Here is a 144,179-nt window from a genome sequence, read left to right on the forward strand (position 1 = left end):
GTGTCAGCCAGTTTGCCGTGGCATACGGAGCTCCATCGCAGTCTTTAACACTGGTAGCATGCCGCGACAGCGTGGACGTGAACCGTATGTGCAGTTGACGGACTTTGAGCGAGGGCGTATAGTGGGCATGCGGGAGGCCGGGTGGACGTACCGCCGAATTGCTCAACACGTGGGGCGTGAGGTCTCCACAGTACATCGATGTTGTCGCCAGTGGTCGGCGGAAGGTGCACGTGCCCGTCGACCTGGGACCGGACCGCAGCGACGCACGGATGCACGCCAAGACCGTAGGATCCTACGCAGTGCCGTAGGGGACCGCACCGCCACTTCCCAGCAAATTAGGGACACTGTTGCTCCTGGGGTATCGGCGAGGACCATTCGCAACCGTCTCCATGAAGCTGGGCTACGGTCCCGCACACCGTTAGGCCGTCTTCCGCTCACGCCCCAACATCGTGCAGCCCGCCTCCAGTGGTGTCGCGACAGGCGTGAATGGAGGGACGAATGGAGACGTGTCGTCTTCAGCGATGAGAGTCGCTTCTGCCTTGGTGCCAATGATGGTTGTATGCGTGTTTGGCGCCGTGCAGGTGAGCGCCACAATCAGGACTGCATACGACCGAGGCACACAGGGCCAACACCCGGCATCATGGTGTGGGGAGCGATCTCCTACACTGGCCGTACACCACTGGTGATCGTCGAGGGGACACTGAATAGTGCACGGTACATCCAAACCGTCATCGAACCCATCGTTCTACCATTCCTAGACCGGCAAGGGAACGTGCTGTTCCAACAGGACAATGCACGTCCGCATGTATCCCGTGCCACCCAACGTGCTCTAGAAGGTGTAAGTCAACTACCCTGGCCAGCAAGATCTCCGGATCTGTCCCCCATTGAGCATGTTTGGGACTGGATGAAGCGTCGTCTCACGCGGTCTGCACGTCCAGCACGAACGCTGGTCCAACTGAGGCGCCAGGTGGAAATGGCATGGCAAGCCATTCCACAGGACTACATCCAGCATCTCTACGATCGTCTCCATGGGAGAATAGCAGCCTGCATTGCTGCGAAAGGTGGATATACACTGTACTAGTGCCGACATTGTGCATGCTCTGTTGCCTGTGTCTATGTGCCTGTGGTTGTGTCAGTGTGATCATGTGATGTATCTGACCCCAGGAATGTGTCAATAAAGTTTCCCCTTCCTGGGACAATGAATTCACGGTGTTCTTATTTCAATTTCCAGGAGTGTAATATAATCTCTACTGTGCAAAAAGTCACCCTGTCTATGTTAGTCGAAATTTTTTAAAACTAGTCATAACCTGTCAGACCAAGCCGTTTCAAAAACTATTGTGCATTTACACGGTAGCGAAAATCGATTGTGGAAGTGGAAAACCGATACCAAGAAGGATGTTTCCAGAACCGATTTTGGGGAGTTTACATGACCAACCAAAAGCGTAATTGGGAAGTCGCTTTACGAAATCCGGTTTTGGGAGCTCATGTAAACGTAGTCACTGTGCTGCTAGCTCGTAATGTGGGCCATTTTCTTGCATAGGTCGTTTTTTCTGACCTACCTCGCCGTTGATATTACTGCTGCTCACTTGGATATATGACAATATAATTTATCACTGTGTTAACCGAAGCAATAACGAAGGAATAGGTATGAGTTCGCCGTTGTCAAAACAACAATGGAATGGAGCAAAGCAATTTTATTCGTGGTTGGCGCACTTTATACAAAAGCTCACGCGTGCGTGGGTTAAAGAACATCTTCGAGGACTTCGCTCCGATAGTGACGAAGCAATGGCTTCATCAACAAAGTCAAACATTCTGTAGTGGCGGTATCAACAAACCAGTCTTTCGTTGGGAGAAATGTATTTATCACCATGGTAGCTATGTTGAGAAATAAATATGTGGACAGGAAGATTAAAGATGTAGAATGTTAAATAGTTTGTTTTATTTAAAAAGCTTTTAGAATTTTCACAGAAAAATTCGAAGGCATTACTTTTCAGAACACCCTCATATTTGCGGATCTCATCCTGGTTCTCTCCTATAACATTGTCAAATATGAATGGCGAGTTTGGTTTTACTTTTTTAGATGGTGGAAGACTCCTACTTTAGTTGAACATCTGGATGTCACTCCCTTGAAGCTATGCAGAATGCCCTGTAATAGCTTATACTTCGACTGAAATAATATTTTTTAGAATATATGTACATGCTCGAAGCAGTCTCCCTCAGGACTGGTTAGCAGTGATAGTTAAGATTAGTCTTCCCACAGTCAGAAGCCCTGTAATAAACCTCTACATTATCATGAAGGAGTGACCCCCCTTTTTTCTCCTTCTACTAAGCTTCAGTGTCATCGCAGGACCAGTCAATTACTGTGAAGTCCTAAGGAAGAGTATGTTTCGTCCACTCACCCATGGTGATGACCACACTTTCACATCAGCGCTCAGAGAAAGGAAACGTTTATTGATCTTACACTTATAAATTCTTACAAATACAAGGATAAATATATATATTTAAATATGCTCATAGTTTGGTATCCACATCAGATATGGTTGGTTCATACACACACTGAGGTGATAAAAATCATGGAATACCTCCTAATATCATGTCAGACCTCTTCTTGCCCAGCTTAGTGCAGCAGCTCGATGTGACATGGACTTAACAACTTGCTGGAAGCCCCTGCAGAAATACTGAGCCGCACTGCCTCTATAGTCATCCATAATTGTGAAAGTGTTGCCATTGCAGGATTTTGTGCAAGAGCTGACCTCTCAATTATGTCTCTAAATGTTTGACGGGATTCACGTTGGGTAATCTGTGTGGCCAGATCATTCACTCGAATTGTCCTGAACGTTATTCAAACCAACTGTGAACAGTTGTGGCTCAGGAGCAGGGTGCATTGTCATCCACAAAAATTCTATTGTTGTTTGGGGACATGAAGACTGGCTGCAAATGTCTCCAAGTAGTTGACATGGTTCAAATGGCTCTGAGCACTATGGTACTCAACATCTGAGGTCATCAGTCCCCTATAACTTAGAACTACTTAAACCTAACTAACCTAAGGGCATCACACACTTCGATGCCCTAGGCAGGATTCGAACCTGCAACCGTAGCATTCGCGCAGTTCTGGGCTGAAGCGCCTAGAACCGCTCGGCCACCGCGGCCGGCGAACATAATCATTTCCAGTCAGTGATCCAGTCCATTCCATGTATAGACAGCCCACACCATTGTAGAGTCACTAAGACCTTGCACAGTGCCTTGTTGACAACTTTGGTCCATGGCTTTGTGGGGTCTGCATGTCATTTTAACCCTACCATCAGTTCTTACCAACTGAAATCGGGGCTCTTCTGACCAGGTCACAGTTTTGCAGTCATCTAGGGTACAACCAATAAGTTCACGAGCCCAGAAGGTGTGGTACAGCCAATGTCATGCTGTCAGTAATCGCTTTGGTTTTTGCTGACATAGCCCATTAACACCAAATTTCCTAGTGGGTATGTTTGCCCTACATCCCACACTGATTTCTGCAGTTATTTCAAGCAGTGTTGCTTGTCTGTTAGTACTCACAACTATATGAAAATACCGCTGCTCTTGGTCATTGAATGCCATTGACCACTGTGTTGTCCATGGTGTGAGGTAATGCCTGTAATTTGCCTCTTGACGCTGTAGATCTTGGAATATTGAATTCTCTAACCATTTCTTAAATACAATATCCCATGCATCTAGCTCATTCCGCGTTCAGAGTCTGTTAATTTCCGTCATGTGGCCACAATCACGTCAGGAACCTTTTCACATGAATCATCTGAGGACAAATGTCAGCTCCACCAATGCACTGCCCATTTGTACCATGTGTTTGCGAGAATACCGTCATTAGTACATATGGATATCATTATCCCACGACTTTTGTCACCTCAGTGCATTCCCACATACTGGAGCACAGCTTGCATCATACAGTTGAGTGATGATTCTTCCAATGGCTTACGTGTTTGCCGAGCCAACTTCATCAGATTAGTCCACATTTTCTCATAGAATCTGTTCACATATGATTGTAAGTTTATGTGCCTCTCAGAAGCATGCAGGATTGTATAACTGATGTTTCTAAATGTCTGCTCCTGTAGATTATTCACTCTTTCTCGGTATAAATTTTAATTGTGCCTGGGAAGTTCTTTAAGGCAACTGTATGGTCGCCTAGTATCACTGAGGGAACTTGACCAGTTCCATTGAGCATGGCAGTAATCTGTACAGAAGTTTCACACAGGAGAATCCGCTAATCTACGGATATTATGACTTTGGTATCACTATATCGAGGATCTTCGAAAACCAGCAGTGGCTAAAACTTGCAACCTGAGATCATCCCGATACTAACTTTTGTGCTATTGCTCATGTTTAAACTGTAGCTGGTGTTATATAATGTAATTCTAATATATTATAGCATCACCTCACCTGCAGGAAGACAGAAATATGTTAGATACACACATGTATGGTCACATTCTTTTTACTAACTCTGTCAGACTAATACTTACCTACCATCTGCTTTGAGGAGGAGGAGGATAGCTGCAACCTTTTAAGGATTCTTATTCGACTGATATAGTGCTATTTTAAACTGCCATTAATATATAGCAGTCGCAGCAGTGTATGAAATATTTAAAAAATGAGGAACTACACTGGTGCCCAAAATTAAAGTAACAAACCACTATTTCCCCTGCCTGTGTCTAATTCATGTTATACTCGTACAAATTGTCAACTAGATGTCGATAAGATCGTGTTCTGCATAAAAGATGGTATTCCGGTCAATGGGCAACCATGCCAACGATGACATCAGAGTACCTATGAAATTAGGTAGTGTTTGCCACGTAGTCCCACACCCACAATCGCTGTGTGCACAGTCACAGACAGTGCAGTATATCACAGAGAAGATGCCTACTAAACTCTCTGCTGTGGGGAGCCACAGAAACAAAGGAAGCAGTACTGTCGAAAACCAATTTAGCCCGATGCCTTAATGTGAACCATTCTGTTGTTTCTCAGATGTGGTGTCAGTTTATAGAGACTGAAACTGTATCCCAAAGAGCAGAGCCGACCATGTGTGACTTCAGAAGAGAGGACCGTTATTTGGCTGTAAGGACACGACATTACCGCCTTAGTACTGCACAGTAACTGGTACGTGAGCTCACAGCATCCGCTGGACGTCTTATATCTAGGCAAACTGTGTGCAGAAGGCTTCAGCAGAGAGGCCTTTATTGTCAGAGACATGATGTATGTCTACCTCTGATGCATCTTCACAGAAGCGAACGTCTAGAGTGGAGTCATCAACATGCCACCTGGACTACCAGAACAGTAGGCTAATATTGTTTTCACAGATAAGTCCCAATTTAGTCTGGAAAGTGATCCTCGATCGATTCTTAACTGGAGGGAACGTGGAACAAGTTTTTGGGGCCCAAACATTATCGATAGATTGAGGGGGATCCCTAATGGCGTATGCACGGATTACATTTACCACTCAGACCCCTCTTCATGAAAATATATGAGTGAATCGGCAAGGATTAACTGCTGCCAGGTATCGTGACGAGATCTTGGGACCTAATACGTGGTTGTTCCTCATAGATCATTCGTGGTTGATGTTATCTTGGAAACGGAAAATATTGTGTGCATGGCGTCGCCTGCTCGCTCTCCCAATTTGAATGTCATAGAGCATGTCTGGGATGCACTACGGAGATGGCTTGCATCACGTCAGTATCCACCAACCAGTCTACAAAACTGAGCAGCTCTGCAGGAAGAATGGGCGTTACTGCCTCAACATGAGACTGATGACATCATTCACAGCATGCCCCATCGTTGTCAGGTCTGTGTTCTGCCAGGGGTAGTCACACCCCATACTGAGCACATTAACCAGTTGTCAGAATGTGTGTGCAAACCCGTTAAGTTGGGGAAAAAAAAAACGAAGAATACTTTTGTCTACCATTATGCACATTGCAGTCGTTTCCATTCCGTATTCTTTACATTGTTTATACTTAACTATCACCTGTTTACACTGTTGTGGTTCAAAATGGTTCAAATGGCTCTGAGCACTATGGGACTTAACTTCTGTGGTCATCAGTCCCCTAGAACTTAGAACTACTTAAACCTAACTAACCTAAGGACATCACACACATCCATGCCGGAGGCAGGATTCGAACCTGCGACCTTAGCGGTCACGCGGTTCCAGACTGAAGCGCCTTTAACCGCACAGCCACACCGGCCGGCTTACACAGTTGTGTGACAAAATAAACGCAACCTAGCAAAATTTCCTTTTATTGACTTAATTTTGGACACCAATGTATATGTACAACATATCATCTTTGGCTTCAGGTCTATAAGAAGAACCATGCAGAGAGCTCCACAGTCAGTTCATTGCATGACACACAATGAATAAAGTCCTGTTACTAGACACTAAATGCGATAAGAAGAGAGTAATCGTATTAGTCGTTAATTTGCATGCAGGCAGACAGTGTAGGTTGTACTGCAAGTTCTCAGCACCAATGCATCTTTCAACACTCTACAGTCTACCATTAAGACACTGTTAACAGAGAATGACAATTGCAGGACGTTTGTGTTTTTGAGAGTCTACTAAGTCTAATCATTCTGAATATTCTAGAACAAATTGTACCAGAATTCATCCAATAATGCAACTAGAAGACTACAGACTCGACAAGATGGTGCGTGTTGACACATACTACATATTCAGATGGCTTCAAGCTAAAACTGTGGATAATGTGATTTTTGAAATTTATAAAAACAGCTTATGGAATGAAGAAGATAACTATGTTTCCTAAAGAACTGTATCTTATTTTGTGTAATATTGCGTGGAAATTTCACAACCCACCACTGGTGTTTCAGAGGGATGAGTTTATTACCAAGTATGACTATTGTGGAAGCGTTTTCAGTTGCACAGAGATTGCATTATTGATGGCCTAACCATTAAACTGTGGTATGGAGGTTGTAGAAATAAATGTTTTTTTTTTAACAAGTCCTATTATACTTTTTTCATGTAACATGTGTGACTGATTAGCACAACCAGTTGGTATGGGGGGGGCAGTCTCTTTCCTCTATTGACAGACACCATACTGATTGTCTGGACATCTGTGAGACCTTTGGATAAGATGCAGACCGTGCAGTGGCGCCGTGTGTTTCTGTGTTTACTCAAGGACAGGGTGAGGAGAAGGGATTGAGAGCAAGCAGTCTGCTTGCCTGCATCAGCATCCACTGCTCACTCTACGTCCACAGGTCGACAAGATACCTGAGCACTGGGTGGAGCTACCCCGCCTGCTCCAATTGCCCCTGATGGGGAGCAGAACCAGTGTGTGGAAGACAGATAACAAAGTGCATAGCTAACCTACCTCCCTGTTATTTACTATAATATTAGAGTAACAAATTGTATTATTAGTGCAACGTGATGTTAGTTAAAGATTTTTAAGCATAACTGCAGGTTACACACTGTGATACTAGTTGTTAGGTGCAGGAATGTTATTTACTATCATATTAGAGTAGCAAGAGTGTATTTTTTGTGCAGTTTGGCATCAAGTTCCTTATTTACAACTGTATTCTTTTAAAAAAAATGTTAAATAGGCAGTGTTGTGGTGGTGCTGTTGCTCACGCAATGTACTGACTATGAATGACTGTCTCATGACACTGGAGACACTAGGGATGGGGCAGCGGTGGAGGAAGGGTCAATACGAGAACACTGCAACAATAGAGAAGGGGAGATGCCATTTTTGGGACCTAAATTACCATATTCATGATAACAGATATCACTAAGCATTTGACATGAATGTTAATGCCCTACTCGGTCGCCATATTGTTGCAAGATTATGGTAATTATACTGACAGTTGTTGACCATTAAATGCAATTATAAGGACAGTTATTTCCAATTAATTATGAGCTAAATAAACAAAACATGGGCTGTGGCAACAGGCTAGTTTGTTTACATAAGTAGTACAATGGGGTCTCTGTCACAGAAATCACATTCGCCCACTATATACAGATCTTACATTCCAAGTTCGAACATATAAAGCCAACTTACACTTTATGTTTCCTTTTCTTCTCTTTCAATTTTTTTGTTCTTTACTGTTGGCTTTTTATGCCAATTATATTATCATTAATCATACTGGAGTTCTTTTGTTGAAGTTTTGCAAGGTATGTTTCTTTTTGGAGCAAGTTCTCAGTCCTACATCCACCCTCTGCCAGAGGGTGAGTGATTTTTAATCAGGGTTTTCTTCCCTTCCTGTTTGGAGAACCAAGCCCATCAGCTGCACAGCAGCAGCTTCTCTTTTTATTAACTCCGAGAGAGATGATGCCTCTTCTGGCAACTATGCCATTTTATAGGACTCCTTCTCCACTGTAGCTTCTGCTGGAGTCGTCACTGTATCTCTGGCTAGAGACCCTTACAAGATACAATCATTAATCATGTACTTAGATACGCTCAACTTTTATGGAAGAATACTTATAATCAGAAAATTGAGAACTTAATTTGTTGGTGCGAAATTTCATTCATTTAATGTGGGTTACATTGCTTTAAAACTACTGATCGTTTAAGTCTAACTATTAGCTGTGTTAGTTCACGGTACGAGATCCTTCTGGTCAATTCACTACCAACATAAACGATTTTCACTTTGTCATCACTGAAATGTCGCCATTAAGAACGTCTGTATCATTCTACACATTACCGGTACGAATTTCGTTTAACAATTATGCACAATCAGGAACATACAGTGTGCAAAAAAGTGTCGCACTTTCAAAGACCCATAATTGTCTCCCGTCGCCACGCAGATATTTGAAATTTGGCTCAAAGGTTTCTACATCACTCTTCTGTACTGATGCAAAAGCGTAGCGCCCTGCGACGTCACACTCGCATTCGGCGACACTTCAAACAGCAAGATGCCATCAAGTGTGAAAATATGTTCACAGCTCAGAAATTTATGTAAGGTGGGTTAATGATATCACGTTGGCACCAAATTGAACCACAATTCTGCCCAACGCCATCGTCAAAGTGTCACATGTTGAGATGATCGTCAAACCCCTTCTTACTGGTATTTTCCCCTCCTTATGATGCTTCAGAGAAGGAGATAAGAACCGCGACACCCAGCGTTGAAGTCACACTGTTTTCTTATGGGTGACAGAGGAAAAGATTTCAGACAAATAGCCGCTCATAATAGATACGACAAACCTTCGGGAAGTGCCATAAAGGGCATCAATTAAACGGCCCATTACCTTGGGAAGTTGATTCACGCACATTTCGCGGTCGAAACCGACAGTTCGCAGTGTGATGAGCAGCAGGACGACGTTCCTGAGAACGTTCGATATTGTTGACATCCTTTTAAGCACAGAAATACTCTCTTTCTCTAGGTAGTTTTTCTTCTGCGATCCCTTGAAAATGTTTGTCAAAGTAGTAATACGCTTCTTTAGACGACGCCTGCCAAAAAGGTTTCATTTTTCTTCTTATTTTGCATATTTGCCTCAGACACACAGTTTTAACTTTCACTTGATGCAAGCAAAATAGTCATAAGTGTTGAGTCTGGGTTCAGAGGCACATCATTTGGCATATCAGAAAACAAACAAATGCATAAAATTATTAAAGCACTATGCCACAGACGTTAATGTACAGAAATTATTACTAATTTCAGGAGCAATGATTCTCAGCCTATACTTCATAGATACCGAAGGATTCTGTGAGCTCCTCCCAGAATTTCAACGACTACTGTAAAATTAGTAAAAACTGAATGTCCTCTTCCCTCTCTTCTTTGTAACACTACTCTTAACTACAACTAACAAGTGAGAAATAAATCAGACTGAAGGGGTTCTGCTACAGAAAATAGTTGTAAAAAGAACTCCACTGAAGAAAGTTGCGAACCAGAACACAATATGTTTGAAGCTAAACATTAGCTTTACCTTCTTGGGAACGTGATAGCTCGTCATCCTGTTCATTACATCTCACAGATGACATTTCAGGTGTTTGTTTCTTCAAAATAACACCTCTGTACAGGAACCCGCAACATTATAATACTTGTTCAGAATGCAGCATATGTTATACAGTCTTCTAGTCTGACTAGAAGTCAATAACGGAATACTACTTCAATTCTGCATAAACAGCCAGATTTAGCTGTGTCACACCCTATCTCTTTTGCTTATATAGGTACATACATTATACAACCAACTGATATGTAAAGGGTTTTCACAAAATTTGCCCACATACGTATATATTAGCACAGAACACAACAATGACATACAAACAAAAAAATCATATGTTGAAAGACAGGAGATAAAGGTTCCTTCCTGAATTAGCTAAAGACGCTAGCATTAAGTGAAAACATTCAGTGCACTCATATCTGCTGCCATCGCCAAAGTCTACTATCACCAAATTTCATCCAATTCATGAAACGCTGGAGCATTACAATAATTTAAAAAACATCTAGTACTGGTACAACATACACTCTGAAAGTATGAAGGAAACAATGGAAAAATGAAAGATATGGCACCTTCTCCTATCCAAATGCATGACAACGATGTGCGATCAATATCGACTTCGAGGAAATGATCAAGACATATTCTGCTTGAATTTGGTGCTTGCTAGTCTTCGCGTTGCACCATCTTTGTCCATAATCTTCTCATTGTGCTGTCCTTCAGGATCCTATACATCACAAAAACGACAATAGACGATGTTGAGCCATAAATAAACGTTAAGAAAAGTCCTTATTTAAGCCATAAGTATTAATTTGATTGCAATATTTACCTGTAGAAAGTAGCAGCTGGCTTTCCGGTTATATTTGTGCATATGTATGTAATGCCGTCAACCATTGTTTTCGGAAATCAGTATTAATACACTTTAGATACCGAATGTTGTTACCCTACATATGGTGGCGTGTAGGCAGTGGTGTCTTCACTTCTATGATATAAAGCTGGGTTCCCACAGGCAAATAACGTGACTCAACAGTTCGTGGTACCGCGTGCTACCATTCACACAGGATGCCACAGTTCTATATAGTTGTAGAGCTTTCAGTATAGTGTCAACTGAAATCATATGGATGGGTTTAGATGTTATGGAATTAGAGCTGTGGTAAAGTTAAATACAAGGAAGACGAAACCCAAATGTTGGATCTAAAAATAGATTTTGCATAGGGAAAATGAGGGGCCAAAAACATATTTATAACAGAAATAATACTCGGAGACGAAAATGCTGTCTGCTATGGCGTAGTAACCAAAAGTTGGCATGTAAATATCATCTGCAGACACAATACTCTTCGAAGATTTTAGAATATTATTGTATTCGCTGATGTAGACATTTGAATAACTTGTTTATACTTTAACAGCTGCCACATCAGACTTGGGTACTATTTCCCACATGCTATCCATAATCTGTACAGTACTTTGTCTCACGAATCACGTTTATAGCCAATTCGCAATAGCTATCATGTCACATCACATCCCATCAAAAAATTCTCTGCAATGCCTTTTAAGTGGCACAAACCACACATGACGTCCCATTGTATCACGTCATGTCATGGCACCACAAGATGTCTTGGGAAGAAAGTTTTGATGGCTGAAGTTGTAATATAGTGTGGTGAATATGTTTTTGGGTGGTGAAGTTTGGGATGTGTATCGTTGCTTAACACAAGAAAATCAGAATACCACATCAGATTACAGATATCCTCCAGCAAATAAATAATATGTATACAGTGTAATCCAGGGTGCTGCCTCTTAATGCTGCCATAGGTTCATCTTTATGTTACTGCATCGTCACTCAGGAATCATGCAATGGTAGAAATAAGCTCCAGGAATTCGTGTTCACAAAGAGTTTTATTTCGCATGCTAGATGTACTGTGGCGAACTACACGCGCAAAATTGATTTAACACTGTCTCATGACTGATGTAAGACTGACTTAGACTGACCTGAAACTGCACTGAACTCAACTGAACTTATGACAGCGTACAAATTGCCTCTATTTACATGATTCTAACAATTACTAACATTGTCACATATTATATTTGCATACTTAACAATTAAAACTTTTCATACATCTCCCAAATCACATATAAATTTATGTGAAATAAAAGTGCATAATTTCATACAAAGACAGTATAGAATCTGTTTCTATTAAGATTATAAATTAAATGTTTTAATATATTTCGTTAATTTGCATATATCATTTTACTTACCAGAACGATAACTACTCTATCATTTTCAGGTGAACAGAGGGATAAATTTTATTGAATGAAAGGCTTAGATTCGATTAATTAAATTTTGTATGAGTAAAACTTTACGTTTTTAAATAGTTATAATTACATTTCCATTAACTAACACCAAGTACAACATGAATATTCTTAATTCTATCTGAACAATTATTGTGTCATATTTCTATTAGGAATACAATTTGTTTTTAGCTTGAATACAAAAAAAATAGCTGTCTTTCGGTAATTAGAAGTATCAGAACTGTAATCGTTAGTCACTCGATAATTACAATAGTAAAATTATTATTACCATGTGCCTGAAGATTGTATAATTTACAAAGTGTGATGGCATATCAGCCTGTAATCCAACATGTTTCCTTCATTCTGCATATTGATGAGGCCCAACGTAAACAATGTCAAAACAATAGCTTAAATTAGTATAATTACTAATTTGCTGCAAATAAAATCTTCAGTGTATTCAAATCTAGGTAATCAGAAAAGACAAAATCAAAGCAGATGTTTAAATAGGTGTAAATTACTGATATTATACATATGCCCCTTTTGGGAGGGTGAGGATGAGACTGGAAAAGGATACAGGATCCCAAAAGGGTTGTGGTATTACACAGTCATCTGTCTGTTGTTGATCACGTGACCCCCAAAGCTAATTTCCAACCGATACACAGCCATGTGCAGGTCCCCATAGTTCGTTTCGTCGTGATTTTTGATGTTGATATCAGTTGCTTGTTGTTCATTATCTGTTATAATTTGTTCCAATTCATTATTACTTTCGTTAAAATTTATAGTAAATGATGAAAGTTTAATTGAAACAGAGAGGTGCAATCTGAATTGTACAATATAATGTACTAAATTACTTCCCATCTACTATATTTATAAAGTGGATTTTTATACGCACCAGTGCTGTATTCAGTATTTCACAATGAAATGGATTTTAGTATGGCTGCAACTTGAAGTGAAAAAAGTACTGTGTGCAGAATCAGACTGATTAGTAAGTTGAATTTATTTGTGTTTCATCAGGCATTTGTAATATTTGATAAAGACATTGACTGAAATCTTGAGACATTGCAGCAGTGTCAAAATTCTCCTCTTGTGAAGCTTGCATCAAGTAATATATTAGTGTTGTTTGTTTAGATATGTGTTTATGGCAGGCTTGTTTATTATTAGATAGCTCTCTGGATTGTTTGTGAAACAGTTTTGCAAACATTATATTTATGGGGTTTCGCTAGCTAACCCCCAAACAAATAAGGCACTTGAACAATTAAAAACCAAAAACAAGATGTAAACAAAACCTATAAATCTTCAAAGGAAAAATATTGAAGGACATATGACTACTGCACAAAATTTTCATTGGTCTTTCAACTGAACTTAACCTTAAACAAACTACTTCTTCACAGGATTTGATGGCAGCTTGTAACACTGTGTTTCCTTTAGAAATTCTGGGCACAGTCTGAATAAAAAACATGTAAAATAATTGATGCTTCGACTTTCGAAAATACTTATAAAATGCAGATTCCTCTTCCTCGAGCTCCTTGTGTAGTGTGTGAAATTCCCCTTCTGCACCATTTAATATCAGTCTTTGGATTCACATACTTTCTTTTGCCTTGTTTTGCACTTCTGTCTCCTTTCTTTAATATCGCAAGCTATCCCTGCAAGCTGCAAACCATTTAAGTTCAATAAGTGTCAGCTCCAGCATCCGCTTACATAAGCTACCGTATTGTGTATGTGCATTTCACTCGTAAAAATAGTTGAAAATTATCCTGGGAATATTTCAATACCCACTAAAAAAAGCGCTAAGGGCCGCCATGTGAGTTGAGGTTACATGACTTGAACTGCTTTGTGTGCCATGACGTGAAGAAGTGAGAATACAACTTGACATGATGGTGTCATGATGTGATGGTGCTGTGATGGACAGTGTGAACTGGCCTTAACGCAAATTTTACACAACCAATTTAACATATGAAAAAAGAGTATGAAATAGGTGTAAAAATTTTTCATGCTCAAACAAAAAGAATGAATTTCTTTTATTTCCTCTAATATCACAAAACTTTTCATCCTTAGACTACCAGTTTTGTTCACCAGTGACGATCTTCAGATCTGTTTTATAACATGTCCTAATATAATGAAGCCATCGTGGCAATGCCACAAAATATACACAAAATCAGTGTAGCATCAGCAAACATATTTAAAATATGATGTGTATATTTTGTGATAATACAACCCTGCCTGTATTATATTAGGACATGTTGTGAAATAGGTCTGAAGATGCTCATTGCTGACCAAAACAGGTAGTCTAATGACCAAAAGTTTTGTGATCATCGGCAGAAACAAAAGAAATTCATTCTACACTCTCTGGATCACTGTTTCAACCCATGACTTTGTTGCAACTTGTGAACAAAAAGAGGCTCATGAAAATAGTTGTACTGACACTTTGAATACCAATGAGAATGATCCGAATTTCTTGGAAAGAGTGATAACATGTAACAAATCTTTGTTTTCCCCTAATGATCCAGAAACTAATCGCCAGTCAATACATTGGAAGGGCTCAGTTTCACTGGGAATGAAAAAAGCTCGAATAAGTAAATGAAAATTCAAAATTATGCTGATTTTTTTCGATATTCATGGAATTATACGTCTTCAATGGGTTCCTGGAGGTCAAACTATTAATCAGCAATACTATAATGAGGTTCTTGCTCAACTCCTTGAGAAAATAAGAAATAAAGGACCTGAATTGTGGAAGAACATGTCGTGGTCCTGCATCAAGATAATGTACCTGCTCATACAATATTGCTTCTTAAGAGATTTCTAGCGAAGTACAGCAGCCCTCAGTATTCACCTGACCTAGCACCATGTGACTTTTATCTATTCCACAAGGTCAAATCTGCATTGAGTATGATTTCAGTCCCTTGAAGCAGTGAAGGAAAAAGTGGCAAACGTCATCAAGGAGTTGACAGAGGAAGACTTCCATTGCTGTTTCCATCTATGGAAAATTAGCATGGAGTGTTGAACGAATAGAGGAGGGGAGTATATTGAGGGTGGCATTAACTAAATATGAATTTTTTTGAAATAAGATGTTTTACTGCATTTGTTCTGTTATTTTATAGCCATATATCCTACAGCAAAACATACTTTAACCACATTTGGATTTTCCACCTTCATTATTGTATAGAACTTTCATGCATGGCGTTTTGTGCAACCTGTGGTTCGTTATTAATTGATTATTTTTGTCCAGATCTTGTTTGTTTTGACTGCCTATCTTTGGACATCCCTGATGTTGCTTGAAATGTTGCAGCACATCTGGGTACTGTCTTGTCATTTATTCCTAATGCTGTACTTTATCGGAACAGTATTCTCCCTTTTTGCTTTTTTCTTGAAGTTTCTTCTCCCATACAAAGCTGGCTTGAACAGAGCAATAATAGTTAATGTTGTTGTGTGAACCACAAATTTATTTCTACTGTTGGTTCTGGTGGCAAGTGCTTTCCTACAGTTTATGTCCTTTTTCTTTGCTGAAAACTTCCTCACATTATCATTGACAAAGAAGTCCTTCACTGTTATTCTCACTTTAGGTCTCTCAAAAACAAAGCGTAATTTGAATTTATCGACTTTTGCTTCAACTGGCTAAGAGTAAATATCGACTTTTGCAAAAAGTCATACTTCTCAACGCTCTATCACAACAGCAAATATTGGCTTTTGACCAAACTATTTCAACAAAGTGCATGGCAAATAGCTTGTTTTGTAACTACAAAAATTTTAATTTTGAACTACCAACCTTTTATCAACCCTTGAAAAAACGCTCCTCTACTCAGTCAGCCATATTATAAGTTACCTGTATTAATAAAAGTTTATTTGTTTAAATTATGATTATATTTAGCAATTTTTGAACAAGTAAAAAGAAAACTGAATCACACAGCAAGCACATATCAACAAAACAGTATAAGAAGATAACATATCACAGAGTTTCCATTGGAAAGGATAGGAATATACAGAAAAAATTGAGACATATAAATTGCAACCCTCAACAGTTTTTAAATTTAAAACTTTTTGTATGTGCACCATGTGAGTACATAGGTCAAATCAGTCAGATCAGTACAGCATTCTTCGATTTCCAAAAGAATTTGGCTCAGTACCACATCAATGCTTATTATCAAAAGTATGATAGCATCAAACATCAAGCAAAGTTTGTGATTGGATTGAGGATATTTTTGTTGGGGGGAAGCAGCAAGTTATCGTGGAAGGAGAATCATCAACAGCTGTAGAAATAACTTTGTGTGTGCTGCAGGAAAGTGTGCTGGAACCTTTGCTGTTCAGGTTATATATTAATAGCCTTGCCAGCAACACTAATAGTAGCCTTAGATTTTTGCAGATGATGCAGTTATCTAAAATGAAGCACCGACTGAAAGAATCTGCACAAAGATTGTCAGATGCTGATAATATTTCAAAGTGGTGCAAAGATTGACAACTTGATTTAAATATTCAGAAACGTAAAACTGTGCACTTGACAAAATGAAAAAAATTGTTATCTATGACTATAATATGAGTGAGTCACGATCGGAATTTGTCAACTTATACAAATACCTGGGTGTAATAGTTTGTCAAGTATTAAATGGAACGGACTCATAATCTCAGTTGTAGGTAAATCATGTGGATGACCCAGTTCATTGTTATAGTACTAGGAAAACGCAGTCAGTCTTGAAAGGATACATACAAAATGCTCATGTGACCCATCCTAGAATTTTACTCAAATATGTGGAACCCATACCAGATAGGACTAATGAGGGCTATTGAATGGATACCTTCAAAGAAGAGCAATAAGAATGGTCAAAGGCTTGTTTGACCCACTGGAGGGAGTCTGGCTTTTGCTTGACGTATCCATGGCGACTATGTGAAAGGTACTTTTACTCATTCTTTGTAACTTTATTAGGAGCGCACGCCCAATGTCACTCTTATTAGTAGTCAAGACAGAAATTCTGCATTTCGAACTCTAATCCTTGTCTTAAAAAGGAGTTGATTACAGGCTACAACTTAGTAACGCCAGATAACAGACAGTTGGCAAGGAGTATACATTACCAACAAAATTCACAGAAACAAAGATAAAACAGAATGCATAGAAAACATCGGCTGGGAGCGGAAATGCTAAGACAACTGCAATCCACTTACTAAGAACGCTGCACTGCGCTGTACTCTACACAACACTGAACTTCACGTTAGCGCATGGCAGCTGATGTGTAGGTCACTACATAAGCCACCTGGGTGGAAGCAGAACGTCAACGTTGCGAAATCGCGCGGGAAATACACCCGGAGGCCAGAGCGAGTCGTCCGCGTCGGTGGATGAACTGCGTCGGGAGCCAGATGCTGCAGTGAGGGCACTTGCGACGTAGCGTCTCGATCCAAAGTGGGAAGACACCTCCATTGAGATGTTGTTGCTGGCTTGTTGTGGAAGACATACGCTGGTTTAATGCGGTTCAGTGAGACAGTTGTAGCCCTGCTGTTCACCAGAACGTCCGTTATTTGTGTAAGTCGATGGAGAAATTTGAGGCTTGCAGTGGTGATTTAACGCTTTTCGTGCAGAGCATAACATGAGTACAATGCTTGAGATCTTGGTGCATGAAGGAGGGCAGCATGCTATGCCGCGAAGCTTTAGGGGACAGGGCCCGTAAATGTGCTCTCTCATGTGACGCAAAAAATTTGGCGGACCTTGCATGGCTGTCTCTATTGCGCGTGTGTCAAGAAAATCACCAGGCAGGTGCAACATCTCACCATAAACCAATTCTGCGGCTGACTAACCAATGTTGGAGTTGAATAGTGTTAGCAAGCGAAGTAGTATTGCTGGCAGGGCCAACAACCAGGTCGCTTCATGGCACATTAATGCTGCTGTTAAGCAAAAGTGTCAACATTTGATCATCCTGTTGCACGCCAGGTGGTATTTAGTGGTCTTATGGTGGATATAACCACAAAACTTCGCCATCTAAACTGACACGTCTGATTCAAAATTACGCCTGTGGTCCGTGGTAGTATGCAGCAGACATCTGAATCTCGCCAATCATGTCGAGGCAGAGGTGGACACTAATGTCATGGCAGTGATTATATACCAATACTGATTCAGGCCAACAGATACAGTATAATGGTCAATCGTTATTAATACGTACCTCTGCATGTTTGATGATAAGGGAAGTGGTCAACAACATCCAAATTTACATGGGCGAAGTGAGTGGTGGCATTTGGTAAGTTGGCAATAGCAGGTAGCTCTGCAGTGTTGACACTTGAGACAAGGTTTGACCCACTCCAGACAGTATTTCTGCATTTGTAGTCACACAGAACACTGAGACACTAGGCAAAAGGTTGGTCACAACCATGGGTGAGACGACTCACAGACAGTGTTACAAGCTTGCCCTTCTGAACATTGGCAGTAGGAAAGGACGAGGTCGGCCATACAAGATATAACAGTACAGATGTGTATCTTTTCCTGATACATCCATGAATTGTATTTTGCTTGCTGATGCAGTGTCGTTGACATACATACTGAGCTCCTTGTCTTCCTGTTGCACTTCTGTAAGTGCGAAAAAATCTGTTGGACTTGAAACACTGCTGACCTGTTACAGTCTGCAATGACATTGTTAAATCCAGACATGTCATGAATTGGGCCAAAATTCGAGATTATTAAATTGCCTGGGTGACCAGTTGGCACTGATCCGCCTTAATGCAAATGCCAATGGCTTGTGGTCCATATAGACGGTAATGATTCGAGCTTCAACTTGAAGATGAAAATGTCTAACCGCCTGGTACATAGTTAAGAACTCATGATCGTATATACTCCATTTCCTTTGTGAAGGCGAAAGTTTGTGGGAGTAATGCGCTAGTGGCTGCCAGGTTTTATCCATCCACTGCTGGAATACGCACCAGTGGCTGTCTGGCTCTCATCCATGATAATAGTTAGTGGTGTATCAAGCTTTGGGTGTGCTGAAAGTGCTGTATCAGCCATGCTATTCTCTGCAGACTCAAATGCGGAGCATAATCTGTCCAGTGCACTAGAGATTTACTATTAATATTAGTACCCGATAATGCTGCTGTCAAAAGTTCCTGTAACTCTGCTGCACGGGAAAGGGGCCTCAAATAACTCATGCAGGTGTTGATGATGTTATTTCAGATTGGCAGAGGACACCAGGACATCATCAAAGTAATCAAAGCTGAACAGTAGTCTTTGAAGAACAGATTCTCAAATCTCTGGCATGTTTGAGCTGCATGGCATAAGCCAAAGGTCCTAACCATGCTGTCATATAAACCAAAAGATGTGATTAAGGCAGTATTGAGTATGTCTTCTGTGGCTCCTGGTATCTGAGTATATGCCTTCGCACATTCGAGGATGGTGCACGCAGCGGCACCAGCACTCCGTCATCAGGCCACAAATGGCCCATCGGGACCATCCGACCGCCGTGTCATCCTCAGATGAGGATGCGGATAGGAGGGGCGTGTCGTTAGCACACTGTTCTCCCGGTCGTTACGATGGTTTTCTTTGACAGAAACCGCTATTATTCGGTCGAGTAGCTCCTCAATTGGCATCACGAGGCTGAGTGCACCCCGAAAAATGACAACAGCACATGGCGGCATGGATGGTCACCCATCCAAGTGTCGGCCACGCCCGACAGGGCTTAACTTCGGTGATCTGACAGGAACCGGTGTATCCACCAGTGTATCTAGTGCCCAGGTAACGTGTGATTATAATCCCTCAAAAGGGAATCTGTCAGTAACTATTCGAGATTTAAACATGTGATAGTCGCCGCATGGGTGCCAGGCTTCACCTTTCCTAGACACCAAGTGCAATGCCAAGGTCCACAGGCCCTTAGACAACCGCATTATGCCTTCATGTATCATAATCAAATTTGGCCTTTACTACCAGTAAGCGATCGGGATCCAAAAGTCTTGGCTGACAGGTGGTCCATTTGTCAAATTCATGTAGCTATGTCCTCAACTCGAGAAGCCTGCATCATCTGTGAACAGCGGCGCTGTGGCGGAAACTGGTGACTGCTAAGCTGGTAACACCTCCGCCAAACGAGCGTTCTTGACATTTGGAACTGGTTGGTAGTACGCCAGGAGGTCTGCTCCAACGATCGCCTCAGTGACGTTCACGGCGATAAGTTCCCAAGCATATGGGTGCTGAAGTCCAAGTTTGAGCTCCATCTTCTGAATACCATACATAATGATTGAGGAGTTGCTGGGGGCTGTCATATGGAAGTTAGTTGATGGCCAACAACGATGCATGGACGCTCGAGACAGGATGCGCAGATCTGATCTGGTATCTATTAAGAATGTCATGCAGGAAGCTCTATCAGTGACAAACAAGCACTTGGAGGACGTCTGGCAATCAGCTGCACCTGTTATCTAACGCCACTTGCATTTGAGTGAGAGCACGGTGATGAGAACTTCTTTGTCTGGTCACCAAACCGACGATGGCACATCTATGCATTACTTTGCGGATTCGTGGCACCACCAGAAGATGTACTGTTTGAACATCGTTAGTATCAGCCTCTGTCGTTGCTGGTGCTGTGTCGCGACAATAGTGCACTGACCTGGTGCTGCGAGTGATTCGTGCTCAGCCCAAGATACTGTTACTGCAGTAGTTGAACTATTGTACTGTGCTTTGTGCACTGATCTATGAATTCACAACTGCGTCTTGTTTTCGATTGGCCAGCTGCGCCACGGCGTCCAGAGGTATGTCAATCTGCAAGGCAACTATGGCTTTTTTTCTGCGGGGCCAAGTGACTACTCCATAGCGTGTGCAGCAAGTTATCTGGTACAGTGACTGTGTCAACCTCGCTGCGCAGGTGTTGCAGGTACTGAGATGGCTTTCTGTCGCCAATCTTTTCTTGAGTATGAACTTACTGTATGTGATCCTTTCGGGAGGCGTCCGCTTGTTATATCAATTCTAAACTGAGCGTCTCTGACACCTCAGTGTCGCCAATCTTTTCTTGAGTATGAACTTACTGTATGTGATCCTTTCGGGAGGCGTCCGCTTGTTATATCAATTCTAAACTGAGCCTGGTGTACATCTCTTACACCTCAGTGGCGAATCGGTGGTCGAGGTGGCTTACTGCGAGTGAAAACTTAGTCGTCTCTGCTGTTATTCCTCTGCAACAAAAACTCGCTTATGGTTGCGCGAATCAAAGGATGGGATTATCCGACGAGAACAGCAGCAGGCAGACTGCTATTCTTGATGCTGTTGGTTCTTCGGCCTTCGCGCTATTAGGCTGAGATACCGCTGGTCACATCGGCTCTACTTTTGGCTAACCAACTTTTGCTTGACGTGTTCATAGCGACTAAGCGAACGACACTTGCACTGTTTCTTTGTAACTTGATTAGCAGCACACACTCAACATCACTCTTATAAGTAGGCAGGACAGAAATGTCGTAATTCGAGCTCTAATCCTTGTCATAAAAAGGAGTTGATTACAAGCTACTACTCGGTAACAGCAGATAACAGAAAGTTGGCAAGGAGCATACAGGGGGAAAAGTATTTAAATCGACAAACTCTGGGACATCAACTCTGGGACATCAAAACTCTGGGACATCAAAACAAATATTTTTCCCTAATATCATTTTTTCCTATGAGGAGTATTTAAACCGGTAGAGGAAGATTTCTCTGGTGACAAATTAATTAAACCAACAAACGTTTTTCCATTTTTAATGACAAAGAGACAACGCATTAACACAACCCAATTTCAATTACAGTTGCTTTACAAAAAGGCCTCCATTGACACGTAAACAAAGGTTACTCCATTGGATCATGTTCTGTCTGAAACGGTCAAAAACCCCAGGAGTATCCTGAATTGTTCCTGCTTCTGCTACTATCCGGGCAACCAGATCCTCTTCTGATGCAACAGGAGTTGCGTAAACAAGGTTGCGCATCTCTCCCCACACAAAAAAGTCCAGAGGGAACATATCTGGGGATCGAGCAGGCCATGGTATGGGACCACCTCTGCCAATCCACGTTTCTGGGAACTGTCGGTCCAGGAATCGACGCACACGACGACTGAAATGTGCCGGCGCCCCGTCATGTTCGAACCACATTCTGGCAATGCTCTGGCGAGAAAATTGTAATAGTGCCTGCCATTTAATGGCCTAGGTAGCAGATACGGCCCAATTAAACAGTCCCCAACAACAGCGACCCACACATTAATGAACAACCGCACTTGATGAGCGCTAGTAACTGTGGCATGTGGGTTATCCTCACTCCAAACACGCGAATTGTGCATGTTGAAGACTCCATCACGCCCGGACGTTGCTTCATCGGTAAACAACACAGAGGATGGAAATGTGGGATGCATTTCACACTGTTCCAGGTACCACTGCGAAAACTGTGCTCTGGGTGGATAATCAACTGGTTCCAGGTTGTGGACACGCTGTAAGTGAAATGGACATAACAACTGCTCTCGAAGGACTGTTCTTAAATTCGTCTGATTCGTACCCATGTTACGTGCAATTGCACGAGTGCTGATTGAAGGATCCCGCTCCACATACTGCAAGACAGCTTCCTCAGATCGCAGCGTTCTTACCGTGCGACGGCGTCCCTGACCAGGTAATCTGGTGAATGGCCTGGTCTCATGCAGACGTTGGTACGCAGCAGCAAAGGTCGTATGATGTGGGATACGGCGATTAGGATATTGTTGTTGATACACTCGCTGTGCAGTGCACCAACCATATCAGTGTACTCACTCCAGGTGTATCGCTCCATTAGTAAACAGAGACAATGCACTACTACACTGATGGACAGCGATTACCTACAACTGAAGAGCTCAATACACCCTCTAACAACTCAATATCGTAATATGGCCTCTAACAACTGAAGAGCGTAATAGGGCCTCTACCAGTTTAAATAATCCCCATAGGAAAAAATGTCATCAGGGAACAATATTTGTTTTGATGTCCCCTACAAGGTCCCAGAGTTTGTCGGTTTAAATACTTTTCACCCTGTATGTTACCAACAAAATTCACAAAACAAAGAATAATCAGAACGCTTAGAAAACATATAAAAGCATAAAAAAAAGCAGCGTCCCTAGGGTCTGGGCGTGAATTTACTCAGATAGCCGCGATTCACTTGCTAAGACCACTTCACTGGACTGTACACTGCACAAGACTGAACGTTGCGTTAGTACATGGCGGTTGATGTGTAGGTCGCGACAGGAGTATCACACTGATGCTGAAAGACCTGAACTGGCAGACGCTTGAAGATAAATGCGAATTATCCCGTGAAAATCTACTTAAAATATTTCTAGAATCTACTTTAAGTAGCTATATTACAACCCCATACGTATGCTCCCATACGGATCGCAAAGAAAACATTAGAATAATTACAGTACACACAGAGACATTAAAACATTTTTTCACCCGCGATCCCTACGGTGATAGCACGAGAGAAAACCCTAATTACTGGTACAATGGGACACTCCCTTTGCAATGAACTTCACAGTGCCAGAATGAGATTTTCACTCTGCAGTGGAGTGTGCGCTGATATGAAACTTCCTGACAGATTAAAACTGTGTGCCCGACCGAGACTCGGGACCGAGTTCGAGTCTCGGTCGGGCACACAGTTTTAATCTGTCAGGAAGTTTCATATCAGCGCACACTCCGCTGCAGAGTGAAAATCTCATTCTGGAAACATCCCCCAGGCTGTGGCTAAGCCATGTCTCCACTATATCCTTTCTTTCAGGAGTGCTAGTTCTGCAAGAATTCGCAGGAGAGCTTCTGTAAATTTTGGAAGGTAGGAGACGAGATACTGGCAGAAGTAAAGCTGTGAGTACCGGGCGTGAGTCGTGCTTCGGTGGCTCAGATGGTAGAGCACTTGCCCGCGAAAGGCAAAGTCCCGAGTTCGAGTCTCGGTCGGGCACACAGTTTTAATCTGTCAGGAAGTTTCAACTTCACAGTGGTTTGCAGGGTATAGATTTAGATCGAGGAGATGTAGATGTTGAACATGTATGCCTCCATAAAATACAGCATGGTTTGTGTTCAAATAGTTTCAAGTGAATTTAACAGCATTCAAATAGTGAGTGTACAAAACTGTGTTAACTTTGTAAAGTCTACCTGATACAGATAGACGACGATTTCGTCGCACTGAAATATACACTACAGCACAAAACCAATAAAAACTACAAAACAAGTTCCCAGTAGGAAAATAAGGAAATCTTTAGGTGAGAGCCGTCATAAAATGGATTTATAATAAATAGCAAACATGTTTATTCGCCTGAAAAAAAAATTAAGTCATACTTGTGGCTGGTTGCTGTTTTGAACTATAACCCTTATAATTGCACTACAGTCATTGTTCTCAGAATCTCTAGTTTCTACAAGATAACGTCAACCATTTTACAATGCACTGTGTAGATATGCAAAGGCGAGAAACACTAGGCTGGACAAATAGCTGTTTCAAACACGTTACGCGCGTCAGAATTACGGCAATATCGTTCCCACATGGTACGATTTGTCTGCGTGGAGTTGATTTGTGCTCACATATTTGAGCAATTTTACTCAAAACTCCAACATACCTATCTCGTATCTGCGCAAATCTCCAGTCCCTTCGCTAACCTACGCAAATTTAATGTGCGCAGGCTTTTGCGTGTGGACCGCCCTTTATATCTGGTTGTGACTTTTCGCTTTCACCAGCCATAGCGCCCTTTTTTTGTTGTTCTGCTGTCGTTGTGTTTTTGATTCTTTATATTGAACTCTCACGTGCTACTTGTAAAAATATGCCCCGTGGTATAACTAATCGGATACACAGAAACCTAGTTGTTTTTTAATGCCTGTATATCTGGATGAGTAATATCTGTGTGTTGGTGTCAGGGAGAACATCTTTGCTATTTCGCAATCGTTCGTAAATATTACAAAAAAAAAGTAGTAGTAGTTCTTGTGTTCGCACTGGCTGGAATGTTTACGATTTTAGTACTGTCACGCCGAGACAAATGCGTGGTGAATCCCGGTGTGTATGTTGCTTGAATAATACTGAACGGGATATGTTAAATGCTTGTATAATCTAGTAGTCGTAATATCATACGAATTGTATCTGTAAAGAATTTGTGATACGTCGCCAACATGGGCGTGTTACGCTTTTTACGTCGTGTGAAAGAATGAACCTGTGAGCGTGATTACCGCAAGTAATTCAACTACAAGAGCTGTCAGAGTTTTACAATTATTCAGGAGCAACATCTCGTATGTTGCGTGGTACAGGTTGGGATCCTCATTTACTTGTGGTGCGTATAGGTGTTGGGTTGAGGATCACTGTTAACCGACGACTAGCAGTCGGTTATCGTCAAAATGTCAAAAAATAAGTTAAATCTGACGTTGCCATCAGGCGCAATAGAAGCATCGCAGACAACACCGACCTCTCAGCCTACAGTGGACCCACCTGTTGTGCCAGAGTAAGTATAGTGTAATATAATAATTTTAATGGTGATTTTGCATTCCCAGCAAATTTATTGACCAAACTAAAAGGTCGACAGCCACTTGCTTGAACTAAAGTAGTGCTGCTACTATTTTCTTCAGCTCCAATGCATTTCGTAGCTTGACAAATAAAAAACATGTAACATAACTCAATATTAAAATAGGATGTGTATAGAACCTAAGAAACACTTTCGTCTACAAGATTATAATTTTAATCTTTCATATCTAGCTTTGTGTATCAGGACATAGTCTAACTGATCAAACAGTGAGAAAAAATATTTTCGTTCGAAAATTTTGTCCCCCTAAACTCGATAAGTGCCCATTTTAAATCTATTTTTAAGCCATTTATTGAGCATCATGGTTGTATGATACACAAAGTATATTGTTAAAATACACAAATGCCTGAGGATGAAATTCGTCAAACAATTACACTGCGGCATCATAATAATGTAAATATTGAATTGAATTTTTGATCTAGACATACGGACGTGTAAAGAAGTCAAAGATGTAGATTCAATTTAAATGTTGTGTAATGAAATGGGCTGACAGTATGAAAGACTTTTATATTATAGTGCTAACGCTAATAATAAAATAAGCTTATATACATGCAAAGTTAGATAGGCCAACCTTCAGTTTATGACAAAGAAGAATTGGACAGAACCAGATTCAAAGGAAAAGAAATGTAGAGAATTCACAACCAATGGATCTGTAATAAATTATACACCATTCCCTAGTCAAAGTTGTTCAAAGCTATTTATTATTGAATTTACACAGAGAATGTTTTTGTATCGTTTCTGGCATATCAGGCACACTTCTCCAAGTGTAATGAATGTACATAAACTTACTGTAGATTTCTGGATGGGAGTTACTGTTTCAGCAAAGACTATTATTACAGCTAAGAAGTGTACACTCTAGAATGTTTGTGGGAAGTATGTATGTCTGCAATAAGTCAGAAACAAATTGCATTGTACTGCAGTCAGGCTTTGTTACTGAAATTCTGCAGGGAATCTGTAGAGGAGCTTAGCCACTCTTACGTAGTACTGACAATGCAGTAGAATGGGTTAAAACTTCTAGGTAAAATAATTCCCGGAAGAATAACTGGAAGGTTTCAAGATATTTTTCAGCCATTTACATGAGTCAGAGTTGAAAGGGTATAGAAGAATTGGAAACAAAGGGTCCATATGCAGTACAGGAGAGAAGAGAGCACTGTGAATATTCTGTGCGGAATGGTGTGTTATCTTCTTTGTTAAATCTATTAGTTCAAGTTGAGTTTTTGAACATTAACTTTTCTACAAGTTGTACAATTCTGCTGTATCTTAGACTTAGACACGTGTAAAACAATTAGTTGATTTAGCTGAGTTGTAGACAGGCATTATGAAGAGACTGTTACATATGAGCTTTTGGTCAAAGCCATCTTCAGAAAAGAAAACACACACACGACCACTTTTGGACATGCTAACCAGAATGCAGCTTAAACATGTCAGATGGGGGCAACAGTCTGGAGTGGGGTAGGGGAAGAGGGGCATATCAGGGTGTAGGTGGGGGAGAGGAATCAAAGCTGACTAGAAGAACGTGCGGCTAGAGGTGGTAGGACAAGGCTGCCATGTGCAGTGTCGGGAAGCTTTGGGGTGGGAGGGGGGAAGGGTAAGAGCATAGCAAGTGGATTGGCAGAGAGCAGATCGTGCTGAGGGTGAGTGGACATGTACTGGAAGGATGTGATAGTACAGAGAGGGCACTAACAGTTGGGTGCATGGTGTGGGGATGATAGGTTACTGTAGGATGAGGCTGGAGGAGTGATTTTTGGCAGTGAAGAATATGTAGTAAAAATAGCTCCCATCTGAACAGTTAAGAAAAGGTGGTGATAGGGGGAAGAGTCCAGATGGCTTAGGTCGTGAAACAGCCATAGAAGTCTAGCAAGTTATGTAAAGCTGCATGTTGTGCCACAGGATGGTCTACTTTTCTCTTGGTCGCTGTTTGGCGGAGGGCATTCATTCTGGTGGACAGCTGTTTTGTAGCCATACCAATATAAAAAGCTGAGCAATGATTACAGTAGCGATGGTATACGGCATGGCTGCCTTTGTGGCTGGCTCAGCCTCTGATGGGGTAGAATAAGAATAAGACCATGACAGAACTGGAGCAGGAAGTGTTGGGCGAGTGGATTTGGCCAGGTCTTGCTTCTGTGAGGAGTTCTGATTGATTGGGAATGGCATAGGAATGGACTAGGATGTTGTGGAAGTTGAGTGGGTGATGAAACATCACTTTAGGAGGGGTGGGAAAGGTTTTGGGTAGGCTGTGATTGCCTATCATGTTGCACTGAAATTAAGATCACCTTATCCAAACCAGACTGTTGCTGCCGTTTGACATCTTTCAGTTGCATTCTAGTTAGAGTGGCCAGAGATAGTGGTCGTGTGTGCAAGGTGTGCTTTCGTGTGTGAAGGTATGTAACAGTCTTTTCATTATGCCTTTCTGGAATTCAACATGTCATCTTTACAGTCAGTAGCTACCCTTTTCTTAATGTTGATTTTATTCCAACATGGACTTTTCATTGTTTAATTCAGTTTGTATAACAGTGGGAATGTCAGAGCAAATAAAAGGTTTAGTTTGAAACATAGTAGGTTATTGGCTGCTCAGCTGAGAGGAGAGAGGTGGAGGACCTCTGCTGTAACTATCGATTGATATGTGGACACTATTATGTACAGTAAGCATTACAAACAAGAAAAGAATGGGAGCTTTCGAAATTTGGTGTACAGAAGAATGCTGATGATTGGGTAGATATATTTGACAACAAATCAGGGAGGAAGTAGCTCTATGGCGCAACTTGACTAAAAGAATGTGTAGTTTAAAGGATATGTCCTTAGCTATCAAAGAGGAGATAGTTTGATAATGGAGATGAATAAAGAAAATGGAGGACTTCAATACAGTAAGCATGTTCAAATTTATGTAGGTTATACTAGCATGGAGAGCTGCATCAAGCTTGTCTTTGGACTGGAGACTGCAATAACAGCAAAATGCAAACACAATGCTACAGGTATCGTGCAGTGGCAGAATTTCATGTCTTAGCACCATTTCTTAAGTTTTACAAAATCATAATATCCAGATGATGATCTTTTGTGGTCAGTCTACAATTTCAGTTACTGAAACCAAATACTGAATCCAGATAAGACAATTACAATTATATGAACTTGTAAGTAGTTTATTTTGCATCAATACACACTCCTGATACATGACATAATAGCCTTAATGAGTTAAGTAAGTGTAAAAATATTTTTGATTTGTCATGCTGATGAAATCTGTGATATTCTTTTGTCTTTTAGGAAAAAAGTAACAATTTCTGGATCAGGATGTTCAAACAGGTACACACTTCCAGAGTATAAACTACCTGTCATATACTGTCATACTATATTTGCCATCTCTTTTTGCAGCATCTCTCTTTCAGCATGAGTACAATCTAGTAGAGTTGAATTCAGCTTCGGTAATGAATGAGTAATTATTTTTAAGTATACCCCATATATTTTAAAACACTTATTTTGCTTCAGTACTTTCCCTTTGGCAACTTTTACTGTGTGTGCACTTTTTCTTGTCATTTTAGATCTGTAGGGTTCTGAAGACATCGGGTTTCTACTGCATTTATCTCTGTTTGGTGATAAACTTAATGATTAAACAATATTCTGTATGACAACATTGTGACAGACATTGTTGAATATTTACAATGTAGGAAAAGATAGATGGCTACTTACCATAAAGATAACACACTGAGTTGCAGACTGGCACAATTAAAAGATACTTTCTCATCCATAGCCTTTATTGGAAAAAGAGAAACACACCATTCACACTAGCAAGCAGACCTCACACACAGGTGACCACCAACTCGGACAGCTCAGGCCAGATTGCATTCTGGCCCGAGCTACCAGAGTTGGCAGTCATGTGTGCGTGATGTCTGCTTGCTAGTGTGAATGAATGATGCGTGTTTCTCTTTTTCTCAAGAAGGCTGTGGGTGAAAGTTTAAGTGTAAGTGTCTTTTAATTTTGCAGTCTGCTACTTAGCATGTTACCCATCTTTATGGTAAGTAGCAATCTATCTTTTCCTACATTGTTCATATTCCTGCCTGGAGTTTCCATTGCTGAATATTAGTTCATTTCTCTGTACTGTGTCCAGTTGCTTTATCATTGTATGAATGGTTAAATTCCTGTTGCATCAGAGGGTAATACTTACCACACCTCGGTAAAGGAATAGACCACATGTAGTGAGGGCTACTTGTATAGATGCCCAGTATTAAGCACAAACCATTTACATTGTGCCTTTACTGTTTGAAAGACGTGAAACTTGGTTCCTGTGTACTCTTCGTCCACATCAAAATTTGTATCTAAGAAAAAGTGCATATACTGTGTGTAAATATTACTTAAAATATATTTAACACCAGACCTTTTGTTCTTCTATAAACTTGATTCTTCATTATATTGGATGATGATTTGCATGATGTTTTGCTGAACACTGATCTTGAATTTATTTTTGTCAACCCTACTTTTGATAACAGAAGTTGTGTGCCAACAATATTGGAGCATTATTTTGCATAAGGTGCAGTATAAAAGTGCTGAGAGTACTTGTAGTCCAGTTTTTGTTTGTTGTTTGGTCATTTTGCTCTGTGGTCTGGCATAAGGTACTTCATTAAATCATATACAATCTGGCACATTATACGAAAGTAAGCTACTTATATGCAGAAAAAAGATGTATATCTTAAATATGCATACAGTGAAACCCAATCTTCTGATATTACATGTCTAATGACTTCTAGTTGTATATACATGTATACACCAGCAGTCACTTCTGTAACTTCACTCACATAATCAATTCTTTGCTATGCTCAGTTCTGATTATGCTGAAGCAATTGAAACAGCTCAAGAAACTTACATTCATATAAGTATATTCTTTTAAAAGGCTCATTTTTTGTCATTTTCATTTCTATTAGCAATGTACCAATTTTTTTTTTTGAGGTTGATATTGAGTACTGTTTGATGCATGGCCTTTCTACACACTTACATATGAAATCATTCTTATTTAAAGTTTTATAATTATAGTTTTAGTAATACTGTGACTTCCCATTTTATATTTGCTTGCACATTCTGCTGTCTCACGGTGGTGATCCTTTCTTTGTGTACTATTTAAAAATGTTGTTGTAGTTCTTTATTACATTCAAACAATGACATTTTAGACAGTGCTGTAGAATAAATTTCAGACTGACAAAAAAAAAAAAATCAGTGTGAAGGATTTTACATATCAGTAAAAAATTTCCATGTGTACGAGGTAACACGAGGTGCACATTACTTAACATTACCACCACAGCTCTAAATTTGTGCATCAAAAGTTACTGGTGTACGCATTTCGGTAGGACCTTACCTAGTAAAGTACCTCAGTGTACTAAACAAACTTTGGATTGAGATCAGCTTTACTTGTGCCTATGACTGGATTAAGTGTGCCTAAGTGAACTGCTGTTGAAGGATATTGCTTCAGAAAACGGAAGTCATGTGATTTAGCAGATCATTGCTGCACTTAATAATGGAACGCAATTGAACTTAACAATATCTGGAAAATTTGTTCAGAACAAAGTTGTCAGGTATTGCTCATCCAACTGTAAAAACTTATGTAAAACTTTTGATTATTTGGCATTCTAACTGTTTAAATTTGGAGTCCAAAAAATGTGTTAATGATTACATGTTGTAGATCTGTCTCAAAAACATACATCAGACAGTTATGATCATGTTGTCTTTCCAAGAGAATTGAAATCATTTTAGGTTCTTAGATTTTTCAGCTTCATGAGTTCATCAAAATAATGCAGTGTTTCAATGAATGTCGCACCTATCATCTTCTGTTGACTAATCTTATAACTTTATTTTAGATTAGGTAGGTAATTTAATCAAAATAAATTTAGTAGGCCGAATATCTACATTAAGAGAATATAAGAAAAATCAGGAGATGTAGCATAAAAATTAAGCACAACTTCTGTGCTTGTGAAGATGATTATAGACCTACTGACACAAAAAAAAGAAACAATTATTTAAGCACAATTCTCAAGCAAACAGTGGATTATGGTATAGGTGTGACAAAGACAAATTAAAAGAAAATCTGAAAATAAAACAAGGCAACTATGTAAGTGAAGGCAAGAGTTTTAAGAAAATTATAATAAAGACAGGATAGAGTCCTGTTAATTAAACAAATTGATTTGGAAATATCTTTGAGGAGATGTGAGAAGAAGCAAGAAAATTGGTTATAGAACTGATGGAAAACAGTAAACATATGTAGAAAACATATTTAAGATGGGTGGTGACATATCATCTAAAAGTGCACAGAAAATTGTTCAAGTAGTTCAAGATTTCTTTAAATGTTTCTTTAGTTGAAGAGGTAACTCAGAAAAACAGTTGGCTAACAGTGACAATAATGAAAGTCTGAACGTTAGGCCATATAAGATGTATGAAGCCGTGGACGAGGTACGTAGAATGGGAAGATGTGTGGAAGTGTTGCTGCATTTAAGATGGTTAAAACTCAAGGTGAAGAGCTGCAAAAGGAACTTGCAAAGTTAAATGCAGATTTTTAAAGTAACTGGTATCTTACTCAGTTTTGGATGTTCACTACATAGAATCTTAATTTGCAGATTTTCTGTGAAGGAAGACAATTTTAAAAACCCAGATCAGTACTGTACTTGTTCAATTTCACAAGAAAGGGCACTAAGAAGACAAAACATATCCATAGACATATCATCTCACTCCCCCCTGATGTACAAGATTCCACCAAATTTATCACCAAATGTACAGTAAAAGAAAATTAGCTTTTACTGAAACAAAAGAAAACCATGTTTATAATAATAAGTAGTACAGTGGTCCATTTGCAATGATGGAGTAGAATAACGAAAATTAATTAACACTTTGTGTGGAATTCACTTTTAACTAACTTTCAAGAAAATCAGTGCTAACAGCTCATGAGAAATAAGGTCTTACTGTAAGTTTTGATAGTATATTGAAGAATTATGTATCAGTGCTGTTGATTTTATTGAATTTCATTGGGTAGTACGAATTCAGAAAAGGAAGAAGTTTTAGGCAAGGAGATCCCATTTCACCAACACTGGTCTCGACCATCATAGAGGAAGTCTTCAGATCCGTAATCTAAAAATATGAACAAACAGAATACACTAATGAAACATACCTGAACCACTTTCATATTGTTTATGATTTTGTACTATTTGCCTCTGGTGCCGGTAAATAACAACTAATGGAAAAACTTTGAACAAGTTTGATGTTAGGTATGAAACTCAGTTACAATCAGATTAAAATAATGTATAATCACACCATCAAAAAGAAAATAGTATATATTAACAATTATGAACCAGTTGGTGAGATTTTGTATTAGGGCAATGGGCACGAGAGAGAGAGAGAGAGAGAGAGAATGTTCCGAAATGCTATGTGTCTGCAACAGTGTGTTATCAGTTTCTCTTTATAGTAACAAGACATGCGGTTGTATGTGAAAACCATTAAAAACTAAGGCGTGCATGGAAGAAGTGATTATGGCTATAATGAGTATAAAGATGCTTTCCCAGCTTAACTCCTGTATAGTGTTCGTCATTCTAGCAGAATGAGGGTGGGTGTTATTGTGGAGTAGCATTTCTTCACACAATCTCCTTCGCCATTATTGTTGGATTGTGACTGCAAGATGTCTCAGTTGCTGACAATAAGTTTAGCAGTGATGCTTACACCTCATGGAAGCAATTCATAGTGCCCCACACAATTGCTATTCCACCAGATGCGTAGCATTATCTTTTCTGGATGCATACTGGTATTCATACAGAGAGTTGCTGCTTTGGTTGGGCTCCAGTCATTCGTTTCATTTCCTTATATTAGCATAAAGACACAATTTCTAATCACCAGTAATGATACAAGATAGGAATGGTTGGAGTTGTTCACAAGCCAGTTGATGACAAGCAAGCAATGATACCCACTGATATTTGTGGTTTTGGCTTGGAACATGTGGTAGTCAAACACTTGATTTTTGAACCATCCCCATTGCATGAAAATGTTGCACAATGGTGGGATAGTCACAGTTCATCACATCTTACAGTTCTTGAGTTCACTAATGTGGATCATTGTGAATGAATGTGTTTAAATGATATGCATTAAACCCCGAAGGTCTTCTTGAGTCACAGCCCTCCTTGAAAAGAGAAAACAATTTTCTTGCTGTGAACTGTTCTGTGCATAAACTCGATACATGGCACAAATGTTCGTACCTGCCTCTGCAGCTGTCACCCCTCTTCTGAAGTCAGCAGACGGATATGTCGGAAATGTTCAGATTTCTTCACTTGTCACTCCATTTTCTAGTGTCCACAGCTCCACTCACCATCTCCAAATGATAAAACGACTATATTTAAAATCAAATAAAAAATTACAATCAATAAATAAACCCATAGCAACTAGAATACGAGCATGTAAAACAAAGACACTACAAACTTATGCACTAATCTAATATTTGGCATTTTAGTGGGTAAACCAATATCACCACACACAGTGAAACCTCCACAACATTTCTAACTGACACACAGTTAAACTGGAACGATCACAGAGACAATGTTGTGGGGAAGATGAACCACAGACTGTATTTTACTGGCAGAACACTTGGAGGATGCAGCACATCTACTGAAGAGAATGTGTACACTACACTTGTCTGTCCTCTGATGGAGTAGTGCTACACAGTACGGGATACTTACCAAATTTGATTGACAGAGGACATCAAAAAATTTTAAAGGAAGGCAGCTCACTTTGTATTATTTCAAAATAGGGGAGAGAGTATCATGGATATGATACACAAGTGGGGGTGGCAATCAATAAAACGAAGGTGCTTTTTGTTGCATCAAGATTTTTATCATGACATTTCAATCCCCATAGTTCTCGTCCAAAAGCAATAATATTTTGTTACCACCTGCATACATAATTTTGTTTTTGCTGCACACTATTTGAGAGGAGAATGATAGAGAAATAGTTTGAAAGTGCTTCGATGAACTCACTATTAGGCACTCAAGTGTGAACTGCAGTGCTGTCATACAGATGTAGATGTAGCTTCTGTACACCATAGCTTTTTTTTTTCTGTGACGCAAGAAAGGTTCTTACGTAGCAAGGTTAACATACAGCAAAACTGTTCTGCTCGTCAGCCAAGTGATAGCAACTGTTACATTGCTCCAGCTCATTTCATGCAAAGAGAAGATCTGAACTGTTTGGGCAACTTATGCAGTTTGTATGACCATCTGGTTTACTACAGATATGTGATTGCTCACTTTAACTTGATAAAGAGTGATGGATGCAGTAACTAAAATTATATTTGGAAGAAGCAGGGTTCACATAATCATCATTATCGTCGCCACCATCTGGCCATCCAGATTTAGGTTTTCTGTGTGTTCCTATTATGACGTTGGTCAAATTCCTCAAGGTATTTTGCCAGTCCTGGCTGGTTAGTAGTTTATTAACTAACAAGGGTTATTAGTAGTGCTTACACAACTATTGTTTATTGGCTGATAACCTTTATAGTTGTTGGATGGTCTGCACCAATGACGTGGAAAAGTTTCACGTGCATATGGTGAGCATCAAAATCAAGGATAGCTGCACCGAATTAGGATGTGAGAGTGTTAAAGTAAAACATTTAGTCCAGTCAACAAAGGAAAGTTAGTAAGACAGAATTGTGTAGTTGCAATTTATTTATTTATTTTTTTACAATTGTAGGAGGGAGTGTCATATACAACGTACTAAAAGTCCCCACCAGTGGGATGTGAGTCTGGGAATGGGAGAGGTGTTTAAAGGTCGCTATTTTATATTTCTCATGAATAACTTCAAAACCACCATTTCTAGCAGAAATATTTTCTTGTGCTATATTAAACTACATTCAATTTCCAACAAGAAAAATGCTATTCATTTTTCCTGTAGCAGTGATAGTTTCATGTTGCAATGGATGTAAAAATTTCAGATGATTAGAAACAGTGCTTATGGTACAAAATTCGTATTAATTGTGAATGAAATGTGTTAAGAAGAAATACTAAATGTGTGAACCATGTCGAAGTGCATAGAGCTATATTAAGGCATAAATTGTGTTTCGGGGGTGTAACAGGGTGGAGGGGGCAGGGGTGGAGGTTAGAAGCGTGAGAGGAGGTAGGTCACCAGATTGTGGTTATGCAATTCCCTCTTTTATAGGTCTGAAAACTGAAGAGCAAGCACTCTCTCAACTCCACTACATTAAGAGAAAAAACTGCAGGGTGTTTTAAACAGTTATTCCAAGTCTCTGCAGCACACCTTATGTCTCACTGGTGATAGTGTGCGCACATACCGAAGTCATGTTTATTTGCCAGAAAGTGTAACAACCCTACGTGGAACACAGATGTCACTAATAATACTAACTCAAGAAACACATGTGGACAGAATCTATGTAAATCTGTGCATGCTGTTCTACACTGTTAGAGAGGAAATTGATTCGTAATTATTCTGTATGGCAGTTGTAGCATTCTTCCACGAAATGCAACTTCCCCTATTAGGAGCGCTGATGGCTTTTCATTTTGCCTCCCCAGCATTTCATGTCCAGTTCTTGTACGTGAGCAGACAAAATAATTTTACTGAACTTGTGCTTATATATGGAATTAATTCCAGTTTGTAAAATGAGTACTTATTTGCACTTGTTAAGTGAGCTTATAAGTAAAATATGTTCCTATAAGCGATAACTGAAAAGTGTATAATTATTAAGTGTGATGTTGTCAGCGACTTTTTTAGCGTTGGGTGATGGTGTCACTTGATGTGGATCAATGAATGACCAGAAAGTTACTCAACTTCTCTCACCATTGGTTGTGCTACTGGTAGACTGCATAAATCTCTTACATTCAGGAGTTACTGGCACTTGTAGAGTGGGCTGCACTGAGTGCAGCAACTTAGCTCACATCCATGGTATATATTCCAATTTGAGTGTGAATATGTCTAAGGGAATGGGACTCATCATGTTCAAATCTAGAACAGCAATTGCTGTACATCTGTGCTTGATTTATGTTGAAGTATCTTAAGTTCCAGGTCACCTACTTCTGTTGCAGAGGGAGAATATTTAAGTCTCTGGGCCACTTCAGATGTTTGGAGAGCTAAGACTGGGGTGATGCATTTGATACCCCACGTGCTGTGAAAAGTATTCCAACCAATGTGATAGTGGAGACGGTGATATCTATTGACAGCATGGTATATTTCGGACAGGCTCTTCAGTATGGTAGACAGTTGACAGCTCCAGCTGTTGAGAATTTTCACATAATAGCACACTCAGTCAGCAAAATGAAAAACGAGGGTACTCGTAGCTGTTGGAAGTTTCCTTTCCCAGAAGAATGCTATAGCTGCCATACTGGAAGACTAAGAATCAATAGACCCCTTAGCAGTGCATCACAGTGTGCAGAGATTTATATAGATTCTGTTCATAAGTATTTCTTGTGTTAGAATTATTAGTAAATCATATCTGTAGTTCATTCAGTGTTAATTCACTTTGTGCAAAATAAACACTCGCAGGCATTTCTGTGCACAGCATTACCAGCAATTCATAAGGCGTGCTGCAGAGGGCCAGCATAAATTCATGGAACTCCATCTAGTTGCTTCTTGTGGCATAGTGGGATAGATAGAGTGGGGAATCACTTGCTCGTTCTTCAGTTTGCATACCTGGGGAATTGCATGATCACATTCCAGTGACCTACTTTCCCTCGCATTTCTACCCTCCACTAGTCCCCCATTCCACCCTGTTACATTCCCAGAATATGATTTATCCCGTACCTTCAAGTGGGCATGCCGTTTTTCATAATACAAGCAAGCACATGGTGTACTTTGTACACATGTAAAGAACAGCTGTCTTTATGTTACCAAGATAAACACAAATGAACAAAATTGGAGTTTGATCTTAGTTTAATTAAACAACGATAAAACAAACTTGCATTACATGAGCTAAGTCAATATTTAACTAAACAATAATAAAATACGCTTTCATTAGGTCACCATGTTGCCACGTATAAGTGTTTCCCAACACTAATGACCCACTCGAAGCATTGAACAGTGCAGCTGCATCATATCCCTGCAAACTGCGTATTTGATTACTAATTATCTCGTAGATGACTGTCTTAGTGTGAGATTATGCTGCTAACTTGGAACCTGGGTCATTTTCTTGCTCAGATCATAAATTTTTCCTCCTCTAGCTTGCTGTTTATTTTATATTACTGCTGCTCACTTGGATGTATGACCACACAATTTGTCGCAGTGTTAGCTGAATCAGTAATGAAGAAATAGGTAAAGGCTTGCAATTGTAGAACAACAGTGGAATGGTGCAAGGCAATGTTTTCTTTGATTTGACACTTTATATACAGGCATGCCTGCTTTAGCATTAATACAGCTTTGGTGCACTTAGATGTGATACGTATGTTTAGTATTTCTTCTTAACCCACTTCAGCAGTAAACATTAATTTTATACTATTAAACACTATTTTTAATAAACTGTGATTTTGTTTTCATCCCCTGCAATGTGGATCTATTAGTCTTAGAGAAAAATAAATGAGACTTTTTTTGTAGGAAATTTGATGTTTAATTTTACGCTCGGAAACATTTTTGCTGGTAGCCACAGTTGTTGAGTTATTCAACAAGAACTTAAAAAAGTGGCCTTTAAACATGCCCCCAGGTGGACACCCACACCCCATGTGTGGTGATTTTTAGTGTGTTTACATTTTCTTGTCATTTCTTCTCTTAAAAACTTGAGGCAGCATCCCCCATGATGCATGAGATGCTGAGCTCATGAGAATGAAAAGACATTGCTGTTGTGCACTATAGATCTTGGCAAATGATTTTCTTACAAAAGCATTTCATTGTGCTCATCTATTGCAAGGTGACAGTATGTTGTTGTTGTCCCCTCCCTTTAATAACCACTTCTCTGAGTCGTCTGAATAGTTTTTAATTCTGTAGTATGCATTACTTATGAAGTATGCTTAAGCTGCCTCTCCTAACAATTGTGCTTTCACTACTTCACTACTAAATTCAAGGAAGGAAGAAAGATCGGGTTTAATGTCCCGTCAATATTGAGCTCATTAGAGACGGAGCACAAGCTCGGACTGTGTGAAGGATGGGGAAGGAAATTGGCTATATCCTTTCAGAGGAACCATACCAGCATTCACCTGGAGCAATTTAGGGAAATCACAGAAACCTAAATCTGGACGGCTGAAGTGTCGTCCTTCCGAATGTGAGTCCAATGTGCTAAATACTGCACCACCTCTCTCGGGCAAATGTACTTTAGAAATCTTTTCATCTCCTTGGACATTTGATTATACAATTTTAATTGCTTGTATTTATATGCTCTACAGGTTGATAGATGTACTCACTTGGCGCAGTAAGGATATCCAGTTTTTAAATAGATCCTTACAATCAGACCAAAAAATAATTTTAGTTGTTACTCTTACTGACATTTCCTGCAGTTAAAAATTGTGTGAATGTTTTGTGCTTTTGATCCCCAGAAAAGACTCCCATAATTAAGAACTGAGTGTATGCAGGAATAGTATCTCACCACAAGTCACTGGCTGTTACAATCTGATGATAAAACCCCAAGAACATGACATGCTGATGACATTCTTCTTTCCAATTTTTGTGTGTTCAGTCCATGTTCATTGAGAGTCAGTATTCATTCCTAAAGACTTTCTGTTTGTTACTTAAGACATATATTTATCACCTACGTTTAATGCAACAGAGTTGATTTCCCTCTGTATGCTGAAGTGCATGTTGTTTGTTTTCTTTATGTTCAAGGTTAATTTATTACATGCTGCCCAAATGTAATCATTCTTGAAGATTTCATTTGCTTTCCCCGATAAGAGCTGTGGTGTTATATCAGTGACTTTGATACTGCTGTCATCAACAAAGAGAACTTTTTCTCTATGTCTTACACAATGTGGAAAGTCACAGATATATATTAAAACTGGACAAAATGCACTATGCTGAGAAACACCTATATTTATGTTTCTTGTCTGACAGTTGTTTTACTAAAACAAATTAACAGCAACAGACAAGGAACTACTTTCTTGTTATTCCTTTTGCATGTAGTGCATCTAGCTTGTTTAGTAGTTCACAGTAAATGATAACAGCCAAACAGTTGCAGGATAAAGATTTATTAAAATCCTTGACCACGGTTTCGGTATATCTAAATATACAGGTAACAGAATAGTTTGTTTGGAGAACTTCCACCATTACAATTTGCTGATTTCTGATATACTGATGTTGAACTTTGAGGTATCTTGTCTCAATTCTGCAACTGCGCTGGTACCCATGCTTGAGCAAAATTATGCTACAGATTTGCAGATTGGAAATTTTCTTTCACCTGAATATAAACTTGAGCCCCCCCATGAACCATGGACCTTGCCGTTGGTGGGGAGGCTTGCGTGCCTCAGCGATACAGATAGCCGTACCGTAGGTACAACCACAACGGAGGGGTATCTGTTGAGAGGCCAGACAAACGCGTGGTTCCTGAAGAGGGGCAGCAGCCTTTTCAGTAGTTGCAGGGGCAACAGTCTGGATGATTGACTGATCTGGCCTTGTAACAATAACCAAACCGGCCTTGCTGTGCTGGTACTGCGAACGGCTGAAAGCAAGGGGAAACTACGGCCGTAATTTTTCCCGAGGGCATGCAGCTTTACTGTATGATTAGATGATGATGGCGTCCTCTTGGGTAAAATATTCCGGAGGTAAAATAGTCCCCCATTCGGATCTCCGGGCGGGGACTACTGAAGAGGATGTCGTTATCAGGAGAAAGAAACCTGGCGTTCTACGGATCGGAGCGTGGAATGTCAGATCCCTTAATCGGGCAGGTAGGTTAGAAAATTTGAAAAGGGAAATGGATAGGTTAAAGTTAGATATAGTGGGAATTAGTGAAGTTCGGTGGCAGGAGGAACAAGACTTCTGGTCAGGTGACTACAGGGTTATAAACACAAAGTCAAATAGGGGTAATGCAGGAGTAGGCTTAATAATGAATAGGAAAATAGGGACGCGGGTAAGCTACTACAAACAGCATAGTGAACGCATTATTGTGGCCAAGATAGATACGAAGCCCACGCCTACTACAGTAGTACAAGTTTATATGCCAACTAGCTCTGCAGATGACGAAGAAATTGAAGAAATGTATGATGAAATAAAAGAAATTATTCAGATAGTGAAGGGAGACGAAAATTTAATAGTCATGGGTGACTGGAATTCGAGTGTAGGAAAAGGAAGAGAAGGAAACGTAGTAGGTGAATATGGATTGGGGCTAAGAAATGAAAGAGGAAGCCGCCTGGTAGAATTTTGCACAGAGCACAAATTAATCATAGCTAACACTTGGTTTAAGAATCATGAAAGAAGGTTGTATACATGGAAGAACCCTGGAGATACTAAAAGGTATCAGATAGATTATATAATGGTAAGACAGAGATTTAGGAACCAGGTTCTAAATTGTAAGACATTTCCAGGGGCAGATGTGGCCTCTGACCACAGTCTATTGGTTATGACCTGTAGATTAAAACTGAAGAAACTGCAAAAAGGTGGGAATTTAAGGAGATGGGACCTGGATAAACTGACTAAACCAGAGGTTGTAGAGGGTTTCAGGGAGAGCATAAGGGAACAATTGACAGGAATGGGGGAAAGAAATACAGTAGAAGAAGAATGGGTAGTTTTGAGGGATGTAGTAGTGAAGGCAGCAGAGGATCAAGTAGGTAAAAAGACGAGGGCTAGTAGAAATCCTTGGGTAACAGAAGAAATGTTGAATTTAATTGATGAAAGGAGAAAATATAAAAATGCAGTAAATGAAGCAGGCAAAAAGGAATACAAACGTCTCAAAAATGAGATCGACAGAAAGTGCAAAATGGCTAAGCAGGGATGGCTAGAGCACAAATGTAAGGATGTAGAGGCTTATCTCACTAGGGGTAAGATAGATACTGCCTACAGGAAAATTAAAGAGACCTTTGGAGATAAGAGAACCACTTGTATGAACATCAAGAGCTCAGATGGCAACCCAGTTCTAAGCAAAGAAGGGAAAGCAGAAAGGTGGAAGGAGTATATAGAGGGTCTATACAAGGGCGATGTACTTGAGGACAATATTATGGAAATGGAAGAGGATGTAGATGAAGATGAAATGGGAGATACGATACTGCGTGAAGAGTTTGACAGAGCACTGAAAGACCTGAGTCGAAACAAGGCCCCCGGAGTAGACAACATTCCATTGGAACTACTGACGGCCTTGGGAGAGCCAGTCCTGACAAAACTCTACCATTTGGTGAGCAAGATGTATGAAACAGGCGAAATACCCTCAGACTTCAAGAAGAATATAATAATTCCAATCCCAAAGAAAGCAGGTGTTGACAGATGTGAGAATTACCGAACAATCAGTTTAATAAGCCACAGCTGCAAAATACTAACACGAATTCTTTACAGACGAATGGAAAAACTAGTAGAAGCCGACCTCGGGGAAGATCAGTTTGGATTCCGTAGAAATACTGGAACACGTGAGGCAATACTGACCTTACGACTTATCTTAGAAGGAAGATTAAGGAAAGGCAAACCTACGTTTCTAGCATTTGTAGACTTAGAGAAAGCTTTTGACAATGTTGACTGGAATACTCTCTTTCAAATTCTGAAGGTGGCAGGGGTAAAATACAGGGAGCGAAAGGCTATTTACAATTTGTACAGAAACCAGATGGCAGTTATAAGAGTCGAGGGACATGAAAGGGAAGCAGTGGTTGGGAAGGGAGTAAGACAGGGTTGTAGCCTCTCCCCGATGTTATTCAATCTGTATATTGAGCAAGCAGTAAAGGAAACAAAAGAAAAATTCGGAGTAGGTATTAAAATCCATGGAGAAGAAATAAAAACTTTGAGGTTCGCCGATGACATTGTAATTCTGTCAGAGACAGCAAAGGACTTGGAAGAGCAGTTGAACGGAATGGATGGTGTCTTGAAGGGAGGATATAAGATGAACATCAACAAAAGCAAAACGAGGATAATGGAATGTAGTCAAATTAAATCGGGTGATGCTGAGGGTATTAGATTAGGAAATGAGACACTTAAAGTAGTAAAGGAGTTTTGCTATTTGGGGAGCAAAATAACTGATGATGGTCGAAGTAGAGAGGATATAAAATGTAGACTGGCAATGGCAAGGAAAGCGTTTCTGAAGAAGAGAAATTTGTTAACATCGAGTATAGATTTAAATGTCAGGAAGTCATTTCTGAAAGTATTTGTATGGAGTGTAGCCATGTATGGAAGTGAAACATGGACGGTAAATACTTTGGACAAGAAGAGAATAGAAGCTTTCGAAATGTGGTGCTACAGAAGAATGCTGAAGATTAGATGGGTAGATCATATAACTAATGAGGAGGTACTGAATAGGATTGGGGAGAAGAGGAGTTTGTGGTACAACTTGACCAGAAGAAGGGATCGGTTGGTAGGACATGTTCTGAGGCATCAAGGGATCACCAATTTAGTATTGGAGGGAGCGTGGAGGGTAAAAATCGTAGGGGGAGACCAAGAGATGAATACACTAAGCAGATTCAGAAGGATGTAGGTTGCAGTAGGTACTGGGAGATGAAGAAGCTTGCACAGGATAGAGTAGCATGGAGAGCTGCATCAAACCAGTCTCAGGACTGAAGACCACAACAACAACAACATAAACTTGAATTATCTACTCCTTACCCACAGGGCACTTTGTGGTATGTGTGGTGTAGGATTCTTTCTATAGGTTTGTCATTCTCCTTTTTTCTGTTCCGTTCATCTTTGTTTAGTGAGGACAGCTGTTGTTTAGCATATGAATTAACTTTAATGTCACCAGTTTTACTGTCTTAGTGATTCTGTGAGAGAGGGGACGGAAGTAATAAAACACTAGACTTCTTTAATTTGTGAAATGCCATTATAAACTACCAAAAGCTTCTGTTTAGTTGGTAATGTTTATTAGCTACTAAGTTTGGTCATGTGGCCATCATCTGGCAGGCATATTTCATCATACAGGAAACATTAATGCAGGAAATTTCACAATGACAACTATATAATCATAAAGGTGGTTACCGTCACTTTCCAATTTGTATTTACTGTCGAGGATTTCCTGTGTAAGTGTTTCTTGTAATGATGAAAGTACAGGGCTATTACAAATGATTGAAGCGATTTCATAAATTCACTGTAGCTCCATTCATTGACATATGGTCACGACACACTACAGATACGTAGAAAAACTCATAAAGTTTTGTTCGGCTGAAGCCGCACTTCAGGTTTCTGCCGCCAGAGCGCTCGAGAGTGCAGTGAGACAAAATGGCGACAGGAGCTGAGAAAGTGTATGTCGTGCTTGAAATGCACTCACATCAGTCAGTCATAACAGTGCAACGACACTTCAGGACGAAGTTCAACAAAGATCCACCAACTGCTAACTCCATTTGGCGATGGTGTGCGCAGTTTAAAGTTTCTGGATGCCTCTGTAAGGGGAAATCAATGGGTCGGCCTGCAGTGAGCGACGAGTGTGGGAGGAACTTGATTATCGGCTTGATGTCTGCCGAATCACTAAAGGGGCACATATCGAACATTTGTGAATGCCTAAAAAAACTTTTTGAGTTTTTGTATGTGTGTGCAAAGCATTGTGAAAATATCTCAAATAATAAAGTTATTGTAGAGCTGTGAAATTGCTTCAATCATTTGTAATAACCCTGTATATGTTGGATGGCAGTTGCTTCACTGAAATTAGTAGTTAATAAACAGATTCATCTAGACAACAGCTGTTGGGTGTTCATGAGAGTTTTTAAAATACAGTCAAGCTGTGGAGCACCATATTCATAAAATCTTATTGAAATTATGCTGTCAGATATTTAACAGCAAACATCTCAGTGATAGGATACATCTCTCTTGTTTTGTCTGCCACTGGAGTTGAATGAGTACCTCAGTGACACTGCCCTGTTTGCTAAATGAACCTTTGACAAAGTTTGATACTCTTCTTTTGATTTCCTCCATTGACTCTCCTGTTAGGGATTCCAGATTGGCAGGCTACACTTGAGAATCAATTGAACAATAGTTTTAGAGGGGACCGATGGCCCTTGTAGTCTGGACCCTTCAATCCCACAGACCAACCAACCAATAGTTTTAGATGCTGCCTTCATGCAAGAATTAGATTCCCTTTGAATTCTTGCAGTGAATGTATCTGGCGTAAGTCTTACTTGCAAGTTGTTTTGTGTGTTCATTCTACTTCAGATCACTCTGAATGCGCACTTCTAGATATTGTATGATAATGACTTTTCAGGAATATATTGTCAGTTGTGTAATGGGACAATAGTGAGCTATTCTTTCAATTTATGTGTAAAACTTGAACTCGTGTTGAGCCTCTTAACAAAACTTTGCAGGCTTTTTTCCATTTTCGTATAATCTTCTTGCATTGAGACGTCTATGACCCATTGTTATACACTCTGCGTGATCTGCGGCATTTATCTAGTGAAGGCAGCACATCAAGTGGCAAGAACAGTGACACAACTGAGAAATGCAGTAATTGAGAAAACTTGACTTAAAGAATTAATTCTATAAAACTTATATTGAAAAATGTAAACTACTTTTAAATATTAAGTAATTATTGTTGATAGTAAATTCCATTATATTTTTTTCATGCACATTGGACAGTTCACAGGTATTTTTCAGTGACATACACTACAGATGCTGGTTTCTGGCTCATGTCATTTTTCTTTCTGGGGTACGATATGCCATTAAACCCAAGTGTTCAGTAGAATTTTACTTTGGTTAATATAGTGGCACTTAGAATAAAGAATTTATACTACTTTCTTTGTATGATATGTGCAGAATGTGTACTTGGTTACTACACTGCTACACTGAAGTGCCAAAGAAACTGGCATAGGCATGCATATTCAAGTACATATGTAAACAGGCAAAATATGGCACTGCAGTCAGCAATGGCAATATAAGACAAGAAGTGTGTGGCACAGTTTTTAGATCAGTTACTGCTGCTACAATGGCAGGTTATCAAGCTTTTAAGTGAGTTTTAACGTGGTGTTGTGGTCGGCATGAGCGATGGGACACAGTATCTCTCAGGTAGTGATTAGCCTCAGTGCGGATTTTCCCATATGACCATTTTACAAGTGTCCCGTGAATATCAGGAATCTGGTAAAACATCAAATCTCTGACATCGTTGTGGCTGGAAAAAGATCCTGCAAGAATGGGACCAACGAAGACTGAAAAAAATTGTTCAACATAACAGAAGTGCAACACATTTGCAAATTGCTGCATATTTCAGTGTTGGGACATCAAAAAGTGTCAGCATGCAAACTATTCAATGAAACATCATCAATATGGGCTTTCGGAGCTGAAGGCTCACTAGTGTACCCTTGACGACTGCACTACACAAAGCTTTACGCCTCGCCTGGGCCCGTCAACATCGACATCGGACTCTTGATGACTCTTGATGACTGGAAACATGTTGCCTGGTCAGAGGCATCTCGTTTCAAGTTGTATTGAGTGGGTGGACACGTACAGATATGGAGACATCATGAATCCTTGGACCTTACATGTCAACAGGGAACTGTTTAAGCTGGTGGAGGCTCTGTAATGGTGTGAGGTGTGTGCTGTTGGAGTGATATCCCTGATATATCTAGATACGACTCTGTTAGGTGACGTGTTCATAAGCATCTTGTCTGATCTCCTTCATCCATTCATGTCCATTGTGCATCCCGATGGAGTTGCGCAATTCCACTAGGACAGTGCGACAACCCTCACATCCAGAGTTGCTACAGAGTAGCTCCAGGAACACTTTTATGAGTTCAAACATTTCCACTTTAAACACTTCTGCTGGCCACCAAACTCCCCAGGCATGAACATTATTGAGCATATCTGGGATCCATTGCAAAGTGCTGCTCAGAAAAGTTTCCACCCCCTCGTACTCTTGCGTATTTACGGACATCCCTGCAGGATTCATGGTGTCACTTCCCTCCAGCACTACTTCAGACATTAGTTGAGTCCATACCACCTCATATTTTGACAATTCTGTGAATTCTGTGTGTTCGCAGGGGCACTACATATTAGGCAGGCGTACAAGTTTCTTTGTCTCTTCAGTGTACATGCATAGGTGTCCTGAGGAAAGTGATGGTACACTCTGTATAACTGCTAACACTGATTGACATTGTACTTGATGGGTCCAATACCTTGTGTGTATCAAAATCAAAATTCACTCGTGAAAATAATAAAATAATGAGGTAGAATTCTTGTTGAGTACTTACCCAGAGGAGGCAAAATTTCAGTACTGCAGATACACACACACATAAAAGCGAAGCACTAAACAAGGTTTTGAAACTAGAAAAGGAGAAGTGGATAACTTCTGTTAGTTTAAAAAGGAAGATAGGTAGCTGAGACGCCAGGATGAGTAGGATGTGAGTAACCTGCCCTTCCTTTTTAACCTTCCCAAGCCTTGTCCTTCTCTCCGTACCAATGCTGAACTGTTGGCTCCAAAACTAGGATAGTAATGATGAGCCAAAACATTATGACCAACTGCTTTATACAGTATTGGTCCATCTTCGGAATGCAGTACAGCAGGGACTCTGCATAGCTTGGATTCGACAAGTCCTTGGTACATTTTCGGAGATCAAGAACATGTATATGCAAATATCACAGAGTTCCCATAAGTTACAGGCCAGTATTTTGGGGGAATGGACATTGCATGTTGGATTTCCCATCATTGTGCGAGTGCTGGAGAGGTCTATATAATTCAGTGATCACCTATTGAATCCCTGTAGTGCCACATTGAGTGTCCTATTCATATTTGGTTGTACATATGGTCCCTTTCGTTTGTGTTTGTTATCAATCACAGCTGCATTGCCCATTCCATTACTGAATTCTTGAAGTAACCTATAAACTACCTTTATACCATCCTTGCAAATTACTATAGTTACTGTCAAAGCTTATTTATTTGCTGTATGGAACAGAATCGAGACCTCTTGTTTCTCATTAGCAGGCATGTGCTTATCATATGATTAGTTTCTTTCTAGTTTCTCTTAGTTTTGTGGGTTTGTGTCACACAAAAATTTTAAGTGTCAGGAGTTCAATCCTGTTTAGCCATAAGATTATTTGTTTCCTCCCACTTATGAGTATTTCAACTCCAATAAGGTTTTGTGTATATTGTTAGTGGCAAGTACTCACAGTCGAGATTCTGTGTTAAACTGGAAGTTCCTTGTTTTGTTAAGTCTTGGGTGGGTTGCTTGTCAGCTCAGAGGAGCATAAGGATATGTTATTTTCAGTAGTAGCCTACCCAGTAAAGCACTAAAGCTCTGTTACATTCATACTGTGCTTCAGTTTAAAGTCTGTTTATTTTGTAAGGCTCTAAGAGCCAAAATTCCTTTCAAATATGTTTGACATTTCAGCATATTGCTTATGTTTGAACTTAAAGGTATATTTTGTGTAGGTATTACCTGATACTCAGGATCTAAGATCTACCTTATTTGAAATATGTTGTACTGTCACTGAGTCATTGAAATGTTAAAAGATCACATTTTCACTGTTGTGTTATTTGTTTATAGGCGTAGCACATTGACAGGGAAAACAAGCATTGAAGTTTTGCAAGAGAGACTGGAAGAATTGGAAATGGATGACACTCAGAGGAAACGAATGGAATACTTCCTTGTTCAGAAAGAAAAGATTGGTGAATTATCAGATGACGACTTTGAGAAACTGGGAGAACTTGGAGCTGGAAATGGAGGTGTGGTGATGAAGGTCAGACACCGATCTAGTGGTCTCATTATGGCTCGTAAGGTGAGAATAAAGCTGAAAGCAATAAATTTTAATATAGCTTGCATACTGAATGGTTTCCTCAGATATTCGTATGAGTCTCATAATACTATTGACATCACCAGTATTCAGGTATTTCTTCAGTTCCACTGATTCTGAGTGACTGATTAAAGTAAATTTTCTATTTACTTCTCTTTTTTTTCCTTTATCAGTCTCTTTTTAGTATATTTCTGTTGGAATTTTAGTAAATTCGGAGTGTATTTCTATAGGCTTCAGGTAGAATCTACTGAAGGATTTACAGGGCTTTCACCAATTTGTGTCAGGAAATTAGAAAACTATACCCAGTTCAGAATAACAAAGTGATTGACGTCTAGCTGTTTACAGGGCTACTACCATAGCAACAGCCAATCGAAGAACACACTTGTCTGTCTCTCCCGTTCCATTCATGTTGTCACATCTCTCCCGTACTGCAGGTAGCAGCTGTAGTTGGCAGTTGTAGATGACGCTCATGATCAGTAATTCAAACAGTTGTGGTTCATTTCATTGTGTGCTTTATTTCATTCTGCAGTGAGTTTACTTTGCGCTACAGAATATCTAAAGCCTGTAGCAGAAGTGTGCAAAAACGTGTGGTTGCTAAATTGAAAGTTCATCAATCTGCTCATATTTTGTGTGGTCAGACACATGAGTTTGTGTGCGAGTATTTTGAGAAGGAGAGAGAGAATGATGTATTAAAAAACTAATAACCCACCTCGATTGCGAAAAAAGCACCTAGTGTTAAATGTTAACCCAGGTTTCGGCATAGATAACTACACCTTCTTCAGAACAACAATAAAACCCACAAGTGCCTAAGAAGACCTTTGTCAATGATTAAAAGAACACCATAGCTATACATTTATAACACTTAACACTAGGTGCTTTTTTCGCAATCGAGGTGGGTTATTAGTTTTTTAATATATTAACCAACAATTGCTGACATGCTGTGATGTTGAAGGTTCTTAGACAATGATGTGACTGTATTGCCTCTAACAAAGATAGTCGAAAGAACATGTGACGTTCGCGTGCTTTATTTCTTCGTTGATAGTCCTCAATGTCGACGTACTGCATTGTTATACTGGCTGAAAAATGGGAGGTCGAAGTTCAACACTGATTACTGTAAATGATGTAGCCAACAGTTGCACAGTTGCTTTTCACAGATCTATACTTTCACTGTTCACAACCCCGCAATATTGCACAGTTATATGGCCAGTTCACTATTGGTTAACTTTTGACCAGTCTCATTAATAGTTTGCAGGCAAATGTCAGCATACTGCTACAATAATTCACTGTTGAACGTCTATGAGCAATAAAAACCTAACCACACAGTTCTTGCGGAATAATATGATACATGCGACGCTATTGAATACACACTCCAATTATTTTAACACCCGGCCTATTTGCGTTAAACCTATTTCACAGTTAAGTTGATGCATTGTTGTTGATCTAACAGATACAGGTTTCTCATTTGAAAATCGGCCGTGGACTGACTGTCTCAGGACCAAAAATCGGGCCTTTACATATCCTCATAATAATAAGCACTGAAACTAATTAACGTAGAATTAACTGAATATATAGAAAAAATCCTTTGTAACAGTTTCTTCTACTACAAGGGTTAGGCCAAATTATTTGTTTAAATGATGAAATTAACAGATATAGTTATACAAACAATTCTTTTGACAAACCTGGTAATTATTTTGGAATTAATTAAAGGCCGGCTTTGCTAACTTGACTTCAAAAAGAGCCAAATAAATACTTAAAGAATACTAGTGGTTCGTCTTCCAAATGTTGATAATTAAGTACAGAATTTATATTGTTTGTTAGTCAACAATAGAATCTAAGTTGTGAAACAATTACTGGGTTCATCCTATAACAAAACATATTAACTAGGAATTATCAAAATAAATTAGGAAATTGATTACATACACAAAACTAAGCACAAAATTAGATCTGATGCTATATTTATTAAGACTGATGGCCAAACTTTCTCTTTTATGGAAATGCAGATTATACTCATGTATGCTAATGGTAATTAGTCAATAGTGAAAAAATGACTTTAAGGAGGCAGATGGCAAAACAAGAGAAGTAGTAAAGAGATCCCAGCTTGCTTCATCACAAATTGCAGATGCTTTGAGATATATAAAAATACGGTCCTCAAGGTTTGTAAGGAGAAGTACAGTACAAAAGACGAAGAACCTGGTTCATCTAAACAGCAAATACCCAGCAAAAAAGAAAAGACAGAACCTCAAGTATGTTGTTGTTGTTGTTGTTGTTGTTGTTGTTGTGGTCTTCAGTCCTGAGACTGGTTTGATGCAGCTCTCCATGCTACTCTATCCTGTGCAAGCTTCTTCATCTCCCAGTACCTACTGCAACCTACATCCTTCTGAATCTGCTTAGTGTATTGATCTCTTGGTCTCCCTCTACGATTTTTACCCTCCACGCTGCCCTCCAATGCTAAATTTGTGATCCCTTGATGCCTCAGAACATGTCCTATCAACCGATCCCTTCTTCTAGTCAAGTTGTGCCACAAACTTCTCTTCTCCCCAATCCTATTCAATACCTCCTCATTAGTTACGTGATCTACCCACCTTATCTTCAGCATTCTTCTGTAGCACCACATTTCGAAAGCTTCTATTCTCTTCTTGTCCAAACTATTTATCGTCCATTTTTCACATCCATACAAGGCTACACTCCATACAAATACTTTCAGAAACGACTTCCTGACACTTAAATCTATACTCGATGTTAACAAATTTCTCTTCTTCAGAAACAATTTCCTTGCCATTGCCAGTCTACATTTTATATCCTCTCTACTTTCGACCATCATCAGTTATTTTACTCCCTAAATAGCAAAACTCCTTTACTACTTTAAGTGTCTCACTTCCTAATCTAATCCCCTCAGCGTCACCCGATTTAATTAGACTACATTCCATTATCCTCGTTTTGCTTTTGTTGATATTCATCCTATATCCTCCTTTCAAGACACTGTCCATTCCGTTCAACTGCTCTTCCAAGTCCTTTGCTGTCTCTGACAGAATTACAATGTCATCGGCGAACCTCAAAGTTTTTACTTCTTCTCCATGAATTTTAATACCTACTCCGAATTTTTCTTTTGTTTCCTTTACTGCTTGCTCAATATACAGATTGAATAACATCGGGGAGAGGCTACAACCCTGTCTCAGTCCTTTCCCAACCACTGCTTCCCTTTCATGTCCCTCGACTCTTATAACTGCCATCTGGTTTCTGTACAAATTGTAAATAGCCTTTCGCTCCCTGTATTTTACCCCTGCCACCTTCAGAATTTGAAAGAGAGTATTCCAGTTAACGTTGTCAAAAGCTTTCTCTAAGTCTACAAATGCTAGAAACGTAGGTTTGCCTTTTCTTAATCTTTCTTCTAAGATAAGTCGTAAGGTTAGTATTGCCTCACGTGTTCCAACATTTCTACGGAATCCAAACTGATCTTCCCCGAGGTCCGCTTCTACCAGTTTTTCCATTCGCCTGTAAAGAATTCGCGTTAGTATTTTGCAGCTGTGACTTATTAAACTGATAGTTCGGTAATTTTCACATCTGTCAACACCTGCTTTCTTTGGGATTGGAATTATTATATTCTTCTTGAAGTCTGTGGGTATTTCGCCTGTCTCATACATCTTGCTCACCAGATGGTGGAGTTTTGTCATGACTGGCTCTCCCAAGGCCATCAGTAGTTCTAATGGAATGTTGTCTACTCCCGGGGCCTTGTTTCGGCTCAGGTCTTTCAGTGCTCTGTCAAACTCTTCCCGCAGTATCGTATCTCCCATTTCATCTTCATCTACATCCTCTTCCATTTCCATAATATTGTCCTCAAGTACATCGCCCTTGTATAGACCCTCTATATACTCCTTCCACCTTTCTGCTTTCCCTTCTTTGCTTAGAACTGGGTTTCCATCTGAGCTCTTGATATTCATACAAGTGGTTCTCTTCTCTCCAAAGGTCTCTTTAATTTTCCTGTAGGCAGTATCTATCTTACCCCTAGTGAGACAAGCCTCTACATCCTTACATTTGTCCTCTAGCCATCCCTGCTTAGCCATTTTGCACTTTCTGTCAATCTCATTTTTGAGATGTTTGTATTCCCTTTTGCCTGCTTCATTTACTGCATTTTTATATTTTCTCCTTTCATCAATTAAATTCAATATTTCTTCTGTTACCCAAGGATTTCTATTAGCCCTCGTCTTTTTACCTACTTGATCCTCTGCTGCCTTCACTACTTCATCCCTCAGAGCTACCCATTCTTCTTCTACTGTATTTCTTTCCCCCATTCCTGTCAATTGTTCCCTTATGCTCTCCCTGAAACTCTCTACAACCTCTGGTTCTTTCAGTTTATCCAGGTCCCATCTCCTTAAATTCCCACCTTTTTGCAGTTTCTTCAGTTTCAATCTGCAGTTCATAACCAATAGATTGTGGTCAGAATCCACATCTGCCCCTGGAAATGTCTTACAATTTAAAACCTGGTTCCTAAATCTCTGTCTTACCATTATATAATCTATCTGATATCTATTAGTATCTCCAGGATTCTTCCAGGTATACAACCTTCTTTTATGATTCTTGAACCAAGTGTTAGCTATGATTAAGTTATGCTCTGTGCAAAATTCTACAAGGTGGCTTCCTCTTTCATTTCTTCCCCCCAATCCATATTCACCTACTATGTTTCCTTCTCTCCCTTTTCCTACTGACGAATTCCAGTCACCCATGACTATTAAATTTTCGTCTCCCTTCACTACCCGAATAATTTATTTTATCTCGTCATACATTTCATCAATTTCTTCATCATCTGCAGAGCTAGTTGGCATATAAACTTGTACTACTGTAGTAGGCATGGGCTTTGTGTCTATCTTGGCCACAATAATGCGTTCACTATGCTGTTTGTAGTAGCTAACCCGCACTCCTATTTTTTTATTCATTATTAAACCTACTCCTGCATTACCCCTATCTGATTTTGTATTTATAACCCTGTAATCACCTGACCAAAAGTCTTGTTCCTCCTGCCACCGAACTTCACTAATTCCCACTATATCTAACTTTAACCTATCCATTTCCCTTTTTAAATTTTCTAACCTACCTGCCCGATTAAGGGATCTGACATTCCACGCTCCGATCCGTAGAATGCCAGTTTTCTTTCTCCTGATAACGACGTCCTCTTGAGTAGTCCCCGCCCGGAGATCCGAATGGGGGACTATTTTACCTCCGGAATATTTTACCCAAGAGGACGCCATCATCATTTAATCATACAGTAAAGCTGCATGTCCTCGGGAAAAATTACGGCTGTAGTTTCCCCTTGCTTTCAGCCGTTCGCAGTACCAGCACAGCAAGGCCGTTTTGGTTAATGTTACAAGGCCAGATCAGTCAATCATCCAGACTGTTGCCCCTGCAACTACTGAGAAGGCTGCTGCCCCTCTTCAGGAACCACATGTTTGTCTGGCCTCTCAACAGATACCCCTCCGTTGTGGTAGCACCTACGGTACGGCCATCTGTATCGCTGAGGCACGCAAGCCTCCCCACCAACGGCAAGGTCCATGGTTCATGGGGGAAACCTCAAGTAACAGAATTATTATCTTTTCAAAAAGATGCTGTTCATCGTTGCATGTACGGATATTACAAGAGAAAAGAACATCCAACTATAAAAAAGTTGTGTGGTACTCTTCATGAGGCAGAGTTATTCAGTGGCAGCAAGACTTCCTTGTTAACAGTTGTCAGACCTTGTGGTTTTCAGTAAAAAAAAACATTAATGGGTGAACAATTATAATGGAGAAAGGTTACGTCATAGTGTGAAGTTGTCAACTTTTAAGAAATATCATTAAAGCACTGTTTGAAGTCATTGTGTGGCTCTATGAAACCTGGATAAATGCTGGTCATTCTTTCAGAAAAGATGGACGCGTGATAGCATACGTGGAAGTTCTGCTGTTCCTGTGGGAGAATGTGCAAGAATTATTGTCTTGCATGCTAGAACTGTATCTGGTTTCTTACCTAACTGTCTCCGCATTTACATATCGAGGAAAACAAGCAACTGCAGTGACAAGAAGTGGTTCAAGAGGCAACTATTGGAAAATGTAAATCAGCTATCTGCCATTGTAATGGATAATGCCCCATGCCATTCAGTTATTAAAGGTAAAACTCCCACTGATTTGAATGAAAGAAGCCGACATTGTTGACTGATTGAAATGCCATGATGTGAAAATTCAGGATGGTTTATGTAATGTGGAGCTCATGGAAGTAGTGGGGGGGGGGGGGACCTCATTTTCAATAGTACATTGTCGACAAGGTAGCTAAAAAAGTGGGCACAGGTTTCTTAGATTTCCACCATACTACTGCTACTCCAATGCCATAGAAATGATTTGGAAACAGACTAAACATTACGTGCCAACAAATAATGAAAGCTTCGTTGTGGCAGAAATTAAGACTGTTAGAGGAAGCAGTGGCACAAATAATGCCAGAGAAGTGGAGTAATGTTGTATACGACACAGAAACAGTTGTTAAGAAAGCATGGAAAAGTGAAGTGAGTGAGTGTAGAAAGTAATATTGAAAACTTAATTATGTCCTTGGGCAATTCCAGTGACCTTCATGGACCAGAGATCAGATAATGACAGTGTTGAGAAAGAAGCTGATTATGAACTAAGTGGCATTTACCCTTTGCTACAATTTGTCTTTATTTTTGTGTTTCACACTTTTGACTGGATGATGTGTACTGCATTTGCACAATAAATTTCATCTCGTTATTAAGGAATACTCCTCTGCACAAGTATGATACTCTACATACTACAGTGATTGGTATGTGCTCAAGTAGTTCATAGTATTTTAATGTTGTTAATTATTGTATTTACATGAACCATTCAGATCCATTTTAGCAACCCTTTTGTATTGAATATGATGCTGTACACGATTCATTCTGATTGTTGTAAAAGACAGTGCTCTTCATTTTGCTTTGTTCAGATATACAAATAATAGGAACACGGTATCATGTTATACACAGGAGGACATTTGTTAAGCCATGAGGATATAACGATCCTGTAAAGCGAACTCAACACCATGCATTGAAAGGTGATGTGTGTAGTCCAGTAAGGAACTGCACAGCTGTTGCTGCTACAGCCATACTGTGTGTGTGCACAAACCATTGAGCTGACAACGTCACCCCCATCCGTGCTTGTCTGTAGAGCATTACTTGTTACAGCAACTTGCAGATCTGCGTTTAACCCATAAGTGCCCAGAAGTATTAAGTTAGATTTTTCTGCTTAAAAACAGTTGTAGGTTATTGTTTTGTAACAGGTTTACATGAAAAGCCTAATTTTCAGTTTAATTTTCACTCATAATAGTCATGAACATTGATGGCAACTAAAGTTGCCAATGGGCACTCAATGTAACAAATGAAACACATTTCTAGATTTATTACAATTTTTATTTTTTGAACTGTTTTTTATTACACATTCTCACGGTATTTTTTTTTTCTTCAAAGAAAGCTATTTAAACAGTGAAAACAGTTTTGAGTCATTTGAAGAATTTTCGTCTGAATCTTAGATTAGATGTATTTCAAAGTTTATGAAACCCCTCAAAACATTCATGGATGAAGTGGTACCTGGCATTTCACACAGATATACACAGTTCAAGTCTTGCATACCTGGCATCTGCAATACTTAGATTGTCCTTTGATGATGAGATGATCTTTTCCATCCTGCCTTACATCATCTAATGAAAGAAATCGTGATGATGGACAAGGTTTTGCTCTTGGGTTCCATGGGCTTTCAAAATTTGAACAACTTGCCTTCGAAACTAAAGATGTGACAGATTATTTCCCAACCTCTGATACAACAGCCATCCCTGTATGCAACATAGATCATTACTCCATGCAAATAGAGACCACCACATTTTTTAATACTCATTTTTGTCCTGTATAGAGCTGTGAATTGATTATTGAGATCAACCCTTTCCATATGCAGATTATGTTGTTTCACAGCATCAGTAGTCTTTATTGTTAATCTCTTTCTTTCTGTTCTGCTAAATCTTTCCTCATTTCATAAATTTCTACATAATCACAGTTGGAAAAAACTGTCACTACTTCATTGTCATTCCATCCCATTGCTGTCATCTGGCCGTTAGATACTGAAACACGGTCTCCTCTTTCTTGTTTTCCAGATTCTTTATTTGATGGCGAGTTCAGTTGTTTTCAAACTCTGTTGTCTTGCATTGTCCCTAGGCCACCCAGGTTTCTTCTAAACAGTTCTTCCAGCAACAGAACTGATGTAAACAAATTGTCAAAGTAGATTTTTGTTCCACCTGGAATATTTCTGTGCTGAATCAAACCAGTCACTACATCTCCACATTGACCAAGATCAATTTTAGGTAGTTTTGTATGTGTGCCACAATAAGGTTCTGCACATATAATGTAGCAATCAGGATTTGCCAAAACCCATAGCTTGAAACCAAATCTAATTGTCTTGCCTTTGATAAACTGTTTAGCCCATGCCTCCCCTACTCCACCTGCTCCCTAGATGGTGGGGGCATTTCCCTCCCTTTTGCTCCTGCACAACCTACTTTACGAGAAACCCCCCCCCCCCCCCCCCCCGCCCCAACAATCGGGGACTTCAGTCCCCACTTCTGAGCCAAAGAAGCATATGTTTTCTTAGGATCCTCTTGCCAGGAAGGGATCCCTTGGGTCACTCCCTTCCCAGGTTTCTACCAGTAGCAAAGCTGACACCAACCATTGGCTGAAGCAACCACAGGTAGCTGGTCGTAGGGTTTCATGGTCCTCCTCAGTCCCTGAGACTGAATCAGTGAAGCCCTCCCAGCCAGACAAACCTAAGGAGCAGTGAGAGAAACCTAAAAAGAAAAGGCCCCAAGAACCAAGGCACTATGGTGGCACCCACACCACCACTACCTACAAGCTCTGTGTCTGAGGATGAGGTGGAGATTCTGGCGTCCGCTGAGGACCTAGATGTCGCTGGGCCCTCGATCACACAGGTACTCATCTGGTGGCAGCAGGTGACCCTGAGGTGTAGACTGCCTCATTGAGTGTTTCATGCCTTCCCAATCTCACGATCACGTAATCCTCCAGTTGAATTGCAGCGGTTTTTTCCACCACCTGACGGAGATACGGCAACAGTTAAGCTTTACACCTGCTTTCTGCATTGCTCTCCAGGAAACCTGGTTCCCGGTAATGCGGACCCCTGCACTCCGCAGCTATAAGGGATATTACAGGAACCATAGCAACTATAATAGTGTCGGGTGGAGTGTATGTCTGTGTCCTGAACTCAGTATGTAGTTAACCTGTGCTCCTTCAAACCCCTCTTGAAGCTGTGGCTGTCAGGATAAGGTTGACGCAGGAAATAACTGACTGCAGTGTATATCTTCCTTCAGATGATGCAGTACCCCTGAATGTATTGGCTGCACTGATTGACCATCTCCCTAAACCTTCCTACTTTTGGGAGATTTTAACGTGCTTAACCCCTCGTGGGGTGGTGCCATGCTTACTGGCCGAGGTAGGAAGGTCGAAAATTTACTGTCACAATTTTCTACCTCTGCCTCTTAAATACAGGTGCCCCCACACATTTCATTGTGGCACATGGCACATATTTGGCCATTGATCTCTCGGTTTGCAGTCCTGGCCTTCTCCCATTTATCCACTGGAGAGCACATGACTACCTGTGTGGTAGTGACCACTTCCCCACCTTCCTGTCGCTCCCCCCACTTATTCAGGAAAATGGTGTTCTGCAGGGCTCCGTATTGAGCATCTCTCTAGTTTTAGTGGCTATTGACAGTCTAGCAGCAACTCAGGGTCGTTGGTCTCACCTTCTCTGTATGTGGGTGACTTCTTCATTTCGTACTGCTCCTTTAGCATTGGTGTTACTGAGTGGTGGCTACAGGCAGCCATTGACAAGCCGCAGTCATGGGCTTTAGCCCATGGCTTCCAGTTTTCACCCACAATGTCGTGTATTGTGCATTTCTGGTGGCATCACACCATTCATTCAAAACCAGAACTTTACCTTAATGATGATCCACTCACTGTAGTGGAGACCTACCGATTCTTAGGACTGGTTTTTGACACCAGATTGACTTGGCTTCCTCATCTTCATCAGCTTAAGCGGAAGTGCTGGCAGCACCTCAATGCCCTCCACTGCCTGAGCAACACCAACTGGGGTGCAGATTGCTCTACAGTACAGTACAGAGCCTTTGTTCAATCCCGCCTTGACTATGGGAGTCTGATTTATGGTTGGACGGTGCCCTCAGCATTGCGTTTACTTGACCCAGTGCACCACTGTGGCGTTTGACTAGTGACGGGAGCTTTTAGAACGAGTCCGATGACCAGTGTCCTGATGGAGGCCAGAGTCCCTCCATTGAAGGTTAGGCATGCACAACTGCTCGCCAGTTACGATGCACAAGTTCATAGTTCTCCTGCGCGTCTAAATTACTGTCTCCTTTTTCCAACCACAGTGGTTCATCTCCCACATCGGCGGCCGAGGTCATGGCTTATGTTTGCGGTTCATGTCCAGTCTCTTCTGTCTGAACTGGAGTCCTTCCCATTACCACCTCTCCTTGAGGTCCATTCACAAACACCTCCATAGTGTAAACCTAGGCCTAAGCTTCTCCAGGGCCTTTCACATGGCCCTAAGGACTCCGTTAACCCTGCGGCTCTCTGCTGTCACTTCCTGTCGATTCTCGACATGTACCAGGGCCATCAAGTGGTTTACACTGACAGCTCATTGGCTGATGGTCACATTGGCTTTGTGTATGTTCATGGAGGAAATATTGAACAGCACTCCTTGCCAGATGGCTGCAGTGTTTCACTGCAGAGCTGGTGGCCTTGTCTTGTGATCTTGAGCACATCCGCCCATGCTCTGGTGAGTCATTTCTCCTGTGTACTGACTCCTTGACAGCCTAAAAGCTATTGACCAGTGCTACCTCCCCCCCCCCCCCATCCTTTGGTAGTGTCCATTAAGGAGTCGATCTATGCCCAGGAATGGTCCTGTCATACAGTGGTGTTTGTGTGGACCCCAGGACATGTTGGAATACTAGGCAACAAACTTGCCGACAGGTGGCCAAACAGGCTACACGGAAACCACTTCTGGAGATGGGCATATCCGAAACTGACCTGCATTCTGTCTTACGCTGCAGGGTTTTTCAGCTTTAGGAGACAGAATGGCATAACATTACGCACAAGAAACTGCGTGCCATTAAGGAGACTACAAATGTGTGGAAGTCTTCCATGCAGTCCTCGTCACAGGGAATCAGTTGTCCTCTGGTGGCTCTGCATTGGACATACGTGGCTAACGCATAGTTACCTCCTCCGTGGTAAGGACCCACCTTGGAATCACTGTGGCTCATCTATTTGAATGAGTGCCCCTCAAAGGTGAAGTAGTAGTTGGTAAGTATAAAGTTCATTAAGGTGAGTAGGAAGGATGTCAGATGTTTGGAATCAGCAGACAAACCATGTACATGGGGGATTAGAGGGAGGTGGCATCAGTAGTGACAAGCAAAGTCTGTAGTGGGAGTGGGATGGACACAGATTTCAGACTATCTAGGAAATGGTTGGTATCTTTGATTTTGGAAGAGGAGTCTTTGTACCACGGGTTGCAGACATACGTGGCGTGGATGCTTTGAAGCCAGCAATTATAGGACAGCTAGGATGACTGGTTTTTTGGATCTTAGGAAGAAGGTAAAAGGTGGAGGGGGGGGGGTGCGTGGTTTGGTGGGGTTAGAAGTTCTATGGATTGAGGTGTTATTCCTTGTGAGGGGCCTGATGTTTTAAGGAGGGACTGCAGATCAGTTTGAATCACAGGGATGGGATCTTGATGGCAGATGCTGTATGTAGATGTGTCAGAAAGCTGGCATAGACCTTCACTGACGTACTCCTTTCGATCAAGTACTACAATGGTAGGTTCTTTGTCGGTTGGGAGGATAATGATGGATTCATCAGCTTTTAGGGAATGTAGAGCCTGGAGTTCTGCAGAGGACAGGTTAGGGTCATATTGTAGGGCCCTGAGGAAGGGTTGTGAGAAGTATCAGGTTGGGAATGTGTCTGAACTGTTCAAGTCAGGGTTCAATGTAAAGTTTGCTGTTGGAAAGATTTTGGGATTGGGTTACAAAGTGATATTTCCAATGGATATTATGTGCAAAGGAAAGTAGGTCCTTCACCAAAGCAGCATTATTAAATGCAGTTTTAGGGCTGAAAGTGAGACCCTTAGATAATAAAGATAATTCAGGAGGGGGGAGTGCTTTAGATGAGAGGCTAGGGACACTGTACTGTTGTGACTGGGTCTTGTGATGTTGGGTTATTGTTGTTCTGGGAGGCAGTGGTGAAGGCTATGGGATGTTAAGGAGGCTCAGTTTTTAGGAGACGAGTGGTGGTTGATTTCCTCAGTCAGCGCCCACCTGATTCCAAACATATGACATCCTTCCTATTCACCTTAATGAACTTTATACTTACCAACAACTACTTCACCTTTGAAGGGCACACATTCAGATACATCAGGGGAACAGCCATGGGAAAAATTATGGCTCCTTCCTATGCCAACTTTTTCATGGGTCTCTTGGAGCACATTTTTCTGGGATCCGTAAGTCTTCAGCCCCTAGTTTGGTTTAGATACATTGATGACATCTTTACCATATGGACTTATGGTGAGGCTCACCTGCTAAAATTCCTGGAATCTATGAATACCTTTTCCCAATTAAATTTCACATGGTCCTATTCAGAATCCCATGCCACTTTCCTTGATGTTGATCTTGTTCTGACTGAAGGCCGGCTACACACTTCTGTCCAAATTAAACCTACCAGCAAACAACAGAACTTACATTTTGACAATTGCCATCCTTTCCATGTCAAACATTCACTCCAATACAACCTTGGCATCCGAGGCAAATGTATTTGTTCGGATGCAGACTCTCTACAGCAATACACCACCATTCTCACCTCAGCTTTCACTGCATGTAATTACTTCACCAGCCTAGTTAAAAAGCAGATTTCCCGGGCCATCCAGACACCAGTTTCTCAGAACTGTGCAGGTGGGAACTAGCACCGCAACATGTCCTTGCTTCTTGCCACCCACCTGTCCCTAATTTACATTAATTTCTTCGATCTCAACATTTTTTCACAGTAACTACTCTTTTCTTCACTCTGTTTTAGTTTTCTTCATCTTTCATTGTCTTTCCCATCTATTTTTCACTGCCCACCTCTGTTACATACAATGCATTTACATTTTCACTCTTATTAACTCATGCATGATGTTTAAGCAGTAATGTCTGTCTACATATTACCCTGTCTTCCACCTTTTAAGCTCTCAGGTGTTCAGATCTCGTTCAATGCAGTCCCCAACAATCAGTCTTTCTTTCTCATCCCATATGGTAAGTCTTTCCTGACCCGCAGTTCTGAGTGACTGTCCTGAAATCTACCCCTTTTCCTAGACCTCTCCAGTCCTTCTCCTTCACCCCTCTTCCTTGCCCTTCAACCCTTCTGCCTGAAGGAGGAGCCACTGGCTCCGAAAGCTTGCCAATTACAACTGTCTTTTATGTGTGTGTTCTGCCACCGCTTGGTGAGTAGATTTTTTATTTATCCAATTAAATAATTTATGATATTCTTTATCCTTTCCCACACACTAAATATTCTTTCAGGCTAACAGTAACGGATACTGGAAGGAAACAATATTTTCTTGGAGCGACAGATGTTTGGGAAACTGTTTCTCAGCTGTTGTTCAAGAATTCTGTTTCAGAGTTAAGGTGGAATGAGACATTAGCTGAAACTGGCTCCCTGAATTCCTTTCATATAATTCGTTTCTTGTGCGATATCAGCTGTCAAGTCAGTGTTCCATATTTCATGAACGAACTTTCCAGGTTTAACTTAAGAAATGGCCATGTGCCCTCCCTGTCACCACTATTAACACCTGAGATGGAATTTGTGAACCCCAAATCTCTGTTTGCAGTGTTATTCATGTAAAAGTGAGCATAAGTTTTCCAAATGTTCATGAATCTTGTTACTGAGGTGGGACTTGGATACCAGTCCAGTAACACATAGTGGGTTGTGGGAAACCACCTTCATCATTAATCTTCTGGGGGTGGATTCGATCTGGGGTCGACACACCTCCGCAGCCCAGAAGCAGCACTTCACTCACATGGTTAACCAGGCGGGTTCAGTGTTATATATTTCATACTGTACTTTAGGATTCTTCTCCATCTCTGTTGTGGATAAACTAAAATACAAGTGTAAGAAACTGAACAGAATAAGTTAAATGTACCTTCAAGCATTAAAAAGAGTTTAATAAGTGTATCAGATGGGCCCCACGTGTTGTGTCCAGACTTTTGCTCTTTCCCCTTACATTGTGTGTGTGTGTTTTACCTTCAAATTAAAATACTTTCAAAATGAAATCTCATGAGACTGGAAACCTAATTTTTTAATAGTGTGATAGTGTGAAATTGATTACTGTTTCTCCTGTGTCTTGCCTTCTGCATTTCATCAGTTTTCAGACATGTAAATCAACATGGCAACTCATTGTTTTGCTTCTTTTGGTCACATGGGTTATGCTACAGATCAGGCTGTCACCACAGAATAATTTTGAGTTAATATTGTGATAAACTTCCCCCATGAACCATGGACCTTGCCGTTGGTGGGGAGGCTTGCGTGCCTCAGCGATGCAGATGGCCGTACCGTAGGTGCAACCACAACGGAGGGGTATCTGTTGAGAGCCCAGACAAACATGTGGTTCCTGAAGAGGGGCAGCAGCCTTTTCAGTAGTTGCAGGGGCAACAGTCTGGATGATTGACTGATCTGGCCTTGTAACATTAACCAAAACGGCCTTGCTGTGCTGGTACTGCAAACGGCTGAAAGCAAGGGGAAACTACAGCCGTAATTTTTCCCGAGGACATGCAGCTTTACTGTATGATTAAATGATGATGGCGTCCTCTTGGGTAAAATATTCCGGAGGTAAAATAGTCCCCCATTCGGATCTCCAGGCGGGGACTACTCAAGAGGACGTCGTTATCAGGAGAAAGAAAACTGGCATTCTACGGATCGGAGCGTGGAATGTCAGATCCCTTAATCGGGCAGGTAGGTTAGAAAATTTAAAAAGGGAAATGGATAGGTTAAAGTTAGATATAGTGGGAATTAGTGAAGTTCGGTGGCAGGAGGAACAAGACTTTTGGTCAGGTGATTACAGGGTTATAAATACAAAATCAAATAGGGGTAATGCAGGAGTAGGTTTAATAATGAATAAAAAGATAGGAGTGCGGGTTAGCTACTACAAACAGCATAGTGAACACATTATTGTGGCCAAGATAGACACAAAGCCCTTGCCTACTACAGTAGTACAAGTTTATATGCCAACTAGCTCTGCAGATGATGAAGAAATTGATGAAATGTATGACGAGATAAAATAAATTATTCGGGTAGTGAAGGGAGACGAAAATTTAATAGTCATGGGTGACTGGAATTCGTCAGTAGGAAAAGGGAGAGAAGGAAACATAGTAGGTGAATATGGATTGGGGGGAAGAAATGAAAGAGGAAGCCACCTTGTAGAATTTTGCACAGAGCATAACTTAATCATAGCTAACACTTGGTTCAAGAATCATAAAAGAAGGTTGTATACCTGGAAGAATCCTGGAGATACTAATAGGTATCAGATAGATTATATAATGGTAAGACAGAGATTTAGGAACCAGGTTTTAAATTGTAAGACATTTCCAGGGGCAGATGTGGATTCTGACCACAATCTATTGGTCATGAACTGCTGATTGAAACTGAAGAAACTGCAAAAAGGTGGGAATTTAAGGAGACGGGACCTGGATAAACTGAAAGAACCAGAGGTTGTAGAGAGTTTCAGGGAGAGCATAAGGGAACAATTGACAGGAATGGGGGAAAGAAATACAGTAGAAGAAGAATGGGTAGCTCTGAGGGATGAAGTAGTGAAGGCAGCAGAGGATCAAGTAGGTAAAAAGGCGAGGGCTAATAGAAATCCTTGGGTAACAGAAGAAATACTGAATTTAATTGATGAAAGGAGAAAATATAAAAATGCAGTAAATGAAGCAGGCAAAAGGGAATACAAACGTCTCAAAAATGAGATTGACAGAAAGTGCAAAATGGATAAGCAGGGATGGCTAGAGGACAAATGTAAGGATGTAGAGGCTTGTCTCACTAGGGGTAAGATAGATACTGCCTACAGGAAAATTAAAGAGACCTTTGGAGAGAAGAAAACCACTTGTATGAATATCAAGAGCTCAGATGGCAACCCAGTTCTAAGCAAAGAAGGGAAGGCAGAAAGATGGAAGGAGTATATAGAGGGTTTATACAAGGGCGATGTACTTGAGGACAATATTATGGAAATGGAAGAGGATGTAGATGAAGATGAAATGGGAGATACGATACTGCGTGAAGAGTTTGACAGAGCACTGAAAGACCTGAGTCGAAACAAGGCCCCGGGAGTAGACAACATTCCATTGGAACTACTGATGGCCTTGGGAGAGCCAGTCATGACAAAACTCTACCATCTGGTGAGCAAGATGTATGAGACAGGCGAAATACCCACAGACTTCAAGAAGAATATAATAATTCCAATCCCAAAGAAAGCAGGTGTTGACAGATGTGAAAATTACCGAACTATCAGTTTAATAAGTCACAGCTGCAAAATACTAACGTGAATTCTTTACAGACGAATGGAAAAACTGGTAGAAGCGGACCTCGGGGAAGATCAGTTTGGATTCCGTAGAAATGTTGGAACACGTGAGGCAATACTAACCTTACGACTTATCTTAGAAGAAAGATTAAGAAAAGGCAAACCTACGTTTCTAGCATTTGTAGACTTAGAGAAAGCTTTTGACAATGTTAACTGGAATACTCTCTTTCAAATTCTGAAGGTGGAAGGGGTAAAATACAGGGAGCGAAAGGCTATTTACAATTTGTACAGAAACCAGATGGCAGTTATAAGAGTCGAGGGACATGAAAGGGAAGCAGTGGTTGGGAAAGGACTGAGACAGGGTTGTAGCCTCTCCCCGATGTTATTCAATCTGTATATTGAGCAAGCAGTAAAGGAAACAAAAGAAAAATTCGGAGTAGGTATTAAAATTCATGGAGAAGAAGTAAAAACTTTGAGGTTCGCCAATGACATTGTAATTCTGTCAGAGACAGCAAAGGACTTGGAAGAGCAGTTGAACGGAATGGACAGTGTCTTGAAAGGAGGATATAAGATGAACATCAACAAAAGCAAAACGAGGATAATGGAATGTAGTCAAATTAAATCGGGTGACGCTGAGGGGATTAGATTAGGAAATGAGACACTTAAAGTAGTAAAGGAGTTTTGCTATTTAGGGAGTAAAATAACTGATGATGGTCGAAGTAGAGAGGATATAAAATGTAGACTGGCAATGGCAAGGAAATTGTTTCTGAAGAAGAGAAATTTGTTAACATCGAGTATAGATTTAAGTGTCAGGAAGTCGTTTCTGAAAGTATTTGTATGGAGTGTAGTCATGTATGGAAGTGAAACATGGACGATAACCAGTTTGGACAAGAAGAGAATAGAAGCTTTCGAAATGTGGTGCTACAGAAGAATGCTGAAGATAAGGTGGGTAGATCACGTAACTAATGAGGAGGTATTGAATAGGATTGGGGAGAAGAGAAGTTTGTGGCACAACTTGACTAGAAGAAGGGATCGGTTGGTAGGACATGTTTTGAGGCATCAAAGGATCACAAATTTAGCATTGGAGGGCAGCCTGGAGGGTAAAAATCATAGAGGGAGACCAAGAGATGAATACACTAAGCAGATTCAGAAGGATGTAGGTTGCAGTAGGTACTGGGAGATGAAGAAGCTTGCACAGGATAGAGTAGCATGGAGAGCTGCATCAAACCAGTCTCAGGACTGAAGACCACAACAACAACAACATTGTGATAAACATTCTTTGTGTTCTGTTCTACCACCAAAAACACATTGGCATTTTGTCATGTGCCCTGTGTTATGATTGGCTGATAGAAGCAAACCGAGCAGGTGACATGTTGATTTGCACATTTTGTAAGCCGAAGTGCTTTATTTGGCAGTTCTTTGTTCTTTTGTTTACATTAATATGCAGTTTAATTGATGCTTTCTGATTTAAAAATCTCTTCAAAATGCATTGTGCTTTTCTCTTTCTCCCCCCCCCCCTCCCCCCGCTTACACACACACACACACACACACACACACACACACACACACACACACACACACACACACACACACACCGAAACATTTGAAACATTTTGGGGTGTGATTCCATGACTTCTATTTCAAGTAAAAACAGTTGGAAGATGCATTCATTAATATGAGGAAAGTAACTTTTATGATGGAACTAACAAACTGTTGAAAAACACACAGAGAAATATTTCAAGCAGAGATGAAGGAAACAGTGAAACACACTGAGTTGCACTTGTCAGATAGGCTGCAAATTCTTTTGGTCACCTTTATATGCGAGTCTGTGTTGACAGCAGTGGGTTCTTATTTCAACAATAGGATTATAATGATGAGCTCTGTTAATGAAGAAATGCAAAAAGCCTATTATGTGTACCTGTAATGGTAGATCTCTGCAGTGTACATAGTCTGAAGGGATACAAATACCTTCAAAATGTACTGAAACAACAACTTTTTATGCCATATAAAATATGGAATTTGTTGTTCTGAAGACAGTTTGGCTTCCAAGTTCAAATATGGAATCTGAGTGGTAGTTTTCACACAATATAGGGTGTCACATTGTTTATCTTGCCCACCCCAAATAGCTTTGTATAGACGCAAAATAAAAAAAATAGTAAGTATCAAGCAGATGATGTTTAGCTGCCAGGAGGATATTAACCTGCATGAGTGCCTTTCTTGTAGCTTTTGAGTTAAAGCAGGCCACTAACTGAAAAGCAGAACCATTGAGTTGTTGATAATCACACACTGAAGAAAGAAAACTTGCTAGCTTTCAGAGTTATTCTTTGATGATAATCTGTAGTAAAACACACACACCTACACCTACACCTATTGTCCTACATAGTACCGGGTGGCCTGATAGTGCCAATTATGTATTTCAGTGGATGACTGGCTGTGAAGGTTGGAGGGAGGTAGTTGGTTTTCCGGCTAGGAATGTAGGATGGCAGGTAAAAGGGCCAGACATGTAATACTTGATTGTAGGGACTGGTGGGGAGGAATGCATGCTGAAGGCGATGTGGGGATGTGGATTGGGAGGTGGTGACAGGATGGAGGAAGGGGAAACTGTTGGATAGAGGGGGCGGGGAAGGTGAGGTTGACAACAGGATGATTATGAGAGCAGAGGATGTGTTGTAAACATAATTCCCATCTGCATAGTTCAGAGAAGCTGGTGGTGGAGGGAAGGATCCAGACCACTCAGGGTGTGAAGCAGCCATTGAAATTGAGCATTTTGTGCTCAGCTGTATATTGTTTTCAATGAGTGGTCTTCTTTAATCCAAAAGTATTTATATTCTACAAGAACTTTATGAAAGATATGAACAACAGTAAATCTTTTTAAACAGCACCCTCTGTTTTTCATTTGGTAATCTACTTCCACTCCTCAATAGCTGCTCATAAATGTATTACAGTGTACCACTCATTAAATGCGACATTATTAAAAATCTAACAATATTGAATTAGCTTCTCCACATACTGGAGAGGACAGTAAACAAATGAAAATATGGATAATGCCGACCCGTCAAGTACAGTGTACACCAACGGGGGGAAAAGTAGAAATGCTACTCATCTGTGGAGAATGTAAGTTAGTAGAACAGGAATTGCATTATTGATTTGTTGTTTATGATACAATTAAATGTAGCACTGTTCTATAGTACCTTTAAATGATATGTTGTGTACAGGAAAGGCAATTCTTGATTAAAAATTGCACTATCATTACTTTAATCATTGTTGATGATAGGCATAATGCTATGCAGGCAGAGGAACTCTACAGAGAGTGATATCCTGACAAGACATCACTTCCTCACCATATTGCAATTACTGTTCTGCTAAATTTACATTCTCCATAGATAAGCAGCACTTCTACCTTCTGTTTGTTGCTATGCAATGTACTTGTACCAAACTTCAAAGGTAGCTGGTTGACTGTATGACTGGCATGCATTTTCCTTGTATTTTCATTTGTTTACTATCACCTCAAGCAAGTGGATGAGTTAAGTTATCCTGGGTGCCTACACTGTGTACTCATACCGAAGAGTCAAAGTCAGTTTTGTATTAGGTTTTTAACAGTGTCATGTCATGTTAATGGTACACTGTGATACATTTTTTAACAGGTCTTTAAGAGAGGAAATGGAGTAGTGAATAAAAAATTATAGTATACTACTTAAAAAATGGACAGCAGTTCATATCTTCATAATGAACAAAATCATAAGTAATGTGAAAGGGATAGATTGTTACTCGCCATATAGCGGAGATATTGAGTCTCGGACAGGCACAACAAAAAGACTACTAAACACACAAACTTTTTCCAAAAGGCCTTCTTCTGAAGTAGACAACATACACACGCACATTCACTCAAACACATCTCTCACACATTATCACTGTCTGTGGCTGCCAAGGTCAGCCAGAGGCAGTGGTCATGTGTGTATGAGCTGCGTTTACTTGAATGAGTGTGTGTATGTTGTCTATTGCAAAAGAAGGCCATCTGGCCAAAACTTAGGGGTTTAGTAGCATCTTTGTTTGGTTGTCCGCCACTCAACATCTCTGCTATATGGTGAGTAGCAATCTATCATTTTCATATTGCCGCTACTCCATCCTGGATTTTCCATTGTTTAAAATTACAAGTAAGGAAATTATGATGATTAATATCCACCTGATAGTTACACAACATTTGACTCACACATTTTTAATTTTGCTTCTGGACAAAATTTGTTCAGTATGGTCAGGATAAATAGAATACCCTGTATTAAAGTGATGATAGCATATTGTCACTGAATAGAAATTTGAAGTTACGAGAATGCTTTCTTTTGAAAAACTTTCAACCATATTTGGATGCAGAATTATTTATTCTTTAATGAGTTAGTCTTAATAGGTTTGGAGAATTTTTTTTAAGAATAATGGAACAAAATGAGATGTGTGAAGTCAGTGAATATAATTGATAAATGTATGTAATTACGATTTCAAAAACATTGCTAAGTCAGATAACTGTATTGTTACAATTGGCCTATTTCAGCAAATAGCCATCATGTTACATAATTTTGGTACAATATTTATAATATTATACATAAGTATTAATTAGAAAATATTATAAAATTTGTTACATGCATCAGATGGGTTCGATATCCATATGTTATGATGGTTCTGTTGCTATCTCCTTGTTCTAATTATACTCCATTAGTGTTCTGGGAGTAATAACGATTGGTTATACTAGATATGGCTTGATGCTGTTGTTGTGGTCTTCAGTCCTAAGACTGGTTTGATGTAGCAGCTCTCTGTGCTACTCTATCCTGTGCAGGCATCTTCATCTCCGAATAACCACTGCAATCGATATCTCTCTGAAACTGCTTACTGTATTCGTCTCTCTGTCTCCATCTACAAATCCACCCCCGCCTCACCCCCCCCACCCCACTCTCTCTCTCTCTCTCTCTCTCTCTCTCTCTCTCTCTCTCGCTCTCTCTTTAGTACTAAACTGGTAATCCCTTGATGTGTTAGACTGTGTCTTATCAACCTATCCCTTCTTCTGTCAAGGTGTGCCACAAATATCGTATCTTCCCAACTCTATTCAGTACCTCCTCATAAGTTATGTGATCAATGCACCTGATCTTCAGCATTCTTCTGTAGCACCACATTTCTAAACCCTCTAATTCTCTTCTTGTCGAAACTGTTTATTGCCAGTGTTTCACTTCCATACATGGCTACACTCCAGATAGATGCCTTTAGAAAAGACTTCCTAACACTTAAATCTGTATTCAGTGTTAATAAATTACTCTCCTTCAGACATGCTTTTCTTGTCTTGCCAGTCTACATTTTAGATTATCTCTATTTCGGCCATGATCAGTATTGGTGTCTGAGTAACAAAATTCATCTGCTATGTTAAGTGTTTCACTTGCTAATAAATTTTGCTCAGTATCACCAGATTTAATTCGACGTCATTCCATTATCCTTGTTTTGCTTTTATTGATGTTCATCTCATATCGTCCTTTTTAGGACATTGTCCATTCTATTCATCTGCTCTTCCTAGTCCTTTACTGTCTGTGATGGAACCACAATGTTGTCGGCAAACTTCAGAGTATTTATTTATTTTCCCTGAACTGTAATTACTATTCCAAATTTTTGTTTGGTTTCCTTTACTGCTTGCCTAATGTACAGGTTGAATAACATAGGGGATAGGCCACAGCCCTGTCTCACTCCCTTCTTAACCACTGCTTCACTTCAATGCCTCTTGACCCTTATAACTGCCATCTCGCTTCTGTACAAGTTGTAAATTGTCGAGAGCTTTCTCTAAGTCTACAAATGCTATAAATGTAGGTTTGCCTTTCCTTAACCTATCTTCTAAGATTAGTTGTAGGGTCAGTATTGCCTCTCTGGAATTCAAACTGGTCTTTCCTGAGGTCGGCTTCTACAACTTTTTCCATTCTTCAGTAAAGAATGTGTGTTAGTATTTTGCAACCATGACTCACTAAACTGATAGTTTGGTGATATTCAAACTTGTCAGCGCCAGCCGCGGTGGTCTCGCGGTTCTAGGCGCTCAGTCCGGAACCACGCGACTGCTACGGTCGCAGGTTCGAATCCTGCCTCGGGCATGGATGTGTGTGATGTCCTTAGTCAGAGACTCTTGTGACATTATCCTGACTGCCTTGTCCGAGAATTACTTCGAGCAGATAGTTAGAGAACCAACTCGTGAAGCTAACGTTTTGGACCTCATAGCAACAAATAGACCGGAACTTTTCGACTCCGTGAATGTAGAAGAGGGTATCAGTGATCATAAGTCAGTGGTTGCATCAATGACTACAAGTGTAATAAGAAATGCCAAGAAAGGAAGGAAAATATATTTGCTTAACAAGAGTGATAGGGCACAAATCGCAGAATATCTGAGTGACCACCATCAAACGTTCATTTCTGAGGAAGAGGATGTGGAACAAAAATGGAAAAAATTCAGAAACATCGTCCAGTACGCCTTAGATAAGTTCGTACCGACTAAGGTCCAAAGCGAGGGGAAAGATCCACCGTGGTATAACAATCATGTACGAAAGGTACTACGGAAACAAAGAAAGCTTCATCATAGGTTTAAGAGTAGTCGAATCATAGCTGATAAGGAAAAGCTGAATGAAGCGAAAAAGAGCGTAAAGAGAGCAATGAGAAAAGCATTCAACGAATTCGAACATAAAACATTGGCAAACAATCTAAACAAAAACCCTAAAAAGTTTTGGTCATATGTAAAATCGGTAAGCGGATCTAAATCCCCTATTCAGTCACTCGTTGACCACGATGGCACCGAAACAGAGGACGACCGAAGAAAGGCAGAAATACTGAATTCAGTGTTCCGAAACTGTTTCACTGCGGAAAATCGTAACACGGTCCCTGACTTCAGCCGTCGCACGGACGCCAAAATGGAAAATATTGAAATAAACGATATCGGAATTGAAAAACAACTGCTATCACTTAGTAGCGGAAAAGCATCCGGACCAGACGAGATACCCTTAAGATTCTACAGTGATTATGCTAAAGAACTTGCCCCCTTTCTATCAGCAATTTATCGTAGATCTCTGGAAGAACGTCAAGTACCTAGCGACTGGAAGAAAGCGCAGGTCGTTCCCATTTTCAAGAAGGGTCATAAATCAGATGCGAATAATTATAGGCCTATTTCGCTTACGTCAATCTGTTGTAGAATAATGGAACATGTTTTGTGTTCTCGTATTATGACGTTCTTAGATAATACAAATCTCCTTCATCATAACCAACATGGATTCCGCAAACAGAGATCATGTGAAACTCAGCTCGCCCTATTTGCCCAAGAAATTCACAGTGCCGTAGACACTGGCGAGCAGATTGATGCCGTATTCCTGGACTTCAGGAAGGCATTTGATACGGTTCCGCACTTACGTTTAGTGAAAAAAATACGAGCTTACGGAATATCGGACCAGGTTTGTGATTGGATTCAGGATTTCCTAGAAGAAAGAACACAACATGTCATTCTTAACGGTTCAAAATCTGCAGGTGTAGAGGTAATTTCGGGAGTACCGCAAGGAAGCGTGATAGGACCTTTATTGTTTACAATATACATAAATGACTTAGTTGACAACATCGGTAGCTCCGTGAGGCTATTTGCAGATGACACGGTTGTCTACAAGAAAGTAGCAACATCAGAAGACTCGTACGTACTCCAGGAAGACCTGCAGAGGATTAATGAATGGTGCGACAGCTGACAGCTTTCCCTAAACGTAGATAAATGTAATATAATGCGCATACATAGGGGCAGAAATCCATTCCAGTACGATTATGCCATAGGTGGTAAATCATTGGAAGCGGTAACGACCGTAAAATACTTAGGAGTTACTATCCGGAGCGATCTGAAGTGGAATGATCACATAAAACAAATAGTGGGAAAAGCAGGCGCCAGGTTGAGATTCATAGGAAGAATTCTAAGAAAATGTGACTCATCGACGAAAGAAGTAGCTTACAAAACGCTTGTTCGTCCGATTCTTGAGTATTGCTCATCAGTATGGGACCCTTACCAGGTTGGATTAATAGAAGAGATAGACATGATCCAGCGAAAAGCAGCGCCATTCGTCATGGGGACATTTAGTCAGCGCGAGAGCGTTACGGAGATGCTGAACAAGCTCCAGTGGCGGACACTTCAAGAAAGGCGTTACGCAATACGGAGAGGTTTATTATCGAAATTACGAGAGAGCACATTCCGGGAAGAGATGGGCAACATATTACTACCGCCCACATATATCTCGCGTAATGATCACAACGAAAAGATCCGAGAAATTAGAGCAAATACGGAGACTTACAAGCAGTCGTTCTTCCCATGCACAATTCGTGAATGGAACAGGGAAGGGGGGATCAGATAGTGGTACAATAAGTACCCTCCGCCACACACCGTAAGGTGGCTCGCGGAGTATAGATGTAGATGTAGATGTAGGTTAGTTAGGTTTAAGTAGTTCTAAGTTCTAGGGGACTGATGACCACAGATGTTAAGTCCCATAGTGCTCAGAGCCATTTGAACCAAACTTGTCAGCACCTGATTTCTTTGGAATTGGTATTCTTTGTGAAGTGTGAGGGTATTTTGCCTGTCTCATTCATCTTGTACACCAGATGGAAGAGTTTTGTCATGGCTGACTCTCCCAAGATTATCAGTAGTTCTGACGGAATGTCGTCTACTCTGAGCGCCTTGTTTTGACTTAGATCTTTCAGAGCTTTGTAAAATTCTACTCACAGTATCATATCTCCCGTCTCATCTTCATCAACATCCTCTTCCATTTCTGTAATGCTGCCTTCAGTTTCATCTCTCCTGTATAGATGCTCTGTGTATTCCTTCCAACTTTTAGCTGTTCCTTGTTTGCTTAGGATGGGCTTTCCATCTTGAGTACATGATATTCCTACAACTTCATCTCTTTTCCCTAAAGGCCTCTTTATTTTCCTGTAGGTGGTATCTATCTTTCCCCAGTGATACATGCTTCTAAATCCCTACATTTGCCCTCTAGCCATTCCTTCTTAGCCAGTTTGCACTTCCTATCAACCTCGTTTTTTAGACGTTTGTATTCCCTGTTGCATGCTTCATTTGCTACATTTTTAAAATTTTGTCCTTTCATCAGTTAAATTCAATATCTCTTGTGTTATCCAAAGATTTCTACTAGGTCTTGTCTTTTTACCCATTTGATTCTGTGCTACCTGACATAATTTTAAGATTGTCTTCCTTTTCTGTAGAACAGTAATTATGTGACAGCTTATTTGACCAATGTGTACCAACAATGTTGTATGGTTATAATCAGTTTTGTGTATCATGCTGTATTTCAGTAATCTTTGCTTTTGATTTCACTGGTGGTCTTACTTAATATCTGGTTTGGTGGTCTGGTGTAACCTCTGGCCAGGTGTCAACCTTCGTTAGTCACTGTCTTCACCCATCCAGCCCCCTCCCTGTTCCCATTCCAGCACTACACAGCCGTCATTTCACTGCCACACCCAGTCTTCTAATTTCTTTTTATTTCTCTCCTTTCTGCTCCTCCCCCCCCCATATTCTCTCCTGACCTCCATCTAAACTGCAGTACTTCACTATCTGCCACCCCCACCGTACTATCCCTCCCCCTCCCCACCCCAGCCTCCTCCTCATCCCCACCTAGTCCCCGCTCCCATCATGCACTGGTGCTGCTGCTCGTAGTGTGGTTTCAGTTGTCTGAAGACTGCAGACTCTAAAAATACTTCATGAGCAAATTGTCCTAAGTCACAAAAAAATACACCGAAAGCTTTATTGAAATCATTAATAAAGAAAATTGATAGACACACAAAATATTACAAAACAACCACAGATTACACTAGACCACCAGTGATACCACTAGCAAAGATTGCTGAAATTACAACATGTCCAACAAAACTGAAGGTAACAATACAATATCACTGGTATATCTGTCAAATAGTATAACCAATTGTTACTACTTGAAGAACACTAAAAAGTAATGGAATGAAATTAAAACAAAGGGATAGAATCACGATAACGTGTGGATGTTAAAATCATTTTCTTACAGCATTTGAAATATTGTACCAGAATTATGTACCATTTATTTGAAGGTAACTTGATGAAGGCTGTTTGCCGAAATAGGCCTATTGTAATGAATAAAATGATCTGATTTAGCAGCGTTTTGGTGTTGTAATTACACAATGCCATTAAATGACTTATACAATTACAAACTGATAGGTGTTTGTTCATTTTCAACATAACTCTTAAAAACAGCAAAATACAGCAAAAATAAAGAAAATAATTAAAAAATAAGCCATCAGAAAATAACACCAAAATCTGCAAAAAATAACACTGAAGTTTGCCAAAAAATAAAACAGATTGTTTCCTATTGCTACTGATAATTGTAGTGACCCTTGTCATATGCACATTTTCACTCGTATATTGCTTTCTCGAGAGCGATGTTCCAGAATAGAAATACTCATTGTACACTCTTAACACAATGACATGTGAAAAGCTTTGTGCCTATGTTAATTTGAATCTGCTGTATACATTTGGGCACTCGTGGTAAGACCATACTCAAATGCACCAATATTTCACTAACCCTTCCTGTAGTTAGGCATCGGAATCATGGATTGGTATGATGCCTAATGATATTCTATACACCAATAGCTATTGGTAGTTTAGTTACTTGTGAGAGTACACACCATAAGAATAATGGTACTTTTATAATTCACATTGCTACTTGTCAAGCAGTTAATGGTCGAAGCTAGATGGTAAGGTAATTTCTTGGAATAACAACTGGTAAGGTATAATTTCCTTCAAATTTGCAGATGTTTTCAGTTTTTTGCATTGTCAGATGAAACTGGATTATTATTCAACCTGTGTCTTGAAGATTTTATTTACATAATGACACTGATTTATTCACATATTGTGTTCCATACATCACATTATGAAAGGGGGGGGGGGGGGGGCTCTTCAGGGATGTAGAACAAATAAAGTTATACATTGACAGGCACTTGTAACCACAGCAGGGTAATTAAGTTTATTAACAATCAATGACAGTGGTGCTAATCTACTCAAATTGTTAACTATGAGATCTATTTCTGGATCACTCTGAATTACTTGAATTACTTGAGAAGCCACAACTGTTAAAACAAAGGTAGCTTCTAATCATTCATATAGCATTATTGGTTTCATAGAACAGTACCGTCTGTATACTGGAGAAGTTAAAAATCTGTGTAATATTAACATTAGGGTGTGCTACCCTTTTACTTTGTTTACGAATATTGTCCCTGTTTCTTTTGCAATGTTTCTGGTATCGTATATGGAAGAATGATGTACATGACTCATATGTCACAACAGTACTTTACTATTCTTCACCACATCACTAATTTATTAGTTGCTCCATTTTGAAAGGATGTGTTTGATTTATAACCTGTCCACTAAAGTGTACAGTTTTCTTATTGTGAATGTGACTTTGATTTATAACCTGTCCACTAAAGTGTACAGTTTTCTTATTGTGAATGTGACTTCTGCAGGATTGGTTACTATTGTTCATAAAAATTATGTTGTGTTAAAAAATATGTTCATTGCAATTAAACAAGCATTTTGTGTACTCATCATTTCATGTTAAATATACAGATTCTGGCATTACATTTTCTTTTGCAGCTAATTCATCTTGAAGTGAAACCTGCTATTAAGAAGCAAATTATTAGAGAGCTGAAGGTTCTCCATGAGTGCAATTTTGCTCACATTGTTGGGTTTTATGGAGCATTTTACAGGTACTGTGGTGTTTATCAAGTTATACGACTGTGACATATTTTGCATGTTCTTGATACATTATGACAAAAAGAGAGAGAGAGGGGGGGGGGAGGTGACACGCCATGAAGGAATTATTTGAATAGGATGAAAATTGGTGGATGTGATTTACATGTACAAACAAACAAATGACTAAAATTTCAGAAAAATTGTATGATTTATTCAAGAGAAAGAGCTTCACAAATTGAGCAAGTCGAGAAAACATTGGTCAAAAACATTGGTCCATCTCTGGCCCTTACGAAAACAGTTGTTCTGCTTTGCACTAATTTACAGAGTTTTTGGATGACAGCCTGACAGCCATATAGCCATGAGCAATGGGTCTGGGGTGCCTTTTCTTTTCATAGCAGGTCCCATTAGCTTATATCTGCGGCACCCTTACAGTACAGCGGTGCGTCAACAATATTCTACGCCCCATTTTGTTGCCCATTATAGCAATCAATCCTGTGCTTAAATTTCAGCAGTACAATGCCGCCCACACATGGTAAGAGAACTTAAAGTATGGATACGAGGTGCGGCTAGAAAAAAAACTGGACTGATGCTGGAAAAAACATTTATTTACAATTATTTACAATTTCATGTTATCTCCTTCAATGTACTCTCCTCCTCGGTCTCTACACCGCTCCATACGAATTTTCCACTGTTCATAGCAATGCTGCAGATCATTTTCGGTAAGTCCATACATTACTTCCGTCGCTTTTTCTTTTACTGCTTCAACAGTCTCAAATCTAGTTCCTTTCAAAGCTGACTTGACTTTAGGGAAAAGAAAAAAGTCACAGGGGGCCAAATCAGGTGAGTAGGGTGGATGATCTAAGATGGGAATGTTGTGTTTTGCCAAAAACGTCTTCACTGACAACGCACTGTGAGCTGGGGCATTGTCTTGGTGAAGGATCCATGACTTTTTTCTCCACAAATCATTCTGTTTTCTCCGTACTCGCTCACGTAGGGTAGCCAGGACGCTAATGTAGTAATACCGATTCACTGTTTGTCCCTCTGGTACCCAATCAATGTGCACAATCCCTTTGATGTCAAAAAAAAAAACAATCATCATTGCCTTGAATTTCGATTTTGACATTCGTGCTTTTTTTGTCGTGGAGAACCAGGAGTTTTCCAATGCATCGATTGGCGTTTAGTTTCGGGATCGTAAGTAAAAAACCACGATTCATCGCAAGTAATAGCATTTTGTAAGAAGGTGGGATCACTTTCAATGTTTTCCAGGATGCCAGAACAAATCATTCTTCGGCGTTCCTTCTGTTCAATTGTGAGACACTTTGGAACCATTTTTGAACACACTTTGTTCATGTTGAAACTTTCATAAAGAATCTGCCTAACACTTTCCTTGTCAACTCCTGTTAACTCAGACACTGCTCTGATTGTTAAACGGCGATCTTGTCGAACAAGTTTACCGATTTTTTCAATGTTTGCATCAGTTTTTGCTGACAATGGTCTGCCAGTGCGAGTGTCATCATTGGTGTCTTCGCGGCCATCTTTAAATCGTTTAAACCACTCAAACACTTGTGTTCGCGATAAACAAGCATCGCCGTACACTTGTTGTAACATTACAAACGTTTCACTTGCAGATTTTCCTAGTTTGAAACAAAATTTGATGTTAACACGCTGTTCTTTCTGTACACTCAACATTTTCCGACGCACAGACAAAACGTCAACTACTTAAAACAGACGCCACGGGCAGACTGAGTGCAGGAGGCAGATGAAACTCGAGCAGTAGGCGGATCGAGAGTCACGTGACAGGCCACGCGACTTTCAGCCTTATTGCATTCGTTTTATTGTTTCACCAGTACTAGTCCAGTTTTTTTCTAGCCACACCTCGTATTATGAATAGAAACCTCGACCAGCTTGGGGTTTTGACAGTCTAACATGCCAATTGGACAGAATTTTGCACGATATCCCTCAGGAGGACATCCAGCAACTCTACCAATCAACGCCAAGGTGAGTAACTGCTTGCATATGGGCCAGAGGTGGACCAATGCACTATTGACTTGCTCAATTTGTGAATCTCTCTCTCTTGAATAAATCATCCAATTTTTCTGAAATTGTAATCATTTGTCTGTCTGTACATGTACATCACATCTACTGATTTCCGTCCCACTCAGATAATTCCTTTGTGGTGCATTGTTTCTTTTGTCTTAGAGTGTATATGCTGGAAATTTGTTTTGGACCTATTTTGTGCTAGCGGAATTGTATTTCACTTAACTTTTTGTTAAAACTATCATTACATTGGCAAAACTGTGTACATTCGTGTGCCTTTCATTTTATAGCGATGGCGAGATTAGTATTTGTATGGAGTACATGGATGGTGGTTCACTGGATTTGATATTGAAGAAAGCAGGCAAGATCCCAGAACCCATTCTTGGAAAAATTACGTCTGCTGTGAGTGTTCAGAAAGTGTTATGTGCTTCCATTTGGTATAAATATCTCTGTATATTATCAGATGTTGAACAATGAATTGTCTCTGATTGAAATTTCAGGTGTTAAAAGGATTGAGCTATTTGAGAGACAAGCATGCCATAATGCACAGAGATGTGAAACCAAGTAATATCCTTGTAAACAGTGGTGGAGAGATTAAGATATGTGACTTTGGAGTGTCTGGTCAGTTAATAGATTCTATGGCCAATTCATTTGTAGGAACAAGGAGCTACATGTCGGTAAGCTTCAACATGGTTGTGCTGGCTGTGTCACTGGCCGTCTTTTTCTTACTTTTAATGCATTTCGTGTGTTGAACAGCCTGAACGTCTTCAAGGAACGCATTACTCAGTCCAAAGTGATATCTGGTCATTGGGCTTGTCTTTGGTAGAGATGGCAATAGGAATGTATCCTATTCCACCACCAGATGCTAAAACACTTGCAGCTATCTTTGGACCAAAAAGAATTGAGAATGGTGATGCACCTCCACAGTCTCCCACCCACAGTGAGTTTACTGTACTCTTTACATTTGATAACAGAAATAAACTAATCTTAGTTATAACATTAGTAAAAGAATTTCTAAGATGGTCGTTCACTCCTGACAGAACTGCTAAAGCTGACTGCTCTTCCCTATAAAACTACACTTTGTCTTTCACAGATTATGCAAATTTTATGATTTTGTTAGTAGATTTAATAAAAATGGAGCACTATTGAAAACCGTAACTTAAATGAACTATGTTTATGAAAAATATTGCACACGACAAATTGAATGCATCACTGTAGTAACTAAATTACTAATTGTATAAACTATCGAAAAACTGAAAGTAAAACAGTATCTCTTCCATATTATTTGTGGCAGCAATTATACATTGGTTTTAGTAAGATTCATAAATAAGAACACTTCATTTACTCCTCATAAATGGTTAATGGTGCATGAATTATGAATTAAAACTGAAAGTAAAAGGTCAATGATTAAAAGTTGAGAAAAATCTCTGTTTTGGGGAAATCTGTATTTACTAGTGATTTTCACGTTCCATGTGTCATTTGCGTGATAGAGTATAATGATGTGGAATGAATCATTTTGTATTTACATCAGAAATTAATTTGTAAATATGACTACATGCTGTACATTTACAAGGATATAATTATTGTTATTGTTTTCGATTATTCCCATTTAATGAGAGCGTTTGAACTTGAATTCCTTTATGATTGATTGTGTTTTTTCTGAGCCCAAATTTTCTTCATGTGTTCACTGTGTTGTATCTTTCGCCCCGCTGTCGATTTGCATCCTGGTCTCTTCTGTGTTGTGGTGTGAAATTTATGTTTTTTGATGATGTTCCTGAATTCAGTTCTATTTTCTGCATCGTTTACTGTTATGTGTGCTTGTCTGAGGTCCTCTTCAGCTTCTTTTATCCATTTTGTTTTTCCCCTGCCTGAGTTGATGACTTTAAGAATTTGCTTTGAAATTCTGTTTTCATTCATCCTGTGGACATGTCCGTAGAACTGCATTCTTTTTTTCCTTATTGTATCTGTAATCATGTCTGTGTATTTATATACTTCTGATGTTGGTCTCTTCTTCCAGATTTCTTGCTCTTGTATCGGGCCAAAAATATTATTATTATTATTATTATTATTATTATTATTATTATTAAGTAAACAGATGTGAGCTAGTATTTCCTACCCACCACATTTTACACTTTACAATAATAGATTTTCTTCTGTGGATTATGGGAGTTGTCAAGGAGCAAATTTTTCAGTTTGTTTTCAAATTCTACTTTGCTTTTTATCAGAGATTTTATATTATTCGGTAAGTGATAAAAAATTTTAGTTGCAGCATTGTGCACATATTTTTGTGCTAAAGGCAACCTTAATGTAGAGCAATGGATGACATTTTTTCTTCTGGTATTATAATTGTGCCCATCATTATTCCTTTGGAACTGCAGTGGATTATTTATAAGAAACTGAATAAATATATATCGAAGTAGTAGTCAAGATGCCCAGCTCGTCAAACAGATGTGTGAAAGATGATAATGACTGAGCACCACAGCAAGTTTTTGAGCAGTGAAGACTTTCTTCTTCAAATATGAGTTAGCCGCAGAACATTATTATAATATTACTTTTCATTTCCTTGCTTTGAGCATTCATTCAGTCACGAAGTCAAGTTTAGCAGCTGTGTCATAGATGTTGGTTAGTCGTTTTCATTCAAAAAGTGTTTACAAAAATTATTAAGTAACTTCTTTGAGGTCTGGGCTATCTAGTTCTGAATCAGTAGAAGTCGTTAAAAGTTTGGGCAATTCGGGTCTACCGATTTTCATCTCATCTCTGTCAATCTAACCATAGTTGTACTCTGAGTAGCGTTCTTCATAGTTTTATTATTGAACAGAGTGTTGTGTTGGGATATAACTTAGTCTGAATGAAAGGAAATCTGGCAACGGTAAACATGAACTATGGTAGTGCCTATTCTGGTTAATATACAAACTACCTTCAAATTTGTCACATATGTGGTGCCTATTACGACAAAAGTATGAACTGCATAGGAATTTTTGGCATATTATTTTGGAGAGAGAGAGAGAGAGAGAGAGAGAGAGAGAGAGAGAGGATTAACTTTGATATGCAGTGAGACATCATCAAGTGGAGTGTGGAATGTGTAGCAATTTCTGAAATGGTAACTAGGTTGTGAACTAATAGCAAAGCCTAAACATTTTAAATACAAATATAATTCCACATACTTTTGACATCTTTTGTGAAATATGTCTGTTTTTGAGGTGTTAAGGTGGAGTCAACAGCACAGTTAAAATTTGACTGTACATTTCACATTTCAGTATCTATGTTTTGTAAACACCTTTGGACTTCTGCTAATTTTTTGATGTAAACATAACAACTCTCAAATGTATTTATGACCTAGAACACCAGATAGAAAAGAAATTCACCAAAAGAAATTTAAACAAACTATAACCCCTTATTTTTCATCAAAAATATGGACTGCCGAATTGTTTATGAAATGTAAAATTTATGTATATAACTCCCAACTTTACATTTTCCTGCTATTTAAAGCATTCTTTAAAAGTTTGGCAAAAAGTATAAAAGAGCACTTCCACTGTAGAATCACAAACATACAGGGTGTCCCACTCAAACCCCCCTGATTTCAAAGACCCAGAAAAAAAAAAAAAAAACACAGTAAATACGGCAATGAAAAATCCACCACATTGTAGACCATCTCAAAGAATTTCTTTATTTATCATCAGTACACCTCTACATGCAAACCATTTGTAGCACAAAGAATATCGAGTCTATATTCAATTGCTTGACAATTTCTTTGTAACATTTTCTCTGTTATTGTTGCAATCACATTTGTGATACGATGCCGCAACATAGGAATATCATCCACTTTGGTTGCATACATGTGGTCCTTAACGAATCCCCACATGAAAAAATCAAGCAGCATAATGTCGGGTGATCGTGGTGGCCAGGCAATGGGTCCTCCGCATCCGATCCAACGATTGGGAGAGTTCCTATCCAGGAACTTGCGAACAGCTGTTGACCAATGTGGCGGAGCTCTGTCTTGTTGAAAAATGATGTTGGGTTGCAAGTCTTGTTAGAGCAGTTTGTGTACCCTCAGATACACATGTCCAGATACACTGACCCATTCACTGTTTGTTCCGCAAAGAAGAACAGTCCAACAATCCTGTCGTGCATTAGTCCGCACCAGACATTTAGTTTAGGGCTATCACGAACATGTTCAATGACAATGTGCAGATTTTGCGAACCCCAAATCCAAACATTATGCTTATTCACCCTTCCTGATAAATGAAAGGGTGCCTCATCTGATGATAAACATCTTTCCAGGAAGCTGGCATCCACATCAGTACACTGCAGCATATTCGCATCAAATTGTTGTCGGCGTGGTTTGTTGTTCAGCATCAGATGTTGCAGAATTTGCACTTAGTAAGCACTCATACGAAGATGCTGGTGAACTACACAATGCAATGTTGATTGAGGTACATAAAGTTGCCTAGATGCTTGACGAATTGACTTACGTGGGCTTTTGAGAAATGTTTGATGTCCTCCACTGTCTCTTCCGAAACTCCATTACGTGCATCACCAGAATGTTTCAGAACACGTCCTGTTGCCAGAAACTTCCTATACCATTCTTTAATTTTTTTCACATTAGGTGGATCACATTCATACACACGATGATAATTTCTTTGCACAGTAATTGGTGATTTTGTTTCTGCAAACCACATTACTGCTTGCGCGCACTGCTATGGAGTCACCATTTTCACTTCATGCGACCATGTCGCACTCTGACGATGATACTTGGTACTTCTGATATGGGAATATAAATTCTTTGAGATGCTCTACAATGTGATGCATTTTTCATTGTCGTATCTACTGTGGTTTTTCTCTCCTGGATCCTTTAAATCGGGGAGGTTTGACTGAGACTCCCTGTATTTGGGTTTGGCCACAAAACTTTATTTTTATTTATTTTTTTAAAAAATGTGTCATTAGAAATGACACTTCTACGGCATGCAGGCCGACAGGATTTAGATTGTGTCCTGCATAAGGCACAGTTAGTAAGGCTGGTTGTGGCCATTCGTGTCACATATTTTGATTCTCGCAAACTCCCTCATCAAAACCGATAGGATATATGCCATTGGCCCACAATTGTTAAATGTGACAAGAAGCAAGGTTTCACAATATAAGTAAAGCAAAAAATGCAAACATTGTCAGTGTGTAGTTACACCACATAAATATTTTTTTATTTATTGCTGTCGGTCCGTCTGTCTATCCGTTTGCTAAAAATCCATTTTCTCAGCAAAAGGTTTGAGGTAACAAGTTGTGGTCCCTTGGGAGTGCAAAAATTTGAGCATTTAAGTCAATGCAATCAAAAGATATGACCATATATGTCATATATTGTGATACCATCAAATGAGTTGAAGCTGACAGAAGAGTTCAAAAAACGTTTTATGTTAAATAACTACACATTAATGGCAAAAATTCTTTTATCTTGGTTGTTATTTATACTGTTTGAAAGTTCTTAGTTTTTAGCAATGCCTAAATATACAGTATGCTGAGCCTCTGTCTGAATACTAATTGTTTTTGGAAGGATGTACTTTTTAACTTTTTTAATTAGCTAAAACTTGTATTTGTGTGACTGGCATAAAACAACTTGTGTATCTCGATCTTCACAATGACACCTGGATCAATGACAACAGTTAATCTATTATACTTACCTATTTATAGACATAAACACACAAATAAAAATTCGCAAATGCTTGGTGGTATGGGGCTGAAGTTAGTAGTAGTAGTTTTTTTTTTTTTAAGGCTTATGAACAAACAGCTATGACTCCAGTGCGAATCTCTCTTAATTAATGCAGCAACAATGTGAGACAGTGACTGCAGAAACAATTGTTGATAACAGTCAAGTGGTTGAGTAGGAAGTTATTGTTGCAAGTGTCTTTTTATTATCTTATGAACTTGTTTTGTAGATTGCAGTTCTGTTTATTGTCTCACACAGTTGAGACCCTAAGAATTGTTAGTGTGAAAATGCTGTGTGTGCACAAATGTAAATCAGATGAATTGAAGAAATGTAGCCTGGCAGTTTTAGAATTGTCTCTCACAGAAATTTTTAATGGAAAAATAAGCATTAACAAGAGTAACCGGATACATAAATTTCCCAAAGGAATCCTGGTAAACAGGATTCATGGTCATCATGGTAAAACACAGGGTGATCAGACAGTTTTTAGTGCTAAAGTAATAGTGTGTGTGGGTCTTCGGAATTTCATAAAGCAAATTTGTGACCACATTTTTTTTTATCCGTAAACTTTCTTTATATGCTACTCTGAAATTAGTATTAAAATTTTAAATATTGTGCTTGATTTATTTTTAAATTATTGATAAAGTTTCAGAATAATTAGTCATCCTAAATTCACTCACCTGTACATGTAGATGAACTATCTATGTACATGTTGGGCCTGGTGGTCTGCTAGTAAAGCACGTGTCTGGAAACAGAGTGGTCACAGAATCAAATCTCAGTTGGATAACAGAGTTTTCAGTCTCTGCTTTAACCTAGCTCCCGGCACTCAACAGCGTGAGGAATCACTAGAAACAACATGTGGTCTAGATTCTATACTGTGTGTTTTTTTCGCCTGGTTAATTAAATGGGGTAGGTTAGGGACATTGCAGGAGGCCATTGAACTACTTGGAATTGTTGTTGTTGTTGTTGTTATTTAATGTATGTATCTTTACACATTCATATTTTCCTGCTAAGTTTGAGTCACTATCGTAGCCTTTGCCATGACCATTGTGAATGTCCAGGCTGTCACTACTCAGCTTCTGCAGTTTTTCTTCTGGTAATCCCCTTCTGATCTTTTGGTGACTTATGATGAAGTCAGCAAAACTTTCTTCTACAGAACACTCCCCATACTTAGTGTAGAACTACATAATGATTTAAATCATCTGTTCTAAATGTGCCTTATCCATAGTGCAGTCAAACATAATAGAGAAGTATATTTTACCTTGCTCATTATCTCAGATTGTACCTTATTTCCCAAAATTTCTACAAACTTGTTTGGAATTTTTGGAGAAAAATAGCTTGGAACGTGTTTTCCAGTTCTTACATTTTCTATATTCTCAAACAGTTGAGAATTTATTGTGGTTAACAGTCTTGAAAGTTTTCAAAAACGCACCAAAGTTGTTGTCACAGATGAAATATGAACCACCTTCTAATGGTAAATTGTTCCTGGCATAATCAGGAATTATGCCTACAGTACATCTGAGAACACTATTTCACTTTTCTTTTTACTTTTTCACAATTTCTTCAGGCACATAGCTTTTATAAATTTTATCTGAAGAAATTGAACTTCATGATATTGCTTTGTTTTTTACATGTGACATATCTTAGCTTCTGTAATTCTGAACATTTAGAATACATAAAAAGGTATGTTAATTTGCCCTGGTTGTATCCTAACAGGCAACTTCCAGCAAGGCACCAATGGCCCTCGTCCAATGGCAATATTTGAACTTCTCGATTACATTGTGAACGAGCCACCTCCAAAGTTACCATCAGGGATATTCTCTGATGCCTTCAAAGACTTTGTTGACAGCTGTTTGAAAAAGAATCCATCAGAAAGAGCAGATCTCAAGACACTTATGGTGAGAGCTAAGTAGAACAGTATCTTATTACTCTTAGCAAAATAGTATATTTGGTTCTATATGTGTTGTTGTCAGTTTAATCAACTACATTTTTGTAATTCCTGTTGAAATAATAATAGCTCCATGTAAATCACTGATTTTTTTCAGAGACAAATTTAAAAATATTGTATCACTGTCTTTTTAGGTATAGGTACTAATGTCCTTAACTTTCCACAGCTGTCATGTAACCAGATTATTACTAATGAAGTCTTCTGTATAAGCAGTCTTCATTAGTAAAGAGTTTTAAAGCTGCTATAAATTAAAATTATGAGACAGAATTGCAGGCCAATATTTATTTGAAGAGGTGAAATACTTAGTATTATTGACAGACATACATAAAAGTAAAATGAATTGTCCTAGCTTTTAGAATCATAACTTTTTTCTTCAGACAGGAAAGAGGGATGAATTCGGGGAGGTTAAAAAGAAAGGGTAGATTACTTATATCCCTGTAGGAAATACCTGGTCAGTCTCTGTTGCCTCCTCTTTCATATTTGTCGCCCCTTACCCTAACTACTTTCTCTCATCCTGGGGTCTGAGTGCTTCGCTTTCCTTTCCAGTCTTCCCCAACCTATACCCTAATTCCTCTGTGAGGACTTTTTAAAAAACTTGTGCAAGTGTCTGTCAGCATTACTAAGTATTTTGCCTCCTGAAGGTAATGGTGGCCAGCTCTCTAAACATTTTTCAAAATCCAGGTTGTTTGATTACACGAACACAAAAGAGGGCATCATGTATAAATGAATGGTGGGTGCCACATACGCAACTGAAAAGATAATACCATCACACTAGCTTTTGAGATAACTCTGTTCTTTTAGCATCATTTTTTAGTGTTTGAAACATAAATGAAGGAGATAGTTTGAAAAATGTTGTTGAAGTATTGCTTTCAACAAATATGCAGACCCAGTTATTGTAATATGAAATATTTTTAAACTTTGGTTTCTCTCTGTGGTTGCTAGTTCCTTCTGTTATTGACTCCAGAGGAACAGTTGCTCAATACAAATTCCCTTCAAAGAAGAACCACTTCTTCTGGAATGTTACATGTGTTTGAGACTATGACACTGTTGCTCAGTTTCAAATGTCAATGAGTTAGTATGGCCAGTTTCCTTTGGACATTATGATTCACTATGCTGCACCATGTTACTAATTTTAATGTCAGTTATGTATCAGTTGCTGGGAGACTATATTCCTAAAAAGTCTAGTGGTGTGCTGATTTCTTAATTACTTTTGTAGAGTTGCCCTTTTTTGTTTTCTTGGTTTATTTCAGTAAATGAAAAAAAAGTTTCATCCAGTTTCTTGAGCCCACAGCTGAAACCTAATGGCGATACAAAAAAAAAAAAAAAAAAAAAAAGACAGATTCATTAACATTGTATCTAATGTACAAATAAATTCAAATGAAATTGGAGTTTGAAAGCCTTCAATACATCTCTTCAACTCATTTGTTCCTCTTGAGGCTAAAATAAGTAGTCTTTGTTCTTTCTTTATTTACTCACAGTAACGTTCATTAGACTTCTGCTTGTCTACCCTGTTTCGGCCCTGCATGATATCTTTTATCATCCATGTCTTCATAAAATTAAAATATTCCGCAAATGTTACTTCTACTCTGATTATTCTTTTTTTATTCCTTGGTTTCCTGTCGTATTCTTCAGTCAACATAACTATATATATTTCGGCAGTCCATCTTTCTTCCATCTTCAGGAGAGAAGCTGCTGCTGATGCTATTGAGTCCTCTGAAAAGTGATGCCAAGACTGCAAACCATTATTCAATATAGGCCGCCGCACCATGCTTGGTGCATGTGCCATCAATCACTGGTGCTACTCCCATCACTGGGCTTATGGCACCACCCGTAGTTGATGTCTAGCAATTTATCATCACAATCCTTTAAAAATAATGGAAATTGCACAAGAGAAGGATGACAATTCTCACTATCTACTATGCGGTCACGTAATTGACTGGTGCAACAAATTTTTTGTGGAACATTACAACATCATACAGAAAGAATTTTAAACAGCTAACTGATGATGAAAGAGCAAAAAATTAAAATGATTGACAGACAGTTTGTACAGGATTCATTGTTCTGTACGCAAAGATACACTTCACGCTATGTTTGCTGGCATGGAGCATGTGGTGAAACTGGGGGTACACATTATTACAATCAGTTGTGACAATTTTTTATGGAACTGAATGAAGATTATGGAGACTATATAAATTACTGCAAAGTTCATTGGTTAAGTCAAGGGGCATGCTTGGAATGTTTTTTTGGTTTACAATCCGCTATTGTTGATGAATTTCTGGAGGAAGAAGGAAGGCAGGAATTAAAGTTAGAACATCTGGAGTGGATTGTAGACCTGGCACATTAACTGCACACTGCCACAGTAAACTGCTGCAAGGTGAGAGACAACATATTTCTAGTTTGATGTGGATGCATTTAAAAAGAAAATAGTGTTATGGAAGGGACAAATTCTGACAAAAATACACTGTCAATTTTCCTGAGCTCACTGATGCTATTGAAAAAATTACAAGTATAGTCTTCTAAACATTTTAAGGATGTTCCCAATCTTACATACTTTTTGAGCTATTTTCGAGGTACTTTGCCTCTTCAATTGAAAGCACTCCTGTACACATACAGGAAGAACTGATCGATCTGCAGTGTAAGTCCTGTTTAAAAGACAAATTCTTTTATGTTTTAACTGTCCAGGAGTTGTTCGGGAAGAGTTTCCTTGTGCCTGTAATGAGGTTGCAAACATTATACAATATTCTGATCAATGTATGTGTGTGGAAGGCTTTTTTCGATTATGGTCATGATTACATGGAAAACTGAATGACGAAAATATCTGAAATTTAGTGCTTCTGTACATATGCTGACAGTATGTAGCAGATGAAAAGTTTATGGTGTCTTCGGTCCACCAAAAATAATTAAATAATATTGAAAATTTGTTTTGTTTTTGGTACAAAGAAATACAAAACCAAGTTGTGTGCAGTTTGTTCAGTGTTCCTTGTGCGAGTTGGTAGTGGGGGAAGTGTAAGTGTGCAGCAAGGCGACAGTGCTCAGTACACATAAGAAAGCACTGCACATGTACAGAATTCGTGGATGTCCCTGTTTTATATGATACGTACCACCCTTCTGTTTTCCCCCTTACCACCAAGATGCAAGTAATTGCTGTCACAGTATACCAACATTTCGCTATTTGTCCCCTGTATATGCCCTGTCAGCAGTCGATCAGGATTATGTCATCAAAACCTCATCACACAGCTCCCTTGCCCATTCGTCTTATGTGTGGATATGAATCCACACAGTGTGCTATGGGTCTCCAGGATAGAGCTGTTGAAGAACTCTCGTTGACAGAGGATCTTTGCCTTACGAACATTGGGCTGAGTTCACATTTCACTACTGTCATAGGTCCGTTCACTGCCATCAGTCTTTTGATATGATATCAAGACCTCACAAACACTTCACATTGGAAAGTTGTTGGCGACTTGCATTCTAGTGATCATTTCCTGATCTGGATTCACTTGACTAACAGGGCAGTGCCCAGAAGTATACCATCACAATAGGTGCTCAGTAAGCTGAACAGGTTGCTGTTTTGAGTGCTGTTACAGTGTCCAGGACTGGATGGGTCGAATCACAAAGGCAATTCACAATGCCACTGAAGCAACAATTCCACAGTCTTCAGGCCAACCTCGAAGACAGCCTGTCTTCTGGTGGACTGGCGAGTGTGTCTCAGCTATCGGAAAGATGTGGCTTGCCCTGCTTAGGGTCAAATATCAACCAACAGCAGAGAACCCCACAGTCTTTTGCGAAGTTAGGGCCAAATCCTGCCAAATTACAAAAGCAGAGTAAACAAATGTGTTGGGAATAGTCCCTGAATACTGTAAACCATTGCACCAACTGTGCAGGTGTATGGAAGTTCATTGAAATTTCTGTGATAGGTGAGAAGAGCCCCATTCCTGATGTAATGAGAAATTGAAGCCTCCATATGAACCTAAGGAACATAGCCCAGACGTTGGTATAACATTTTGCTATAGTAACTGCCAGGTTTCCTGTGTTCCTTTCTTTCTCCTCATTATTTTAAATATAGAGTCTGCAATATCTTGTCTGATCATTTTGAACAAAAGAACAGTGGCCCTCACTGTTGTGTCATAAGAATGACAGTGTTTGGAATTACTATTAACAGTACTACATGCAAGGTGAGGGATCCTATCCATTGTTCCCTGTTCGTGAGAGACTTCTCTGTTGGAAGCTCATCTTCCAGCATTGCAAGTAACATGTGCCAATCAGGAGGTTGGAGAAATGGGCAGATGAAAGTGATTTTTCTTTTTTAACTGAGAAGTATTTATTTGTTCTTTTTCACCATTTGCATTCTATTTTCAGTTTGCCTTAACCGAGAGTGAGGGACACTATTTTAAACTTAAAAAAAAAAAAAAAAATGTTGAGTGTTTTGAACCTCACTTTTGATGAAAAATTTGCTTGGCTGCCACACCTGAAAAATCAGAAGGCAAGAAGGGAATATTTTAAAATGTGTTAATCACAGGGCTTGGAGAGCAGACAGAACTTATTTGCTTCAGTTTCATCAACTCTTTGTAGGTTCCTGCCTTGATCTTGGATGTGTGGTGTTATGGTCAGGTACTTAGAATTAAAAATATTGGATGTCATCCACCAGAGGGAATGGGGCTGGTTAAGGGTGCATTTAGGACCGCCCCATTCACAGGCTATGTATTGAGGTGGGTGAGTTGCTACTTCACTACAGGTGGTGACTCCTCATTTAGTAGCAGGTGTACTAGATGTATTTGTCTCCCCTCTCAGCTGCATACCATTCCATTGCTTGCTTTCCTTTTGAATGAGTCTGTAACATCCATTGGCGAGTAGCAGGACCTTTTAGGATACATGGAAAGAAGTTTGGAGTGAAAATCCCTCTTGGCTTAAGAGGCCCAGAATTATTTTAGAACTGACCGTGTTAAAGAAACAGTGCACTCAAATGTAATTTTGAAGTCTGGTTATATAACACTTTAGGTAAGCACAGTAATTTTACTGATTTGTATACAACTGGCTCAAAACAAGGTATAACTTGGATGCTCTGTTATCTTCCCTGACTGTGTCTTATGATGTTGACTCCCTGGTCAGTTAACAATCTGCAGTGCTCTGAACTGCACACAGTCCTGAAGGCAATGGAGCAAATGAGATATGTTTGAAGAAAAAGTTGTTTACCTGATCCAGTTTCCTTAGTGCTGTACAAGCATTGCAACAAATGTATCCAGTAGAGAAAATTATGAAATTAATAGAGTGTAAACTACTTCTTCTCAAACTGCAGGAGGAACAGTAATCATTGTGCCGAGTACCAGGGCGTGTGGGATTGTGGGGAAATGAGCTAGCATGTATAGCAGAGCTTAAAGTACATTTACATCTACATCCACATCCATACTCCGCAAGCCACCTGACGGTGTGTGGCGGAGGGTACCCTGAGTACCTCTATCGGTTCTCCCTTCTATTCCAGTCTCGTATTGTTCGTGGAAATAAGGATTGTCGGTATGCTTCTGTGTGGGCTCTAATCTCTCTGATTTTATCCTCATGGTCTCTTCGCGAGATATACGTAGGAGGGAGCAATATACTGCTTGACTCTTCAGTGAAGGTATGTTCTCGAAACTTTAACAAAAGCCCGTACTGAGCTACTGAGCATCTCTCCTGCAGAGTCTTCCACTGGAGTTTATCTATCATCTCCATAACGCTTTCGCGATTACTAAATGATCCTGTAACGAAGCGCGCTGCTCTCCGTTGGATCTTCTCTATCAACCCTATCTGGTACGGATCCCACACTGCTGAGCAGTATTCAAGCAGTGGGCGAACAAGCATACTGTAACCTACTTCCTTTGTTTTCGGATTGCATTTCCTTAGGATTCTTCCAATGAATCTCAGTCTGGCATCTGCTTTACCGACAATCAACTTTATATGATCATTCCATTTTAAATCACTCCTAATGCGTACTCCCAGATAATTTATGGAATTAACTGCTTCCAGTTGCTGACCTGCTATTTTGTAGCTAAATGATAAGGGATCTATCTTTCTATGTATTCGCAGCACATTACACTTGTCTACATTGAGATTCAATTGCCAATCCCTGCACCATGCGTCAATTCGCTGCAGATCCTCCTGCATTTCAGTACAATTTTCCATTGTTACACCAGTTATGAACATTTGAGTCTCCCAGTCTATATCCGGCAAATTAAAATCTCCACCCAGAGCTATAACATGGTGGGGAAATCTACTCGAAATATTTTCTAAATTATCCTTCAGGTGCTCAGCCACAACAGCTGCTGACCCAGGGGGCCTATAGAGACATCCAATTACCATGTCTGAGTCTGCTTTAACCGTGACCTTCACCCAAATTATTTCACATTTCGGATCTCCATGCCCCTGAAAGCTGCCATCTCACTGTTAAGTCAAAGAACAATGTATCTGTGGGAGGAAGAGTGGCAAGGCCTGAGGGGCAATAAGCTGTGGTCGGTGAAGCCAAATATCTGGCTTTGGCATGCTTACACCAATCACTCCTACAGGATGAGGCCAACCTGACCTGCCTCCTAATAGGACACTGTCTCTTAATGCATGGCTATGCACTCTGGAAAGAAGATCCCCCAGTCTGTGATGCCTGTGATGTGCAGCTTGCCATACACCATGTTTTACAGTGCATTTTTCAGACCAGGGCGTAGCAGCTCGTGTAAGTGAGGCCTGCCCTCTGTTTTAGCTAATGGTATGTTGAATAAGTATATGGGACTGTGGGTCCGCCTTGATGCAAAACACTTTGTTTTATTTCTTTTCTTTCCCAAACTGGTCTCAGTGACAATATAGCCATCATCATTGAGTTTTCGTTATTCTGAAATGTGGAAAATTAACATCGTTATAAACACAAAACTTAATTACATGTGTACTGTTTGTTTCCAAATATCGTATTCTGTGAATAGTTTTATAATATCTTATTTACTTTAAGAACTAACACATCAGATTTCAGCTCATGTCTAACAAGAGATCTACTGGCAGATGAAATGAAGCAGATAATCAGAAAGAACAAACCATCCATAAATACAAATACAAAAATCTGATGAGAAAATCATAAACTATAACAACATAATGCATTCATAACCAAGGTGGACAAAGGAAACTCTCTGGTCTTAATAACAGAGGCAGAATACATGAGAAAACAGGTAAAGTGTCAAAATAAAATAAACCAGTGACCAACACAGAGATACCAAAGGAATATAAAGACAACAAGCATCACACACACACACACACACACACACACACACACACACACACTACCTTCAATCAAATCAAACAAAAAGAAAGACATGAAAAGAATCCTAAAGCTCCACTCTTAACAAGCATTCTAGAGATCCAAAAACCTCAGAAAAACCCCATCTTACTTACTAGGGAGACACATGTACACATTACTACAGAAAATATACACGTACATAAATGACAGAAGCCTCTAAAACATGGGAGGCATAATAGAGAAAATTAAGAATATTGGGATCCCTCAACAACAAAACTGCTATCTCGTGACATTACATCTGTATACTCTGAGGTGACTTAGTCACAGTATAGCTATATGTATATATACAGATTGCAATATTGTCACATACACAAGGTGCAAAAGGGCAGTGTATTGGTGAAGCTGTCATTTGTTCTCAGGTGATTGGTATGAGATGGTTTCTGGTGTGATTATGACCACACAGTAGGAATTAACAGACTTTGAACATGGAATGGTAGTTGGAGCTAGATGCGTGAGACATTGCATTTCAGAAATAGCTAAGGAATTCAGTATTCGGAGATCCACACTGTCAAGAGTGCGCCAAGAATACCAAATTTCAGGCATTTCCTCTCACCACGGACAATGCAATGGCCAACGGCCTTCACCTAATGACCGAGAGCAGTGGTGTTTGTGTAGAGTTGTCAATGCTAACATACAAGCAACACAGCATGAAATAACCTCAGAAATCAGTGTATGACATGCGATGAACGAATCTGTCGTTAATGAGCTATGGTAACAAACGGCTGACACAAGTGCCTTTGAGAACAGTATGATGTTGCCTGCAGTGCCTCTCCTGGGCTTGTGACTGTATTGGTTGGACCATAGATGACTGGAAAACCGTAGCCTGGTCAGATGAATCATGATTTCAGCTGGTAAGAGCCGACGGTAGGGTTCGCGTGTGGCTTAGACCCCACAAAGCCATGGATCCAAGCTGCCAACAATGCATTGTGCAAGGTGGTGGTGGCCACTAATGGTGTGGGCTGTGTTTACATGGAATGGACTTGATCTTCTGGTCAAACTAAACCGAATATTGACTGGAAAGGGTTATGTTCGGCTACTTGGGAGGACAGTTGCAGCCGTTCATTGACTTCATGTTCCTGAACAACAGTGGAATTTTTTTACTGATGACACTGCACCATGTCACTGGGCAACAGTTGTACACAATTGGTTTGAAGAAGATTCTGGATAATTCAAGCAAATGATTTTGTCATCCAGATTGCCCAACATGAATCCCATTGAACTTTTATGGCGTATAATCGAAACGTCATTTCTTACATAAAATCGTACACTGCCAACACTTTTGCAATTATGGAAGGCAGCATAGCTCAGTAGTTCTGCAGGGGACTTCCAGTGACTTGTTGAGTCCATGCCACTCTACTCTGGGCAATAGGAGGTCTGACATGGTATTAGGAGATATCCCACGACTTTTGTCACCTCAGTGTGTATACCCACAAAAGAAACTATAAACGTCATAGAACAGCAGTTGAAAAACAGGAAATTTCCAGAGGTACAAATAAACAAAATCTCATCTATCCTTAGACTAATTGCAGAACAAATTATTTCACTTTCAACAACTTCTATTTGCAACAAGAGAGTCTACCCACGGCCTCTACCATCAGTGGAACTTGAGCCAACATTTTCTTGAATCAAACAGGGAACATAATGTTCAACAACACTGTGAACCAAGAAGGGCACAAAATAATATACTGGTGCAGATAATCTGTCTCATAGATTAAACACAGAATGGAAGAGCTACACAGTAACATCAACACAGTACACCCCTAAACCCACTTCATAAAGGAAACTGAAGAAAATGAGAAACCTAATTTCCTGGATCTTACAATTACAGGAAACAACAACCAGTGTGAATTTTCCCTTTACAGAAAACCCATATCCACAAGTGCTGCTATCCATAGCTCTTTCAACCACCTGACAGCTCAGTTCCACACATCATCCACAGGATAGACAGGATATCTCTCAAGTCAGATGAAAATGAATACAAAACAGGCATCATAAAAAAGCTCAACAACAAGATAAAACTGGAAAATAATGATAGTGGCCACCTACACAATAGTGCAGCCAAAGTGTCTGAAAACACAGAAGCAGAAACACAGACAGTAGAGCAGACCACACCACATCGGAGGGGGGGAACAGATGGTATGCAGTAATGTACAATAATGTAATTGCACTTAGAAATGGAAACATATTGAAAAAATAAGGGATCACAATAACATTTATAACAAACAACACAGTTCGGGGAAGGCAAAGTTCAGACAAAAAACCTCAGGCAAATTCAGCAGTGCAGGAATATACCAACTCACATGTAGCTCCTGTCCAGCCCAATACATAGAACAAAGAAGCAGAAACTTTCGAACTAGGTACACAGACCGGACGAGAGTTCTGAAGAGTGACAGCACACATTCCACTTTTGTGGAACATCTGATAATGGAACCCACCGCTCCACTAATTTTGAAGCTGATTTACACATTCTGAAACACAGCAACTGTTTGCACTGAAAATTAAAAATAAAAGAAAATTATTACACACAAAAGCCTATAGCAGAAGGGAAAAGTGAAAGAAATGAAAATTCAACACTTTGCAACAACACACTCTTTATGGCTTTAAGAGAAACACACACACACATACACACACACACACACACAAAAATCACTCCGCCATCACATACAGAGGTATAAATAAGAAACACAGTCGTCAGAACTCCTGCTACAGTTTTCAAAATCTTCTCACAATATGCGATACATTCTCACGGCACACATGAATTGTGAGGTGGTGTAATTTTTGAATTACGATCAAGATGTAAAAGTTGTGTTTTTCTGTGTTTAAAAGCAACTGCTAGCCAACCAATTAATGTGAGTGCATGACGGATTAGGTAACAACCAAGTGCACACCAAAACTGTATCTACACCATTACCATGATTCCCAGTAGTATAAGATCAATTTTTCATATTTGTTTCAACTGCCACTCATGCAATTGCAGATAACATGCTGTGAGCCAAAGAAACTGCAACAAAATACAGAAAATATGCTGGAAATAAAGTCAACAGATATGGAGACAGTGTTGTGACTTGAATACAATATTTGGATCCAAACAGTACACATGAAATAATATTTTTGTAATTTTTACAACGATACCAATTTTGCATGTTTTAGAATAAAGAAAAACCCACTGAAGAGGGCGATATTGTCACTGAAAATAGTTTGGGAAATTAGGTTGGAGGTTTTAGTGTGTTGCAGAGTTGCTCGCTCATCCTTCTTTGTCTAGTGGTCAGCCAGCCACATACACATATTTGCCATAGTCTTTACAAGTTTTTGGTGTACCTTTCTATATTTTCAGCTAGTCTTTTAAGGAGTGACACGTAAAGAAGTTTTGGAGTCTGTGCATGCGCATCTGCAGAAAGGACTTTCTAGAAACTTCCAGTCATTTTACTGAATTATGTCTATGGTGACAAAATAACCAATAATTGTATAGACAATATCAGTATTACTTAGGGGATGTCTTTACCTGCTATTCACATGTAGTGTAAACAGACATAGCAAAATGAACTAAAAAAATCTTTTGTTGCTCAGTTAATATTTACCACTGCCTGTGAAACATTTATCTCAGTGGGTTCACAATTGTCAAATAATAATAATAATAATAAGAATTAGTTCTTTACACTTAATGTAATTGTCTTGTTAATAACGTTTTTTACATCTACAACATAGGTGGTCAGTTAATTTGTATAAATGGTTAGCAAAATTTTTTCTTTTCATTTTAATGAGCAAATATCCATAATTCTTTGTCTTACGTCTGCAGACGTCTTCTTGAAGACCTTTTCACTAGAAGAAATATCACCATTATTAACGCTATACAGTGAGGCAGTCTTCAAGGAATTCTGTTTTCTCTTGTGTATTATGGTTAAGTGAATATCTGTTTAATGTGTACTATATATTTTTATTGTTAGCCACAAATATCCTTGAAGAGTACTGAGAAATGAGGTAATTCAAAGATCTTTGAGGATCAAGGCCTTTTTTGCTCACTTTTGTTGAGTAAATACTGTATATGAACCTTAGTCATGTTAATCCAGAAAATAATTCTGTAAGACAACCGATTATGTGGCCATATTTCTTCCTTTGAGGTATCATTTTGGTATATGGTAATTTCCTTCCTGCTCGGGGCTTTGTTTGTCGTTGGAGACAGTTAATTGTGCAAAATTACATGTTTTCCTCATGATCTTATTTGCATGTTAGAATATTTATATTGATATATTTATATATAACAGAGGGAAACATATATTGATATATTTATATTGATTTGTGTTGCCTGAAAAAATTAACTGTTCATATTTGAAATCCATCTCTTCTCTAGGTTTCTCTAAAAGTCTAGTAAAATTTATTGTGAAAAAATCCTACCTCATTATGAAATGAGAATGCTGTTTCATTGATGAGCACAAACATTATAATCACTACCTCAATTGCATGATACCCCCCCCCCCCCATTCGCCAGTGTCTGTGATAAAGTGCGTGTTATGAGCATTGAGTTGTTTGAACTAAAAATGTGATTCGTCCAACCAGTTGACACATTTCTGTTGATACATGATTCAATCTCTGTGATCCTATGCCAATATAATTGAGGGTGTGATTGGATCAGTGCGGGATCGTGTAGGGTCATCTCCATCAGAGCCCCATGTTGGACAGTGTGCACTGAACTGTGTGCTCTGAAACACTTGTGCCTCCACCAGCTCTGTACTGTCAGCAGATCTGCCACGGATCACTGCTTATCCTGTTTTACAGGGTGGGCAAGATATTAGAGGCATCAGTGTTCAACAACTTGTTGCCTACTCGAGGTTTCACTGTCTTTCAAGTACTTTCCATAGCTGTCACAGCAGTATCATGGGAGTAGCTGACCAGCTTTGCTGCTTTTGCGAGATGCTTGTTCCCAATCACTGGGCTGTAACAATCTGCCCTTTGTCACAGTCGCTCAAGTCAGGCTATATTGATATTGTCACTAGGATGATTCCCTATTTGCCTCTGTTCCACTTGTTTAGTTTCGTTACCATATCGCATGCCCACAGAGCCACCGGACAGCATTCCAATGTGTGATATGCATCTTTGTATTTGCACTTGGTGTAACAATGTAATTTTTTTGAAGTCCAAGTAATTGTGTACCCTTGTCTTTTTCCACAGAACCATGAATGGATTCGTAAGGCTGAATCAGAGAATGTTGACATTGCTGGATGGGTGTGTAAAACTATGGATCTGGTTCCTCCAAGCACACCATTACATTCTGCTGCTCCAAATTTTGGTGGTGCTTCTGGCAAGTGAGAGCATCTCATCACTTGCTTTGTTTCCTTTTCTTCATTGTAGACCTACCTGTACATCAATATGCTATGAATATAAGCTGCAAGTCTTTTTATAAACATATAGATGTATAAACATACAAGTACGTTGCCGTAGAAGTTAAACAAATTTTTTGTGTGAAACTCTGTATCATTTGCGGGAGACCCGCAGCCTTTACCTCTTCAAAGCAGAGATTACATTTCAAGGGAAAATATTATGTAGATGCCAAATAATATTAAGCTTGAAGACTCTAAATCTACCTTATGTATTGACCTGCAGAGGTTTTGGTCAATATTGAGAGAAACAGATAACAACATGTTGTCTGCTTGTGATGTATATTTGTTGAACACTATTTAGTTCACTGATATAAAGTAATTTATTTTTATTAGTGGTAATACTTTATGTGTGAGAAACCATTCCATTAATTAGAGTTTTGTCAGTTACTGTCATAGATACTGTGTATATTTATGCATGTGATACTTCTGTTTTTGCACTGTTTACCACTGTATATTTATGTTGTTTCACAGAATAAGAATAAGCAAGTGTAATTCAATTTAACTATATGTACATACATACATCAGATATTATTGCAGTGATAATAAAACCTGCACCAAGATAATTAATTTAATTATTGTTGTGGCTGTGACGTGCAGTGGAGTTGACAACACTATTGCTTTTATACTATCTCAAACTCAATTCTGTAATTATTTTGTTCAGTAAAAGAATGAGGAACTCAATTGCACATGTTGGACCATAGTTTAGCATTTATTCCTTTGCACTGAGTACCTGGGAGACAGTTTTTAATGTCTTTTAAATATTATGGGATGCTGCAAAAAGAATCTGGCTTTATGGTCACAACTCAGCAAAGATGCCAATTTATGACTGTGATGCAACTGTTACTGGTTAATGGTGAACATCATTTTATTGGGATTCCGTATCATTGTTGTCTATTTAATGAAGTTAAAATTGGAATTGAGGCAAAAAATGAAACTATTGTATTATTTTAAAAACTAAAATTTTAACACAGTCACCAGAGAAGTAGTTAAAAATGTTGAATAATGTGCTACAGATGTCCTTGTAATTGTGTGTTTATTTTGAAGATGGTGAATGTGTAAGACTGCTGGGTAAGAAGTGGCAACAAAAGAATACAAGGAACTGGTGAACTGCTCTATCTTGTTATTTCCCTGTTATCTTTACTGCCATAATAAAAACAAAGGAAATGAAATTTTCCTGTAAAAATATGACTGTTTTGTGCTGTTATGTTTCAGGCTTCACACTTTTCTTTTGTATGTTTATTATGAAAGGAGGGAAAGTAACTTTTAGTAAAATGTCTTGGAGAAGAATGTGTGTATAGAGTAACGATTTTATTATATTACCATGATATGCAAATGGTACCAGGAACTGTAGATTTATTTAAATTTTGGCCATTATGTTCCTCTAGCGATAACAAAAGAAATTCTACAAGATTTTGCTGAGCCTCTTCAGTCCTTTCTCGTATCACATATTTGTAGACTGTCCCATCACTGGTGTCATAAAGACATATATCACAATAAAATAATTTGGTTCCATTGCAGTCCCTTAGTAGCAGACATTAAATGATCATTAAGAAGCATAATGTATGAGAAATTCATAATTTAATCTGGTAAGTTCTTCATTCAGCATTAGCAGACATGTTACAACTGTAGTATACATTAATGACACATCAGTGTATAAATATTCATCGTCTTGATATGTTAAATTGTTCTGTAAAAGTTTATAATGATTCAATAGCTCAGATTTTTATCCAGTCATTATAATTAACCTTTTGCCATTGTTTTATCTCTTTAAACTTCATGATAGATTAAAGCTTTGTACCAATCAGAACTTGAACCTTGGCCCATGCTGTCTGCATGGCGTACTTTTACCAATTATCTAGGCATGATTCATCCAACAGCTACCTTCTGCCACTGTCTCTGTTTTAATTTTTTCTTTGTCAAGATTTTGCACGCCTGGATAAACTCCACTGCACATCAAAAGATTTCTCCCTTACCCCCAATTACCCATTGTCCTATTGTTTAGAAATAAATGTAAAAAATGAAGAAATTGTAACTAAATTAGTCTCCGTTCGCATTGCAACATAGGTCCTTCCCTCACTTTGTTTTGTTGTTAAACATATTTTACATTTTATAAGAATGTTTTTGCTCACCCGTAATGTATTGTAAAGTTTGTTCCTTTTGATGTAGCAGTTGCTGCTCAAGTGCATAATTGACAAACCCTGTTTTAGATATTTTGTATGCAGTTGAAGTATCCACACCAGTTTATAAATAAGATTAGTTACAGCCAGTTGGAGAATAATGCATGTCACTTTGCATCCATTTAGTTTAGGTTCTATTCACCCCCAATTTCTTAATACTCTGTTAGTGATTGATATTCATATTATATTGTCAGGTATTTTTGCTCAACATTTCATTTAGTTGAAATATAAATTTCCTTAATGTAGTGCCCTCTTACTTCAGTGATGTTATTAATGTGTACCATTCAAGATATTTTCTGATTGTAAGCTAAAGGCATATATGCATACAATTTATTGTGTTCATTTCTCCAGGCAGTGTATAATTTCATTAGTGACCTTAACATCAGCCATTTTCATTTGTTGAACTGACTCATTAATGTATTGTATTACAACTGGTTTTGTTCCTTGAACAACTTCAGATTGACAAGTTGTGCTAAAGTCATGACATAAATGGTCTGCTTGTCATAGGTAATGTTAAAGACCAAATCAAAAAACACTGAACATAAACATTCTGCTGACCTTCCAGTGGAAATACGGCAGTCAGACATGGTATGCTGTGTACAATAAACTGGCCGGCCCTGAGTGACCAGTTTCCTTTACATAGCATCTCGTGTCTGCCCACCGTACTTCAGTCAAGTGGTTGGCAGAATGTTTATGATCAGTGTTTTTGGATTTGGTCTGTAACATTATGTACAACCAGACCATTTATGTCATGACTTTAGCAAAACTCAGCAACCTGAAGGTGTTCAACAAACAAAACTGGTCGTTACACAATAAATTTGTAACAATTCAGTTGAGGTGGTTTTTAGTAATCTTTAACATTGTCAACATGATCAAGATAACCCATTAATATTTATTAATTATGGTTTATATTTCTGTAGTTTTGAGTGACATCTTCACAACTGACTGTAATAGTAAAGTACTTTTTTGCCATAATTCAGCAGCATACCTTGAGCACACTGTTTATTTCTTCCACATTTTGAGTTACCTTTTCATAACACTGAGTCCGAAAGCATGCAGGAAGAAGTTGATGTTATATGAATTACTCTGTTGACACAAATGTCTGTAATTTTTGTTGCAGCCACAGTGCATTTTTGTCCTTTATATTTAATTGACATAATTTCATATTTTTGCCATGTGACACTCAAAATGAAAATGCTGCTGTTCTTGCTGCCTTTGCTGGGCTGTTTGAAAAATTCTCTTGGGATCATGTCATAGAAGGCCTAATAGGGATCAGTAAACATAAAATTGTCCAAGATGCACTACCACTAACAGTGCAAGCAATATAATATACTATTTGTTTGAAGAACAAGCTTTGTTTACAACCACACAGACATTTTTCTGATGCAAGTGCCAAGTTTTATTCTTCCCTTTGGCTATAAACATGCAGTCAAGAGTAAATAGTTAGTTGCTGCAGTTATATTTGAACTGGTCATCACATTAAAAGTTTGGGGTATGGAGGTAAGTCATATTGATCATAAAGATTGAAAGCTTTAAGTGATCGAGTCAGTTTGAGGGGCAAACTCACTTTCCCTCTGTAGCACAAAATGTATGTTACATCAGTGTCAGAAACTGAAAAGTTTGCAAATCCGTGATTCATTTTAAAAGCCACTAATAACATGTTGTAAAAGTACCTACCTCTCTACCTGTAAGTATGTGATTAAAAACTGTTGCAAAGCACGGAAAGAAAGACACAAAAGTTACATTCGTTTTGGTTGTCCACCCTAAATGTACTGTTGAGACTCTAGGTACCCTTTCATTAATACTCTTCTGATCTATAGATTACTCCATGGTGTGTGTGAAAGTGAAAGATTTTGAAATCAGCTGACATCATACAGAGATTTGCAGTTTATGTTCTCATTATAAAAACTGTGTAATCTAACGGCCACATTATATGGCTTATATAGTTTAAAAGTACCTCGTTTGAGAAAGCAATGTCTTGTGATAATTATGTATATTATTTATAAACAAATTTTCTCACTAAATATGACATTGTTGTTAGAGTACTGACGATGAACCCAAAGAATACCTTTATGCCCGTTGCAACATTGTTACATTTGCCATATTATTAAAAATGTAAGACAGTAAGTACAAGCTTCTTCATTTTAATAGTTTTACACGTAACTTTCCCAGGTACTCCCTTCAACTATACTTACATGTGTCTCGTAATTGCATCACAAATTTACCACATAGTCATCTCAAATGAAATAGTTTGGAGTGTATACCATAATATTTCTCAGTGTGACTTCAGCGCTGTGCTGTTGAGTACATTGGGCATATGAATTACACTTCTTGAACAGAGCTGTGTATCGGGCATCTTTTGTTTATTAAATTATAGCTACTTCTGTTGACAGAACAAAAGTTTCATTTGAAACTTTGGCATGCCAAAAGATTAATTTTAAAACACAAGCATAAATGTGAAAGAAAAATAATACCATTTCCCAAAATGTTTATATTCATTTGCCATAAAGGGTTTTTGTAGGCCACCTTTAACAGCTGTGCTCTGCCTCTCCCCAGGTTGTGAGGACATGTTTAAATAAGAGCTCTGGGTTTCCCTGAAGTGCTATTGACGTGTTCGTGTGTCCCATTCCACCAACCTCTCACTGTTGTGAATGAGTTACTTCCATGCCTCGGAGAATAAAAAGTTTTAGAGTATTTATTGTACAAAATATGTTCCTCGTTACAGGCTATCATTTGCAAAAAAAACTTTGTTTTGATATCTTGAACCATTTATAAAACATTAGAACCACATGATTCCTTATCTACAGGGGCAGAAATGGGCATGGGACTTGCTGCCGTCCGCCAGATATAACTTGAGAACGAAATGATATATCATTTTGCTCTCAAATTCAAATAAAATTGCAAGATCTTGTCTACATTTCATACATGACAAAGTATAAGGCAAAATCAACCACGCGCAAAGTTTACGCAGTGTGTCGTTATTTCTGCAAACTCTTTAAAGTTTTGGGCAGTGTTTTACTTAGTTTGATGCATCACAGTAACTACGATGAATAACAAAAAGAAATTCAGTCTTTTATTGAGCAAAGATAAGGGGCTGTAATATGCGTGAAAATCGAATTTTTTTCACCAAATAATTTTCTTAATAATGGATCATATGTATTTGAGAGTGGTCAGAATGCTGTCTCTCAGCACAAGTAGCAGCATTTAGTGAGCAGTACAATCACAAAAAAGCCACACTCAGCATGGAATGCAGAGAGCACATCTGTAACAGTGAAAGGGTTGAGGGATTGATGTACCTCTTTGTGTGTAGCCCAATTTTAATTAATTTATGCCAGATTTGTTAACATTTGGCTTTCACTTTCATGGTCTTCCCTCCTATTGGTAATCTGCAGTTTAAGTAGTTGTTACTTCAGTCATATATGTTGTTCCTTTCCTAAACAGTGACTCTCTAAATTTGGGGTGTAAAGCGACTTTTCTTTCTTTATCCTGCAAGTTGTGTCAGCTTTCTAATTTTCCTCATTTCTCCTAACAACAAACTGTGTTCCAAGAGTCAAGTTATCCAATTTTTTGTGCATGCAGGCCATCACACAAGGGAACTGGCCATGACTATGACTTCCATGTGACATTCATGTGATAATACTACTTAAATAAAACATGAATTGGAATTGGATTTTAAGTTGGTGTGTTCCAAATATAAACTTTTATGTAACATAACGAATTGGCGGAATGATTAATTTTATCTAAATATTAACGTGGCAAGACAGGAGTGCCCCAAAGTGAAAAATCTGCTATTTATTGTGTCTTGTGGAACAGATTTTAAATTGTGTTTGCTTGGGCGAGATTTGCAGATAAGACTACAATTAGTGATACGTTTTGTCCAGAGATGATGTGTACATTTCTGAAGCCTCTTGAAAATAATTGCAGATGAAGTTATGATGACATATTGAGATTATATTCCTACTAAACTGGCCCTATACTTCAGCTGGTATGAGAGGATTTTGTTACTCACAGAAAAAGAGTACAGTTTCATGATTCCTAATTCTAAAATTCATTCGGTGAGAGTGGATAGAGGAAAGATTACATTGCATTAACATATGCACCCACTACATTGTGTAATGATCTAAAACACTGGTTGTCGAACCATGGGCCGCAAATGGCCCAAATCAAATATTTGTGTGACCTGTGGTTCTCATTTTATAACATGCATCTAGAATAGTGGGCACTTAACAGTTTTTTTGTTCGATATTTCACAAAAATTCAACAGACTTAATGTGGGATTGCAAAAACCAAACAAGGTAATTGGACAAATAGCTAATAAAATGTTTGCATTTGAAGCAAAACTGCAATTTTATAAAAATAAACATGAAGAAATAGATTTGTCCAACTATTGCTATGCTCTGATCAGATTTATCTATCGCTGAAAGTATTTACCAAGATGTGGCATCCTATTTCAAAGAATATTTAGAGGAAATAAAAAAGCATGCACTGAAGTGACAAAATTCATGGGATACCTCCTAATATTATGTTGGACCTTCTTTTTCATGGTGTAGTGCAGCAACTCAATGTGGCATGGAGCCAACAAGTCATTAGAAGTCCCTGGCAAAAGTATGGAGCCATGCTGCCTCTATAGCTGCCCGTAATTGTGAAAATGTTTCCATTGCAGGATTTTGTGCACAAACTGATCTCTCAATTATGACCCATAAATGTTCAATGGAATTTGTTCCGGGTGACCTGGGTGGCCAAACCATTCTCTCGAATTGTCCAGAATGTTCTTCAAACCAACAATTGTGGCCTGGTGACATCGTAAGTTGCCATCTATAAAAATTCCATCATTGTTTGGGAACATTAAGTCCATGAACAGCTGGAAATGGTCTCCAAGTAGCCAGTAGACTGGAGGACCCAGTCCATTCCATGTCAACACAGCCCACACCATTATGGAGCCTCACCAGTGTGCACAGTACCTTTTCAACAATCTGGGCCTGTGGCTTTGCGTGGCACTCTTCATCCCTACTAACTGAAATCAGGACTCCTGACTGGACCACAGTTCTCCAGTCGTCTAGGGACCAACCAACATAGTCATGAGCCCAGGAGAGGTGCTGCAGGTGATGTCAAAAGGCACTCACATTGGACGTCTGCTTCAGTAGCCCATAACGCCAAATTTTACGACACTGTCCTAATGGATATGTTCGTCATATGTCTCACTTTGATTTCTGCAGCTATTTCACTCAGTGTTGCTTGTTTGTTAGCACTGACAACTCTACGCAGATACTGCCTCTCTTCGTCATCAATTGAAGGACGTCGGCAACAATACTGTCCGTGGTGAGAGGTAATGCCTGGAATGTGGTATCCTCGGCATGCTCTTGACATTGTGGATCACTGAATGTTGAATTCCATAATGATTCCTGTAATGGGATGTCCCATGCATCTAGCTGCAACTACTATTCTGTGTTCCTGTTGTGCAGCCATAATCACAATGCAAACCTTTTCACATGACTCACTTTAATAAAAATCACAGCCCCACCAGTGCACTGTGCTTTAATACCTTATATATGCAATACTACTGCCATCTGTAGATGTGCATAATGCTATCGTAGGACTTTTCTCACTTCAGTTTATTTGCAGACATTAGAAATATTTGAAGCTATTTCATTCTCGTAGAGAACCTGGGCATGTTGAACATAAAGATCTCAGGTTATCTTGCCAATAGAGGCTTCATAAAACTGGTTTGATACATAAAATAATTGAATTTCAACACATCACACAGGTTAAAGCTCAATTTATAGACCTTTGCAAAAGCTGGAATACATTGAATTTTTGGGATGTGTGCCTATCAGTTATAAAAAAATATGAGATTGTGCGCTGTTTATTTTAAAACTATTTCCTTCAACTTATCTCCTTGAGGCTTTGTTTTAAAAAATGAACTACTTCAAAAATAAATATCATAATTCATTGTCTGGTTATTTAGAAGGTGCAATGAGGACTCCATGTAGTCCAAATAAAAAGCTGCAAACAAGCATAACAAAAAACTTACACATTTTAGCTTTTGTGTAACGCCACCTTCAGCAAAGAAAAAAAAAAAAAAAAAAAAAACACACACACACACACACACACACACACACACATATTCACACAAGAAAGCATGCCTCGTACATGCAGTTTGTTTGGAAAACTTGCTGACAAACACAACACTGACTGGGTATTCAAACTGCAGATTTTCTATTTAAAAAAAACAAAAAAAACTGGACTGTGTTTGTAGTGTCATATCCTGGACGGTTTTTGTACACTGGGCACAGCTACTTTGCATGTCTGCCAATGCAGTTTTGGAAATGTTTCTATGGAAATGTCTCTTCTTAGCTCTATGGATATCTGTTCTTTTCACATACAACTATTTGCACTTCACAGTTGAGAGCTGTCAAAAGTGCTGGCACATGTAAGGGATTTCCTTAAGTTGACCATATATAAGTGTCTTAATAGCAAAGAATAAATGTATTAAAACTTAATGCGTGATGTGGCATTTTTTCACACATCTCTGTGTTTATGACATCATATTTCTTGAATTAAGTTGTCTATTGATGTGTTTGCGTAGGTACAATCAGCAGAATTTATGGATACTGTCTGCAAAATGTATTGCAAACAGGATTTGTAGCAAAGAAGTAACAAACTTAAAATTTAGTGTTTATGGTATCATATCTCCTGAACTGTGTTTGGTACCACGGTATAATTATGAAGACACACACACACACACACACACACACACACACACACACACACACACACACACATATGATGGGCAAGTGACAGTTTAAAATACTGATTCCCTATATTAGAGGATTTTAATATCTTAATCATTTATGATTATTGTCAGCAAATACACAATAATTTTATTCAATGAAAGAGTCAGGTAGAGCTAACAGTTGTGAAACCTAATTATTTAGTCTTTACCGGTTTCAGATATACATATCCCTTTGTAATAGGTGTTAATGTTTAATAACTTCTGAAGAAGGATAACTTATGCATACCTATAACCGGTAAAGAATAAATACTTACTATTTGCAACTGTTGGTTATGGCTCATTTGTTGAATCAGAAATATTCTGGAGGAATTATAGTAGGTGCGAAAAGTAGGCCAGTCACCTCTGAGGGCAAAGCCAGGTGCGGCAAAAGGTAGATTTGTCATTGCAGGGTGACAGGACTTGGAAGGGGAGTGTTCTCTTGTTTGTCTTCCAGGGCTGACAACTCGTGGGTGTGTGTGCATCATACCCATCGGCAGCTATGATATAAATTTCAAATGGAAGTAACATGGATTTGTGAATGTGCATTATAGAGACAGTCATCTTAAATGTGCTACATATTTGTTGTAGGGAACATGAAATTAAATTAAGGCTGTTGCAGTACAACACAAGGAGTGGAAGAAAAATTACATTCAAAACATTTAGTAAACAATTTTGATCACATCTTGCACTGCATAATGCATTTAAGTATAATTAATTTTAATTTTATTAACCAGTTAATAATATGTTCACACAAACAATTCATCGAAATTTCATCATGCAATTACAGTGTCACAACTTTTATGTTGCTGAGTGTTGCAAGAATCTGAAACGGAACAGTCGACAACAGTGTGCCGAGTGGTGCCGGCTTTTGACGATCAGTACTTTGGGACCGGCAGCAGACCTATCGCACACCCATACTACAGCTAGCCTATTGGGGACTCGCAACGTAATAATTTGTGTAGGATACCCATTAATGATAAGATTGGTACTTATCTGGTTCAAGATGCTACCCCACAATGTCAGTATTGGCTCTTGAGGGTAGGAGGGGGGGAGGGGGGGGGAAGTTTGGAAGTATAATGACCACTGAACTAAAACATGTATGGGAGGTTGAAATTAACTGAACCTTGGGGTTAATTAGACCATCACAGTAATAAACACATTCAAGAGGGAAAATTATTTTTTCCTACTACAGATTGATTTCATTAGGTTGGCTGTACTGTCTGAGCTAATATGGCAGCTGTATGTTAGTTGAATTCACAGCTACATGGTAACTAAAAAAGGTGAAGAGTAAGGTAAGAGTGATTTTTTTTCTCAACTAACAAATTTACTGAAAGTTTTAATAATTCATAGTACACAATTTTGTTTGAGTTTGAATTGCTTTACACAACTTTGTGAAATACAAGCTATACAAGGATCCATTTTCCCACCATTTTGAAGATTATTCGTAAAGTAAGGTGGGATTAACTGGACGTCAAATTGCTGATGAAATAAACTGATTTAATACAAGTATGAAATAAATTATACATGGATAACTTTGCACTTTCAAGCTGAAAACCATTTACTTAAAATATCTCTTCCTTTCTTGTAGAAAATACATAGAAATCACACACAGACAACACAAAATGGGTAGATCTGGAAAATGCTAAAACATATAAATCAAGTGGGGAGTGGCAGACTGCAAACCTGTTGTGCACACTTGGTTTATCTCTTATTACCGGAAATACCTCAAAATTGATCTTTTATCCACAAATTAAACATCTAAAAGTATTTACCAGTGATGTAGAACTTTTGGTGGGAAACTGTTGAAAGTTGTTAAAGATTGACAAAATATTCATCGAAGTGCCTTGCTTATGAGTTTATGATCACAAATAAAATTGGGAGGAAATAAAAAATGTACGAAAAGACTGGCTCAGTAATAAGAATCATAATTTGACCATGCTGGCACAAACATCCTTGGACAGGCCGGAGTTTTAAATAAAACTAATGTGCCTGTTTCATGTGATAATTTATGAGATGGGAAGGAAAAATTTAAATTTGGTCCACAAAATTTACACCCTCAATGAAACAGGAGTGTCAGCAGTCTGGTAGGTCAAATGCCAATTGATGAACAAGATGTTTTGGGGGGCTGTAACAGCAATGTGAGAAGTAGTGTCACCTTCCTTTAATTTTCGTAACAAAAAATTCTGAGGCCACATACCTGAAGGTGCCACAACTGGATGTGTTGGAGAAGACAGACAAAGTGGATGAATGACAGGTGAACTATCCCTGTCTTGATTAACACACCCCCTAAAGCATAAATGTCCATCAAAGGATGAAGAACCAAACCATGAATCACACTGCAGAAGTGATTCCTAGAACTATGATAAAACAATGGTATTGGTTTGTTCATCTATCCTCCTTGCAGCCACAAAATTCAACCCTTAGAATCAACTGTATTTGGACCTGTCAAAGCTAAATATGACACTGGATACTCTGTTTTCATGAGTAATTTCACATGAACACCAGCCAGTGCACTTTGGATTACCATACGTGACATTATTGGTATTATAGTCATAGCATATGTGCCATTTACTACCTCCAACTTCTTAAAAGGCTTAATGTCAATGTTATGGAACTTTTCCACTCCCTTCAGAATATCACTTAAAATGTAACTGTACCCATCCTCACTATATTGTTGATAAGTTATGTACTTATCACATGTATCATTGCCACTTGCATGTAATCCAAAGATAGCCAGTTGAAAACCTGTTGGTGAAAGAATTTTCTTAACACAGACATGGCAATAAGTTACACAAGTACTTACCAATTGTGCAATGAACACAGAAGTACACGACAAAAATACTTGATAGTATTTCCGTTTGTGTTTCAAATGCACATGAAAACGATCTCGCTCTTCAGATTCGAACAAATTCCTAGTTCCAATGGCCAAGACTTTGTTACGAAGTCTTATACATGTCCTAGTGGGATATTGTAAGTAGTGTCAGAATTGCTTCTGAGCTTCAAATATTTTTCAAGAGAAGAACCAACTCTCCACCTCCTGAAGAGGCTTCCAAATACATACACTGTCCATCTTAAAATTCCACAACTGATTATTATTCCTGACCTTTAAGTGACATCAACGTAGTAACTACAGTGCCAGCTTGAACTAACAACTGTAAACAGCAGATGCTCATGTGATCACTCATTTGTAGACAGCCATCATTAAATAATGGACATGTGCTCTTCCTTGTTTTAAAATTCTTGTGTTACAAATTGCAGTGGAACAATCTCTCAAAATGAAACCTTCAAGACATTGTTCAGAAAGTTTTTTAAGAAGAGAAATGTGTGTGTTTAAAGTTGCTCCCACACACCTTGACTACCAAACAAAAAGAATAACATGCAGACACCTACTATGACTTGATTGAAATGCAAAATGCTGACAATTCTTTTCTGGAAAAAATCAACATGGGTGATGAGACTTGGTGTTATCTATATGAACCTACCCCAAAACAACAGTGTAGGAATTCACATGAAGGCTCAACACATTGACGACATAACTAACATTCAAGCTAATGTGATGTGTTGGATGAACATCATCTCAAAAATAGGACTTTGCTGGCAGCTTCACATGGTTGTGTGAATGTCCTGTTTGTTGTATTCAAGTGGGATGGAGATGGGAGAGGGAGCTATGTAGAACACCTGAAGCATTTTCCCTTGTTTTTAATATTTTGTATTATTATTTCTCTAATCAGTGCAGTCTCAAAACTTTCTGGACTAGTTGGGTACATATTCATCTTCTACACAGTAAACTGCTTGTTATTGTCAGTGCTTGAATCAGCACATCTGGTTGATAGATCCTGTGTCTTTTTCTGGAGGTATACAGGGAACTTTATATACAGTAGTGTGCATCCCGTTTTTTTTTTATTTGGACACTATTAAAGGTTAGATGGGTTGATAGGATAAGTAATGAACAGATACTGAACATAACTTGGAGGTGGAGGGGGGGGGGGGGGGGGAATTCATGGTTCAACTATACTAAAAGAAGGAATCTGATGATAAAACACTTCCTGAGGCATCAAGGAATTGTCAATTTGGTAATGGATTGGGGGGAGAGGGGGTGACTCTAGGAGAGACCAGGACTTTACTATAATAAGCAGATTCAGATGTAGATTGTAGCAACTGTGCAGAGATGAAGGGTCTTGCACAGGATAAACTAATGTTAAGAGCTGCAGCAAACATATCTTTGGACTGAAGACCACAACAACGAGTAGTAACATTTTTCCTGCTTCTGCAGTATTTCTTATAAGGTAAGTATTAAATATGAGTTCAGTGTTTATATTTGACTAACAGTTGCACAGATATTATCAATTAATGTGGATAAGACTGAGAATTGCTATTTAATGGTAGGTAATTTACTTACAGTGGTGTCTTCTTACCTGATGACAAAGCATATTCACTGTAAATTCACAGTGGGAATTTGTAGTGCTTTTTGTCTTTCTGGAAACTATATGGATTTTTAAAGAACATTATTTGCAAAAACTTTTTCTATTTAATTTGTATTTACATTAATTTAGAGAAAACTGGAAGATGAAAAGTAGAACTAATTTCCTGTCTCTTCCAGTGTCCTTTTTGATCAATGACAGGGCTGGTAGCTCATTATACTCAATGAGCATGATGAGTGAAATTATGTCATATCTGGCCCAGAAATATTTTTTGTTTTTTTTCTTTAGTACAATATTTTACTGTCCAAGTGTTTCTGCATTTCTAAATTTGTTTATTTGCATTATCAAATATCACATTGTTCTGATTATCTCATGGCTGGTCACCACTTACCTTTTCTTAGTTGAGAGGGACTCACAGGAGCAGCAGAAAAAGAGTAGGAGGGCAAAGGTAACCAAAGTATAGCTTAGTACAGAGATGGCAGAATGGACAGTAAGAAGCAACAATGGATTAAAGATGATCAGAAAAATTCAAAGTGGTTGAATAATTCAGTAAGGAGCTGGTTGTGGAGGGGCAAAGAGGGGGGGGAGAGAATAAAAAAAGTAATTGAAAAAATGAAATTCTTCCTTTGCTTGTTAATAGAGGTTAAAGCTATGTGGGTACCAAGATATGATGATATTTTAGGGATTAAGTTGCCATCTCTGGACTTAAAGCAAACTAGTACAGGCTGGAAGACTCCAACTGATCCTTATGATGTAGAAAGCGAGCAGATCTTGTACTGCTGTAAGCATGCTGAGCAACTGGGTACTGGATGTCCAAAAGATGAACAGTTGTGTATCTGTTCATGTGCTCAGTCGGTCTTCACTCATATGTAAAAAGTTGTGCAGTGAATACATATTAGTTGATAAACAACAAGTGTGTTCACATGTTTTTCTGCCTTAGATGTTGCCAGGTGTATCAGTGGAGTAGGTTTTAGTGGATGGGACAGATTTTACCACAGGAACTATTGTGCATGAAGATTGTGGTCTGTGCAAGTTACAGCAGTTAGAATGGTGACTGAAAGTTAAAGTGGGTGTTGTAGGAAGAATATCAGTGAGAGGAGATCTCATTTCATGGATAGACATATTCATAATGTTGACACAGTTTTTTAGAAGTGCCTGTTATCCTTAATGGAGTTTGGTGACCACACAATGCATCTTTATTCTACGAACTGCAGTATATAGCCATTAGTGTGCACTGTATAGTTTTGTCCACTGCTTTATGTTTTCTAACAAAGATATTCTTCTTCGCCCTTTTCTTCATTTATCCTTGATCTTCCCTTCTATTGTAAACTGTAGATGAACATATATGGCATTCCATAAGATATGCCATATTTATTAGCTTTTCTTCTTTTAAATAGTGGAAAATCCAGAATAGAATAATGACAATATGATGAAAAGGATAGATTGCCACACACACACACACACACACATTGTCTCTGGCTGCTGATGTCAGACTGCGAGCAGCATTGCATGATGGGAGAAGCAGTCTCAGTGGTGGATCTAAGGAGGAGGCTGGGGCAGGGAGGAGGAAGGACGACAGGGTACTGGTAAGCGACAGTAATGTGCTGCTTGTGGGAGCATACAGGAATAGTGTGGGGATAGTATAGGGAAGCTAGGTGCAGTTGCGAGGTGTGACGGATGGAGGGGGGGAGTGGCAAAGGAGAGAAGCAAAAAGACTGGTGCATTGGTGGAATAGAGGGCTGTGTAGCACTGGAATGGGAACAGGGAAGGGAATAGGTGAGTGAAGGGACTAATGAAGGTTGAAGCCAAGGGGGTTACAGGAATGTAGGATATATTTAGTGTTTACTTCGTAGATTCTTACTTAAATTGCGTGTGAGTTCCATATAGGAGGTGTAATTTCGAGTTTTAGTTACTGTAATTGTAAATTCAGGCAGATTGTAGCGCAGTCGTTAGGCATTTGTACAGGTTAGTTAATACATTCTTTGCGTGTTTCCCTTGCGTTATCTAGGCACAGACTCGTGTTTCAGTAACTGTTGTTCAACATTGATTAGAATGGACAGGGACTGTGATTGCTGTGTTCAGATGAGGGCTGAGTTGGCATCCCTTCACTCACAGCTGCAAGCGGTGCTGACTTTGGTCGCGCAGCTTGAGGCTGTTGCCAATGGGCACCACTGTGGGGAGTCGGACTTGGGTATCACGGGGATGTCAACCTCGTCCCGTCTGTCCCCAGATCGGTCTGCCGCTGTGGTTGCCCCGGTTGCTGCCCGCAGTGGGGCTGAGCCCTTGCCTGTGGTTCATTGGGAGGTCGTTCCAAGGTGTGGCAGGCAGCGAAAGACGTCCCTGGAGGCTGATCAGAAAGCCTCCCTGGTGCGTCTGACAAACAGGTTTCAGGCACTGTCTCTGGCTGAGCCAGATGCAGCTGCCTGCCCTGTTTCAGAGGATGATTCTCAGCCTTCAAGGTCCGGGCAATCACAGAGGGTGGGCTTATTGGTAGTTGGGAGCTCCAATGTTAGGCGCGTAATGGGGCCCCTTAGGGATATGGCAGCTAAGGAGGGGAAGAAATCCAGTGTGCACTCCATGTGCATTCCAGGTGGAGTCATTCCTGATGTGGAAAGGGTCCTTCCGGATGCCATGAAGAACACAGGGTGCAGCCAGCTGCAGGTGGTGGCACATGTCGGCACTAATGACGTGTGTCACTTTGGATCTGAGGAAATTCTCTCTGGATTCCAGCGGCTATCTGATTTGGTGAAGGCTGCCGGTCTTGCTTACGAGATGAAGGCAGAGCTCACCATTTGCAGCATCGTTGACAGAACCGAGTGCGGACCTTTGGTGCAGAGCCGGGTGGAGGGTCTGAATCAGAGGCTCAGACGGTTTTGCGACCGTGTTGGCTGCAGATTCCTTGACTTGTGCCATAGGGTGGTGGGGTTTCGGGTTCCGCTGAATAGGTCAGGAGTTCACTACACTCAGCTGGCGGCTACACGGGTAGAGGAGGCTGTGTGTCGTGGACTGGGCGGTTTTTTAGGTTAGAAGGCCTCGGGAAAGTATGGGATGGGCTGCAATCTCAAAGGGTGCATGGCAAATACAGGACATGCTTGGATCGAGGAACAGTCGGAATTGTAGTTGTAAATTGTTGTAGTTGTGCTGGGAAAGTCCCTGAGCTTCAAGCGCTAATAGAAAGCACAGAAGCTGAAATTGTTATAGGTACAGAAAGCTGGCTAAAGCCTGAAATAAGTTCATCAGAAATTTTTACGAAGTCTCAGACGGTGTTCAGGAAAGATAGATTAGGCAGAATTGGTGGTGGAGTGTTTGTGTCTGTCAGTAGTGGTTTATCTTGTAGTGAAGTCGAAGTAGATACTCCGTGCGAATTGGTATGGGTGGAGGTTATACTTAACAACCGAACTAAGTTAATAATTGGCTCCTTCTACCGACCCCCAGACTCCGATGATATAGTTGCTGAACAGTTCAGAGAAAATTTGAGTCTCGTAACAAATAAATACCCTACTCATACGGTTTTAGTTGGTGGGGACTTCAACCTTCCCTCGATATGTTGGCAAAAATACTTGTTTAAAACCGGTGGTAGGCAGAAAACATCTTCTGAGATTGTCCTAAATGCTTTCTCCGAAAATTATTTCGAGCAGTTAGTCCACGAACCCACGCGAATTGTTAATGGTTGCGAAAACACACTTGACCTTTTAGCCACAAACAATCCAGAGCTGATAGAGAGCATCATGACTGATACAGGGATTAGTGATCACAAGGTCGTTGTAGCTAGGCTCAATACCGTTTCTTCCAAATCCACCAGAAACAAACGCAAAATAATTTTATTTAAAAAAGCGGATAAAGTGTCACTAGAAGCCTTCCTAAGGGACAATCTCCATTCCTTCCGAACTGAATATGCAAATGTAGACGAGATGTGGCTCAAATTCAAAGATATAGTAGCAACAGCAATTGAAAGATTCATACCTCATAAATTGGTAAGAGATGGAACTGATCCCCCGTGGTACACAAAACAGGTCCTAACACTGTTACAGAGGCAACGGAAAAAGCATGCGAAGTTCAGAAGAACGCGAAATCCCGAAGATTGGCTAAAATTTACAGACACGCGAAATTTGGCACGGACCTCAATGCAAGATGCCTTTAATAGTTTCCACAACGAAACATTGTCTTGAAATTTGGTAGAAAATCTGAAGAAATTCTGGTCGTATGTAAAGTACACAAGTGGCAAGACACAGTCAATACTTTCGCTGTGCAGTGCCGATGGTACTGTTACCGACGACTGTGCTGCTAAAGCGGAGTTATTGAACACAGTTTTCCGAAATTCCTTCACCAGGGAAGACGAATGGAATATTCCAGAATTTGAAACACGAACAGCTGCTAGCATGAGTTTCTTAGAAGTAGATACCTTAGGGGTTGCGAAACAACTCAAATCGCTTGATACGGGCAAGTCTTCAGCTCCAGATTGTATACCGATTACGTTCCTTTCAGATTACGCTGATACAATAGCTCCCTACTTAGCAATCATATACAACTGCTCGCTCACCGATAGATCTGTACCTACAGATTGGAAAATTGCACAGGTCGCGCCAGTGTTTAAGAATGGTATTAGGAGTAATCCATCAGACTACAGACCTATATCAATGACGTCGGTTTGCAGTAGAGTTTGGAGCATATACTGTATTCAAACATTATGAATCACCTCAAAGGGAACGATCTATTGATACGTAATCAGCATGGTTTCAGAAAACATTGTTCTTGTGCAACTCAGCTAGCTCTTTATTCACACGAAGTAATGGCCGCTATCGACAGGGGATCTCAAGTTGATTCCGTATTTCTAGATTTCCGGAAAGCTTTTGACACCGTTCCTCACAAGCGACTTCTAATCAAGCTGCGGGCCTATGGGGTATTGTCTCAGTTGTGCGACTGGATTCGTGATTTCCTGTCAGGAAGGTCGCAGTTCGTAGTAATAGACGGCAAATCATCGAGTAAAACTGAAGTGATATCAGGTGTTCCCCAGGGAAGCGTCCTGGGACCTCTGCTGTTCCTGATCTATATAAATGACATGGGTGACAATCTGAGCAGTTCTCCTAGGTTGTTCGCAGATGATGCTGTAATTTACTGTCTAGTAAGGTCATCCGAAGACCAGTATCAGTTGCAAAGCGATTTAGAAAACATTGTTGTATGGTGTGGCAGGTGGCAATTGACGCTAAATAACGAAAAGTGTGAGGTGATCCACATGAGTTCCAAAAGAAATCCGTTGGAATTCGATTACTCGATAAATAGTACAATTCTCAAGGCTGTCAATTCAACTAAGTACCTGGGTGTAAAAATTACGAACAACTTCAATTGGAAAGACCACATAGATAATATTGTGGGGAAGGCGAGCCAAAGGTTGTGTTTCATTGGCAGGACACTTAGAAGATGCAACAAGTCCACTAAAGAGACAGCTTACACTACACTCGTTCGTCCTCTGTTAGAATATTGCTGCGCGGTGTGGGATCCTTACCAGGTGGGACTGACGGAGGACATCGAAAGGGTGCAAAAAAGGGCAGCTCGTTTTGTATTATCACGTAATAGGGGAGAGAGTGTGTCAGATATGATACGCGAGTTGGGATAGGAGTCATTAAAGCAAAGACGTTTTTCGTCGCGGCGAGATCTATTTACGAAATTTCAGTCACCAACTTTCTCTTCCGAATGCGAAAATATTTTCTTGAGCCCAACCTACATAGTTAGGAATGATCATCAAAATAAAATAGTGAAATCAGAGCTCGAACAGAAAGGTTTAGGTGTTCGTTTTTCCCACGCGCTGTTCGGGAGTGGAACGGTAGAGAGATAGTATGATTGTGGTTCAATGAACCCTCTGCCAAGCACTTAAATGTGAATTGCAGAGTAGTCATGTAGATGTAGATGTAGAGAGTTCCCACCTGCGCAGTTCAGAAAAGCTGGTGTTGGTAGGAAGGATGCAGATGGCACAGGCTGTGAAGCAGTCATTGAGGTGAAGAACATTGTGGTGGCAGTGCGCTCAGCAACTGGATAGTCCAGCTGTTTCTTGGCCATAGTTTGTTGGTGCCCATCCATGTGAACAGACAGGTTGTTGGTTTTCCTGTCCATGTATAATGCAGCGCAGTGGTTGTGGCTTAGCTTGGGATCACATGATTGCTACAGATAGCCCCACCTTTGGTGGGATAGGTGATGCTTGCAACTGGACTGGAGTATGTGGTGATAGTGGGAGGATGTATGGGACAGTGCTTACATCCTGGTCTATTACAGGAGTATGAGTCAAGGGGTTGGGAGCAGGGGTAGAGTAGAGATAGATGAGGATATTTTGTAGGTTTGGTGGGTGTCAAAATACCACTGTTTGAGAGTTGAGAAGGATATGGGTTGCACATTTTCATTTCGGGTCATGACAAGAGGTAGTCGAAACCCTGGTGGAGAATGTAGTTCAGTTGCCCCAGTCCTGGGTGGTATTCAGTCATGAGGGGAATGGTCCACTGTAGCCAGAATGTAGGACTGTGGAAGGTGGTGGGTGACAGGAGAGATAAGGCATGGGAAATCTGTTTTTGTACAAGATTGAGAGGGTAACTTCAGTCTATGAAGACCTCACTGAGACACTTGGTATTTTTTGAGAGGGACTGCTCATTGCCACAGGTGTGACAGCCACAGGTGTGACAGCCACAGGTGGCTAGCCTGCATCAAAGGAACTTTTTGGATTGGAATGGGTGGCAGCTGTCGAAGTGGAGGTATTGCTGGTGGTTGGTAGCTTTGATATGGACAGAGGTACTGATATAGTCATCTTTGAGATGGAGGTCAACATCAAGGAAGGTGGCTTGTTGGGTTGAGGAGAACCAGGTGAATCAAATGGGAGAGAAGGTGTTGAGGTTCTGGAGGAATGTGGATAGGGTGTCCCCATTTTTGATCCATATCATGAAGATGTTTTCACTGAATCTGAACTAGGTCAGGGGATTGGGATTCTGGTGGTTAGGAAGGGTTCATCTAGATGGCCTATGACTAGGTTGGAATAGAATGGTGTAATGTGGGTGCCCATTGCTGTACTGTGGATTTTTTTTGTAGGTAATGCATTCAAAGGTGAAGTAACTGTGGGTGAGGGTATTGTTGGTCATGGTGACCAGGAAGGACACTGGGCATTGGAAAAGGTGGTGTTCAATAGTGGCAAGGACATGTGCGTTAGGGATGTTAGTGTAAAGGGAGGTAGCATCAGTAGTGACAAGCAGGATTGCACGTGGTAAAGGAACAAGAACTGTGGAGAGTCAGTGGAGGAAATGGTTGTTATCTTTTATGTAGGAGGGTATGTTGTGGGTAATAGGCTGAAGGTGTTGGTCTATGAGAGCAGAGATTCTCTGATTGGGAGCACAGTAACTGGCTACAAGGGGTGTCCTGAGTAGTTGGGTTTATGGACATTGGGAAGCAAATATAAAAGTAGGAATGCAGGGAGTGATATGGGTGAAGAGAGAGATATATATACCATGGAGAGGTTCTGTGATGGGCCAAAGGATTTGAGGAGGGATGGAGATCCTGTTGGATTTCTGGAATGGGATCACTGTGGCAGGTTTCATAGGTGGATGAATCTGACAGCTGGTGGATCCTTCCATCAGATAATCCTTGTGGTACAAAGGTGGAGCCTTGGTCTGCTGGTAGGATTATAAGGTTGAGATCAGTTTTCAGATGGTGGATTGCAGTTCTTCCTGTGGATCTAATGTTAGCTTTCATGTGGAGGGATTTGGGGAAAGATGGTGGGGAAAAGTTTCGAGTTTAAGAAATCCTGGAAAGTTTTAGGGGGTGATAATGGAGGCAATGGGTGTGGACAAGAGTTGGATGCAGGTGTGAACTGAGACAAGCAGGGTTCACCACTGGTTTTGGATTGAGTCTGATTAGTAAGGTTGGTTGAGAAAAGTATTTCCACTACAGGGACCAGGAGAAGGAGAGATGGTCTTTAACAAGTCCAGCATGATTGAATTTGAGAATGGGGCAAAAGATGAGGCTTTTGGAAAGGACTGATACTTCTGTGGGGCTAAGGCTTTTGGAGGAAATATTCATTACTGTATTTTGGACCTGTACAGGTTCTGGACTCTGTATGGTGCTGGGAAGGATTTTTTGATGGTATAGTAAATATAGTAGATCTGCAAGGCAGGGTTTTTCAACTAAGAGGAGATGGGAAGGGGCAGGTTTGGGCGTTGTTGTAGAAATGGTAGATAGTGGTAATCCCAGATGGGAGTTCAAGGTGAACAGTTTGGAGCCTTTTTTGAGATGGTGTAGTGCATGCTGCTGTAGTTCCTGGAGAGCGAGAAGTGGTGGGATACAGGAATTAGGGGTTGCGCAACAGGAGATGTTTATGGATGGGGAGAACATGTGTCAGGGTTTGGGCCTGATTTACATGGTTTTGCAGGAAAAGGTTGGTGAGGGTTAATGACTGGTGTAATCTGAACACATGGAAGTTATTGTGGAAGGAGGGGTGACAGCAATACTTCAGTGTTAACTATTCTTGCTTTCCATGGTATTTTAAGCATTCTACAGTAAACCCACATTACAAAAGCCTCGATCTTTCTCAATGTTGGCATATTTAATGTCCATCCTTAAGAATTATGATACAGGGTTATTACAAATGATTGAAGCGATTTCATAAATTCACTGTAGCTCCATTCATTGACATATGGTCATGACACACTACAGATACGTAGAAAAACTCATAAAGTTTTGTTCGGCTGAAGCCGCACTTCAGGTTTCTGCCGCCAGAGCGCTCGAGAGCGCAGTGAGACAAAATGGCGACAGGAGCCGAGAAAGCATATGTCGTGCTTGAAATGCACTCATATCAGTCAGTCATAACAATGCAACGACACTTCAGGACGAAGTTCAATAAAGATCCACCAACTGCTAACTCCATTTGGCAATGGTATGCGCAGTTTAAAGCTTCTGGATGCCTCTGTGAGGGGAAATCAACGGGTCGGCCTGCAATGAGCGAAGAAACGGTTGAACGCGTGCGGGCAAGTTTCATGCGTAGCCCGCGGAAGTCGACAAATAAAGCAAGCAGGGAGCTAAACGTACCACAGCCGACGGTTTGGAAAATCTTACGGAAAAGGCTAAAGCAGAAGCATTTCTTAAACAGGAGATTGGAAAACTGATGGATCGGTCGTGGTGGAGATCATGATCAACAATTCATGTCATGGCCTCCACGCTCTCCCGACTTAACCCCATGCGATTTCTTTCTGTGGGGTTATGTGAAAGATTCAGTGTTTAAACCTCCTCTACCAAGAAACGTGCCAGAACTGCAAGCTCGCATCAACGATGCTTTCGAACTCATTGATGGGGACATGCTGCGCCGAGTGTGGGAGGAACTTGATTATCGGCTTGATGTCTGCCGAATCACTAAAGGGGCACATATCGAACATTTGTGAATGCCTAAAAAAACTTTTTGAGTTTTTGTATGTATGTGCAAAGCATTGTGAAAATATCTCAAATAATAAAGTTATTGTAGAGCTGTGAAATCGCTTCAATCATTTGTAATAACCCTGTAAGTACAGACCAGATGTAGCGGCTTAGAAATCCGACTCAAAGATTTGGGTGTAATATTTATTTGTGAAAATTTTCTTGAATTTTGTAAAAGCATTATGGTACTTCTCTCTGTAACATTTTACCTCCATGTATGATCTCCAGTCTTCACAGAGCCACATTCCAAGGTACTTAAACAGACCTACTCCTTGTATTAATGAGCCACTGAATTGTAGATTTACATTTGTAAAAGAGTCAGGCTGTTGTGTGCCAGTCATACACCTTTCTAGTCTCTATGTCCAGATCTAGGTTACTGCCCCCTCCCAATGAACCATGGACCTTGCCATAGGTGGGGTGCCTTGTGTACTTCAACAGTACAGATAGAGCAGTACCTAAGGTGCAATCACAACAGAGGGGTATCTGTTGACAGCCAGACAAACCTTTGCTTCCTGAAGATGAGCAACAGCCTTTTCAGTAGCTGCAGGAACAACAGTCTGGATGATTGACTGATCTGGCCTTGTAAATCAACCAAAATGGCCTTGATGTGCTGGTACTGTGAAAGGCTGAAAGCAAGTGGAAACTGCAGCTGTAATTTTACCCAGGGGCATGCAGCTCTACTGTGTGGTTAAATGATGATGGAATCCTCTTGAGTAAAATGTTCCAGAGGTAAAATAGTCCCCAGTCCGGATCTCTGGGTGGGGACTACTCATGGATATCAGGAGAAACAGAACTGGCATTGTACAGGTTGGAGTGTGGAATGTTAGATCCTTTAATTGAGTGGGTATGTTAGAAAATTTAAAAAGAGAAATGGATAGGTTGAAGTTATATATTTTGGAAATTAGTGAAGTTCAGTGGCAGGATGAGCAGGACTTCCAGTCAGGTGAATACAGGGTTATAAATATAAAATGAAGTATGGGCAGTGCAGGAGCAGGTTTAATAATGAATAAGAAAATAGGAAAGCAGGTAAGATACCATGAACAGCATACTGACTGCATTATTGTAGCCAAGACCGACATGAAGCCCACATCTACCAAAGTAGAACAAGTTTATATTCCAACTAGCTCTGCAGATGATGAAGAGATTGAAGAAATGTATGATGAAATAAAAGAAATTATTCAGATAGGCAAGGCAGATGAAAACTCAATTGTGATGGAGAACTGAAATTCGATGGCAGGAAAAGAAAGAGAAGGAAAAACAGTAGGTGAATATGGACTGAGGCCAAAGGAATCAAAGAGGAAACTGCCTGCTAGAATTTTGCACAGAGCATAATTTAATCATTGTTAATTCTTGGTTTAAGAACCGTGAAAGAAGGGTGTTTATGTGAAAGAGACCTGGAGATCTGGGAAGGTTTCAGATTGATTATATAACAGTAAGACAGGGATTTCAGAACCATATTCTAAATTGTAAGACATTCCCAGGGACAAATGTGAACTCTGACCATAATTTACTTGTTACGAACTGCAGATTAAAATTGAAGAAACTGCAAAAAGTTAGGAATTTAAGGAGATCAACCTGGAAAAGTTGAAAGAACACAAGATTGGTTGGTTGGTTTGGGGAGGGGATCAAACAGTGAGGTCATCAGTCCCATTGGGTTGGGGAAAGGAAGTCAGTCATGTCCTTTCAAAGGAACCATCCCAGCATTTGCCTGAAAAGATTTAGGGAAATCACGGAAAACCTAAATCAGGATAGCTGGATGCGAGTTTGAACCATCATCCTCGTGAATGCAAGTGCTAATCACTAAGCCACCTCGCTCAGTAAAAAACACAAGGTTGTGAGAATTTCAGAGGGAGCATTAGGCAACAATTGACTAGAAATGGGAAGGGAATACAGTAGAAGATGAAAAGGTAGTTTTGAGAGATGAAATAGTGAAGACAGCAGAGAATCAAACAGCTAAAACAACAATGCCTTTTAGAAATCCTTGGGTAATACAGGAGATACTGAATTTAATTGATAAGAGGAGAAAACATCAAAAGGCAGTAAATGAAACAAGCAAAAGAGAATAAAAATGAGGAAATGCAAAACAACTAAAGCAGGAATGGCTAGAGGACAAATGTAAGGATTTAGAAGTATATTTCACTAGGGTAAAGATAGATACTCCCTACAGGAAAATTAAAGAAGCCTTTGGAGAAAAGAGAAGCAGCTGTTTGATTATCAAGCACTCAGGTGGAGAACCAGTACTAAGCAATGACCTTCCATCAGAGCTGCTGATAGTCTTGGGAGAGACAGTCATGACAAAACTATTTCATCTGGTGTGCAAGATGTACGAGACAGGCCAAATACCCTCGAACATCAAGAAGAATTTAAGAATTTCAATTGCAAAGAAAGCAGGTGCTGACAGATGTTAATATTACCAAACTACCAGTTTAATGAGTCAAGGTTGCAAAATACTGACAGAAATTCTTTACAGGAGAATGGAGAAACTGGTAGAAGCTGACCTTGGGGAAGATCAGTTTGTATTTTGGAGAAATGTAAGAACACATGACGCAATACTGAGCTTACTACTTCTCTTAGAAGATAGGTTAAGTAAAGGCAAAACAAGGTTTATATCATTTATAAACTTAGAGAAAGCTTCTGACAATGCTGTGAGTACTCTGTTTGAAATTCTGAAGGTAGCAGGGGTAAAATACAGGGAGTGAAATGCTATTTACAACTTGTACAGAAACCAGATGGAAGTAAAGAGAGTCAAGGGCCTTGAAAAAGAAGTAGTGGTTGTGAGAAGGGAATGAGCCAGGGTTGTAGCTTATCCTTGATGACTCAGTCTGTACATTGAGCAAGCAGTAAAGTAAACCAAAGAAAAATTTGGTGTAGTAATTAAAGTTCAGTGAGAAGAAATTAAAATTTTGAGATGTGCTGATGACATAATTCTGTCTTGGAAGAGCAGTTGAATGGAATGGACACCATCTTCAACGGGTGATATAAGATGAACATCAATAAGCAAAACAAGGGTAATGGAATGTAATCAAATTAAATCTGGTGGTGCTGAGGCTATTAGATTAGGAAACAAGACATTTAAAGTAGTAGATGAGTTTTGCTATTTGGGCAGCAAAATAAGTGATGATGGCTGAAGTAGAGAGAATATAAAATTGTAGACTGGCAATGGCAAGAAAAATGTTTTAGAAATAGAGAAGTCTGTTACCATCAAATATAGATTTAAGTGTTAGAAAGTCTATTGTGTAGGTATATGTGAGGACTGTAGACAAGTATGGAAGTGAAACATGGGTAATAAACAGTTTAGAAAGGCAGAAATAGAGGCTACAGAAGAATGCTGAAGGTCAGATGGGTAGATCACACAAATGAGGAGGTACTGAATAGAATTGAGGAGACTTGAAATTTGTAGCACAAAACTTGGCTAAAAAGAGGGATTGGTTGATAGGACACATTCTGAGACATCAAGGGATCACCAGTTTAGTATTGGAAGGAAGTGGGGGGGATAAAATCATAGAGGGAGAAAAAGATATGAATACAGTAAACTGATTCAGAAGAATCTAAGTTGCAGTAGTTATTCAGAGATGAAGAGGCGTGCACAGGACAGAGTGGCATCGAGGGCTGCATCAAAACCGTTTTTAGACTGAAGACCACAACAACAACAACAATAACAACAGGTTACTGTTGTAATTTCCTATTACAAGGACTGTTGAATAAAGAATGATCATACTTATTACATGATCATAATTTCATGCACTATAATTTAATCTTATGATATCCTGTTAGTTTAATGAGTATCAAACACACAGCACTAGTTTCATTGTTCCCACCTGTGAGAGGTTGGAAAGGTGAGACAGGTTCAGTATTGCCTACTGCAACAATGGTGGTGAAATGTAATGAACAATATGTGGCTTTGAAGTTCTATTTTGGTCTCAAAAAATCTTCAGCTGTCCTACGCAATATTACAGGAGGCGTGTGGAGAGTTTGCTCTTCCCTACAGCACTGCTCGGAGATGGTTTAATTTGTTTAAAGAGGGGAGACAATCAGTTTCAAAGGAAGATGGGCCTTGCTCTCCAGTTACTGCTTACAGAAAAAAAGGAAATACCAACACTGCTGCTGTCATTGTGAGAAAGGATTGACAGATAACTTTATGAATGCTTTCCAAAGTACTGAAAAATTTCATTGGGTTCCCCCATACATTAGTGATAGAAAATTTACACATGGCATGTGATTGTGGGCAGTGGGTCCCAAGTCTGCCAATTTGTGAACAAAAGGACATGTGCCTACATGACTGCATACAGTTGAAGCTAATGTTAGAGAAAGTTTCTTTCAAAGGTAATAATAACCTGGTGATGGAACTTGGTTACATCATTTTTGAACCTGAGAGCAAACAGAAAAGTTGCCTTCATCACCAACCTCCAAAAAAGCAAAATGGTTGCTTCTGCTATGAAAGTTATGGCCATCTTCGGGTTTTTTTTTTTTTGATGGTTTATCAGCACCTGTACCTGCACTCACATAAATAACTGGACAGTCCTACAGGGATGTCATGAAAACTTTGCAAGTCCAAATCAGGTGCAAAAGATCACATAAGCACAAAACCAGCTGGATGCTGCACCAAAGTAAAAGTAACACACAGCTGCAATTACAAATGTTTTTACTGAATATCTTGCATAAATTAATGTGAAGTGGAGCCCTCACTGCCCCTAGAATCTGGATTTTGCCCTGACTAGTTTTTTCTATTTCCTAATCTAGAGAAACACCTTTGTGGGAGACATTTTCCATCATCAGAAGTAGTAGTGAAGGCTGCAGAAGTGATTCTCAAGGTCCATTCAAAAAATTGTTTCCAGCATGTGTTTGCAGACTGGCAGAAACACTGGGATGAATGCTCTACATATGCAGGAGACTATTTTGGGGACCATCAAAATTATGAGTAAAAGTAAAGGTATGTCGCCAAAAAAACTCTTTATTGGACAGCCCTTGTATGTTGATGAGTTGTTGATTGTCTTTATTATCATCAATTAGTACTGTATCATCAGCATAGGGCCTGTTGTTGATGGAGACTCCTTTATGCCTTCTCTACACCACCAAACCCTGACAGACACTCTCTGAGTAAAAATTGAATAATATGTGCAACAGAAAGCATCCTTGTCTGAATAAAATGTGTGACAGAACACATCCTTGTCAGACTCCTCTACAGATGTGATCTCATTATCAAATATAACCTGTGCTGTCTGATTCAAACATAAATTCTCTACACACTGGATGTCTTTCTGATCTGTATTTATTCTTTTGAGAATTTCTATAAGTTTACAATGATGTGCTTTATCAAACACTTTTTCGTAATCAATAAAACAAATGCCTACATTTTTCTCCTGATCATAGCAGTTTTGCACAAGGAATTGTAGTGCAAATATTGCTTCTCTTATACCTAAACCTCTCTTAAATGCAAATTGTGTCTCACCAATGAATTTCTCACATTTTTCATATTACCTTTGTCTTCCAGAAACGTTTTCAAGAAATGGCTCATGAGACTAATGATTCTATGAACTTCACATTTTGATGCATTCTTCTGTTTTGGTAATGGAATGAAAGTTGATAACAGCCCTCGGGCAAGGTAATGACTTTTATTGAAATTTTTTTTTAAAGTTTGTGTTAGACTGATACATTCTTCTTCAAAAAGTTTAATGAATTCCTGCAGAATTTTGTCAAGGTCTATTGTTCTAATGGTTTTTAAGTTTCATGTCGCTGTCTCAATTTCTTCTTTCACAACTAGAGATCCTGTTAGATTATCATTTCTAGAAATGCCAGTATTTGGTCTCTCATCTGAAAAGAGATTGTTAGTGTAGTCTTCCCATCTCTCTTTCTTATCCATGACACAAAGAACTACACTCCTGGAAATTGAAATAAGAACACCGTGAATTCATTGTCCCAGGAAGGGGAAACTTTATTGACACATTCCTGGGGTCAGATACATCACATGATCACACTGACAGAACCACAGGCACATAGACACAGGCAACAGAGCACGCACAATGTCGGCACTAGTACAGTGTATATCCACCTTTCGCAGCAATGCAGGCTGCTATTCTCCCATGGAGACGATCGTAGAGATGCTGGATGTAGTCCTGTGGAACGGCTTGCCATGCCATTTCCACCTGGCGCCTCAGTTGGACCAGCGTTCGTGCTGGACGTGCAGACCGCGTGAGACGACGCTTCATCCAGTCCCAAACATGCTCAATGGGGGACAGATCCGGAGATCTTGCTGGCCAGGGTAGTTGACTTACACCTTCTAGAGCACGTTGGGTGGCACGGGATACATGCAGACGTGCATTGTCCTGTTGGAACAGCAAGTTCCCTTGCCGGTCTAGGAATGGTAGAACGATGGGTTCGATGACGGTTTGGATGTACCGTGCACTATTCAGTGTCCCCTCGACGATCACCAGTGGTGTACGGCCAGTGTAGGAGATCGCTCCCCACACCATGATGCCGGGTGTTGGCCCTGTGTGCCTCGGTTGTATGCAGTCCTGATTGTGGCGCTCACCTGCACGGCGCCAAACACGCATACGACCATCATTGGCACCAAGGCAGAAGTGACTCTCATCGCTGAAGACGACACGTCTCCATTCGTCCCTCCATTCACGCCTGTCGTGACACCACTGGAGGCGGGCTGCACGATGTTGGGGCGTGAGCGGAAGACGGCCTAACGGTGTGCGGGACCGTAGCCCAGCTTCATGGAGAGGGTTGCGAATGGTTCTCGCCGATACCCCAGGAGCAACAGTGTCCCTAATTTGCTGGGAAGTGGCGGTGCGGTCCCCTACGGCACTGCATAGGATCCTACGGTCTCGGCGTGCATCCGTGCGTCACTGCGGTCCGGTCCCAGGTCGACGGGCACGTGCACCTTCCGCCGACCACTGGCGACAACATCGATGTACTGTGGAGACCTCACGCCCCACGTGTTGAGCAATTCGGCGGTACGTCCACCCGGCCTCCCGCATGCCCACTATACGCCCTCGCTCAAAGTCCGTCAACTGCACATACGGTTCACGTCCATGCTGTTGCGGCATGCTACCAGTGTTAAAGACTGCGATGGAGCTCCGTATGCCACGGCAAACTGGCTGACACTGACGGGGGCGGTGCACAAATGCTGCGCAGCTAGCGCCATTCGACGGCCAACACCGCAGTTCCTGGTGTGTCCGCTGTGCCGTGCGTGTGATCATTGCTTGTACAGCCCTCTCGCAGAGTCCGGAGCAAGTATGGTGGGTCTGACACACCGGTGTCAATGTGTTCTTTTTTCCATTTCCAGGAGTGTATATTATGTTTATTTACTATCAGAAGACATTTTTCTTCTATTCATCCCAGCAGTTTCTTTTAGCTTTCTATGTGTTAACATTATCATGTAAAGGTGGCAAGCTTTCAATTTCTTCAAATTTGATTTGTAACCATTCATTTTTTACTGTTCTAATCTCTGACATTATATATCTCTGAATATTATTGTAATTATATCTAAAAACAAAGATGATGTGACTTACCAAACGAAAGCGCTGGCACGTCGATAGACACGCAAACAAACACAAACATACACACAAAATTCTAGCTTTTGCAACCAACGGTTGCCTTGTCAGGAAAGAGGGAAGGAGAGGGAAAGACGAAAGGATTTGGGTTTTAAGGGAGAGGGTAAGGAGTCATTCCAATCCCGGGAGCGGAAAGACTTACCTTAGGGGGAAAAAAGGACAGGTATACACTCGCACACACACACATATCCATCCACACATATACAGACACATGCAGACATATACAGAGGCAAAGAGTTTGGGCAGAGATGTCAGTCAAGGCACCTTTCATTATTTAGAGTCAATTCTACTTTTTGCACCATACATATATCTTGTCTGAATTATTGTAATTACTTAGATCTGTCTGGGATTTATGCTTCTGGCATTCACACATCACTGAAAGAATTTCCTCATTCATAAATTTTATTTTTTGATCTCTTCTACATCTGCAGCTATATGACAAGTTCCTGGTGGAGAGTTCTTTGAGCCACTTTCAAACTGTTTCTCTACTGTTCCACTCTCGAACAGAGGGCAGGAAAAATGAACACTTAAAACTTTCAAAGAGGTGTTTAATTTAATACCTTTCAGCTGTCAGTTTTCAACTTTATTTTGTTAGGCAATCAGTTTCAGCGCTTTAGTACAGAATCTTCAGGCTCCTGACCAATGTATAGGAGTGATCTTCCTCACTTGTGGTTGAAACAGGGGCCAGAAATACTGGTGTTAGTAGATATTTTCTACAGTGACCATACATCACATGCCGACTGGTTACCTAATAAAATAAGGTTGAAAATTGGCGGCTGTAAGGTGTTTAATTTTAACAGACGAGTCCCGTGACCTTCATTAAAATGATGGACATACAGAGACTTAAATATTTCTGTGCAAGCTCTGATTGCTTTTATTTTATTATGATGATCATTTCTCCCTATGTAGGTGGGCACCAACAAAATATTTTCGTATACGCAGGAGAAAGTTAATGATAGAAATTTCATGGTTGGATCCTGCCACAGTGAGTATCTGTGATACTCTCTCCTCTGTTTCATGATAATGCAGAATGAGCTCTCCTTCTTTGAACTTTTTCAGTGTCCTCCATCAACCTTATCTGACGCAGAACCCACACCATGTAGCAGTACTCAAGTTGAACATGGGCAGGTATAGTGTAGGCAGCATCTTTAGTAGACCTGTTGCATTTTCTAAGTGTTCTGCCAGTAAATCACAGTCTTTGGTTTGCTTTCCCCATAATCATTCAAATTTAAGTTATTTGTAATTGTAACCCCTAAGCTCTTAGCTGAATCCGCAAACTTTAGATTTCTCTTGTAACTAAAATTTAGCATATTCCCTTTAGTACTCATATGGAAGTCCTAATACCTTTCATTATTTAGAGTCAATTGCCACTTTTTGCACCATACATATATCTTGTCTGAATTATTTTACATTTGGTTTTGATGATCTTACAAAATGGTAAATGACAGTAACATCTACAATCTAAGAGGGCTGCTCAGATTGCCTCCTGTATCATTTATATAGTTCAGAACAGCAGAGGGCATATAACACGTACTTCTGTTTACTTGATGAGTTTCCATCAATTACTACATACCGTGAACTTTTGTGAAAGGAAACCACAAATCCAGTTGAACAGCTGAGATGATACTCGGTAGATATACAGTTCAATTAGAAGTTGCTTGTGAGGAACGGTGTAAAAAAAAATATGGTTTCAATTTGACATCCCCTGTCGAAGCACTCTTTACCTTGTGAGAATAAAGAACTAGTTGTGTTTCACAAAAACAATAGTTCCTGAATCTGTTTTGACTCTGTGTTAATAGATCATTTTCCTTTTTTCATTGCTTCTGCAACTATGTTCTGACCAGTTTTGTGTAGAGGATGATTACCATCTCTCATTAATTTATTTGGTATATATGCATCAATTGCACTCAATACTATTTCTTTGATTTTAAACCACATCTAGTCTATTCTTACGTGGTCACACTAAAAGGAGTGGAGACTGCTTCTTGGGAAGGTGACATGCAAATTTTTATCTGCTTTTTTAAACAGATTTATTTTGTATTTATTTTTGGTGGATTTGGATGTCTGGTATTCAGTCTTGCTACAACATCCTTATCGTCACTAATCCCAGTATCTGTCACGATGTTTATTTTTTGCTAGGAGGTCAAGTATGTTTTCACAAAATTTACAATCTGAGTGGGTTCCTGAACTAATTGTACAAAATAATTTGCTAAGAAAGCATTCAGTATGATTCCATATGACAATTTTTGACTACCACCAACTTTAAACATGTATTTCCGCCAACATATCATGGGCAGACTGAAGTCACCGCCAACTGTAAATATATGAGTGGGGTACCTATTTGGAATGAGACTCAAGTTTTCTTTGAACTGTTCAGCAGCTGTATCATCTGAGTCAAGGGGTCAGTAAAAATAACCAAATATTAATTTATTCTGGTTGTCAAGTATAACCTGTACCCATACTAACTCGTGGAACAGTTTCACTACAAGGTACATTGACAGTAATAAAAAGCCCATCACCAATTGTTCATGGTACACTGACAACAATAAACAGTCCACCACCAACTGTATTTAAACTATTCTTTCTGAACATGGCTAGGAACTTTGTAAAAATTTTGGCTAGAGTTATATCTGGCTTTAGCCAGCTTTTCATACCTGTAACGATTTGAGCTTCAGTGGTTTCTGTTAGCACTTGGAGCTCTGGTTCTTTCCCAACACAGCTATTCTCTAACCTTTCATAAAAAATAAAATAAAATAAAATAAAAAATAAAAAAAAAAATAAAAAAAAATCCAGTCCTCTCTACACAGCACCAGCTACCCATGTAGCCACATTGTGGACACCTGGCCTATTAAGCAGAACTTGAAAACCCACCACCCTGTGGCACAAGTCAAGGAATCTGCAACCTATTGTTAGTACCAATATGAGCCACTGTCTGCAATTGGCTTCATCCTGGGCTCTTCATGGTATCTGGAAACACCCATTCCACATCTGGAATGACTCCCCTTGGTATACACACAGAGTGCACAGTGGCTTCCTTCCCCTCCTTGGTAGCCATATCCCTAAGGGCCCCAATATGCACCTAACAGAGCTCCCAACTGCCAGTAATCCCACTCTCTGTGACGGTCCATATCTTGCAGGCCAAGAGGCCATTTCTGGAACAGAGCAAGGGACTGCATCTGCCTCAGGATGTTTATCAGATGTAGACCGAACCTGAAAGCTGTTTGTTGGATGAATTAAGGTGGCCCTCTGATCACCTCCCCCCCCCCCCCCCCCCCCCCGAAAATCTTTCACAGCCTGCCAGTCCTTGGAGCGAACTCCCACTCAACCACGGATTAGTTGTCATCCTCAGTGCAGCCAGTACCTCGGGTGGCCATGGTAGTGGACCAATTGGGAGGACACATGGGATGTGCTGGAGATCCCTTGGATCCCCATGTCTGGCCACCCAGAGTGATACCCACTACCAATAGTCTCAAGCTGTGTGACCAAAGCCAGCACCACCTGGAGCCGTGAGATAAGGGTCACGAACTCAGCTCACATCTGAACACAGAAGTACAGTTCCTATCCATACTAAAGAAGGTGGAAGTATACACTAGATGTTTATTAAAATACAGAACTGTGACTGAAAGTTTAGAAGTTTAAACTAAAGAGTAGAGAGCAAAGTCAAAATAAGTCACTTCTTATGAGATGCTGTGTCATACCACAAATGAAACAGTGTGCTTAATGGTGTCCTTAAATGCACTACTCCTGTAATGAAAGTTACCATTCAACTTGTTTTATATCCTATTTTATCTCGAGCAGTGATTATCATAATGTTTTTCATCTCTTCCCATGCTTTGGTGCACTTTTATCAATCAATGAGAGGTGTCATTCAGGTCTTTACTTTACTGTTGATATCCATGACTACTTCACTTCTCAATTCAGAACGATTGAGTTTTTGATAAGCCACCCTCATTTGTTGAGGTGGTTTTTTTTATGTTTTATGAGTTTTGTCTTTAGAGAAGCTACAAGCAGTACATCTGCTCCAGGATAAGTGGATGCTATTGTGACTGGAGTTCCAAAACTCTTATTGATTAGAATATAGACTATACACTTATAAACTATATTGTCTTCTTTGTTGGCTGGAGATTTCCATGTATGTAGTCACTGGGGTGTAATTTGAACCTAGTATTAGTGGTTTTCTTATTGGCAGAATCGTAGTGGGTTATCACATCTCTCGTTCCATGCTCCAAAATCAGAAGGCCTTACCAAATTTTCACATTTGCCATTTCCCAGTTTGACACTGAAGTCTTCCATTATTATATTAGCCTCAAGATATTTTGTGAGGATAAGAATTTTCTTGATTTGCTTATACAAAGAGTCCACTTCTTGCACATATGTAGCTGCAATTGGTGCATACACTTAAATGATACTGATGTTTTACTGGCTCAAAACTAAGCTTTAAAAAAGCAAATTTATTAAGATAGAGGATATGGAACAAAACCTGCAACACACTTGGATATGCTCTGACACTGTAATTCCCACTCTTCTATGATCTCCATTCAAGTTCCCAAAATAAAAGAGTGTACTTGCTATGCATAGTATACCAATACTTAAACATACCATTTCTTGGTTCATATTTGCTGTTTCCTGCAATATCCAACAATGATTTTCTTCCTTACGTTCACCTTTAATATGGATCCACTCAAAACTACTTATATGGCAGAAGAAACTTATTGGAAATGTGTTTGGCCTAGCAAGACATCCATTATTTAAAAATACAAACTGTTCAGTGGTTTTATACTTCACAGCAAAAAAAGTGGAGCTACTATAGACAAAATCACTGGAAATTTGGATAATTTCACAATAGTGGCACAAAAACCTATCCAGGGTATGACGTCAGACAGAGGAAGTGAGGTATTGATTCAGGAATATCTGATGCTCACTCTGTAACTGCTTATGCCCTATGTGCTAGGATTGCTTATTTGACTTGATGGAAGATGGAGCTTCTAAATTCCTCCTGGCTACAAGACAGGTTGTGGACCTGACAATGTTCAAAAAGCAGCAACATCAATTGGATGACAAACATATGAGGCATGGTAGCAATAAAACTTTTAAGAATGAGTTTGTGAGTGTGTACTATCTACCACTCAGGCAATTGTTTAATTGGAAATAACTAAAAATGAAAGTCTTATTATATATGTGTGTTTGTTGCTAAAATTGCCTATCTTCATCTTTTGAAAACTGAAATTATAGCTCTGGCTGTTTTGGAATGCAGCTCAATGCCAAAAAATTGACTACCATGATTGTTATGTGATTTTGAATAACACTCTTGATGTCAATTTTCTCAGGATGTGGTTTGGGGAATGGAGTGGTGATCTAAAAATGCATAATCTATTTGATCATTTCAGTGAATGAGTTTACTAGAAAGAAAACAACCACAAAATTTAGGAGAATGTTTACCAAACTGTTTAATCAAGTGCAAGAGTTGCTAATTCTTGACTTTACTGCATATAGGGTACACTGTAATTCCCTTCAGATTTACGAGGTACTGAATCAGTTTTGTGAGGAGAATTACGATGTAGAGGTTTTCCTAAATTTCCTTGCTGATTTTTTGTCTGACAGTTTCAAGATGACTAAAAAGGCAAGTCTAATAAACTAGTCCTCCAGACATATTTGACCTATAGCTAATACAGTCATTGCTTCTGATGACACTCACATTACCATTGAGCTAGTGAGCTACTATTGTGATCTCTATTCTATCACTGCCATAGTGATGGCTAGGAAAGATAATATGCAACACTGATGATGAAATCAGTTATATTTTCTGCATGGAATGACCTTCCTTGACTCAAAGCGATAAATTTTATAGTCCAATGTCACACCTTTTGTAAAAATCGCTCAGATAACAAGAAAACATTAAGTGAATTTACCAGGATACTTCTATATATCTAGGAAGTAACTCGGTGATTATAGAGTTGTCAAACAAGTTTTGCAATGTTGTCAGCTATACTAGTCAGAGGCAGAATACATCTGCAGAGTTTTTCTGAGCATTTTTGGAAGTGAGGATTGAAGTTCTTTCCTCAGAGACACGAGCACCTAATTGACTCTGGGCCTAAACGCTGAACACATTTCTGTAACTAGGCTTGGAAGCTAGAGTGCAGATGATGATGATGATAATGATAATGATGATAATAGATAATTAATAATAATAATAATAATAATAATACCCAAGTGCAAGCTGAACCCCATAAATCAATGGCTGCTGCAATTATTATTGTTTTCCTTTCTTAAGCATACTGGAGACTGAAAAGTTCAGTCATCAGGTGTAGTTCACATTTTTGGAGTATCTGTAGTGGTTATAGCGTAAGCATTATGTGTAGATAACATCTTTTGATCATTACAGACTTCTACTTAACAATACTGTCATTGGCATTATCCCTCCCCCACTCTTCAACCCCTCCCCCCTCTCCCCCACAGAGGAATGTAAATGAAAGGACAACAACAGAGCATTTACACTGAAGACCTGAAGAAACTGGTACACCTGCCTAATATTGTGTAGGTCCTCTGCAAGCACGTAGTAGTGCCGCAACATTACATGGCATGGACTCGTCTAATGTCTGAAGTAATGGGACAGAATTGACACCATGAATCCAGCAGGGCTGTCCATAAATCTCTAATAGTATGAGGTGGTGGAGATCCCTTCTGAACCTCACGTTGCAAGGCATCCCAAATATGCTCAATAATGTTCATATCTGGGAAGTTAGGCAGCCAGTGGAAGTGTTTAAACTCAGAAGTGTGTTCCTGGAGACACCATGTAATAATTCTGGACATGTGGGGTGTTGCATTGTCCTGCTGGAACTGCTCAAGTTTATTGGAGTGCACAATGTACATGAATGGACGCAGGTTATTCGACAGGACGCTTACATACTTGTCACCTGTTAGAGACATATCTTGATGTATCAAGGGTCCCACATCACTCCAACTCCACATGCCCCACATCATTACAGAGCCTCCACCAGCTTGAACAGTTCCCTGCTGACATACAGTGTCCATGGATTCACGAGATTGTCTTCATACCCATACACGTCCATCTGATCAATACAATTTGAAATGAGACTCATCTGACCAGACAACATGTTTCCAGCCATCAGCGGTCCAATGACGGTGCTGACAGGATCAGGCGAGGAATAAAGCTTTATGTTGTGCTGTCGTCAAAGGTACACAAGTGGGCCTTCAGCTATAAAAGCCCATATTGATGATGTTTTGTTGAATGGTTTGCTCACTGACACTTGATGATATGCAGCAATCTGCGGAAGGGCTTGCAGTTCTTTCACATGTAACGATTCTCTTCAGTTGTCATTGGTCCCATTCTTGCAAGATCTTTTTCCGGCCACAGTGATATCGAAGATTTGGTGTTTTACTGGATTCCTGATATTCACGATACACTCATGAAATGGTCGTATGGGAAAATCTCCACTTCATTGCTACCTCAGAGATGCTGTGTCCCATTGCTCATGCACCATCTATGACACCACATTCAAACTGACTTAAATTTTGATGACCTGCCATTGTAGCAGCAGTAACCGATCTAACAGCTGTGCCAGACTATTGTGTTATACAGGCATTGCCAACTGCAATGCCATATTCTGCATATTTATATATCTCTGTATTTGAATACACATGCCTATACCAGTTTACTTAGCAATTCAGTGTAATATGAAATGCAAACTTCCACAGAGAAATTCAGTAAGCTGCAAGTAATATAAACCTGATATCATTCAACTGAACTGTGCAGAGAAACAGTGCACAGTCACTGGAAATTGCACTGCAAAGGCATAAGGAATGAAAGCATGGAATGTAAAATTAAACACAATATGCCAACAGTAAAGTCTTTGATACATCATTCTTAAGTAAAACTGTCATTCAGTCTATAATAATCAGAAAAAAGAAAAATAACTTCTACCAAATGACAAAAAAACAGCTATTGTTGATGCTTCGTTCACATAAGCAAAAACCTTCTGATGAGTAAGCTGATCAGTTTGCAGTATGCATATGATAGGAGAGATGGAAAGAGTAAGAGTTTCACCTAGCTGAGCGTGCAGCACATTTGCAATGCAATGCAATGCTTCGCAGCCAGTGCTGTGTTTTCTTAATGTCTTACCTGATAGTTTCATGTTAATGACACATCTAGGCCATCATAATAATTGTATGAAAATCGTTGAGGAGTGATTGCTAGAACAGACTGAAATAAGATAGTGCTCATTACCTTCAAATTTGTTTGCTTGTATAGCCCTTCTACATATTTCTTCAAACATTTTCTTCTTTGCTTAGTTGGTCTGCTGGCTTGCCATCTGAGCTCTTGATAGTCATTTCGATGCTTTTCTTTTCTCCAAAGGTCTCTCTAATTTTCCTAGAGGTGGTGTTGATCTTTCTCCTCATTATGTATACTTGTACAGTATTGTATTTGTCCTCTAGCCAATTTACATTGTCTATCAATGTCATTTTTGGACGTCTGTATTTCCTTTTGTCATCTGTGTTTTGTTTTCTTTGTTATCAGTTACATTTAATTTCTCCTGTGTTAACAAGGATTTTACTAGCCTTGTATTTCTGCTTATTTATTCTCTGTTGCCTTCAATAATTCACCCCTCAAGCCTACCCATTCACCTTAAATTGTATTTCCTTTCCCATTTCAGATGATTGTTGCCTAATGCTCTCACTGAAACTCTGAAGAGTCTCAGGCTCTTTCAATTTACCCAGGCCCCATATCCTTAATTCAATATCTTCTTGCAGCCTCTTCAGTTTTGCTCTGCTGTTTCTAACCAATATATCATTGTCAGATTCTACAACTGCTCCTGCAAATGTTTTACAACTCATAATCAGGTTCTGAAAACTTTGTCTTGCCATTATATAATCTATCTAAAACCATGCAGCTGTGACATGATATGAGAGGTGAGTCTGCTGTACAAGGTATTTAAAAATTCCAGAGTTTGGCTGAGAATCATATAGTTGGCAAGTTTCCATGAAATGACTGGACCAGGGAGGTAAGCAAGCACTGAGGAGTGCTCAGAGTCACTGCAATAAGCCATGGAAGGCAATGGTAGTTGCTGTTCAGTGGGTCACTGTGTGGAAAATCCCATGATGGTTGGGGTAAACTGTACTGCCAAGTGCTTGTGAATGCTGAGTAGTATGGTCAGGCTCTGACTGTTCTAAAGCTAAAAGCTTTGAATATTAATTAAAAACACAGATGAAATCTCAGAAGATTAATTCACTGAAGTTATTACTTTCCTTACAAATCACGAGTAGATATGAACAAAGTGATTAGCATTTATATGCAAAATTGTTTATTAAAGCATTAACAAGCTACAGATACACTACATGTGTGTAAGGTATGTGGTTGGATAGGTCATGATGCAAGCTATAAAATGGCCATATTTATCTTAACATTGAAGAGATATATGTTGATATAAATTAAATAATTTATTATTTCAGAAAGTAGTGCCAAAACACACAGTTCTCCACAGATAAGCTGTGGATTGGCATCAGAATGAATGATTAATCCTTTTACTGCAATTTTTTATGCCTGATTAACAAGAATTTAGTATTTTAATATGGCTTCAAAGTTCTTCATGGCAGACTCCTTTCATAAAAAACACAGAGGAGTACTTCCTGCAGTTCAACACCTGATGCGATGGATGGCGCTGCATGCAACGCTAGATAGAGTGTGCAAGCAAAATCTATGAAAGAGGAAGCCACCTTGTAGAATTTTGCACAAAGCATAATTTAATCATAGCTAAGACTGGTTTAAGGATCATGGAGGAAGGTTGTATATGTGGAAGTTACCTGGAGACACCAGGTCTGGGTGTATAAAAGCGGGAATCTTGCCAGCTCATGAATTCAGTGTTAGTCATTGACAAAGATGATGGTGGATATCATCAAAAGCTTGGAATTCTATCTGAATGTAGTATGTTAATGTTTGTAAGACGACTGTTTGAATAGTGTAATATGGCAGTGGCAAGCTGAATAAAGACATGAGTTTGACTAGCTTTTATTGTTCCTTTTGTGATGTATATAATACAAATCAAAGTTAACTGTTCTGTGATGCTTAGTATGTTATAATGTATCAGTCTACAAATTATTATAAGTGTATATAGTGAAATATGTCAAGATTATAAAATACACACTCTTTAGTACAGTGGTTAGATACAAGATGCCCACTTGACTTTAGTGGTGGGTCATGTGATGAAAGTTTTAAATAGGCACGATGAGCATGATTTATGGTCTCTTGATGTTCTATCTTGGTGGGTAAGGTTGTTTGGTAAAGTTTGCATAGCCAGTTAGCTGTGTGACAAAGTATTTGTTGGAACACAATTATTTTGATGTGTATATATTTGTTGGGACTTAGAAAATATTTGAACATTGAGAGCTAGTACAATTATCAGTAATTGAGCTTTTGTGAAACTGAATTGGTTATTGTATTTGTCTTGACCTACCCCCCCTCCCTCCCCCTCCTCGCCCCACCCACCCCCATGAACCATATAAACCTTACCATACCATCAGTGGGGAGGCTTGCATATCTCAGCTATACAGATAGCCCTAACATAGGTGCAACCACAATGGAGGGGTATCTGTTGAGAGGCCAGTCAAATGTGTGGTTTCTCAAGAGGGGCAGCAACCTTTTCAGCAGTTCCAGGGTCAACAGTCTGGCTGATTGACTGATCTGGCCTTGTAACATTAACCAAAACATCTTGCTGTGCTGGTTCTGCAAACAGCTGAAAGAAAAGGGAAACTACAGCCGTAATTTTTCCCAAGGGGATGCAGCTTTACAGTATGGTTAAATGATGATAGTTCCCTCTTGGATAAAATATTCTGGAGGTAAAATAGTCCCCCATTTGGACCTCTGGGCAGTGACTACTCAGGAGGACATCATCATCAGAAGAAAGAAAACTCACATTCTATGGATCAGAGGCTGAAATGTCAGATTCTTTAATCAGGCAGATAGGTTAGAGAATTTAAAAAGGGAAATAGATAGGTTAAAGTTAGATATAGTGGGAACTAGTGAAGTTTGGTGTCAGGAGGAACAGGACTTTGGTTATAGATACAAAATCAAATAGGGGTAATGCAGGAGTAGGTTTAATAATCAGTACAGAAATTGGAAAAGCTATTATGAATAACATAGTGAACACATTATTGTAGTCAAGATGGACACGAAACCCACATCGATCATAGTAGTACAAGTTCATATGCCAAATAGCTCTGCAGAAGAGGAGGAGATTGAAGAAATTTATGATGAGACAAAAGAAAGTATTCAGATAGTTAAGGAAGACAAATATTTAATAGTCCTGAGGGAATGGAATTTGAAAGTAGGAAAAAGAAGAGTAGGAAAACTAGTTGGTGAATATGGACTGGGGGGAAAGGAATGAAAGAGGAAGCCACCTTGTAGAATTTTGCACAGAGCATAATTTAATCATAGCTAAGACTGGTTTAAGAATCATGGAGGAAGGTTGTATATGTGGAAGATACCTGGAGACACCAGAAGGCTTCAGATTGATTATCTAATGGTAAGACAGAGGTTTCAGAACCAGGTTTTAAATTGTAAGATATTTCCAGGAGCAGATGTGGATTCTGACCACAATTTATTGGTTATGAACTGCAGATTAAAACTGAAGAAACTGCAAAAAGGCAGGAATTTAAGGAGATTAGACCTGAATGAACTGAAAGAACCAGTAATAGAGAGTTTCAGAGGGAGCATTAGGGAATGACTGAGAAGAACAGGGGAGTGAAATACAGGAGAAGAAGAATGGGTAACTTTGAGAGATGAAATAGTGAAGGCAGCAGAGGATCAAGTAGGTAAAAAGATGAGGGCTAGTAGAAATCCTTGGTTAACACAAGAGATACCAAATTTAATCAATGAAAGGAGAAAACATAAAAATGCAGTAAATGAAGCAGGCAAAAAGGAAACTTCCTGACAGATTAAAACTGTGTGCCAGACCGAGACTCAAACTCGGGACCTTTGCCTTTTGCAGGCAAGTGCTCTACCAACTGAGCTACCCAAGCATGACTCAAGACCCATCCTTTCAGTATTCAGTTTATTCACCATTGACCACTTACAGCGGAATAGGTCTGAACGTTAAATATACAATTAACAATAACTTTACAGTAAAGTTTTTACAATTTAATTCCTTTTCTTTTAGGAATATTCTTATATACTAATGTCAATGCTTATTTCAAAATATTCTGTTATCTTATAAAATGGGTGTTTGAGAAGCCGGTCATAAACCTTACATTTGAAAATATTATTGGTCAGTGACCGAGCAGATGCTGGAAGTTTATTGAAGAGTTTTAAACTCATTATTTTGTGTGAGTTTGCAGTCTTTGTGAGTCTGTGTCTTGGTATGTCAAAGTCCAGTTTGCCTCTGGTGTTGTGGGGATGAATGTTCTCTCTGGTCTCGAACTCATTTAAGTTGCTTTTGACATAAAGCAGTGCTGTGTAGATGTATAGATTCACCACAGTTAATATCATGTGCTTGATAAAGAGGGGACGGCAGTGTTCCTTGGGCTTAGCTTTGCTTATTATTCTGATTACTTTTTTTTTGAATTTTCAGAATTTCACTGACAAAGCAAGAATGTCCCCATAACAATATGCCGTAGGAAATGTGTGACTGAAAGAGGCCAAAATATACCACCTTTAGATACTCATCAGTGACTACATCTGTCAGTCTCCCAGCTTCAATTCTGCCAGTACAATGAGATCAACCTGAAGTGCAAAATGGCTAACCAGGAATGGCTACAGGACAAACGTAAGGATATAGATGCACTAGGGGTAAGGAAAATTAGAGAGACTTTTGGAGAAAAGAGAACCACTTGTATGAATATCAAGAGCTCAGATGGAAAACCAGTCCTAAGCAAAGAAGGGAAAGCAGAAAGGTTGAAGAAGTAGATAGAGGGTCTATACATGGTGATGTACTTGAGGGCAATATTATGGAAATGGAAGAAGGTGTAGATAAAGATGAGATGGGAGATATGATACTGTACGAGAATTTGAGAAATCACAGAAAGACTTAAGCCAAAAAAGCTCCAGATGTAGACAACATTGCATTAGAGCTACTGATAGCCTTGGGAGGGCCAGCCATGACAAACTCTTCCATCTGGTGAGCAAGATGTATGAGACAGGCGAAGTGCCCTCAGACTTCGAGGAGAACACAATAATTCCAATTCCAAAGAAAGCAGGAGCTGACAAATGTGAAAATTACCAAAGTATCAGTTTAATTGGCCAAGGTTGCAAAATACTAATACCAATGCTTTACAGAAGGCTGGAGAAACTGGTAGAAGACGACCTCCGGGAAAATTAGTTTGGCTTCTAGAGAAATGTAGGAACTTGAGAGGCAATACTGGCCCTACACCTTCTCATAGAAGATGGGTTAAGGAAAGGCAAACCTACATTTATAGCATTTTTAGACTTAAAGAAAGATTTTTAGACTTAAAAAAAGATTTTGACAATGTTGACTGCGATACTCTCTTTCAAATTCTGAAGGTGGCAGGGGTAAAACACAGGGAGTGAAAGGCTATTTACAATTTTTACAGAAACCAGATGGCAGCTATAAGAGTTGAAGGGCACAAAAGGGAAGCAGTGTTTGAGAAGGAAGTGAGACAATGTTGTAGCCTATCCCCGATGTTAGTACCCTGTATATTGAGCAAGCAGTAAAAGAAACAATAGAACACTTTGGAGTATAAATTAGAGTCCAGGGAGAAGAAATAAAAACTTTGAAGTTTGCTGATGATATTGTAATTCTGTCAGAGACAGCAAAGAACTTGGAAGAGCAATTAAACAGAATGGGCAGTGTGTTAAAAGGAGGATATAAGATGAACACCAACAATTTCGATTCAGTGAACCATGCATTACTACTCCACAAATTACAGATGTGTGGAATCAGGGACACTGCTTTAAAATGGTTTAGCTCTTACGTATCAAGTAGAAAACAAAGAGTAATTTTAACTTCAAATGGAACCAATTATTCCTCAGACTGGAAAACAGTTCCCCAAGGAATCCCACAAGGTTCGATATTGGGTCTCTATCTGTTTCTTTTTTATGTAAATGACCTACCACTTGCTATTGAGGTTCATTCAGTCTTATTTGCTGATGATAATCAGTTCTAATTGAAAATGAGGTATCTGAAAATATTCCAGAAAAAGCCAAAAATACTTTAGAAAAACTGAGATCTTGGTTCTATCAAAATGGACTAAAACTAAATGTAACTAAAACCCAAATGATGCAATTTGAAGCTAAATCAGTAGAAAGAACTGAAGTAAGGATAACTTGCAATGATCAGGATATCACAGAAGCAAACCACTTGAAGTTCTTAGGCCTAATTCTTGACAAAAATTTAAATTGGAAGGTACACATAGATTACTTAGCAAATAAACTGAACAACTTAGCATTTGCAATGTGTATTTTGTCAGGTGCCACAAACATGAATACCAGAAAGATAGTTTATCACTGCTACTTTGAGTCAGTTATTCGTTATGGCATAATCTTCTGGGTAAATTCAGCAAATGTCACTAGGCTCCTAGTATTACAAAAGAAAGTAATTAGAAATGTGTGTTGCAAAAAAACAGGAATCCTGTTGACCACTGTTAAAAATTTAAAACTACTATCTATCCCCTCA

General features: G+C 39.5%; 1 protein-coding gene across 1 annotated transcript; it reads left to right on the forward strand.

Moving 5' to 3' along the window:
- The first annotated feature begins 25,047 nt into the window (after positions 1–25,047).
- LOC126198553 (dual specificity mitogen-activated protein kinase kinase dSOR1) lies at positions 25,048–100,355 on the forward strand. The gene is made up of 8 exons (XM_049934976.1): positions 25,048–25,596; positions 48,195–48,426; positions 76,714–76,826; positions 79,140–79,251; positions 79,350–79,526; positions 79,606–79,789; positions 86,258–86,439; positions 98,962–100,355. The coding sequence occupies exons 1-8, from the start codon at positions 25,493–25,495 to the stop codon at positions 99,097–99,099; spliced, it is 1,242 nt and encodes a 413-aa protein (XP_049790933.1). The 5' UTR covers positions 25,048–25,492; the 3' UTR covers positions 99,100–100,355.
- Positions 100,356–144,179: the final 43,824 nt, after the last annotated feature.

This window comes from Schistocerca nitens, chromosome 8 (genome assembly GCF_023898315.1).
Source record: "Schistocerca nitens isolate TAMUIC-IGC-003100 chromosome 8, iqSchNite1.1, whole genome shotgun sequence".
Lineage (NCBI taxonomy): Eukaryota > Metazoa > Arthropoda > Insecta > Orthoptera > Acrididae > Schistocerca > Schistocerca nitens.

Excerpts from the sequence above, each read along its gene's own strand:
- LOC126198553 (XM_049934976.1), top strand. The coding sequence starts at position 25,493 with ATGTCAAAAAATAAGTTAAATCTGACGTTGCCATCAGGCGCAATAGAA. Across the intron at positions 48,427-76,713 it reads GTCTCATTATGGCTCGTAAG|CTAATTCATCTTGAAGTGAA; the intron begins GTGAGAATAAAG and ends TTTCTTTTGCAG. Across the intron at positions 86,440-98,961 it reads CAGATCTCAAGACACTTATG|AACCATGAATGGATTCGTAA; the intron begins GTGAGAGCTAAG and ends CTTTTTCCACAG.